At 39.0% G+C, this 144,179-nt stretch overlaps 1 protein-coding gene and 1 non-coding gene across 2 annotated transcripts; both read left to right on the top strand.

The window, feature by feature from the left end:
• Positions 1–49,685: 49,685 nt before the first annotated feature.
• Positions 49,686–49,755, top strand: LOC122453463. Its single transcript, XR_006273081.1, has one exon. It is a non-coding gene; the product is annotated as a small nucleolar RNA U2-30 (small nucleolar RNA).
• Positions 49,756–80,842: 31,087 nt separating this feature from the next.
• RORB (RAR related orphan receptor B) lies at positions 80,843–143,973 on the top strand. The gene is made up of 10 exons (XM_043487298.1): positions 80,843–80,940; positions 94,808–94,893; positions 99,970–100,111; positions 107,118–107,519; positions 123,160–123,281; positions 124,629–124,761; positions 127,369–127,476; positions 129,254–129,364; positions 132,313–132,425; positions 143,431–143,973. Exons 1-10 carry the CDS (start codon positions 80,901–80,903, stop codon positions 143,584–143,586), a joined length of 1,413 nt encoding a protein of 470 aa, XP_043343233.1. The 5' UTR covers positions 80,843–80,900; the 3' UTR covers positions 143,587–143,973.
• Positions 143,974–144,179: the final 206 nt, after the last annotated feature.

Here is a 144,179-nt window from a genome sequence, read left to right as displayed (position 1 = left end):
GTTAGAGACTTAAGAGTAGATAATTTAGTTTGGTTTAACCTTAGCAGTATTTATGGTATGTATAAAAATCTCTGAGAAATAACAACACAAAGTGTTTGTCCTGAAAAAAAAGTGTTACTGGTTACTCGTTGTTTGATTTTCAAGTTTATTGTGGAGCTCTTTTCACAACATAAATATTTTCTAATTGACTTGATAGAACTAGCCAAGATTTTTTTGTGCCCAGAGCTTAATTGTTATTCAAAGTGCATTTAAAATAAAACTTTTTTTCTTTTTCTGTTTCTCGTGATGCAAAGTGGCCACAGGGTGTCCCCGTTGTAGCCTAGGAAGATAGAATACTGTTAAAGGCATATTAAAGTGCTGTTTCCAGAATGGAATCTCTGGGAAGCCAGAGCAGGCAAACAAGCCAGCCTGGATGCAGTAACCTGACATGACTGTGACAAAACAATTGTTGGATGAAACTCAATCCTGACAGTTGGGGCTAGTGGCAGACTCTGCAAGCAGTGACGCCGTGGCAGTGTGGCAGGCTGTCTGCTGGACACTCTGGGCACAGAGCAACAGTCCCCATCAGCTGGATGTTCCCAAGCCCTGACTACTATGTCAATCCACAGGATAATCCATGGTGCAACTCTGGAAGAGAACAATTGTCTCTTTGAGGTATAAATCTCACCAATTCAGGGCTATGCTGTTTGTTTTCTTCACAGGTATCTTTTCTTCAATGAAAGCAATACCTTTCCAATACAATATATAAGAACATTAACTCTTCAGTATCGCATAATGTTGAATTACAGGATTTCATAGAACATTAGAACTGGAAAGGGCTTTACTAGATCACCCAGGGGCATTGGTTAGTGTTATGGAGAAAAAAAGTGCTGAGGAAAAAAAGACAGATTTGAATAGTAAGAGAATTCTATTCTTTGTGGGTCTTAGAAATAATAATATGCAGTGTGAATCTTCAGGTTGAGGGTATGGTAGATGGCATTTTCCGAAGCTTTACACCACAGCCAGTGAAACCATTGTTCTGAACATCACCATTTGGACAAGCTGAGCTAGTTCTGGAGAAGGCAATGGCACCCCACTCCAGTACTCTTGCCTGAAGAATCCCATGGACGGAGGAGCCTGGTAACTTTCATGCACTGGAGAAGGAAATGGCAGCCCACTCTAGTGTCCTTACCTGGAGAATCCCAGGGACGGGGGAGCCTGGTGGGCTGCCGTCTATGGGGTCGCACAGAGTCGGACACGACTGAAGTGACCTAGCAGCAGCAGCAGCAGAGCTAGTTCTACCCACTTATTTTCCAGATGAGGTAACTGAGGCCTAGAAGTGTGTGGCAATTTTTTCACAATTAATAAACAAGTGAACTGGCAGAGTCCAAGGCTCCTGTCAGCTTCACCAGGAGAAAGATAAGCAGGTGTCAGAACTATGCCTAGTAAGAGATTTTAGCAGATTGGTAACTAATGTTGCTACATATTAGTGTCTTTTTTAAACTTTTTTTAACTAGGATGTGCTGTTTAATGTTTTCCACATGAGCCAGTGTATACACACACACAAACTATGCACACAAATGAAACTAAAGTGTCATAAAATTGTGGCTTACCTTTACTGTGTGTGCTGTATTCTGATGTTTTATTTTCAATTTTTTATATGTTAGTTATACAGACAATATATTTGTGAGAATCTTGGAAATTCGAATAACGACTGACCATCTGATGACACAGGAATTTATTTTTAGATTTGACAATAATTTTATAGGTATATATAGACTGCTTATATTAATATTTTCTTAATTTTAGGTGAAATGATATGATGCATGAAACTTGTTTCACAATAATTCAGGAAGAGAAGGATTAGGTGTGGTACAAGCTGAGATGAGATTGGCTATAAAATGATAATTGCTGAATCTAGGTGATGTACACACGTTGGTTCATTATTTTATTTTTGTCCATTTTTCTATATTTTTTACATTCCCCATAATAAGTTTTTAGCTTAAGGAGACAAAACAATATGATCCACTAAGAAGATTTTATAACCCACTGTTCTGATAGTAACTCACAGTTTGAGGTAACATTATTTTAAAAGATAAAATCTTGTCACAGGTGCCACTTTTCAATGACTAACTTGCTTGGGAAATTAATTTTATTTAAAAGCTGAAGTATAGTATTAACACAAAGTTACACAATAAGGAAGAGAGAATTTGCAGCATTGCAAAATAGAAATTTCAAGTGAATTAAATTTTTCAAAGCTTCCATACAAACTTTCTGTTTGTTTGTTGAGGAATGAATTAATACAAAAGTCCCCAGTACAAGTTGGAATCACTGTTTTGGCTATCAATGAAGTTATTATTTCTTCTATTAATCTCCATTCATAAATTCTGTTAACATTTATTAATGGAATTATATTATTAATAATGATGGAGAAAATTTGCTCACTCTTTTATGTTGGTCAGACCATAAGGAAAATATTGTATTCAATACTGGGACCAAATTTTTAGAGGATATAAAATAGAACAGCAACAAAAATAGTAAGAGGGCGAAAGTGTTTCTATAGAGGAAGCCACTGAAAGAATAAAGGGATGGTCAGATTAGCAAAGAAAACATTCAGGGAAGCAATGATAAGTAGCTTCCAAAACTGAAGGATTGCCATGTGGAAGAGAGATTAACCTTGTTCTATAGGCCTCAAAGAGTAGAACTGGGTCCAGGGGGTATGGGAAATGTTAGGAGAAATTTGGAGTCACAGAATAAGAGAAATCATTTGGTCATTTGCCATGAATTTTTGGGGGGAAGTGAGGGAGGAACTTATCTTAGGAGCCTCATCTTACCATCCATAACATAATGATTAAAAACACTTGTTCTGAAAACAGCCCAGGTTTGAATCCTGACCATGTGCTTAATGGATTCCTGACTTTAAGAAAGTCAATTAACTTCTCTCTTAGTCAGTCTTCTCATTTGTAAAATGTAAGCTATGATAACATATTAACAAATTAAGCACTTAGAAAAGTGTCTAGGATGTAGTATGTTCAACATACATGTTTAGCTAGGTTAACGTAGGCTCATGTTTCTATACAAAGTAAATGAATTTCCCCTATATCATGTTTATAATATCATTTATCCTTGAATATGTTGAGCATCTATCATGCTCCATACACTCTGCCAGGCTCTAAGGATAGGGTGATCAATAGAGAGGATGAGGATTCCTGCCATAAGAGAACTTACATTTTCAAGAGGAGATGGATGCACACACAGCTAATGAAGATATAAATATCTAACAAGAAAAATAGCCAATAACTAGTGCTATACAGTTGACATGAGATGAAGTGACTGAGTAGTCATGGATGGTCTTCAAAGATCTAAATCAACGGAAGGACTCAACTTAGCATGTCTAAAAAATTAGAGAGAAAGTGCTATTGGTACAAAGGCCCTGAGGAGGAAACTAACTTGGCAAGTTCAAGGATCAGAAAGAAGGTCATTGTAGAGTTTAGAAAGCCATGGGAAGATGATCTAAAGCAGATGGGGTTGGTGAAGGGTAGGTACCTGAATAGAGAATTTGGACTTTTTTCTGAGAGCAGCAGGAAGCTGGTGGAGGATTTTACAGAGGGATAAGGAACATAAGCAGAAGCAGGAAAACCAATTTTGAGTAGTCCTGGTAAGAGAAATGGTTTAAACAATTACTTTTTAATCCTTGAATCTACCATTATCAGATGGAACTTTCATAGTCTGTCTCTTTTTTCATTTATATTTTGGTTCTAAAACAGATTTATATTTCATGTACTTGCATGTGTGGAAATCTAGAATCATAAACAGATATCATTCATTCTAGGCAAGAATGCTCTTATTTGACAGATAAGAATTTTGAGACCCAGAGTAGTGATATGAGTTTATAGTCATATTTTGTCAATGACAGAACTAGAACCAGAACTAACCTCACATGATTTACCAGTGATTATACAGACCAGCACTTATTTACCAAGAACTAGTGTCACATTCAACAGTGATTATCAAATTTATCTAAACAAACATGATTTTATTTCATTATTTTATTATCTTTATCTTTTCCAGCTTTATTGAGATGTAACTGACATACCATTGTGCAAGTTTGTGCACAATTGTGCAACCTTGTGCAAACCAATATGTTGATTTGGTACATTTCTATATCACAAAATGATTGCCACTATAGCATTAGCACACCACTTATGTGCTATTTTTTCATGGTGAGGATATTTAAGATCTACTCTTTTAGCAACTTTCAAGTATGTAATACAATATTATTAGCTATAATCACTATGCTGAAATGTATCTGGCAGACATGATTTTAAATGCAAGAAGTAAATACAAAGAGTGAACACAGATTCTATCAACATGAATTTCTCAACAAATGAATTTCCAACTATGTTTTTACAAGTCAATTTGTAAAGCTATAGATACTGCCCATTTTCTTAAAAAATTGATCTTGCACTTTCAGGGAGCACTTGTCATCACCTTCTGTTTTAATTATTAAGCAAATGACTTCCATGAAAACTGGAATCTTGTGATTTTCTACTAAAAGCCCAGGAGGATGAGTTACGACCACTCCTCTGTTCTCTTGGCCCAGGCATAAACAACATACAACAGTTTAGAGCTATGAGAAGCCCTTCAGAAATTGCAGATCCTTTAGAATCATCCAATTCAATAGTTCTTAGGAGTGGTTCCCTGTCCCACAGCCTTGGCATCACCTCGGAAATTGTCATAAATGCAAATTCCCAGGCACCCCCTTCCCCCCTCACAGCCAGACTTGCTGAATCAGAAACCTTGGAGATCAGATCCAGACCTTTGTACTTAATGTAAGGCCTGTAGGTTATACATCTTGACCTACACTTAAGTTTGGGAACTGCTGATCTATTCAAACTCTTTATTGCAAATTGAGACAGCTGAGAACCAGAGGAGTAAAGTGATTTGCTTGAGATGACCCAGCTTGTCAGAATCTCAACCAGCACTAGAATCTGGACCTCCTGCCGCCTGGTGCAATACATTTGCATCTTGAACTGGACTTCCTTCGTTTCTCTGCAGTTGCAACCCAAGAAGCTCAGGTTGGGCCCAATCGTCATTGCTTTTTGTCTTTGTCCTTCTATCCTACATCAGGGAAAGGTATGTTTCACTGAAGCACCTGGGCTCTTTCGTTTCTTTTTGGACAGTTGCAGGCGTTTGTTGTTTGGAAGCTGCATAAATAATGAGCAGGCACAGCCAGTTCTGTTAAGCCCCAGCTAAACCTTAGAAGGGGGTGTAGAGCTACCTGAAGTCCAGCCTCTTCCAGATGCAATTTGAATAACTTAAAAAAAAGAATAGTAGTCCACTATCTGTTTTCACAAGCATTTATCTGATCATAGCTTCAATACAAGCTTTCTGTTTGTTTGTTTTTTGAGGAATGAATTAATACAAAGGTCCTACTAAAGTGGAAAGATAGTTGAAATACTAGCCTGAAAATCCAGATGACCAGTGACTATTTGGTAGAAACAGGCCATAGCAGTGTACCCCCTGCTTTCTTTGCTAGTAAGATGGTATTACGAATTCAGTTCCCACTAAAAAGAGATCTGGTCATCCTAGAACTTTACCTGGCATCGCCTTTCTATAGTCGTTAATATAGCCAAATACGATACAATTACCCCAACGGTCGGGTGATGTTTCTGGCAGGTGTGATTGCAAGTGTGTCCCTGTGCAAAAGAGGTGAGCAAAGGAGTGAGACAGAAAACTGGGGAAAGAAGCAAATCAACATTGGGAATTGTCTATCCGAGGAAATCAGTCATTAAAACTAAGCCCATGTTAATCATCCAGCCCTGGCCTCCACTCATCCTCCTCATGGCCCCTTCCCAATCCAGTTTATTCTCCTAAGCAGTGAGGCTACAGCCCCACTGGCCTCTTATGTAAGTCTGAAATCAGATCTGGCTTGCAGTTTGTTTTAGCCTGTCACAGACGCAGGGCACTTTGTTGCCCTGACAAGGCGGTTCAGCATAGCATATGACTGTAAATCTTCTTTTTTATGCACCACAGTGGGGACCTTTGTCCTAGCTGTGATTTAGCAGCTTTTATTAGCCTGAGAAGCAGCCAGTAATCAGGAAACATTTAAAGTGGGAGCTGGCTCATAGCGAAAAATCCAGAAACCAAGGCTTTTTAAAAATTACTTTTGATCAAAGAGAAATAAAACTTTAATAAATAAATATATGGTACATTTCCATTTTAAATCTGTTATTGCTCAAACCAGTACACACATGATTTAGCAAAGACTTGAACTCACAACTGTTAAAGTATCTTAGAATTCTACATCCATCAAGTCATGAAGTGGTGGTGGGGGGCGGCAGCATTTATTTCACTTTGAGTTTTCAGAAGTATGCATTTTTAAAGAAAGTGGATCTTGGACGGCAGCTCTGTATATGTTATTCAGATCCTGGAGTGGACACTGCTTTTAAATTCACTGCAATTCCAATTAGAGCTTGGGCTCAGAGGTTGGCAGCAGCTGCAAATAAGAACTAATAATGTTTCATTCCACTACTTATGTATTCTGCAAATGCGTTCTTAACATGGTAGTTTGCATATGATGTCAGCGTGGGAAAATAAGACAGTATTAGCATCTGTAAGCCCAGCAGAAATTTCTCAAGAGAAGTCACCACATAAGCTCTTACAGCTGATTCCACAATTTAGGTAGTGTTTGCATTTTTAAAAAATGTGATTTGGTGATTTCTTTAAATTAGTTGAGACATAAAATATCAGTGGCTCTTTATTTGCATGTATTTGCAGTTTTTAACTCACTTTCATTGAGATCAAGTTTTCCATTACAAATTAGTGGTCTTGTTGTTTTCTGCCATTGTAATTTTTATACAGATATAAAAATCATTATTCTTGGAAATCTAAGCATATATGTATAGTCAATCAATGTGAAGGCATTTGTTGAAATGATTTTTGTAAGTTCCTAAAGCTATTTGTGAGAAGACAGAAGTATTATGTGAATTCAGTTCATTCATATCTTATACTTATTATTGATATATGCTATTGTAGAAACACAAGGGCCTCTGCTGTAGGTCTTAGGACCCTCTGGGTTAGTGAAAGAGTGTCATATGACTCTAAAAGAGTAAAATGAGCCTTTCAAAAGGAACTCTTGCTTTTTAAATGTGGTATAAATGATCTTATCTCCACAGCAAGGAGTTTGATCCTGATTCACAAAGAGCTGGAGTTATGCAGCCAAAGAAAAGTGGAGGCTTGTCCATTTATCTGAGGATTTGGGGGCCATCACAGTGACCAGGCAGGTTGTTCAGGAAACAAAGCCCACCTTCCCTGCATTATCTGATGGCATAGATGGTCTTATATTTCCCAGATAATTGCACCACACACTGTTTTGCTTTGCTGGGTCATAGCAATTGGCTGATTTGCCGTGAGATAAATGGAGGAAAAATCACCAGGAAAGTCATTTATTTAAAAGTATTTACCTATATGCTGTAGTGGGTGCTTTGTGTGCTGGAGAGTAGGCAGCCAGGATGGGGGAAGGGAAGGAATCAGAATGAGTAACAATCTGATAACGGAGCTGAGTGGGGCCATGGAAATATTTTTGCACCAGATTGCTATTGCTACAATAGCTGAAACCCAGAAAATTTGTGACTCTTTTCCAATCCAATGGTTTGTTAATGCTAAACCCTGGAATGAATTCCAGGGGGTTCTGATTCTTTTTTTTCTTCCCCACCATGATTATACTATCATGTAGTAGATACTGTTCCTTGCCTACCCAATATGTATTGCCCCCCTTTTATTCTGCCTGCTAGAACCCCACCCTGCCCCATATTTTTTTCTAGAAGCAGTCATCCCATGTAGTACAGAAGACCCAGGCACAGTTGATTCTATCCTCATTGTGTGAGTGTGTGTGTATAAGTGTGTGTGTGTGTGTGTAAGTGTGTGTATGTGAGTGTGTGTGTCTGCTTAGTTGCTCAGTCATGTTCGCCTCTTTGCCACCCCGTGGACTGTTGCCCACCAGGCTCCTCTGTCCATGGAATTTTCCAGGCAAAAGTACTGGAGTGGGTTGCCGTTTTCTTCTCCAGGGGATCTTCCTGACCCAGGGATCAAATCCGCATTTCTCGTGTCTTCTGCATTGGCAAGTGGGTATTCTTTACCACTGAGCCCCCTTGGAAGCCCTCTTGTCATCCAGAGTCTAAATCAATCACGCAAAGCCCTCCCCTTTGCCTGAGTTTGGCCTCAGAAACTAGGCTTAAGCCAGTCATCACAGGTCACTCTCTAACATCATTATTGGCCCAAATAAATTGATAGAAAGGACTTTTGTCTCATATAAGAGGGAGAGATTCTCTTGTCCTTCCACAGACATGAGTAAGGAGGCAAGTGGCCCCAGTTGCTGCTGGCAGCCATCTTGAAACTATCGGGAACACCAACTTGAGAAACAAGCCTTCCACACAGAGGAGGGCAGTGCCAAGAGAACAGCCTTGATCCTAATGGTACTGTACTTTGAATTTGTTCTGCTTTGGAATATTTTAAGTGACAGTAAAGTATTTTTATTGTTTCATCCAATTTAAGGCATGATTTCTATAACTTGCAATTGAAAACATCCCATCTAATATACACTAATGTGTTCAGATATATGAATGCACTCAATATATGTCATTTATACTAAGGAAAGGATTGTGCCTCTTTGAGAAGATCCCACCGTCATTGTTAAGACAGCCTTCTAGAACTTTGGCCTTAATTATCGGTAATGGGCTTCCCTGGTGACTCAGATGATAAAGAATCTGTCTGCAGGGCAGAAGATCCAGGTTCGATCCCCAGGTTGGGAAGATCCCCTGGAGAAGGTAATGGCAACTCACTCTGGTATTCTTTCCTGGAGAATTCCATGGACAGAGGAGCCTGGCTGGCTACAGTCCATGGGGTCACAAAGAGGTGGATACGGCAGCGACTTTCACTTTTCATGGTAATGGCAGAGAACTCTTTGTGACATCTCTCACAACTCAGGTCGCTTTGGCACACAAATGGCAGTACACAGAAACATAGAGACCAGAATTCTCTCTCCTTCCTTATTTTTAGTTTTGGTGCTAATTTATATAAGAAGGAGAAAACACCATGTTTGATGTCTTTCAGATTACTCACATTAGGAACATTTATTGGTCCATGTTATATTTTCCCATAAAATTCAAGTTTCTAGAACTTAAGATGTAATAACCAACTATTGGGCATCCCCAGTGGTTTAGCATTAAAGAATCTGCTTTGCAGTGCTTGGAGAATCCCGTGGACAGAGGAGCTTGGTGGGCTACAGTCCACAGAGTCACAAAGAGTTGGACACTACTGAAGTGACTGTACATGTGCCCAACCACCGCACACAATTTTTAAAAAATATTAAAATACAAAGAAAATAAAAATGACTTATCACAGTTTCACCCTTCAGAGCAAACCATTGTTGGCATATGATCACATATGCTTCTCCTCTTTTATCAAGGGGTACATATTATCCTTAATATTTACATAAATGTTATTTTAACTATTTTATTTCCCATGTATTATGGGCATCTTGATTAATGTTATCTTCCCATCGAATCATAACCTCCTACAAAACTCCTCAAATAACTGCATCCAGTTTGTGTGCCTACAGATTCAAAGGCTATCTAGTTGAGCCTAAGCAGGAGTGGGTGACTGCATAGCTGGGAAGTGATATTATTCAGCATTGAGAATCTGCTGGCCTTGGACTGGCACCCCTTGGAGATATGCCCATCACCTCTGTCAGTTTTCCTTTTTTCTATTCGTCTTTATCTTACTCTCATTCCCACTTTAAGACTACATTCAAACAGATACATGGGGAGGTTTTAGAACACTAATGAAAAATGAAGATTCACTTTTTATCTCCAGCTGCATTCATTCCCCCACTCAGCACACACTTATATGGAGTGAATGGATAGGAGCACCTAACCTCCAGGGTTCCCAGTCCACGGAGGGAGACAGACTGTACAAACACCATGGCAACACAGAGCAGGGTGGGTAAGAATGCAGCGATGCAAAGAAACAGAAGAGGAAACAGCTAGGATCTGCAAGCCATACTTCTCTTTAGGAGCTGTGCAAGTTTGTGTTGTAATGTAGTTTTATGTAAGGCTTAAGATTGGTTACCTGCCAGTTACCCTGGAAGTTGAGCTCTAGAAAGATAGAGACAGAAAAAGACAAATATCATATGATCTCACTTATATGTGGAATCTAAAGACAAAAACAAAACAGGCAAAAACTAAGCTCATAGATACAGAGAACAAACTGGTGGTTGCCAGAAGTAGGGTGGGGTAAGGGTGGGCAAAATGGGTGAAGGAGGTCAAAAGATATAAAATTCTAGTTTTAAAATAAATGTGTCATGCGGAATGTCCTGTCCAGCATGGTGACTCTATGCTTAGAAATACTATATTGCATATTTGAAAGTTGCTAATAGAGTAGATCTTTTTTCTTTTTCATTTATTTTTATTAGTTGGAGGCTAATTACTTTACAATATTGTAGTGGTTTTTGCCATACATTGACAGGAATCAGCCATGGATTTACATGTGTTCCCCATCCTGAACCCCACTTCCACCTCCCTCTCATCCCATCCCTCTGGGTCTTCCCAGTGCACCAGCCCTGAGCACTTGTCTCATGCATCCAACCTGGGCTGGTGATCTGTTTCACACTTGATAATATACATGTTTCCATGCTGTTCTCTCAGATCATCCCACCCTCGCCTTCTCCCACAGAGTCTAAAAGTCTGTTCTGTACATCTGTGTCTCTTTTTCTGTTTTGCATATAGGGTTATCATTACCATCTTTCTAAATTCCATATATATGCGTTGGTATACTCTATTGGTCTTTATCTTTCTGGCTTACTTCACTCTGTATAATGGGCTCCAGTTTCATCCATCTCATTAGAACTGATTCAAATGTATTCTTTTTAATGGCTGAATAATATTCCATGGTGTATATGTACCACAGCTTCTTATCCATTCGTCTGCTGATGGGCATCTAGGTTGCTTCCATGTCCTGGCTATTATAAACAGTGCTGCGATGAACATTGGGGTACACGTGTCTCTTTCAGATCTGGTTTCCTTGGTGTGTATGCTCAGGAGTGGGATTGCTGGGTCATATGGCAGTTCTATTTCCAGTTTTTTAAGGAATCTCCACACTGTTCTCCATAGTGGCTGTACTAGTTTGCATTCCCACCAACAGTGTAAGAGGGTTCCCTTTTCTCCACACCCTCTCCAGAATTTATTGCTTGTAGATTTTTGGATAGAGTAGATCTTAAATTCCTCATCATAGGAAGAAGTTCTTGTGGTTATGTGTGGTAATGGGTGTTAATTTATTGCAGTGATCATTCTGCCATATGTATGCAAATATCATACCATTATGTTATACATCCAAAACTAATGTTTTATGTCAACTATACCTCAATAGAAAACAAAGACTGGTTGCTCGCCAGTTATTCCAACTTTAAGTCTAGAAAGGATTTGAGCATTTGTCTGCTGTAATAAAAATTCCCCTTGGAGAGGGTAAATAAGCAGACACATGTGATAAGCAGACACAGGTCATTGTTAGTAATAATTACTAAAAGAAAATTTGGGAGAGGGCATGACTGGCCCATTTAATTAAGATGTTAGTCTCTTAAATTGGAGCACGATTGTCAACTTTAAAACATAATATTTGGTAGTTATATTTCCCAAACTCAGGGCATGGAATTTGCTAATCACCACGGGCTAGTGGATCAGGATAAATGAAATTACTACTATGTTGAAAAACCCAAGGCACAGAATCTCTAGGAACCGTATTTATTTTGAACAAGCCGTTTTACTTACCTTCTATACCAGAATGCCAAGTAGTGGCGTCTAAAAACCCCAAAGAGATAGAATAAGTTCCCAGACATGGATTCCCGAACTCCAAGGTGCAGAAATTAATGGTGGACAGAAACTTTAGAGCTGCTCCTTCCAGAATGTGAAAATAAGGCTGGAATTGTATGAAGTTATTGGGTACCAGCCCCCCTACCTCTGGTTCATGAAACCCATTCCCAATATCCTCACCGCCATTTTTCCTTGGCTCTTTTTCTCTCTGGGAGTTATCTTTTTATTTTTAATATAGCCACAGTTTCACCTTTGACTTTGCACATTATTGATAGAGTAGAAAGTTGATAAAATTTAAAAACAAATCTAAATCTTTCAGGCTGGAGTTATATGTACAAAGACAGGAACTTTGGACTTTAAAGTTCACTCAGGCTAGATGAATACACCCTGATAGCAATATTGAAATATTTATAACATTTCCATAACATAGATGTAATATTGTTATCGTACCTTATTTATGGGGGAAACCAAGACTTGCTTCTTTTAAAGGCACTGTTCAAGATCAAACAAAGTGGCTAAGCTGGGACTTTCAGGGTCTTTAAACAGGAACAGTAAGGAAAGATTAAAGAATTCTCTGTAAATGACCCACACCACATTGCAGACTATTCACAGAATCTCATTTGAATGTGTTCATATTGGGTTGCCATATGCTTGAAATTCATGTCTTAAAAAAATGGCAGCAAAGGTATTTGAAAAAAAGTTAAGAGAATTGGAGCCTTTGTTTCCTCTAGTTCAACCATTTCTTTTTTCTTATTATTGATTTATTTACATATTTATTTTTGGCTGTGCTTGGGTCTTCATTGCCCCCGGGACTTTTCTCTAGTTGTGGAGAACAGGAGCTACTCTGCAGTTGAAGTGCATGGGCTTCTCACTGCAGTGGTTTTTCTTGTTGCTGAGCATGGACTGTAGCGCTCACGGGCTTAAGTAGTTGCAGCTCCCAGGCTCAATAGTTGTGCACGGGCTCCGTTGCTCTGTGGCATGTGGGATCCTCCCACATGAGGGATCGAACCTGTCTCCTGCATTGGCAGGCAGATTTTTTTTTTTTTTTTTTTTTTTTTTTACCGCTGAGCCACCAGGGAAGCATTCATTTAACCATTTCTATTCACTGTTCTTCACTGACATATGGGAATCTCATGGTTCATAAATCATGTGATTTAAGAGTAAGAATCTATTTCTAGAAGTCTCCTTTGGCTATTTCGCTTACAAGTTAGTCTACCAAGTTCAAATTGCAGTTTACATATTCAAAAGCAAGATATTGTTAACCTATTGTGTACTTGGAGTATGGTAATGAAAATACTCAGAATCCAAGGTTGAGTGTAAAAACCATGTCCGAGAGCGCTGTGCCAAAATCCCTTAAATTTTCTAGCAACACAAGAATGTTATCTTATACAGAGCATCTCAAAGAGCATTGTAGCACCACATATTAATAAATGCTATGCCTGAATCACCTTCAAATTCACCTATAATTTTTAAATTACTTGCCCCACTAAAAATCAGAAATAAGACACATAAATGGTTCATTTTTACATGCTGTCTTCATTTTCTCTTACATGATCCACTCAGAGTCATGGAAATGTATATTGTTTGCCATGATGCTGTCTGAAAATACATCTGTTATCAGGATTAGGCCTGAAATCCAGTGTGAGACAATGGTCTTAGCTTTCAATATGTGAAGCAGATACATGAAGCTATTATTCCTCAGCCTCTGAGTCAAATTAAAGATGATGTTGCCTACAATAGATACAATTTTCTTTCCATTCTTATGAAAGAGAATGAACCATGCTCTTCAACATACTTCCGAAGGATGGAACCAGAAGAAGAAACACAAGACTCACATTATAGCAGTGGAAATCTCCAGCTCCCTGGGATACCTTCAGGGACTAGAAATGTAAGAAACGGTATTTTTGCTCGTTACCCCTTTCAGCATTGTATGTTTTTCTATCTCCTGTTCTAAATGACAATCAAAAAGAGGAATGAAATATCAGGTGAAATAGAGAATAAAGTACCACATTCCCTTGAGAGGTACTCAAACTAAATATCTTATTTTCACATAAATACTATGAGCCTAAAGAATCGTGCTTTGACTTTGGTCTGTAAATACCAACTAAATGAGTACAAGTTTAAAATCGGAAACCTTTTATGTCTGGCATAAAATAATATTTTAGGACTTAATGTGCCATGTTTATGCACAAAACTGGAAACATTCAAGACAGAATTGTGATAGTTTTATTAGGAAGAATGAGTTCCTAGTGGGATTTTATTTTCTATTTTGAAATAATTTTAGACTTACAGAAAAGGGAAAAATAGTACAGAAAGTTTGCATACACCCTTTTTTCAACTTCCTCTAATGTTAACAATTTATATAGTTACAGTAGTGTGATCAAAACCAGGAAATTAACATGCATACTATTAACTAAATTACAGACCACATTCAAATCTCACAGGCTTTTCCTCTGTTGTCCGTTTTCCCTTCCAGGATCCTGTCCAGGATTCCACATTTTATTTTGTTGATATGCCTCTCAGTGAGAGTCTCTCAGTCTTCCTAGTCTTTTGTGACCTTGACAGTTTTGATGATTGCTAGTCAGGTATTAGGTAGAATGTCACTCAGCTCGATATGGGTTTACTGATGCTTCCTCATGAATAAATCAATGATATGTGTTTTTGGCCAGAATATCACAAAAGTGATACTGTGTCTTTGTCAATGTATTGTATCAGAGGCTGGTGCATGATGTCAATATATAATATTGCTAATGGTTTTCATCTAGATCATTGAAGATGGTGGCTTCCAAATCACTAGTAATCTTGACTCCATATCCATGACCCAATGAAACCTACTGTACCCAAATGTGCTTCATATTCTAATTTGCTATCCTGTTACATACCCAATTATATGTTAGATGTGACTCCATATTTTACCTATAAGGGTCTGCTAAAATATTACTCTTAGAATCTCAAACTTAGATTCAATGGAACAGGAACTTAAGTGAAAGACTTCATCATGTACACTGTGATTACTGCAATGTGTGTGTGAATAAATTTTTTTGAGATGGTCAGCACTTTATTTTTTTTTAATAGTTTATTATAAAACAGGCTTTATGTTAGATAGTTTTGCATGACTGTCGGCTAATGTAAGTGTTCCTAGCATGTTTAAGGTAGGTTAGGCTAAGCCATGATGTTCAGTAGGGTGTATTAAATGCATTTTTTATTTAACATGATATTTGCTTTTTTGAATAAATTTTTAGCTATGTAATACATGACATCATGTTATACATTTTGTGCCATGATATCAAGAAATTTATAAACTTCCATTTGTTTGTGAATCCTACCTGAGAGCAAAGATAGGTCTCTGAATGCTTTGGGAAGTACCTCGACCACTCTCCTGCGGGTTTACCCCCACCTTAGATCTGATGAGCGATGTGGCATGTTTTCTTCTCACCACCCCCTGGCCATGATGCCCATGTGGCTCTGAAGTAATAAAAGGGTTGAATGGTGGAATAATCATTTCTTAGTAGACACAGTTTAACATGGAAATTACAATCCTTATCAGTGAGGATCCTGGCAGGAATGAGACTGTACGCTCAGCTAGAATTCTTGAAAATTCATTTTAAAAGGTTTTTTTCTTTGTTTTGGTTTGAACAAAACCTAATTTACAGAAAAGCTTCAGGAATAGTACAAAATACTCCTAATGTACACTTCATCCAAATTTCCCAATGACCACTTCATAATGATGGCTTTCCTGTTCTGTCTCTCTCTCTCAGTATATATATACACATTACTAATTTTTCCTGTTCTATTTGAAAGTCAGATGAAGACATGAGTTCCTTTACTTCCCTAAATATTTCTAAGTGCATTTACTAATAATAAGTACATTATAACCACAGTAGAATCATCAACATCAAGAAATTACCAATGATATACTGCCATTACCTTATTTATAGTTCACTTATTTTATCAAGAATATTCTTTATGACAAAATATAAAAATCTCACCTGGAATCCCATCCAGGATCACATACTGCATTTAGTTGTTAAGTCTCTTAGTCTCCTTTAATCTCTAATATTTGCCCAGTCTGCATTTTTTTTTCTTTCATGGTCTTGACATTTTGACCTCTAAAGGCCTGTTATCTCATAGGATGTCTCTCCATTTGGTTTTGTCTGATGTTTTCTTATGATTAGATTGAAGTTGTACATTTTTGACAGTGATGTATCTTGAAGAGAGTCATGATGAAGAGACAATGTACACAGGTAAGGGCAGAGTTAAGGAAATCAGCAAGGGATGCAGAGGCATTTAAAATCAGCAGAAATGAAAGTAGCTATGCCCCTGGGGGAGTCTTATAAACTAGAGCTAGAACACTGGGCCTTGGAGTGGGGGGTACTTGAGAAAAGCTGTGATCTTAGAGGAAGGGAAGCACTGCCGAAATGGTTACAAAGCACGGTGGGAACAGAAGTGGGTGCCTCCCAGTGGGAGAACACGAGGATAAGCCAGAAGAGAAAGACCGGTGATACACAGTTCATAAATGCCAGCCACTCTGTGACCCTAACAAGGCAAAGACAAGCAGAAAATGGATCTGGTAGGCAAATAGAGACTAGCCACTCCAGAATTTAAAACTCCTATTTCTCCTTTCTCCCCTTTTAATCAACACAGAGCATTGAGCTTTGATGCATAATGTTCTATACAGTAAAATAGAAAGAATTCTAAGCTATGAATCAGAAAGTGAAAGTGAAAATCGCTCAGTTGTGTCCGGCTCTTTGCAACCCCATGGACTGTGGTCCATGGAATTCTCCAGGCCAGAATAATGAAGTGGGTAGCCTTTCCCTTCTCCAGGGGATCTTCCCAACCCAGGGATCGAACCCAGGTCTCCTGCAGAGCAGACAGCTTGAGACACAAGAAAAACCTGAACTCAATTACTAGCATCACTTCCTTCTGGCTGTGTCATCTTGGGCCAAATGCTTAGCTGCTCTGAATGTCTGTAAAGTCAGCATGCTGCCTCTGCTCCTGTCCTCCCTGGTCTAGTTGTAACAGTTGCAGAGATATTATCATGCTGTATAATAGGTGTATGGCTATGAAGTTAGCCACAAATATTTCACTTAGAGCAAAAGTAAATGAAGCATAATAATCTCTGTTTATGTCTCATGTTCAGTGACAATGCCAGTGCCTCTTTATTATTATAGATTTGTTTTCTTCATTATTGTAGCATTGTTTTCCAAGAAAATCATTTTCTTGTTTATTGTGCCTTTCTTTCTTTTTTTTTTTTTTGTTTATTTTGACTAGGCTGGGTCTTCATTTCTATGCGTGGGCCACTCTAGTTGAGACGTGTGGGCCTCTCACTGAGGTGGATTTTCTTGTTGCAAAGCACGGGCTCTAGAGCATGTGGGCTCAGTAGTTGTGGCCCACGGCATGTATTAAGAGAATCTTTCTGGACCAGAGATCGAACCTATGTCCACTGCATTGACAGGCAGATTCTTATCCACCATACCACCAGGGAAGTCCCTAGTGTGCCTTTCTTGCATCTACCATGTTACTACTTCTGAGTTTCCTAAGTCATAAATATTAACAGCTGTAACTTGCAAGCCCACCGTTTTCTCTCATTCAGAGATACTACAGAAAAGAATTGAACTTGTTTAAATTGCTTTGTCTCTTGTCTTCTCTATTTTTTTTCTTACTCTTTTACATTTCTGTGGTATTACTTTGTAGTTGACTACAATTCTTTCAATAGTCAGTAAATATTTGGTTGGTGAAAGGTAGATAGAATGAATGCATACATGACTTTTGTGTGTCATTTAAAAAAGATAGAATCCACCAGGATTTAAAAGGAGGACGTAAAAATGGAGGAAGATTTTTAAAAATTGGATGAGAAAAAGCACTGCTAGGTGACAATTAGAAGGACCTCAATCTCAGTTCTAGTGCTTTTTTTTTTTTTTTTAAAGAGTGTAAAGATACAAGGAGCTTAGGCTTAGGCTGCTTTTTGGTTGGCAGCAAACATTCAGAACATCTTTCTACTTCATTTTCTCAATGTGGGTTGAGTTAATCTTGGTTCACTATCATCTTCAAGCAGTGGTGACTCTCATGTATCTTTAAATGTAATGGGCATTTGTCAGATACAGGGAAAGAAAACAAGGTGTCTCTTTAAAATTTCCTATGTTACTGATAAACCTCTTTTCATAGTGGTTCCTATTTTGTGTTATTTGAATCTGGTATTCGGGACCTAATGACACATAAATACCACATATCAGGATAAGTCTCAGCTGAAAGCACCCACCATTTGCAAAGACAAACCACAAGATATGGACTCAGAAGGGAGCTTCTCTGTAAAAATCCATTGATTCGATAAGTTGTACAAATAAAATTACTGTCTGAAAAGTTCTTGAGAAAACCAAAAGGTTTCTCTTAACTGTTCCATCTGTGATTTAACATTTTTGGGTGGAATAAGAATGAATTGTTGCGGCATATCCACGTCAAAATAAAATATTGATTAAAACCACATAAATGATGAATGTGGTCACTGTTCAGTTTTCACTTTAGCAGGCTCATATCAGCATCAGACTTCACCATAAGCTCTCTTTATCTTAGCAATCAGTGTGCTTTTATTACTTTTTTAACATTTATTTATTTGGCTGCATTGGGTCTTAGTTGTAGCACTTAGGATCTTTGCTGCATCGTGTGGGATCCTTATTCACAGTTCTTAGACTCTCTAGTTGTGGCACACAAGCTTAGTTGCCCTGGGGCTTGTGAGATCTTAGTTTCCTGGCCAGGGATTGAACTCACATCCCCTGCATTCCAAGGCGGATTCTTAAGCACTGGGACCACTAGGAAAGTCCCTGATTTTGCTTGTTTTTAAAGACACTCCACTTTATGGGCATTCACATGGCATCTAAGCAGTTAAATTTAGAGAATGTGAAGTCAAGTAAGATGAAGATTATCTTTACATTTCTTCAATAAATGGAATGTAAAAACTTGTCTTAATATCTTTAAACATGACTTTCCTTAAAAGCATCATCTTTCTCATACATTTTTATTTAAGTGTTTCTGCTTATATGTTGCCAAATTAGTCTCTTTTGGGTTATCTAGGACTGACCTATTCTGTCTGCATGATCTCCTAGTTTTATCCTTTATATTTAGGCCTAAGTCACGGGTCAGGAAGATCCCCTGGAGGAGGAAATGGCAACCCACTCCAGTATTGTCGGGATAATCCTATGAATAGAGGAGCCTGGTGGGCAACAGTCCATAGGGTCGCAGAGTCAGATACTAAGAACACACACACAGTTCCCTTCATGACATTCTCTTACATGAATACCAGAATTGCTTAATCTGAATGAAACTTCTCTGATTACTAACAAGTGCTCTTTAAATGAAATGTTCTGATGATCTCCAGTCCTAAAATTCCCCTGTTAAAAAAGTTCTGTAAAAATACTTCATGTATCATAATCTTGCTGTCAGCCACTGAAAAGCAATAATGAATGAGAAAGACCACAGCCATTTATGTATTTATCTATCAAGGAAGGTGGAGTAGTACCCTAAGCAGGGGTGGGTGTGCACCTCTTCTCTTCTGTCCTTCACCAACCCTTATCACAATGTTCTTTTCAAACACTGAAAAAAGAGTGAGCAAATGGCAAAATTCAAGATCAGGGGAATGCATTAGCCAAAACATCCTCTTCATTAATGTTTTTCTTTGAAAGCTTTTATGGCTTTTCAACTTTTCCCAGCTTTATGAAATCTAAACTTTTAAGGTCAGAATCTCAAAATAATCATATTTCACACAACTGTTGCATGTGCATTTCTTGTCATGTTTTAAGAATGTTTTGTTATTTTCCATTATTTTGTTATCAGTATTAGTTTTGTTATCTTTTCTATGCTGTTATCCGCAGTTTTCTGTTTCTACCATGGATCCTTATAGCTACCTCCCCTCAAATCTTCTGCTGTAAGTCTTCCTAAGCTTACTGAAGGAAGTGGGATAAGATATAAGGTTATTAGCCCCAATGAAATCAGAGAAGTCATTAGTATTTCAGTAATTCATCCATATTGATGTTGTCACTTGATACAAATTATCTTTCTATGTGGGAACCTAAAATAATCTAGAAGATTCTGCATGAAAGGATGGGTCTATGAGTTACTTTTGGTTTTACAAAAGCTGTTAATAACCTGCCTCATTTGGGACAAGGAATTTCCTCTATTTGGGGAGACCCTTAAGTCCTGGGAAAGCTGGATGGGTTCCAAAGAAGGTGAAGGAGAGGTTAGTCTGAAACCAAATTGAACTGGACCTTCTTGTTTTCTTCTTAGTAACTGAGCTCTCATAATCAAAAGAGGAAAAAGGAGAAGACGTTAGAGCAGGGAACAGCAAGGAATGCAAAGTAGTTTCCTCTAATATGTTGGTCCTCAAGAACAGATAAATGTGGGGGAAAATGATGAGTGTCTCCACAGAAAATAGTTTTGATGTGTGCCGTCTTTTCCAAAGTAGTGACACATATCAAACTTAATTTAGCACCATACTTTCCCTCTTTCTGAAACTTTGCTGCCCGTCTTAAGGAAAACGACACCCCTCATAAAATATAAAGACTCAGCGGTCCTATTTTCAGTGCTCTGAGACAGCATATCCCCTTATTGAGTGAATAGGTGCTTTTATTCAAATATATTGCAAATATTATCTGTGCTTCCTTTGGAATGGAGTGTCATGGAAGAAAACACATTTTGGCCAATTACATAGCAAATATTAAGAACTGTCAAATGACTTGTCAGAAAGTTTTTAAGCTTAATGTCACTTTATTTTTGCAACTCAGTGTTTTAACAACTCAGAAGCTTTCTATGTATTCATTAGCCATAAATCTATAACTTAAAGGTACAAATTCTCCTGTTTAATAATCTAATACATAATTTCCATTAAGTATTTTCAAGTTCTTCCTGCTCTCAATACTCCAAATAGAGTCAAACTATTCCAAACTCTTATAGCACTTTTCACATATTAAAAAGTTTGCAGTTTTGCTGAATTAAACAAAATAAAATAAAATTCAGCACTGGACAGCACTCCCCAAAGCTGCTTGGATCAGGTGAAATGTATTCTGTTTCCATATTGGCCTGTAGCATGTATTTATGTAAATTTTCTGAAAATAAGGACTTGACAAAATTATGTGATTTTTTTTTTTTTAGGTCTTTACATTGGGGCTAGAGAGATATCACCTAATAATGATAAACATTACCAAAATAAATATGACTTACAAGAGTAGCAATCACTTTAAAAAAAAAAACTAGGATGTTGTCTTTAAAATTTTAGAGTGATTTTAAATTAGCATTTTCACCTAGAGTGCGTGAACATTTAAAATCAACATCTAAACTGATATTTGTAAGTCAAAATATACATTTAAATACTTTTGCAGTTACCTCTGGATAGTTACAGTGTAGCCATTCTCCAGCTATGAAAATCCTTCATTTTTTACCAAATATATGATATTGAAAATCTTAAAACCTCAAAAAAGTCCCTATTACAAGAAATACTCTTCAAAGAACACATAAGAGATCTACCTCCAGCTAGAGATGTTATATTGAATGTATCAGTGTTAAAGATATTGTTAGTTGAAGACAATCTTAAGATGAATATAAACTACTGAAATATTATTGTATAAATAAAGCACACATAAACTTCCTTGTCACAATAGACAAGTGGAAAAAATTTAATGGGCCACAATAAAATGAAACTGTTATTATCCAGTTCAGCTCAGTCACTCACTCGTGTCCGACTCTTTGCAGCCCCATGGACTGCAGTATGCCAGGCTTCCCTGTCCATCACCAACTCCCAGAGCTTAGTCAAACTCATGTCCATCAAGTCGGTGATACCATCCAACCTTCTCATCCTCTGTCGTCCCCTTCTCCTCCTGCCCTCAATCTTTCCCAGCATCAGGGTCTTTTCCAATGAGTCACTTCTTCACATCAGGTAGCCAAAGTAGTGGAGCTTCAGCATCAGTCCTTCCAGTGACTATTTAGGACTGATTTCCTTTAGGGTTGACTGGTTGGATCTCCTTGCAGTCCAAGGGACTCTCAAGAGTCTTCTCCAACACAGTTCAAAAGCATCAATTCTTTAGTGCTCAGCTTTCTTTATGGTTCAACTCTCACATCCATACATGACTACTGAAAAAACCATAGCTTTGACTAGACAGACCTTTGTTAGTAAAGTAATGTCTCTGATTTTTAATATGCTGTCTAGGTTTGTCATAGCTTTTCTTCCAAGGAGCAAGAGTCTTTTAATTTCATGGCTGCAGTCACCATCTGCAGTAATTTGGTGCCCAAGAAAAGAAAGTCTGTTACTGTTTCCATTGTTTCCGCATCTATTTGCCATAAAGTGATGGGACCGGATGCCATGATCTTGAATGTTGAGTTTTAAGCCAGCTTTTTCACTCTGCTCTTCCACTTTCATCAAGAGGCTCCAATTTGTCTTGGTTATATTAATGAATACAGTGACATATTCACCATTATTTCAAGCATTAGCTTTTAAGGTTCATCTTTATTTTTCTTAGTTTTTATAAATATATATAAAAGTAATTTTTTAAAATTTTATTTTTGGTATAAAGACTGTATTCAAAGGTATTATTAAGAATGTGTATAGAGTAGTCATAGCCAAGATTTACTAGAAACATTGAGCTGTTTTTGCTAAAGTTTATTATGATAGCTTAAAAGTGAAGCCAATTCAAGAGTGTTTGCTGCATAGGAAAAAAGGTAATAACTATTTATAATATACCTTATGGTGTCTGGGGATAAGATTATTTCACAAATTTGATGTGTTGCAGTGAAATAGCATAGAAAGACCAGTCACACAGATACTTGACCTCAGTGCTAAAATGTGTGCTGTTTTTGAGAGCCCCCACTCGTTCTTGAAACAACCTGAAGATCTCAAAAATGATGTACAAAATTAAGACTTTTTGGTTATAAACAAATTTTAAATACCTCAGGGAACATATGAAAAAGAAAACTATATACAACATTTTTTCATAAGTATGGCTCTTTGACAACCAGAATACAAATGCAAATTTCTTTTTTTTTTTTTTTTTGGCTAGATATAAGTAAAGCCAAACATCCAATATATTTGATCAAAAATTCAACTATATGTCCTCTCTGACAAATATTTGGAAACATTTGAAATTTGTATTCCTTTCTCAGACCTCATTAAATTATTTGATCATCTTTTTTTATTCTCCCTCCAACTCCTACACAACTTAAAAGGGAACAGCATATACATTCCAATAATATAAAACTTCTGTTGATTTTTTTTTTAGCTAATAAAACTATATCAATATTATACACTAAAATCCTTTCTTCCTCAGAATATATTTTGGTAATGACATAGTGAATAACCAACAAAATAAATATAATTCCTTAGAAATTAGAGTTGTTTCTAATAAAAATTTCTACCTAAGCTTTTGTCAAATAGCTTTGTTCCAATCTTTCTCGCTTTCTAATGTGTCATTATATGCCATTATTTGTTAAATTAGTAGAATTCTGCATACAGGCATATATGTGCTGAATGTGGAAATGAATATGTATTTGTCATCTTTAATGTATTTGAATTTGGCTGATGGGCCCATAAAAAAGCCTCCAGCATATTTGCATAATTAATCATAATATTATGATAAGCCATTTCAAGGGAAAAGTTGGTCTTACCATCACAATATGTTTATTTTTTTAACCTTGTGTATTCAGAATACATTTGTGAAAAAGAATTGGAGGTAGAAAAGACTGGCTATGTCTTCATGAAGAGAGGTGAGCTTTATTTTAATTTAACCTGGTGTTATGCTAAAAAGAGGATTTATGTAATAAACATTAAGCATGACTGGTACAATTTTGAGGAGTAAGGGTAGTCTTTCCTTTCTAATTTTCATGTAAGAACAGATTTATAGAAGGCAGTATTAATTAGGTCTGTAGTATACTATACATAGCCCATGTATTCTGTATGTCTGTATGGCTGTGTTATAAACATGCTTATTTTTGTAACTCAACAAATTGTTTATAAATAAATAGTATTCAGTACATAGTCTCTGACTAACTCTATTAATTCTTTGACTAACTCTTCCAAATTCTCTTTGAATTATATCACCATAACATATGTGAAGGTTAATAAGTAAATGGATCTTTTGAAAGGATATTTTAAATTTTTTACAATATTTAAAAAGTAAACTTAGAAATGTATACATGCTAGGAATCATACTATATGTATAAAAGAATAATAAACAATAATTTAATAATAAATTAATATTAACTTTTTAGTTAAGAAAACAAAAAGAAAATAGAAAATAATTTAACCTATAGGGAATTGCATGCATTAAAGTTCTTCCCCAAGGCTATAAGTCCGTGCTGTAGTTATTGGTGACATCGTGTGGTTGATGTTGGTATCGACAGCAAAGTCAGAGTTTCCTAAAAACAGTTAAATTACTCTCTTAGCAAATTTTAGTCATGCAACAGTGTTATCAACTATAGTCCTCATGTTATACATTAGGTAATCATATCTTATTCATCCTATGACTGAAATTCATCTTTTACCAACATTTCCTTACTTCTCCCACCCTCGGTCCCTGGCAAACACTTTTCTACTCTGGTTCTGTGCTTCAACTATTGTCACAAAAAAAAACCCAAAAAAACAATAACTATGTGAGGTGATGGATTAAATGAAGGGAATCTTTCCACATTATATAATCAAATCATCATGTTCTACACTTTAATCTTATAATTGTATTCATCAGTTAAACTTCAATAGACCTGGAAAATAAACACTTTTCAGCAAAATAAAAGACTCTTAATATATCTGGTCTAAATTAGGGGCTTCCCTGGTGGCTCTGTTAGTAAAGAATCTGCCTGCAATGCAGGAGATCTAGGTTTGATCCCTGGGTCATGACAAATAATTTGTCCCTTAGATTATATACTTCCTTTAGAGTAATGTGATGTGCAAATACTTGTGAGAATTGTGACTACCGTGTGCAGAATACATTAGGGCAGTATTTTTGCTACAGCATTTGCTCCTTTCCATTATTTAAAAAAACCTGAATTTTTAATTACTAGAGTTGAGGAATAGTTGTTCTCCTCAAAAAGAAGGGTAGAATTCTCTATTCACCATCTCAAATTTTTACTTGAAAAATGCCACTGCTGTTAAAACCAGAAAACCAAATTTTCTCTCTTTTTTGCTAAAATTACCTATGATATTTTAATCAAATATTATTTCTGTAGGGAAGATCCCCTGGAGTAGGAAATGGCAGCCTGCTCCAGTATTCCTGCCTGGAAAATTCCACAGACAGAGGAGCCTGGTAGGCTACAGTTCACGGCATCGCAGAAAAGTTGAATGTGACGGAGCACCACACACAGCTACACTGTACAGAGCACATAACGTCACCCAAGGTTTAGAAAGGTTTTGTCATAATTCCCTTTTCAGTTCCTAGTATAAAGTGATTTTTGTTCAAACCTTGACATTGAAACTTCCTTAAATGAGAGTGTTGGTTACCAGCCTTCAGCGTCCTGCTCCTGTAGTTCTGCAATGGAAGGAGACAGCCTGAAATGTTGCCCTTGGTTTTTTGGAGGAAAGGCAAAGCTGAAGCCCAGCCCCCTGTAGCAGCAGGTGTGGTAAGTGCCCACTGAAGCAGCTTCCTCCAGCAGGGCTCAGAGGTGGTGATTCCTTTGGCTGCTATTCGCAGCCATCCCCATCTCTCCCTCTCCTCCCTCCAGTGGCTCTTCCCGGTTCCCACCTCCCATTATGGTGCACAATACAGATCTCTCTCAGGATCCTTCTCGCCCTACTTGGGAGAGGATCTCGAAGTTCTACTGTGTCTCCACCAGAGATATCAATTTGCGACTTTTGCTAGGGTTCAGTGAAATCGAGTTACCCGGAGGAACTCTCATTGTGCATAGGATTGTAAGTGAAAAATCTCTCTCTCTCTTTAAAATGCAAGCTGCTAACTTCAACGGGATGGGGAAGCACAGAAAACGTTTTATTTACAAAGGCGATTGTCACTGGTTTAAAAGGAAAATAAGTGATGGGCATGGTATTAAAGAAAATATTGTCAGTTGTGTCTCAAGACCAGAGTCCCGGGAAACGCAATCTTTAGTTGACTGAGAAAGTGTCTTGAAGTAAGCACAGGGATGGAGCGTCATTTTCCTGAGCCTGGATGATTGGGGGAATCTGGGATGTGCCAGGGACTGCAGTGCAGGCTGTTTTTGGAGAGAGCTGAGACCTCTCATTGCTGTGCATTGAGAAAGATGCCCCACAGTGATAGCTGGTTATTGCACTGTGGCATTGGCAACTGATGAGGAGATGGTATCATCCTTTACGTGCAGGTCACAGGAGGAAAAAAGGGTGATCTTGAGGGCAACGAGATACAGAACCAGTGGAATCACACTACCATTACCCAGAGCTAAATTAAAGTCAGTAAGGAAAAACCCCTTGGAATATTTTTCCTTCTACACTTGGGGCCAGTCTTAGGACTAATTAGCTAAATTCAGCTGAAATCCCCTTTTTTTCTCAGTAGGTTTCACTTAATTACCTCATATGTTTTCTCATCCAGGTGTGAGATAACAAGGTTAAATTCAAGCACGTTCCAGTACCACTTTCTAAAGTACATTCTCAATTTCCCCCTCATGTGTGTGACACACAGGACAAGAACTTCTAGAACGTGAGGAAATGGCTTATAGAATAACTATTTAAAAATTAGTAAATTGTAACTGAATTTGAAGGAGTAATTTTCACCCTTCAGAATTTTTTGATTGTAGATTACCAAGATCTCACCTCTTTCATATTAAATTCTTTTGGTAATTCAGTCAGGAGCGCCGCTTTTCCAAATCTCTAAAATATATAAATTGAGACAAAAGTAACGAAATTTTCTCATGTATTTGGATTACTGTAAAGATTGGCAAGTTTTTAAATGCACTTTTTCCACATCTTAACTCTATTGGCCTGACTTTTTGTGAAGAGTTTGAGGTGCCATTTTGGACATTTAATTAGCTGGTACATCTTATAAAGAATTCAAGCGTGATCTGTGTAACTGTTTTAAAGGGGACTGCACATCCCGCACCAATGAGGGGCCAATCAGCCACTTGTGAGTGTCATTGGTACAAGTGCATTTTCCCATTCAATTTTGGTTCCACTCTAAATGATGACGTGGGTGCTTGAATGTATTCTGTCCACGGAAGGTCAGGAAAGCACTGTATTCCCAGAGCTTCACGCAACAACCTTCAACGGTTGAGTTTTTGTTGTGAGAAAAACGGGGTCTAATGATTACAGCAAGCAGGGCTGGGATTTTATTGGTGTACTTTATGTGAAGGTGACAGTGTTGACATTAAATCAAATTCAATTAGCATGGGCTTGCTAATGACTCACACTGCCTCAGACAGAAGCAAGGACAAAGCACTTGGCAAAAAATTTCCTGGTTACCGTCTAGTTTCCAACTCCTTTTGTGGCTTTCTAGCGCCACAGCAAACTGCCAGCTTGTCTCCATAGATGAACATCAGAGAACTTCACTAATGAAACCCCTGACACTATCTGTGTGTGACGAGAGGGAAGGGGCGAGGAAGGCAGGGGGACTTCTGTCCTCAGGTGCTCTCAATGCAATTTAGAATACCACTGTGGAATGCGTCGAAAGAAACAGCAATTGCGTCCCTCGAGGATAACTTGGCTGGACAGGGTATCAAAGCTGCAAGGGGAAATAAGGTCTGCGGTCAGGATAGGGTTTCAGTAAAGCTAGAGGCACCCTCTCAGAATGTGTGGGAGGCCAGGCCATTATCTGAGCAGCATTTTAAAGGAACAGAGGCTCCATTATGATACCTGCACCACCCCAGCAAGACGAAGACGATGTCCATTCTAGATAGCCATGGCTTTGATTGACTGCCTCCCCATTGTTTCTTCCCCGATTGTCTGGCAAGCTCATTTCATATGGACCCCCCTCCCCCAGAAGGGGGCAGACAACACACACCTCCCGTTTTGCTCTCAGCAAACAGTCCCAGTCCTGAGCCAGTTTCAGGAATCCTCTGTAAACACAATATTGAATAAATAAAATATGATCTTAATTTAGAGAATGAGTTTATGAGAGAAAAAGCCAATATCCTGGCATATTGTTATCTCACTTTAATACTTCAAGCTTGAATGTTTATCCTCAAATTATCTTCTCCCTTTCATCTCATAGACATTTTCCCCTACTATCTTTTTTCTATTCATTTAAATATGCTGTTAATAACAATTGCATAAAGTAGCATTAAAGAGCTCCGAAAGGGAAATAAAGCATAGTTTCTGGTGAGAGCATCCGTATTTGTTTAGTCTTTAGGCATAAAACATGGTCCACATTATGGTGCAACCGAATTATTATTTAAAAAAAAAAAAAAAACACAAAGCCTTCCGAAGTCAGAATTGGGCAAAAGCATCAGCCGTCCTGGGTTACATGTCCTGATAGATTACTTTATCATGTGAAATTGGAACTTGGAAACACCACACAAAAAAAGCCCTGAAGTAGCCATACAGTTGAGAAACAAAGCCTATAGTGAGGTGATTTTGATATTATGAAGAAAGGAAGGAATCTCCCAATTCTAGTGACTTTTGAGATTATGAACAAAGAGAAAAGAAAGGAAGCAATGTTCCAGAAAGGAAGCAATGTTCCAGAAAGGAGTTTTCCAGTGCCAGTCACGCTTAGCTCTAAACTCATCAGGGACTGAAGCCTGGCGTAAGTTGGGGGCAAAGGAGTATTTGTACAACAGGAATACAAAAGGAAAGAATGAAGACAAATTCAAATTCTTCTAAGTGTGTCGCGATCCCTGCAAAAGTTGATTGAGTCCTGTGGAAAATGGTCTGGAAACCTCAAATACCTGGACTGGAACAGAAAGCTCTCTGTCTTAATGACAATTGCAAGATGACCTTCATTATGCCTCTCCTTGAAAGCAATCAGCTTGTTAACGCTTTATAATTACTTTGTAAAATAGATATTATTCCTCTCATTTTACAAACAAGGATGCTGAGGCTCAGTGGCAGTTCTAGGATTTCTCAGTGGACACGTCCCCTTGGAAGAGGCAGCTGAAGGACCTGTCGGGCTGTGTTTCCTTAGTAGGCACACTCCTTTACCTTAAACAGATTATTTACTCACATGGCACTTGCTTAGCGCTGCTGCTCCGCTGACCAGAGAAGGTAAGAAACTTTTTCAAAATCTACCAGGTAGTATCGGAAGTAGTACAAGGATGATTTGAATCTATCTGCCTGACATCAAAGTCTGCTCTAATAGAAGGCTGACAAAATGCGCCACCCATAATAACTTTATTCACTGTTGCAGGCTTCCAAAACTATGTACATATCTGGACATTCATCCAGGAATAGGCTAACTGTTCCGAAAGGCCCAATTTTTAAAAGATTTGACTGCTCCAGCTGACAGGTCAGTTAACACAGAAAAAATGTTACACAATTTCCTTTCTACAAATTAGGGATTTGCCACCTCAAGTTTTGCACAGGTTAGAAGTCAGAAGGGGGAGGGATAAAGAGCGGTCTCCCTATGGAGTGGTACAGGGAATATTATATTCCGCAGAGTAGGAAAGACAAATTGGACACAGACTTCTATGAGAATCACATGAGATAATGTATGTGAACACATTTTGTAAAAGAAAAGACACTGAGAAATGTAAGCTAGTGTTAGTAATAGCATTATGATTTCTCTGCCTCCATTCTTAATGAAATAATGGTCTACTTCAAGGTCCTTAGAAGCCAATCCAACGAGTGTGTTTCCAGAGAAACAAAATGTAAAGGTAATTGTGGATGTTCGATAAATATTAAAGAGCCTCACTATTTGTGGGAAGCTTCAAGTACATGATTAAGTTGCAGGTGATGGTAAAGGAAACCAGCATGATCTTTAATTATAAAATACTTGTTAAGTTTGATTCCAGTAAAATGCAATTACCTTGAGACTTCTGGTTATATCTCACAAGAGGTTATGTTCTGAAGATGAAAGCTTTTGTGGATGGATGTTAGACTCCATTGTTTGGGACTATCTATACCTGTCTGGGCCCCTGTCTGCAGCAGCTAATCACCATTAACTTGGCAAGCCTTGCAGGAATTCCCAGTTGTATGCCAGCCATTCTGTGGCCCGCCTTGAAGTATGGAAACATCACAGAAGTGGGGATAAGGGCAACAGTGGCAGACCAGAACATTAGCTACGATTAAGGAGAAAGGGACTTAAAGGGAATTCAAGATTTCATGGTGGACAAAAGAAAACTCAGTAGGAGGGAGAAAATGGAATTGTCCTTGTACATGTCACCATGATTTATAATATAAATATATATATATATATATATATATAAGACTAGCAAGGAAACCTCTGAATTTCAGTTTGGAAAACTATCCATTAGTTTGTATAGCTTCATTTTAAATTGAACATTTTAATCAGTGCCTGTTTTTTTGACCTTGCCTATGGAAGCAATTGATGGGCTAAGGAAATGCTATTTTGAAAGTCTTTTTTTTTTTTTTTTTGGTTTCAGAGTGGTAGGTTTCCAAAAATCTTTTATTAAGAACATTCTTATGTAGTAATGATAACTAACATTTAAGCAGTGCTTACTACATGCCTTGTACTTGCAACTATACGTGTATGTGTGTGTGTATTCGGTACTCATGGTGAGCCCCTGGAGAAACTGAGACACACTAACTCTGTGTGATTAGTCTCACTAGTGTGACTGTCTCTGGTCACACTGCCTATAATGAGAGGAGTCATTTTCTGTGACCAGGTAGTCTGGATACAGAGTCTGTGCTCTTATCAATGATACTCCCCACCTCCCAGGTTAGTGCCATAGATGCTTCCAATGTATACAGGTTATAAGACACCTATGTCTATGTGATCTGTATATCTTATGCGCTGAAACAATTGAATTTTGCTGGCTTGTTTCTATGTTCATCAGTTTCATTCTGTACAACTGGATTTAGTTTCTTCTCTAATGTCAAAATGGTTCTGTAGAAGAGTCCCATCTCCTTTTTAAGAATGTTCAGTTCAGTTCAGTTCAGTTGTTCGGTCATGTCCGACTCTTTGAGACCCCATGGATGGCAGCACGCCAGGCCTCCCTGTCCATCACCAACTCCTGGAGCTTGCTCAAACTCATGTGCATTGAGCCAGTGATGCCATCCAACCATCTCATCCTCTGTCGTCCCTTCTCTTCCTGCCTTTAATCTTTCCCAGCATCAGGGTCTTTTCCAATGAGTCAGTTCTTTGAATCAGGTGGCCAAAGTAATGGTGCTTCAGCTTCAGCATCAGTCCTTCCAATGAATATTCAGGATTGATTTCCTTTAGGATTGACTGGTTTGATCTCCTTGCAGTCCAAGGGATTCTCAAGATTCTCCAGCACCTCTGTTCAAAAAAAGTACTTGGCATCTTTTCTTTTGCCTTCAAAATTATTTCTACCTTAAATTAGAATCGGAAGCTTAAATGCAGGGTGACCATCAATCTACTTTTAGGAATCCTCCTTTTTTTTCACCTCATCCTACATTTGCCTTAGTGAATAACGGCAGGCTTCAAAGTCAATGAATCTTAGAAATCCTAAAATATTATCTGGCCTAGCTAGAGTAGCTATTAATCCATACCCACTCTCCCATTATACAAATAAAGAAATAAACGCTTGGGAGGGTACATGGCTTTGTGCAAGATCATACAGCTAGCAGGTGATAAATACAAAATTGGAACCAAATATTTTGCCTCCTTTAAGGGTATTTTAAAAATTATAATTGTTGCCTTTCTCCGTACTGAAAGTCTTAGGCCAGTAGGGGTCAGCCAAGAGCAATTCTCTTTCTAAATGTTTAGCCTTGATTCCAGGGACCACTGAAATCATAAGATAAAAATAGGGTTCCAGGAAGAACAGGGGCTTCCCAGGTGGCTCAGTGGTAAAGAATCCACCTGCCAAGCAGGAGATGCAGGAGACACGGGTTTAGTACCTAGGTAGGGAAGATCCCCTGGGAGAGGAAATGACAGCTCACTCCAGTAATCTTGCCTGGAAAATTCCATGGACAGAAGAGCCTAATGGGCTACAATCCACACAGTTGCCAGAGTTGGATACAACTGAGCAAGCAAGAGATGAGGAAGAACAGGAAAAGTTTAGATTATACTAGGCCATCAAATGCTCACATAAGGAAGAGAACGGTAACAGTTTACAGAGAGCACGATTAAGACCCAAGCTGAATGTATTCTTTGGGGACAGTCCTTTCAGCATATTGTGTGGTTTGGGCTTCCCAAGTGGTAGGTGGTAAAGACTCCTCCTGCCAGCCCAGGTGCTACAGAAGACACGGGTTCTGTCCTTGCATCGGGAAGATCCGCTGGAAAAGGAAATGGCAACTCACTCTAGTACTCTTGCTGGGATAATCCCATGGTCAAAGGAGCCTAACGGTCTACAGTCCATGGGGCTGCAGAATCAGACATGACTGAGCATGTGTACATAGTGTGTTCAGGTCCAGGGCATGAAAGATTCTAGGAAGTAGGTAGGCTATGAGAGCCAGGTGATACAGGGGTCTCATGAATCAGTTCTTAAAGTTGTGCCATAAAGTGCAGTCAAAAGATTTTATTTTGAATACTAAAAGTTTACTTAAAGTAATAGACTCTTTCAAAGATACTTTCAATTCAATTCAGTTCAGTTCAGTCGATCAGTCGTGTCTGACTCTGCAACCCCGTGGACTGCAGCACATCAAGCTTCTCTGTCCATCACCAACTTTTGGAGCTTACTCAAACTCATGTCCACTGAGTCGGTGATGTCAGCTAACCATCTTATCCTCTGTCGTCCCCTTCTCCTCCCGCCTTCAATCTTTCCCAATATCAGGATCTTTTCAAATGAGTCAGGTCTTTGCATCAGGTGGCCAAAGTATTGGAGTTTCAGCTGCAGCATCAGTCCTTCCAATTAATATTCGGGACTGATTTCCCTTAGGATGGGCTGGTTGGATCTCCTTGCTGTCCAAGGGACTCTCAAGAGTCTTCTCCAACACCACAGTTCAAAAGCATCGATTCTTCGGCGCTCTGCTTTCTTTATAGTCCAACTCTCACATCCATACATGACTACTGGAAAAACCACAGCTTTGACTAGACAAACCTTGGCTGGCAAAGTAATATCTCTGCTTTTTAATGAACTGTCTAGATTGTTCATAGCTTTTCTTCCAAGGAGCAAGTGTCTTTTAATTTCATGGCTGCAGTCACCATCTGCAGTGATTTTGGAGCCCCCCAAAATAAAGTCTCTCACTGTTTCCACTGTTTCCCCATCTATTTGCCATGAAGTGATGGGACCAGATGCCATGATATTAGTTTTATGAATGTTGAATTTTAAGCCAACTTTTTCATTCTCCTCTTTTTATTTTCATCAAGAGGCTCTTCATTTCTTCGCTTTCTGCCATAAGGGTGGTGTCATCTGCATATCTGAGGTTACTGATATTTCTCCTGGAAATCTTGATTTCAGCTTGTGCTTCATCCAGTCCAGGATTTCTCATGATGTACTCTGCATATAAGTTAAATAAGCAGGGTGACAATATACAGCCTTGACATACCCGTTTCCCGATTTGGAACCTGTCTATTGATTCATGTCCAGTTCTAACTGTTGCTTCTTGACCTACATACAGATTTCTCAAGAGGCAGGCAGGTGGTCTGGTATTCCCATCTCTTGAAGAATTTTCCACATTTTGTTGTGATCCACACAGTCAAAGGCTTTGGCATAGTCAATAAAGCAAAAGTAGATGTTTTTCTGGATCTCTCTTGCTTTTTTGATGATCCAGCAGAGATTGGCAATTTGATCTCTGGTTCCTCTGCCTTTTCTAAAACCAGCTTGAACATCTGGAAGTTCACAGTTCATGTACTGTTGAAGCCTGGCTTGGAGAATTTTGAGCATTACTTTGCTAACATGTAAGATGAGTGCAATTGTGTAGTAGTTTGAACATTCTTTGGCATTGGAATGAAAACTGATCTATCCCAGTCCTATGGCCGCTGCTGAGTTTTCCAAAGTTGCTGACATATTGAGTGTAGCACTTTCATAGCATCATCTTTTAGGATTTGCAATAGCTCAACTGGAACTCCATCACCTCCACTAGCTTTGTTCATAGTGATGCTTCCTAAGGCCCACTTGACTTCACATTCCAGGATGCCTGGCTCTAGGTGAGTGATCACACCATCGTGGTTATCCGGGTCATGAAGATCTATTTTGTATAGTTCTTCGGTGTATTCTTGTCACCTCTTCTTAATGGCTTCTGTTTCTGTTAGGTCCATACCATTTCTGTCCTTTATTGTGCCCATCTTTGCATAAAAAGTTCCATTGGTATCTCTAACTTTCTTGAAGAGATTTCTAATCTTTCCCATTCTATTGTTTTCCTCTATTTCTTTGCATTGATCACTGAGGAAAGTTTTCTTATCTCTCCTTGCTATTCTTTGGAACTCTGCATTCAGATGGGTATATCTTTCCTTTTCTCCTTTGCCTTTCACTTCTCTTCTTTTCTCAGCTATTTGTAAGCCCTCCTCAGGCAAAACATTTTCCCTTTTTGCATTTCTTTTTCTTGGGGATGGTCTTGATCACTGCCTCCTGTACAATGTCATTAACCTCCATCCATAGTCCTTCAGGCACTCTGATACCTTATTACAGCCATAGACATCATTGACTTAGATGAAACAGGACAAGCCCTTGGACTTTCTACTTGATTTCCTTGTGATGTCTGTTACAGGATTTCCCAGTTGGCGCTAGTAGTGAAGACCTGCCTGCAGGAGACATAAAAAGATGTAGGTTACATCCCTGAGCCGGGAAGATCCCTAGGAGGGAGGAATGGCAACCCACTCCCGTATTCTGGCCTGGAGAATCCCACGGACAGAGGAGCCTGGCAGTCTGCAGTCCATAGGATCACACAGAGTGGACATGACTGAAGCGACTTAGCACACATTCATGCACGAAGTCTGTTATGGTTAAAATCACCACTATGGTTCTACCTTTCTTCTGAAGTCCACCTAACTCATTTGCATAAGTCCCCATCACCAGTTAAGTCCTCTGTCAGTTGACTTTGTGTTTTAGCATGTCCTTCTCCGTTTCCTTCTGCCTGTGCTGCCTGACTTCAGCTCAGTAGTCAGCGATCGTCCGCATGAGAAAAGAGATCACTCCTTGACCTTGATTTTATATATATGAGTAGATGAAAACCTCTCCTCAACAAGCCAGTTTATAAAGTATATTCATTTTCTATTAATATATCTAAATATATACATGTATAGAATATAAATATTTTTAGCTGATCAAGTTATGTTTTGTGATTTTTCTAAAACTTATTCCACTGTTTCCTCACCTAGATTAACAAACAATAATTTACATTTAGTACATAATACTTTCAATTTTGACTTTTAGCAAATTTAGCATGGAGCTTAAAACTACATAGATGTAAATTGCTGAGCAATAGCAAAACTACTGTTTATTTACTGATACATTAATGATGATTTACACATTGCAAAGCATACTTTACCTTTTCCCTTTTTATGTTTCTTTCTTTCTTGCGTTTGTCCGTTTTAGATTGCTGGCAGCATCTTTTAGCACTGTTAAAGGGCTGAATTCCCAAAGGCTTTCCTCTCTAAATCGTAGCATGGCTAACTGAACTCTGAGGGTTGAGCCTTTCTCTTCTCATTAAAAGCTATAAGGTGATTCTAGGAAGTAGGTAGGCTATGAGAGCCAGGTGATACAGGGGTCTCATGAATCAGTTCTTAAAGTTGTGCCATAAAGTGCAGTCAAAAGATTTTATTTTGAATACTAAAAGTTTACTTAAAGTAATAGACTCTTTTAAAGATACTTTCAATTCAATTCAGTTCAGTTCAGTCGATCAGTCGTGTCTGACTCTGCAACCCCGTGGACTGCAGCACATCAAGCTTCTCTGTCCATCACCAACTTCTGGAGCTTACTCAAACTCATGTCCACTGAGTCGGTGATGTCAGCTAACCATCTTATCCTCTGTCGTCCCCTTCTCCTCCCGCCTTCAATCTTTCCCAATATCAGGATCTTTTCAAATGAGTCAGGTCTTTGCATCAGGTGGCCAAAGTATTGGAGTTTCAGCTGCAGCATCAGTCCTTCCAATTAATATTCGGGACTGATTTCCCTTAGGATGGGCTGGTTGGATCTCCTTGCTGTCCAAGGGACTCTCAAGAGTCTTCTCCAACACCACAGTTCAAAAGCATCGATTCTTCGGCGCTCTGCTTTCTTTATAGTCCAACTCTCACATCCATACATGACTACTGGAAAAACCACAGCTTTGACTAGACAAACCTTGGCTGGCAAAGTAATATCTCTGCTTTTTAATGAACTGTCTAGATTGTTCATAGCTTTTCTTCCAAGGAGCAAGTGTCTTTTAATTTCATGGCTGCAGTCACCAACTGAGGCACCAATTAAAATGTTGATGGTAAATACTTTTCCATGGGAGATGGAAAAGTAGTTTTGTTTGCTTGAGAATGTAAATTGCAATCATGAACTTGAGAAGCATTTTTCCTATCATGTCCCATTCACTGCAGTAGAAGAGAGTATTTTATAAAACACTGACTTTTTTGAAAATACTAGATTTTGATTTCAACTTGTGTTGGTCAGCCTTGGCTCACTTCTCTGTGGTGTCTGTGTTCTATTTGGGTAGACTTATTTGTCCAAGAAACATTGGAAGGCATTTCAGAATCACCTAATAAGGCTTTTATTTAGAAAGTGAAACTTGGAAATGGCACAATTGTAGTAAGCCTCAATAAGAGTGTAACCAAAGGAAATCATCAGTTTGAGATAAACTTTCCTGTTACACCAAAGAGTCAAAAAAATGCGTGAAATACACATGGATTTTTCTCCTCTAATTCGTTAAGCCAGTGTTACCAGTTGCCAAGATTTGCATGAGTATTCAAAAAAAATGAAATTTTTCCGGTATCTTGCCCCTTTGTTCTCCTAGTTTTGAGATATAAGTGACACATGTCATTGTGCAAGTTTAGTGTTCAGCTCAGTCGCTCAGTCATATCTGACTCTCTGCAATCCCATGGACTGCAGCATGTTAGGCTTCCCTGTTCATCACCAACTCCCAGAGCTTGCTCAAACTCATGTCCATCGAGTCGGTGATGCCATCCAACCATCTCATCCTCTGCTGTCCCCTTCTCCTCCTGCCTTCAACCTTTCCCAGCATCAGGGCCTTTTCAAATGAGTCAGCTCTTCGCATCAGGTGGCCAAAGTATTGGAGTTTCAGCTGCAGCATCAGTCCTTCCAATTAATATTTGGGACTGATTTCCTTTAGGGTGGACTGGTTGGATCTCCTTGCTGTCCAAGGGACTCTCAAGAGTCTTCTCCAACACCGCAGTTCAAAAACATCAATTCTTTGGTGCTCAGCTTTCTTTATAGTTCAACTCTCACATCCATACATGACTACTGGAAAAACTACAGCTTTGACTAGACAAACCTTGGTTGGCAAAGTAATATCTCTGCTTTTTAATGAACTGTCTAGATTGTTCATAGCTTTTCTTCCAAGGAGCAAGCGTCTTTTAATTTCATAGCAGCAGTCACCATCTGCAGCGATTTTGGAGCCCAAAAAAAATAGTCTCTCACTGTTTCCACTGTTTCCCCGTCTATTTGCCATGAAGTGATGGGACCAGAGGCCATGATCTTAGTTTTCTGAATGTTGAGCTTTAAGCCAACTTTTTCACTTTCCTCTTTTCACTTTCATTAAGAGGCTCTTCAGTTCTTTGCTTTCTGCAGTAAGTGTGGTGTCATCTGCATATCTGAGGTTATTGATATTTCTCCTGGAAATCTTGATTTCAGCTTGTGCTTCATCCAGTCCAGGATTTCTCATGATGTACTCTGCATATAAGTTAAAAAAGCAGGCTGGCAATATACAGCCTTGACATACTCCTTTCCTGATTTGGAAACTGTCTGTTGTTTCATGTCCATTTCTAACTGTTGCTTCTTGACCTACATACAGATTTCTCAGGAGGCAGGTCAGGTGGTCTGGTATTCCCACCTCTTTGAGAGTGTACAATGTGATGATTTCATACATATATTTATTGCAAAATTATTACTACAATAAAGTTATTTAGCATATCACATTATTGTAATTACATAATAATTATTATTTACATAATTATATAATTACTATTTTGTTGTTATGGTGAGAATGTTTAAGATCTACTCTGTTAGCACCTTTCAATTATACAATACAGTTTTATTCACTGTATCCATCAGGCTAGGCATTAGATCCCCAGAACTTATTTATCTTATAACTAAAAGTCTGCACCTTTGAGCAACATCTCCTGCATGTCTGTAACTCCCCAGCTCCTGCAGTTACCATTTCAGTCTGTTTCTATGAGCTTGGCTTTTTTAGATTCCATATATAAGTGAGATCATTCAGTATTTGTCTTTCTCTGAGTTATTTCACAGATCTTGCCCCTTGATTGGTACCCAGAATCATCTCTCCAAAATTATTACCTAGAAAACAGTGTAAAACCAACACTGACGTCCGTTCAGTAAACTAATTCCTTGTGGCTATGGGCTTCCCTAGTGGCTCAGACAGTAAAGAATCTGCCTGCAAAGCAGAAGAATAGAGGATTCTATCCCTGGGTCAGGTAGATCCCCTGGAGAAGGGAATGGCTACCCACTCTAGTATTCTTGCCTGGAGAATTTCATGGACAGAGGAGCCTGATGGGCTACAGTCCACGGGTTAGCAATGAGTTGGACACACACAAAGTAGCAACTTCCACTTGCTTTCACTATGGGAGAATTAAAAAGAGAATGTCACTGTCTTCCTGTGACTGCTAATCCTCCCAAAGAATTCTATAATAATTTTTAATGAATATACTATTCTTCCGAGAAAGGAATTAAGACCACCAAAGTTTATTCATCAGGGATGGTAAATCAAGCAGCTGTTTGTATCCTCTTCTGGGGCCTGGAGGAAACTCTTGGTGCTAAACATTTCTCAGAATCAGGTCAGGAAAGTGGCAAGAACAGTCAACGTACCAGTGATTTATAAGGATATTACACTCCCTAGGGAAAGTCCCTGAAATAAATCATGCCTCAGTTAACTGTGCAAAGCGAATTTTTACAACAGCAATAGCAGAAGAGAGTAAAATTTCTCTAGTAAGTCTGGAAATAAGTAAGGGAACGTCATGGCCTTTTTAGAATCAAATACTCCATTGAAACTCTAGAAGTGAATGAAGTTTTATTCTATCAAGCTGTGGAAAATGAGCCAGATGTTCTGGTGGGCAAACAGCTTGACTCCTTCCCTCTACCCTAGAGACTCAAGTCTCAGACCTTGGTAGCACAGAATCCCAAAGAACCTGCATATCTCCTCAGGGTTCCTAGGTGGAAGTAAGAATGTATTACTAGCTTCTGTCTTGCCTTGTGAAAATCAACCAGCATCTTAAGAACTTCAGCTCATTCCTTCCAAAAGACCTATATGGTAAAGTTTCATGCAGTCTCAGGCATTTAAAATGTTACCACGCCATATAAATCAACTATACTTCCATTAAAAAAAAATAATAAAAGATCATTGTCAAGGTGGGGGCAGTGAAATAGGATCCAGAAGGTCTACTCTTTCTCGAGCTGTAAACAAGCATTTTCTATGCGCTCCACTCCTACATCAGCTGATTAATAAAACTAAGACCAGTTTCAGAATAGAGATGGGAAGAGATCATTTACTAAGGAAACCAGATTTGTTTTGTTTTTTTATCTCTTATCCCTGGAACTGAAGATCAAAGGAAGGCTATTAACAAGTGAGGTTTGCCAGCAATAAATTGATTGCCTTTACAACCTCACCAGAATGACAGGAAATAGCTCCATGGGCTTGAGAGGGAAAAGTTTGCAGACCTCAGCCCAAAATGCAAAGGAGCAAAAGGCATTAACAATAAAACATGAACCCACATGCTCCTCTTCAAATATTCCACTCTCCCTACAACTGTATCTGTATCAGTCTATTCAAAGGCTCCTGTCTGTGTAACTCTCAGTGAAATTCTCTCTTAATGAAGTGATGCCCCTGAGAGCCAAACATTATTTGATATTGAATTCATGACTACCGTTAGGCATTAGAACACAGGGCATCCCTCTGATGGATTATTTGATTGTATATTTTATGCCACTCTTTCTCTAGAGCTTTAGAAACTCAAAGACACCTGCGATACACTTTATGCATGTGTAGATTGTTATTTTACATCTTAAAAATAGCATTGTTATTTTATTTCTTAAAGCCTGTACTCATGAAGCGAAATAAAAAATTCTCACCCATATCAATCAGTTGAAAAAAATCAGATTCCTTGGATTTGTAGTGACAATATAAATATTCTATCGTCTATTCAGTGTCTATTTATATCTCCTCTTGAACTTCCCAGCATGGATGAAATATTGCATTCTGTCAGAAGAAGTAACACCCAAAATAAGATTACATTTTAAGTAGAATGGGAAAAGTTTATGACTAGTTTGCTTAAGTTGTTAAGCTATGATATTAATATGACCAGGATTTCAGGTTCAAAGTATGAACCTGTTAGCCATCTGGGTTAATTTATCTCCTACTTATTCTCTAAAATCAGTTTCCAGATGGCTTTTGTTATGTGTACAAAAGAGAACTCGGCCAAGAGGGTAAATGGACCAATGGAAATTGTCACTGATATTAGAAAAATGGCTCAGAGCCCATGCCCTACTAATGGCAGGTAACGAATTCCAGTGCCACTTAAAAATGTGAGCAAATTATTAAATTGAAGAGAACCCTACAAAGGTTATAAATTGGCAGACTGCCTGCCAAATACTCCCAACAATATTATTTTGTTTTGCCCCTATAGTGTTTTTAAAACACTTGAGTCAGTTACCAACGTTCAAAAATTGGAAGATATCACACAGAATCCTGGGTTGCTTCTGTGTCTACAGCCCTACGCAGCAACTTCAGCTGGATCTGAGCAGCAGCTGCTGCTTTGGATAGAGTGTGTGCTTACTGGTTCACTCCAGTCCCCACCACGCCCCACTCTCGTGCTTATCTCGCTTCTACTATATGTTACCTCCCCAAGCCTCGGGCGGTACTGGTACTTGAGCTTGTGATCTCCTGCGTGTCTCCTGCATGCGTGAGTGCTAAGTTGCTTCAGTCGCGTGCAATTCTGTGAGACCCTATGGACTGCAGCCCACCAGGCTCCTTGTCCATGGGATTCTCCAGGCAAGAATACTGGAGTGGGTTGCCATGTCTTCCTCCAAGGGATCTTCCTGACCCAGGGATCAAACCTTCTCTCTTGTGTCTCCTGCATTGGCAGGCAGGTTCTTTACCAATAGCACCACCTGGGAAGCCCATGATCTCCTGAGGCTCTTATATACACAATATGAACAGTTGTAGGATCTGAGTCTGGAGGAGGATGTGGCAACCCACTCCAATATTCTTGCCTGGAGAATCCCCATGGAAGGGGAACCTGGCAGGCTAGAGTCCTTGGGGTTGCAGAGTTGGACAAGACTGAGTGACAAAGCACAGGACCTGAGTAGCTTATTTTTGGGGGGAAAAATATGCATTCATTTAGTTGATGTCAATATTTGCTTTGAAACTATAGAAAAGTGAGAGCTGCTGTATCTTCAAGGAAAGACTCAAGAACTTGAACTACTGTGGCTGTCTTGCTCATATCTCTGCCTGGGATTGTTTATCCCAAGGTTTGTCTGTGCTTGCATTAGCAGCTGTGTGTCGCACAGACTGGGCCCTATTCTGTGCAAATGAATGGTGGAGAATGTATCTCTAGCTCCTTCTACCCATCCTCTTTCCCTAAAAATCTACAAGGCTTACCACTTTCATATCAGACACAAACCTACTTTCCAACCCGTAGATGTTCATCTAGGGCTCAGGCCAGTGTTTCTGTATAGAAATTTGCTGTGGCCTCAGTAGATGGCTAATAAAGCAGTTTATGGACTAAAGATCCAGCTTGCACCATGCAGACAATTTCCAAAACTGCACATGTCCCAACAAACTTCCCTGAACATCCTGACAGTCTCTGTGGACCTATTGATCTGTTTTCTGTACATAGTCCTGGAATTGTTTATATTTCCAAACCAAATGCTTATTATTTGATTTACTAATTCTGCCGATAATCATTTATCTGCCAAAAAAATTGTTTTTTCTAGTCAAGCAGACCTCCAAATTGTACCCTTAGGTTGATGATCTGTCAGTTACAGAAGACAAGCAATTCAAACCACAAACCAGCTTTATCCTTCCTGAGGCATAGCATCTAAGGAGCAAATACTGTTTAGCTCTAAACCTCTCTGCTTTTTGAGCCAATGTTGGCTGGGTTGAAATATGCTATGTGTCAGTTCTGGTGGGCAAGTCTACAAGTTAAAGATGTCTCTTTCTTCTGTAAGGCAGAATTCAGCATTTGCTCAGCTGGGAAACAAACTCATTAAGAAATAGGCTGAGAACTTTGATGGCATTGCTTAAGTTTATGCAAAGGTTGTCTCTGTGTAGAGCAGGAACAAATTGAACCTTATCTGCCAGGAATCTTATGATGGTGAGGAAACCTTGCAGGGGACTTAGCTTGTGCTGTCCCACTGTGTGCCAGTCTTTTATTTATTTATTTTCAATTGGAAGATAATTGCTTCACAGTGTTGTGTTGGTTTCTGCCATACATCAACATGAATCAGCCATGGGTACAAACATGTCCCCTCCCTTCTAAACCTCCCTCCCACCTTACACCCCACCCCATCTCTCTAGGTTGTCACAGAGCCCCAGTTTGAGTTCCCTGAATCATATAGCAAATTCCCACTGTGTGTGCCAGTCTTGATGATCATAAACTTCCTTTGCAACCTTGAGACTACAGCTGGACAGGCTGAGAGTTAAAAGCCACTGATATCACTAAATGAGCTATTACTGGTAGACTCAGCATAGTGAATCATATAGAAGTCTATTCCCATCTTCTGTGTAGTCTTACTATTTATATGAGCTTTGCCTTATTTTTTTTTTAAAAATTACTGCTCTGTCATTTCAGCAGCCCTGCAGACAGTATGATGGAGTGGTGGAGAGTTTCTTTGGAGCCAGTCTGTCTGGAGTTGTACTGGCTGCGTGATCTTAGGCAAGATATTTCTCTTCTCTATGCCTCAGTTTCCTCATGCAAAATGGGTATTAGGAAAATGTAACCACTGATAAGGTTGCTGTGAGGATAAATGAGATGATAATGAAACAGTGACTAACTCAGTACAATGACTGGCATGTAAGTAAACACTCACTTAAATGTTGATTTCTTATTATTTCTCCGGGAAGCACAGTGAGCTAGGCTCTAAAGAGAGCTGTCTGGGACTTTCATGGTGCCATTCAACGCATTGGAAAGGTTTTCTATTGATTCAAGAGTCTACTGTTCTTCATGGCAGCTCAGTATCACAGAGGACAGCATTAAGAACCACTCAGCTAGACATTACTTTATTCCATTTGAAGTCATTGTTTATTGATAATGCAGACACATGCTCTGCAACAGTTTCAATTTACTCTTCAGTGACTATTGTCACAGACCTTCAGACTAATGGAGCTTTAAACAAAAGGGAAGCAGAAGTGGAAGGAGCCTGGGGGCTGCCTTCAAAGTGAGATCGCTAGTTAAATGGCAAAAGCTTCTGGCACTGGAACTGGCTATCAGTAGATGTGAAGCTGGGTTGTTGCATATGAAACAACCATACATAAAGTGTTTCATGTTGAATGCATGTATATGTATGGCTGAGTCCCTTCACTCTTCACCTGAAACTACCACAAAATTGTTACTCAGCTATACCCCAATAAGAATAAAAAGTTTTTTTAAAAAGTGCTTCATGCTGAAAATGACAATACTCCCAGGGCTCTGGTGGACTAGGGTGTCATGCCCCTTTCAATCTCAGCACTAATGTGGTGGTCCAACCAGAGACCCTTGGGGTAATAATGGAAGAGTCACACAATCTATTTATGCACAACATGTTGCTTGAAGACTGAATAAATATTATCTCATACAGATATGGGATTAGCCAAAAAAATTCATTCAGGTTTTTCCATAAGGTCTTGTGGAAAACTTGAGCAGACTTTGTGGCCAACCCAATACATTTAGATACTTTATTTAGAACATTATAACTGGGATTACTCCCAATCAACAGATTCTGAAAGTACAGCTTAAGATGATCTGAAAACCTGCCTGACATTTGCGTGTGTGTATATGTGTGTGTTCAGTCGTATCCAAATCAGGTGAACCAGTAGCCCATCAGGTTCCTCTGTCCATGGAATTTTCCAGGCAAGAATTCTAGAGTGGGTTGCTATTTCCTACTCCAATGTCTTTTTATTTTGGAAACCACTCTCCCTAGCCTAATTTCAAAAAATATCGGAGACCAAAAGAGTAATATATGAAAAACAACAGTGAATGGAATTCTCCAAAGGCTGAACAATCACATTTTATATAGAGCTTGAAGGCAGAAGGAAAAGGGGATTACAGAGGATGAGATGGTTGCATGGCATCGTCGCCTCAATGAACTTGAGTTTGAGCAAGCTCTGGGAAATGTGAAGGACAGAGAAGCCTGGCTTGCTGCAGTCCATGGGGTTGCAAAAAGTCAGACATGACTGAGTGAGTGAACGACAACAACATAAAGAATAGAAGCAAGTATCTGCTCTTGGATTTTTCTTAAGCAAAACTATAAATTATTGGGGAGTTATGAAATTGAATATATCTTGCCATTCAGTAATCTTGGTAAGCCTCTTCCTTTCTCTGAATTTTCTCTTAGACGGAGTGCAGCTGACAGCTATAGACAACTCTTTGCTTGTCCTAACGGCTAGACTATGAAGAATCACCTCATGGGTACTATCCTGTCAGTCACTTCTTCTGCCCCAATCCTGTTAGAAGTTATTCACATTTGGCTTTCAACTAATATTTTAGGTTTCTGCATATTATCACTCTATGTAAGTTTGTGAGAATTTGACTCTTTTAAAATATCTACACCTCACTCTTTTTTAAAAAATTATTTTAGAACAATTTTCAGTTCAGTTCAGTTCAGTCGTTCAGTTGTGTCTGACTCTTTGTGACCCCATGAATCGCAGCACGCCAGGCCTCCCTGTCCATCACCAACTCCCGGAGTTTACTCAAACTCATGTCCATCGAGTCGGTGATGCCATCCGGCCATCTCATCCTCTGTCATCCCCTTCTCCTCCTGCCCCCAATCCCTCCCAGCATCAGGGTCCTTTCCAATGAGTCAGCTGTTCACATGAGTTGGCCAAAGTATTGGAGTTTCAGCTTCAGCATCAGTCCTTCCAATGAACACCCAGGACTGATCTCCTTTAGGATGGACTGGTTGGATCTCCTTGCAGTCCAAGGGACTCTCAAGAGTCTTCTCCAACACCACAGGTCAAAAGCATCAATTTTTCGGTGCTCAGCTTTCTTCACAGTCCAACTCTCACATCTATACATGACCACTGGAAAAACCATAGCCTTGACTAGACAGACCTTTGTTGGCAAAGTAATGTCTCGGCTTTTTAATATGCTATCTAGGTTGGTCATAACTTTCCTTGCAAGGAGTAAGAGTCTTTTAATTTCATGGCTGCAGTCACCATCTGCAGTGATTTTGGAGCCCCCAAAAATAAAGCCTGACACTGTTTCCACTGTTTCCCTATCTATTTCCCATGAAGTGATGGGACCAGATGCCATGATCTTAGTTTTCTGAATGTTGAGCTTTAAGCCAACTTTTTCATTCTCCTCTTTCATTTTTAGTTCCTCTTCAGTTTCTGCCATAAGGGTGGTAGGTTTATAGTAAAAATTGAAGGGAAGGTACAGAGATTTCCCAAATGCCCTCTTCCCTACACACATGCATAGCCTCCCTCATTACCAGCATCACTCACCAGAATGGTACATACTTTACCAAGGATGAACCCACAGTGACACATCATAATCACTCAAAGTGCATAGTTTACCCTAGGGTTCACACTTGGTGTTGGTTTGAATAAATGTATAATGACATGTATCCATCACTATAATATCATATAGAGTATTTTCACTGCCTCCAAAATTCTCATCCCTCCTCACCCCTTACAGACACAGCACTCTTTTCCACGGAGGATATTAGCACCAAAGATATCCATAATTTATCAAAGTGTCAATGATCCACAGATCCCAATGGCATATGAAATTCTAGAACTAATAAAGTAACTTATATTGTAAAGAAAGGTATTTATTTAACTTATTTTTATTTGTATTATTGACTCTGGAAAAATAGAATTGTATGTGTATGTGTGTGTGCATGTTTTACATGTGCATTTTCATAAAATTTTATTTTAGGAATACTTATTTCTGCCTCTGTGTTATACCACTCCACATGGACAAAACTGAAATCTATCTGCATCTGGCAAATGTTTTTTATTTATGTTTTGCCATGTACTTTAAGTTTGAAGTAGAGATTGTGACAGAAACCCTAATAATATGTACTAACATCACTCAGGAGATTGGTCAAATTAAATGCAATTTTTAACTTTGGTTTAATCATAGACTTAACAACATATCCCTCTCTTACCTATGTTAGTGAAGAAGCATTGTCCTGTTTCTTTATCCTCTGCTCCATATCAAAAGTCTTGTCTGACATCGACTCCTAACCGATGTGTCTGTTGTCTTAATACCAACATTAGCTGGTAATACCTTGAAGAGCAGATTGTTTAACTTTGGGTTTTACTTTCCCCATCAATAAAATTAACCACAGCATCATCTAAGCTATCAGTGGTATAATAAAAGATAGGAATACTTATAAATTAATAAAGATAAAATTATTGAAGGAGGTTTTCGCCTCGGTTGACTCACAGTACTCTGAATGGACAATTTCAGGATTTGGGTTTGCACTGGTCAGAGCTTTAATGTCCAAGTCAGATAAAACTCATATCAGCTCTCCTGACCACTTCCCAGTGGAAGAGACGAAATTCTATATTAAAAGTTACTATTACATGAGAACATCTGTCGCTTCTGAAAATGAAATAATTTGATTGGTTTTTATTTTTGGACTAATTCAAGTATTGCCAGACTGCTTGGATAAACTTGAAATGAGCCACTTAGCTATTTTATGTGTTATGTTGTTTTCTGTGTTTTTCAATCGTATATGATTTAACTCCATCGTAATGGATCTCCAAGTATGTCAGTTAGCCTTACTGCCTAACAAACTACCCCAACAACTTTGTTATTGTTTAGTCACTCAGTCGTGTCTGAATCTTTTGCAACCCCATGGACAGTAGCCTTCCAGGAGCCTCTGTCCTTGGGATTTCCCAGAGAAGAATACTGGAGTCGGTGGCCATTTCCTTTCCCAGGGGATCTTCCTAACCCAGGGATCAAATCCTTGTCTCTTGCATTGGCAGGTGGGTTGTTTACCACTGAGTCACCAGGAAAGCCCCAAAACTTAGGAGCTTTCAAAAACAAATATGTGTTATTAATTGTGATTCTGTGGATCACCTGGGCAGTTCTTTTGTCTGAGCCGGTTTAGCTGATCTTCAAAGTCAGCTGACAATTCAGCTGAGAAAGGATGGTCCTGGATGGCCTTACCTGTCTGGTGTTTGGAAAGTTGGGTGGTCAAGGGGACCTCAGCTTGCCTGACATCCTCCAGCAGGCTAGCCTACTAATCAGCAACAGAGGGCAAGACCCAGCACATCTGTCAAATTTGCTCTTATCCCATTGGCCAAAGCAAGTCACATGACCAAGGCTAGAGTCAGTGTGGAAGACACTCCCCCAAAAGTATGTATATACAGATATGAAACTTTGGTTGCCATTACTGCTAGCATTAGAAACCTGTTCAATCACTGGGTCTTGTTTTTTGAAAAGCTATTCTAATATAAATCCATATAAATTGTCACAAGATTCTGATCATTTTTCACTTTTCACACGGGGCTCCTGAGCTATAGGATTCTATGTTGCTTGTAGGGATTTTATTTATAATAAGGTTTCTTTGGATTTAGAAGACAACTTTCAAAATATCTAATGAAAGCAGGAGGATACAGTGGCAAAAATACGGCACTAGGCCTAAGCAGGCATGCTTTCTCACCAGCATGATGTGGGGTGAGTGAGATAATTAGGACAAGTCCCTCCCTTTCAGTGAGAATCAATTTGTTCACCTGGAAAATCAGGGACTGTGGTGAAGCCTCCGCCTGACTTTGCTATTCTACAATGCTAAAAGATCCAGATATGTGCAACAGTACAAAATTGATTCAGGGCCTCAATAAACATATGGATATACTGCTCTATAAGGAAAATATTGACCTTAGCAAACTCAGGTTAATAAATTTTGATATTTGCCTCAAAAGAAATCAATACCCACTTTTTATCTTCACATAAAGTAATACTTCTATGAGCCAAAGCTAGTGATGGAAGTGAATTTACCTCTAATCCTAATAAATGCATTATATATAATGTAATATTATTATAGATCATCATTCATTATAGCTGGACATTCTTTGATTTAGAACAAGGGTATTATACTCCCAATTCATCATTCAGTTAACTTTTCTTTTGAAGGAAAGATTAAAAAAACATTTCTCATTCTTTTGGGACCATTAGTACATGAAATAGTATATTCATTACATAAGAACACTCAGAGCTTTTAAGCTATCAATGGAATCTTGTTTAGTCAGCTAAAGTACATGTATTACCTTGTTGTATGGGTACAAAGTGATTCAAAGCAAGATACCTTTTAATCCTCTGAGGAAAACAGTTGCATATTTCTCTGGCCTGCTTTCACTGTTAACGTTTCTTATTTCTTCTTGTTTTCCTTTGGATTTGGCACTGACCATTAGATGAGATTTTTTTTTTTCTAAACAAGGAACTCAGAAAGAAACGAAGGCTCTATGTGCCTGCTTGGCAAAGAATTATTCTAACTATAATTTTTCTCTAAAATGAAACACAATATTAACATTCACAGGGTAGCACGGGTAGGACTCATTGAACATTCCATTATAGAGATCTTAAAAACATCCCTTTAGACAATTGCTAATATTTGAGGTCAGAATATTCCTTGGAATCATTTGTCCTCAGACTCAGTATAAGGAATTAGTAATTTTGTAAAACAGACAGGAAGGGCAAAAAGTGAAATTAAGGAAGTGGGGGACTTTAGTAGTAGATGAATGAATTGGCGATCCTAATCTTAACTGGGTTTTTTGTGTCTCTTTACTATTTCTTCCATTACTGGAACATAACTGCACAGGTCCCCTTTTTCAACATGACTTATATTTTTCTTCAAGAAAGAGTCCCCACAGCTCAGTAATAAAGCCCAGACGAGGACTGGATTCAAAGCCTCATTTTGTTACCTACATATTCTAGGACTTTGGACAAGTCACTTTGAGAGCTTCAGACTTCTTCATTCTTTAAATGGTGTCAAGATCTATCACACAGGACATTAGTTCGAATCAAAAACCATTTGTTGTATGGACTGCATCTAGCAAAATGCCTAGTACTCAGTAAATATTAGTTTTCTTTTCCATGCTTTCCTTCTGTATCTCCATGTCCATTAAACCAAAGTTTAAAGGAAAGAAAGAAACCATAGGACAGGGGCATCAGAGGGGCTTCTCATGTGCCTTCCTATCTATCCCATCTCTCGTCTCTCAAGGATCTGCTGGGGGTGGGAGGGGCTCTCTACCAGCAGCACGTCTTCCTCAGAGAAGTCTTTTCTAACCGGAGGCCAGGGTGGGTCTCCTACTATGCACTCCCTGTTCTCTGCAGTTTGCATACTTGCTACTCATTCATTCATTACAGTGATTGACTTTGTGTTATTGCTAAGAACATAGACTTCAGGGTCAGACTGCCTAGATTCAAATTCCACCTCCTCCACTTATTATCTAAGTGACTTTGGGCAAGCTACTTACTCTCTCTGTGCCTCAGTTTCCTCATCTGTAACATGAATACTACCTCCCTCAGTGAGCTGTGGGTGGGCGTGTAAGAAAGGCTCATCAGTTCTGAGCAATGATGAAAAGGTTTTACTACTGACCTTTATAGCTATGAAGCTTTCTATACTTGATCTGAGCTCAGAATTTAAATTTTTTAAGAAACAAATATGCTTGTTGATAGAATGATTACTTTTGGGTCAATCACAAGTCCTTCTAAACTGGAATAAAAAATATTTTATCAGTTATATATAACAGTATTTGCTTCTAGTCTAATAACTGTGACACTTGAACCTCAGCTAGATCTTAGCTCAAGTCCTGATTCTACCACTTACATGTTATGTGACTCTGGGAAATTTTCTTAGCCTCCATAATCTCACCTGTAAATGCTAGTCATGCAGATTTGCACACAGTAAGCTCAGTCCACGGTTTGCTGTCTTGTGAGTGAGACCTCTGGCCCATCCATCTCTGTATTCTGTCCCTCACTAGACACCAAAGGGTATTTTGGAGAGTACAGTATTGCTCTTCAGGAGTTAATTGTGATTTCACTTTAGAACGCTTCCTATTCTGCATGATTTGGGTATTTTAAAAGAAATCCCAGAGCCAGCTGAATGGCAGTGAAAGAAGGGAACAATGATGGCAACTTCCACCAAACACTAGAAAGCCCTGAAATTTCTAGCTGTATTCAGCTCTTGTAAAATGAACTTTAATGTAGGCTGGACTTCTAAAATTCAACTATCCCAGTAAGGCCTTTAAAAAAATATTCCAATCTTCAGTTGGGACCATGATACTCTAGGCATGTGAATGATTGGCTTTCCATTGTATGTCAATGTCTATTGAACAGGCAAAACATCATGCTCTTCTCATTAATTCTCTTTTTAATATAAGACCCTTTGCTTTAAAAGATGTTTTGGGAGGACACAAACCTTGCACACACTCTAGGTACAAAAAAAGGGAAACTTTAGATTTATGGCAAAAACATAAAACCACGCTATAAGCATTCTAAATTCAATATGGATGGCGGATACTATACTAAGTGGACTTAGATCATGAGGTCCTGATGACTAGTCTGATTATTCATCTTACTTTCCAAAAGTGTTATGGTTGAACTAAAAGAACAAAAGGATAGAGAGAGATGTTCTTATGGAATTTTAAATTGTTTTTCACATAAAACATGTTTTTCTCAAAGCCGGATTTACCTAAATTCACTGACAGCTGGAAGTCAAATGTATTCACATTAAATTGTCTACATCACAAGATTCCAGTAGATAAAGTACATTTCATTTATTAATGTAGAAGAGACCCTAACTCCTATATTTAACCAAATATGTTTCTCATCATTTCTAATGCTTAGAGAGGGGTGTGAGAGAGAGAGAAAGAGAGAGAGAGATGATGATCGATTTTTTTTCATTTGACAGTGTATCATTTTTTAGGTTTGCTTTCTGTTTGGTTTTCAAAATAGGAAGAGGATGACTATCTACGATGGCCCAGATTTTGATAGTTCAGGAAGTGACCATAACCATCTACATTCACTTTCTCTGGAGAATTCCATCTCCTGCTTCAGTGTTCATACATTCCTGGAAAATAAAAAGAAATACAAAACTTTAGGAATAATAAGACAAGGGTTCCTTTTATTGCTGGAGAGAGCATAGTACCTAGAGTAGAAAAATTTATTCAAAATTCTCAAGTCCCATCCCAGAGCTACTGAACCAGAATCTGTATTTTAAAAAGTTCTTTATGTGAACATTAAAGCTTAAGAAGCAGTGTCCTAGGAGGTCGCTCACACTATGGCCACCTCCAACCCCAGGGTCTTTGGAGAATCCCTGTGACATTACAGTAGAATTTGTAGAACTGGAGAGTAAGAAACAGCCAAGGGTGTCGAGAAAACATTCATAGTTCACTACTCATTGGACAAATTCTCTAGGAATAAGTGACTTAAGGGCCGTAAAAGTGGAGGATTTCAATGAAGAATGCAGATACTACCTGTTTGTAATTGGAGAAACCAGACTACAAGTGTATAGCAATAGTCAGGACCATGTCTCAAAACCTATAAAGGATGACAGGAGGCACTGGTGTGCCTGTTCCAAAATCCACAATTCAGGGATGAAGAGAGAGAGGAAGCTGGGGGATGCTACAGTGACAAGTCTGTGAGGAGCTTGCCGAACCTTAGGAAAGTTTTGTGTGTGTCTGCAGACTGATTCTTGAGCTGACGATAGTCACAGCAGTTTTCTATCCCTTCAGAGGTCGGCCCAGCTTCTTACAGTGACCAAGTATAGCCCTTCATTCATCCATAACTCAACTATCTGGCAATGTCATTTCCCCTGATATGCATCAGAAATGTAGCTTAATTCAATTCAATATGTATTTATTGATTGACTATATTAGGCACCATAACTATGACTCAATTTTTTAATTAAAAAAAAGAACCTCCAAACAGTCAAAATTGGTGACCAAGTTCATCAGTAAAGCTCATAATTCTTCCATGTAGAATCAGGGTAGGCCCAATTCTGAGCCTATTTTTATTTATCTATTTTGTTCTACTGTACATACACTTCTGTACACACATGAATTTGAGCAAACTCTGGAAGATAGTGGAGGACAGAAGAGCATGATATGCTGCAGTCCATGGGTTGGATATGACTTTGTGAACAATAGCAACAACACCCAATTATAGCAAGCTTGGTATCTGGTTTCCAAGCCCTCCATGGAAGGCATAAAGGGACAGGGCAGTCAATGCTATTGCTGCAGGAAATTGCACTGACCCATCCAGAAGAGCAATAGGTTGTCCATAAATGGAGGACCAGAGATCTATAAATAGAAGACACAAGAGCTCAAAAAGCTCCGCTCGCTGGAGTGTTTTTTTTTTTTTTTTTTTGGTAGCTATAACATTTCCATGCACCTCCCAACACCTGGGCCTTGAAATGTTACACCAGTGCAATTGATCCTTAAAAGGGAGTCAATCTTCACAGAAAGTTACATCATATTCCCAATACAATTTGAAAAAAAAAGAAAGAAATTCCCTGGCTGTCCAGCGGTTAGGACTCAGACTTCACACTTTCATTACTTCGGGTCCAGGGTTCAATCCCTAGTCAGGAAACTAAGATACTGCAAGCCACGTGGCACAGCCAGAAAAAGACGAATGAAAATTATGTAACATATTGTAGGAAGCTCTCCACACAGAGAGGCTCTGGTAAAAAAAAAATCATGGTGCTTGAAAGAGCAGCCCAGCATTTTAGAGGAATTTGCAAAGGCTCAAGCTATAAAATTCTGGATATGGGCGGCTTTAATATGTTTTCAAAAGGATCAAACTTACCTGGGATAATATTAATAAATTGAAATAAGGAACACTGCCTCTGATGGACTCTAATTTCCACTGTCCGCCTTTTACATGAATGAGACGTTTGTACAAGCTGTACATTCGTGAACATCACACAGCATTTCCCATTGCATCTGAGGACACAGAGCTGTCAGCACACTCATATTTCAACCCCTGTTTCTAGGTTCTTGAGCATCATTTCAATTAAGCCTCCAATAAGCTGCAAGCAGAAGAATCATGGCCCTTATTTGTCTGCTCCTTGAGAATATTCAGAAATAGGGGTATCTGGGGGAGAAAGCTGCTTTAGCTAAACGAAATATGCAACAATTAATTCTCACCAAAAAATTGGAATATCTGTTGGTAAAGTATCATGGAAATTATAAATACAATCAACATATAGTAGTATATTGATTTGGTTTATTTAATACAAATATGTGTATTATATCATGTTATTGCACCCATATACTAGAGAAAGAAAGGGAGAGAAACAGAGAGCTGGACTATGTCAGGAAAAATTCTTAAAAAATACGCTAAATATTTAACAGTGTTTTTTCTCCACTGGGAAATAGAATTACTTGCACATTTACTTTCTTCTTTACATCTCTACATTCTATGAGGTTTTTGCAAAGAAAACAAGCATGCGTGTGCACACACAAACACACACACAATACCAGTACTTCCGTTTGGAAGGAAAGGAAGAAAAGATGAGAAAGAGGGAGAGAAAGGAAGGAAAGAAGGAAGGAAGAATGGGAGGGAGAGATGGAGGATCTGGTGAGGGAAACTGGCCCACAGATCCCTTAAGTGCCACTTAGCCTTGCAGGTTCCCTCGTCCTTCTCAATACCAGCATACCTGCCCCTTTTTACTGATGACACTTCCCTGTCGCTGTCATCGATTATTCCACACACCCAGTCCCTGGGACTGTCCCTTTTTGGTAGCTGATAAAACCAAAGCACTAAGAATAAAAACATTCAAAGCCACAAACCTAACTGTGGTACAGCCAGAGGCTGGGGACACCCACCAGCTGGATCACTCTCCCAGCAACTCAAGGTTCCCTGGGACTCTCTTCTGTTCCATATGTGGTCAGGTTGCTTTCCAATTTGGAAACACACCTGTGAACCAAAAACCAATCCTTAGCTTGTACTGAAGGTCATCCCATCATGAGTTGGGGCAAATTAGGACAGGCTGGAGAAAGGCAGCCCCTCATTTGAAAAAGCTGTCCTGAAGTTCGTTCATTGCTCAAAATAAGAAGGGCATTCATCATTTAAATAGGTAGTTTTATTTTCTCTCTTCTAAACATGCCCTTTCTTTATATGCTGTTTAAGACTAAACAGTATAAAACAGGATTGACATCATGTAATTACTTGCCTTTTACACTGTGCTAACTTAATTTACTTTTCATTCTCAGGTATTTAAGAGACCATTATTTTCCCATCAGACTTTACTGTCTGCCAATTAAAGGGTTAGATGGATGAAGTAGAAAGAGAATATTGTTCAGGAAGGTTTCAGGTAGCCATATGGAAAACAACAGCTTAATACCACTTTCTTTTCATTAAAGTCAGAATTTGTTTTTGGCCAGTTTACCAGTTTCTGTGATACCCTCTGTGTATAATATGTTGTTTTTTGGTTCCACTTACAAATGAAAATGGCATGGTCATCGTATACCTTCTAGCATTTGCAGCTACATACAAAGTCTCCCTTTCTGTAGAAAGAGTAAGCAGTTGGGGATCACGTTGGCACATGGAGTTGTTTTAAGGTCACACTTACTCTTCTGGTGCAGCAAAGTTACAAAGCGTGTTTGGATAGCACCCAGTGGTCTCATGGAGCTGTGCTGTCCCTCTGCTCTGCCAGGTAAATTTCAGCAGGAGCCACATCCCAGCTCCACAGACTGCTCTTCAGTCACATGATCAAAGATGCTTCACATCCCAGGAAACATTGGGTTTGTGTTGGTTTAAATAAGGTATAAGGGGTAATGACCCAAACAAAAAATACGAGTCACTTTTCGTCTTATCCACTCTCATTTTATGTAATAAGAGTTGTGACACTAAGGTTTTTTTCACCTTGTATCTTGACACACAGTCATTTCCTTTTTCTCTGTGTCATTATGGGAAACATCTATATTTTCAAAGTCAAGGAAGTCATAGTAATTTGCTCAAGACCTGTAGAGAGAGAAAGGGTCCAGGACAAAAGTAGAGACATTTGTCAGTTCCAGAAAGCATTTTCCAAAGAAAGAGAATTAATAAACCAAAAAGGCCACCATAAGCACAACCAGATAACCTCCACCATTAAAAGAAATTAATTGACTGTAGGTAATAACTCAGGAGACAAAGCCCTTGCAATTATTAATTGCAAAATATGATTATTGTGTGTCATGGCCTCCTCGTCAGAATTCATGGTTCTACTTCTGACCTGGACGAGTAAGTCCTGGGTCATGAGTTGACAGCAGGCTATAGGTTGTTTCAGCTACCCTAATCCTGGGCTTAGAGCACACAGCAGTTCAATGAATCCGTCTCCTCTCTGTCCTGAGAGAGCAGGCATGGAGAGGACAAGATTGTCACCTATCAGATTCTCCTCCACCTTAACCCTGAGCTCATTCCGGATTCAGGTCAACAGTCCCTGCAGTTACTGAGCTCCATGCTTATTTGTAAGAGAGGTGTGTGAGAGAACCACAATAGGCTGTATAAATTTAAATGCAAGGTAATTAAAATTGAATAGAATTTAAAACTTATTTTCTTATTTGCATTAGTCACATTTCAAGCCTATATTGTTTAGTACAAGCCATGGGTTTTCAGTCACTCAGTTGTATCCAACTCTCTGCGACCCTATGGACTGTAGCCCGCCAAGCTCCTCTGTCCAAGGGATTTCCCAGGCAAGAATACTGGAGTGGGTTTCCACTTGCTCCTCCAGGACATCTTCCTAACCCAGGGATCAAACCTGCATCTTCTGCGGCTGCTGCATTGGCAGGTGGATTCTTTACCAGTAAGCCATCATAGAAGCCCATTGTTCAGTACAGATTTAGAATATTTCTATCATCACAGAACATTCTGCTGGACCATGCTGTAAAATTAGAAATGCTTGCTCTCTCAGCATCCCCCACCTCAAGGAAGAGCTGAGGAAAATAGGACTCCTTTAGACCTTATAGCTCATCTTTGCTCTAATTTTCTTGAAGAGATATCTAATCTTTCCTATTCTATTGTTTTCCTCTATTTCTTTGCACTAATCACAGAGGAAGGCATTCTTATCTCTCCTTGCGATTCTTTGGAACTCTGAACTCAAATAGGTATATCTTTCCTTTTCTCCTTTGCTTTTCACTTCTCTTCTTTTCACAGCTATTTGTAAATCCTCCTCAGACAGCCATTTTGCTTTTTTGCATTTCTTTTTCTTGGGGATGGTCTTGATCCCTGTCTCCTGTACAGTGTCACTAACCTCCGTCCATAGTTCATCAGGCACTCTGTCTGTCAGATCTAGTCCCTTAAATCTATTTACACTCCCACTGTATAATCATAAGGGATTTGATTTAGGTCATACCTGAATGGTCTAGTGGTTTTCCCCACTTTCTTCAATTTAAGTCTGAATTTGGCAACAAGGAGTTCATGATCTGAGCCACAGTTAGCTCCTGGTCTTGTTTTTGCTGACTGTATAGAGCTTCTCCATCTTTGGCTGCAAAGAATATAATCAAACTGAAAGAAAAAAAAAAAAGAATATAATCAATCTGATTTCAGTGTTGACCATCTGGTGATATCCATGTGTGGAGTCTTCTCTTGTGTTGCTGGAAGAGGGTGTTTGCTATGACCAGTGCATTCTCTTGGAAAACTCTATTACCCTTTGCCCTGCTTCATTCTGTACTCCAAGGCCAAATTTCCCAGGTGTTTCTTGACTTCCTACTTTTGCATTCCAGTCCCCTGTAATGAAAAGGACATCTTTTTTGGGTGTTAGTTCTAAAAAGTCTTGTAGGTCTTCATAGAACTGTTCAACTTCAGCTTCTTCAGCATTACTGGTCGGAGCATAGACTTGGATTATAATGATATTGAATGGTTTGCCTTGGAAACGCACAGAGATCATTCTGTCACTTCTGAGATTGCATCCAAGTACTGCATTTCAGACTCTTTTGTTGACTATGATGGATACTCTATTTTTTCTAAGGGATTCTTGCCCACAGTAGTAGATATAATGGTCATCTGAGTTAAATTCACCCATTCCAGTCCATTTTATTTCGCTGATTCCTAAAATGTCGACATCCACTCTTGCCATCTCCTGTTTGACCACTTCCAGTTTGCCTTGATTGATGGACCCAACATTCCAGGTTCCTATGCAATATTGCTCTTCACAGCATCGGACCTTGATTCTATCACCAGAAGCAGAGGATATTAAGAAGAAGTGGCAAGAATACACAGAAGAACTGTACAAAAAAGATCTTCACGAGCCAGATAATCATGACAGTGTGATCACTCAGTTAGAGCCAGACATCCTGGAGTGTGAAGTCAAGTGGGCCTTAGGAAGCATCACTACGAACAAAGCTAGTGGAGGTGATGGAATTCCAGTGAGCTATTTCAAATCCTAACAGATGATGCTGTGAAAGTGCTGCACTCAATATGCCAGAAAATTTGGAAAACTCAGCAGTGGCTACAGAACTGGAAAAGGTCAGTTTTCATTCCAATCCCAAAGAAAGGCAATGCCAAAGAAGGCTCAAACTACCGCACAATTGCACTTATCTCATACACTAGTAAAGTAATGCTCAAAATTCTCCAAGGCAAAGTCCAGCAATACGTGAACCATGAACTTCCAGATGTTCAAGCTGGTTTTAGAAAAGGCAGAGGAACCAGAGATCAAATTGCCAACATCCACTGGATCATCGAAAAAACAAGAGAGATCCAGAAAAACATATATTTCTGCTTTATTGACTATGCCAAAACCTTTGACTGTGTGGATCACAATAAACTGTGGAAAATTCTGAAAGAGATGGGAACACTGGACCACCTGACCTGTCTCTTGAGAAATCTGTGTGCAGGTCAGGAAGCAACAGTTAGAACTGGACATGAAACAACAGAGTGGTTTCAAATAGGAAAAGGAGTACATCAAGGCTGTATATTGTCACCCTGCTTATTAAACTTATATGCAGAATACATCATGAGAAACGCTGGGCTGAATGAAGCACAAGCTGGAATCAAGATTGCCAGGAGAAATATCAATAACCTCAGATATGCAGATGACACCACCCTTATGGCAGAAAGTGAAGAACTAAGAGCCTCTTAATGAAAGTGAAGGAGGAGAGTGAAAAAGTTGGCTTAAAGCTCAAGATTCAGAAAACTAAGATCATGGCCTCTGGTCCCATCACTTCATGGGAAATAGATGGGAAACAGTGGAAACAGTGGCTGATTTTATTTTTCTTGGCTCCAAAACCACTGCAGATGGTGACTACAGCCATGAAATTAAAAGACACTTACTCCTTGGAAGGAAAGTTATGACTAACCTAGACAGCATATTAAAGAGCAGAGACATTACTTTGCCAACAAAGATCCATCTAGTCAAGGCTATGGTTTTTCCAGTAGTCATGTATGGATGTGAGAGTTGGACTATAAAGAAGGCTGAGTGCCGAAGAATTGATGCTTTTGAACTGTGGTGTTGGAGAAGACTCTTGAGAGTCCCTTGGACTGCAAGGAGATCCAACCAGTCTGTCCTAGGGGAGATCAGTCCTGAGTGTTCATTGGAAGGACTGATGTTGAAGCTGAGGCTTCAATATTTTGGCCACCTGATGCGGAGAGCTGACTCATTTGAAAAGACCCTGATGCTGGGAAAGATTGAAGGCAGGAGGAGAAGGGGATGAGAGAGGATGAGATGGTTGGATGGCATCACTGACTCAATGGACATGAGTTTGGGTAAACTCTGGGAGTTGGTGATGGACAGGGAGGCCTGGCGTGCCGCCGTTCATGGGGTCGCAAAGAGTCAAACATGACTGAGCTGCTGAACTGAACTGAACTGAGACCCTATAGCATTAGTCTCAAACTTCAGCATGCCTCAGAATCATTTGGAGAGCTTGTTAAAACACAGATCTGGGCCTCAGCCCTAGGGTCTCTGACTGAGCAAATCTACAAAGAGCCCCTCAGATTTGCATTTCTAACAAGTTCCCAGGTGATGACAGATGCTCCAGTCATGGGGCCCACACTTTGAGAACCACTGCTCTGTGATTAGTAGGAATAATACCTGGAGTGTAACTGGCATGCAAAATGCACTTGACTAATATATTAAAATACTCAAATTTGTCTCAGTTCAGTCAGTATACATTTACTGAGTACCTCCTGTATCCCAGGCAGCGGGTTAATTACAGGGCTACAAATATCAGGCCTTGATTCTATAACTGAAAAGGAGAATTACCTAGAACTGCACTGTCTAGTACTATAGCTACTGCATGTGGCTCCTGAGCACTGGAATTAGGCACCTAAGAAACAGAATATTTAATTTTTATTCATTATAACTTAAGTTGAAATATTAAAGTGGTATATAATATTTGTCCATTAATCATAGCTATATAGTTTTGACAGGACTATATTTTATTTGAACTGTTGAAAATTTGACATCCAAATTGGTGTATAAGGGTAAAATGCACATCGGAGTTCAAAGATTTAGTATGGATTAAAAAATGTTAAATATCTCATTATGTTGATTACATATGATAATATTGGGACCTATCTAGGTTAAATAAAACATGTATTGAAGTCGTTTTCACCTGTCAATTGTTACATTTTCAATGTGACTGCTAAGAAAAAAAAACATTAAATCACATGGCTTGCATTATATTTTTATTGGACTGTGCTGATCAGGAATCTAACTTCAGCCTCTTAGACTATTAATTGCCCATCAATCAATTGGAATCCTGGAGTAGAGGGGAGGAGTAGTAGATTAGGACTGAAAGCCCTGTAGGCTCTGAAAACTGTGATTCCCGCAAGACAAAGCACCAGAAGATAATCTTTCCTTTCTGCTTTTCCTCCAGCATTGGGCAAACCTGCCAAATATCTCCCTTTGAATGCCGTGACAGCCCACTCTCCGTCTGCAGTTCAGAGAAAAAGATGATGATTCAATCTCCTTAAGCCACAGAGGACTACATCTTAGGCTCACATACCAATACCATACATTTTCTAACTGGGCTGCACTTCTTCCACATATCTCTATAAAACCAAGTGAGAGCTGGCTTGTTTTTGTTGTATATAGCAAAATGCTGGCCTCCCTTCCAACTTTAAGCATCCTTCCTATCAGACAAAAAAAAAAAATGTCATGAATTGAAATGCTAACTGTTTATTAAATGGCCTCCAAGGTCAAAAAGATGAAGTTTGCTTTTGCCATGTACAAATGAAATTTTTTAAAATTTAAACAATATACCCAGGTTCATAGCAGCATTATTCACAATCACCAAAATGTGCAAGCAATGTGAGTGTTCATCAATGGATAAATGGATAAATAAAGTGTGATGTATACATACAGTGGAATATTACTTAACTTTAAAAAAAAAGAAGGAAATTCTGACACAAGTTGAAACATGGATGAGTTTTGAAAATGTTATGCTAAGCGGAATAAGCCAGTCACAAACTGACAAACAGTGTATGATTTTACTTGTATAAGGTTGTTGAATTTATGGACACAGGTAAATATAGTTAATGCCACAGAATTTTATATTTAAAAATTGTATGTTCTGTATAAATCACCACAATTAACAAAAAATGAAAACAATCCATTATCTAACATTATGAACCTATCTTCCATCTCTTTCACTCTACTATCCCTGAAGCTTGCAAAATCCTAGAGAATTGTTAATAATGCAACTAACAATAATACTCATTCTATATTTTTAGAGCATTTTAGCATTTATAATACACTTAAAATATGATTTCACTTGAAATAACAGTTCACTGCCAATTGTGCTATAGAAACCTGTAACTAACTACACTGAGGATTAAGATTCAATGTTATGCCCAAGGTCATTAAGGCTGAGTTGTAGCAGGGCCAAGATTATGTCCACATGCTCTGACTCTGCATCATAGCAGATCTTTATTTTGGATTCTGAGCCAGACCATGGGGTAAACTTCAAACACTCCAGAAACCCACGCTGTTTTAGAAACAGCTAGCTATAGAACTATCTTGAACCAATTAAGGAAAAAGACCAGCCCCAGACAAATTGTGGTGGGGTTGAAAATTTTCTTTAGCAAATTTTTAGCAAATTTCTAACTTCCCTTCTTATCCTGCCATCTCCTGCCTGGTCTTATGTCACCTCCTAAGACAGCCAACACTTTGCCACTGCTTCAAAAAGACTACTTTCCAGTAATGGCACTCAGGACAGCTCTAGACATACCCCTGTCCCCTTCTCCACTAAAACTTACCCAACCCATGTCTCTGTCACTGCTTTGCTAAACTGTTGACTGATGAACAATTAAGTCACATTCAGAAGAGCAGTGCCCACCTGTGCTCAGTCGCTCAGTTGTGTCTGACTCTTTGCAACCCCAGTGGTGCTCCCCTAGTGGTGGTTTTATTCTTAAAAGTAATTCCTTAGAGATGTGCATGCGTGCTAAGGCGCTTCAGTCGTGTCTGACTCTTTGTGACCCTATGGACTGTAGCTTACCAGGCTCTATCCATGGGGATTCTCCAGACAAGAACACTGGAGTGGGTTGCCATGTCCTCCTCTAGAGGATCTTCCCGACCCAGGGATTGAACCCACATCTCTTACATCTCCTGCATTGGCAGGCAGGTTCTTTACCACTAGTACCACCTAGGAAGCCCCTGCTTAGAGATAGCAGTGTCTTAAAGGAATAAACAATCAAAGGGGAAATTTCAGACACAGGGCAGATCAGAAATGAGGTCATTTCAGACTTGGTGTCTTTAGTCAAATTATGAGAACAACTGTCTGTTCATTTATAGGTGAAGGTTCTATTCAAAGTGAATAAAGGGAAATCTTAATTCACCACTGAGATGCTTTGGCCACAGTACTGAAAGTCAGGATGTAGAAATCTTCACAAAGTCCTAAAGGGCCACATGGCGGTCATCTGTAATCACCGCTTTTGGTCATCCTCTGAGGCACTGCTTGGCTCAGATCTGTCATTACCGAATGACTGTGAACAGAACACATTGATGGTCTCATGATGGCTTGATACAGTCTGCTTACTGAAATAGACTCATGTATCAAGAGAGTAAAAGATTTCATAGATGAATTACAAACTAGAAATATTAATAAACTGAAATCTTACAGTGTCTTCTGCATTGACCAAACTCTATCTTCCATCTGGTATAGAATTAAAATATTACATATTTTACCAAAATCATGGATACCTTAAAGATTACTTCTACCTAGGGTTGATCAGATATCTCTTCAAAATTATCATTTCCTCAGAGTAATGCTTTTGGTGAGGAGGGCACAACCACCCACTCCAGGCTGTAGTCCATGGGGTAGCAAATCACAGCACAATGCATTTGGTAGTTATCAGTTCGCAGATACAAAATGAATCAGGGCTAAAAATTCATGTTAAGTAGCAGGTAGAAGCCAATGTGGAGTAAGTATGTTTTCATATTATAACATTGAGGTATCACAAGGCCATTTTTTACTTAGCTTTTGCTATTTTGAAAAAAATAAGTCAGTGTCAGAAAGAGATAAGCATTCTCATAGCCTGCTCAATGTTTCCAAGAACCTTTAAAATAACTAGACTTTTTTTCTTAACTATATCTTTTGTCAGAATCTAAGAGAAGTAAACAGTTGTGCATTTCATAATAGAGAAAAGAGTCTTAGAAACAACTGAAAATATCCAGTTATGATGAAATTGAATAAATTAAGGCAAGCCACATGAGGAAATATTACATACACTAAAAGTAATGTTTCTTTGAGAGTATTTTAACAATTTTTATTTTCAATTTAATTTTGTATAGAGAATATTTGAATAATACATATATAATATTTAATGATTCAGAAAGTATTCAGTTAAATGTCTTTACCTCTAATCATTCCCTTAGAGATAAAAAGTATTACCAATTTCTTATTTATCATGCCAGAGATATTTTATGCGTATTCAAGTTCTAATTATGTGAGTAAAATGTTTGTTTTCCCTTGAGGGCACTCATATTGAATTTGTAACTTTTAAAAGAGAGCAGTACTCAAATCCAAGAATCTTAGTTCTTAGAATAAAGTTTCCTATGAGATTTCCAAAATTTTCATTGTAGAAGAAGAACTTGAGACATTGCTAGAAATCCTATTTGCCCACCTGTCTATAGAAACATTCAAATTAAGAGCAAAAGAAATAAGGAATTATAGTTATGCAGGCACTTTCCCTCCAAACGCCTAATAGTTTGACGGGTGAATGGGAATGAAGTTTTCCCCTCTCTCAGCCTAGCCTACAACCCCTAGAAGACTATACTTCTGGCATAAATGTGCACAAGCAAAGAACCCCCCAGTTTTGGCACAGTGACAAGGAAGAACCACATTCTCACCTTAAAAGCAAGACTAGACCTGAAGCTTAGCTTAGTTTATGGTCAGCAGAGCCGTCTGCTGCCCACTCCAGCACCAACTATTCCCGCCTCCATCACGCTGAGGCCAGGGGTCCAGCTAGCCCATCACAGTGCACTTAATCCCCATTCTGGTCCTCCATCAGCTCCACCACCTCCTGGTTCTTAGAGGAAGCTTCACAAACCCGGGAGAGCAACCCTCACCCACTGTCTCCCCCAACAGAATAAAATGTCTTCCACTGTCGCTTTTTTGTTGAGATTTTGTACTTTTTCCCTCAGATAAAAATCCTACAATGTGAATCTTGGTATATAAGCTATTTATTGAATTTCTGGATCTAGCATATAATAAGCACTCAATAATTTTTCAAAGAGCTGCCTTAATGAATGAATTTTGCATTGTTTCAAAGACTGTTTTTTTGAAAGATGTTTGCATGATGCCTTTTGGCACTGCATGTTATATTCAATAAAAGCAGCACAGGTGGAAGTTCTTGCGGCAAGAAGAGAAGTTGTGGAGTGGTGCTTGAGAAAGGTTTGAGGCAGCATTCGGCTCTCAAAGCACTATGATGACAGGGTACACGGCATGCCAAGTGGTGGGCTATCCATTGCGGCTGACCTTCCTAACAGACTGTTATGTCCCTCAGCTGTTTTGTCTGAACTGAACCAGACATGCAGAGTGGAAAAAAAAATAATAATAATAATGACACTTGAATTATATAGCACCTTTTTTCCCCTGAAGAGCCCCAGTGTTTGGCCAGCAATTCCTTTCCTTGTATCTGGTTATTTAATACCTTTCGCTCTGTTTTATTAAGAAATTCTTCATTATGTAAATTGGTTTCATTTATAAATGGTGAACATTTTCAAATTTTTAACTGTGCATGGTAATGTACATTAAAATGTGCCATACAAAGTACTGTTATTTACGACAACTATTATTGCTGTCATAATTAGTATAAAAATGACAACATTTATAATGCTCTCCCGAAATCACAGGCAACTTGTGAGCTAGACAACAGTGAGTATAAAGGAGCACTGGCCCAGGCAGTTAGTGTGCATTTGGTAAGAATTTATTACTGAATTAATTGGTAGGTGTAATTTTACCTGTCACAGAATTACATGGAGTAAGAACCAGCCTGGGAGATGAGGTCCCATGTGCGAGAAGGCATGCTATGTGGGACAGCTCTTCTTGACATATGATGTGACAAATCATAAGAGTTTCAATACTGAGCCCCAAAACATAGATGTGGGCCTCTGGGAGGACTCTCAACCTCTAGAAATGAGAACAATACACATACCCAGTATGCTTGCGTTTGTGGCTCTTTTCTGGCCTAGGGGGAGGCAGCCTTAGCTATGGGGTAGGCAGTTTTCATGCTTAATAACGACCATTTGCTGACTACTTTCTATCTGCCAACCACGGGCCAATTACCTTACAACAAAATTTCATTTTAGTCTTTTCAGCAGCCCTGTGAGGAACCATCACACTAATTTAATAGATGGGGAAATTTCGATGCAGACAGGTGGATCGTCTTGACCAAGTTTGCATCTCTTGAGTGGACTAGAGCAAGAACACAGGTCTGAAGCCCATGCCACAAACCAGTGGCTCTCAAAGTGTGGTCCTCAGTCCCCTGGGAGGGCCTTGGATTTCCTCCAGACCAGTTTTGAGGTAAATGTGACAAGCCCTCCTTTATAGTTCTTATTATGAGCAAAGGACAATCCCACAGAGCTTCATTTTTACATAAGACTAAGGACAAACGCGGGTTTCCCCTTTGGGTCAGTGGTAAAGAATGTGCCTGCAATGCAGGAGCCACAGGAGACGCAGGTTCGATCCCTGGGTCAGGAAGATCCCCTGGAGGAGGGCATGGCAACCCACTCCAGTGTTCTTGTTTGGAGAATCCCATGGAGAGATGAGCCTGGTGGTCTACAAGTCTATAGGGTCACAAAGAGTCGGACGCGACTGAAGCAACTTAGCAGGCAGGCACGCAAGGACAGATCTACTAGTAACTTAATTGGTGGGATACAGGGAGTTATTAAAGTGTTGATACTCAAAAACTCAAATTTTCATGGTATTATATAGTTTATAGATAACTCTAACTTATTATTCTATATTATTATAAGATTTCAGGCTAAGATCACATTGTAAATTTAATGCTTTATGTATATTAGTCAGGCTTCCCTGGTAGCTCAGTCAGGGTTCTCCAGAGAAACAGGACCAGCTGGATATATAGAGAGGAGATTTATTATAGAAATTGGTTCACACTGTCTTGAAGACCAAGGAGTCCCAAAGCGTATCATCTGCAAGCTGGAGAATCAGGCAAGCCTATGGTATCATTCAGTCCAAGGCCAAAGGCCTGAGAACCAGGGCAGCCAATGGTATAACTCCCATTCTGAGGCTGAAGCCCTAAGATGTGGAGGGCCAGTGATGTAAGCCTGGAATCCAAAGCCTAAGAACCAAGAGCTCAGGTGTCAGAGGGCAGGAGCAGACGAATGCCCCAGCTCAAGAAGAGAAAGGGAATTGACGCTTTCTTGCCTTTTGTTCTACTCAGATTCCCAATGGGTTGGCTAATTCCTGCTCACATTGGTAAGGACAGATCCTATTTACTCAGTCTACTAAATCTAATGCTAATCTTCCAGAAACACCTGAAAAACACACTTAGACACAATGTTTTACCAGCTCTCTGGGCATCTCTTAGCCCATTCAAGCTGACACATAAAAATCAACCATTACAATATGTAAACATACAGATAATTGGAAATCCGCTAGAAGGTGGAAACAGGTCAAGTGGGAGAATAGTGTGAGGTCTTTGCCTTGCTTTAGTGTGTTACAATAAAAATCCTTGAGTACCACTGTCCCAGGGCTTCCTTGGTGGCTCAGATAGTTAAGAATCTGCCCTCAATGCGGGAGACCTGGGTTTGATCCCTGGGTAGGGAAGATTCCCCTGGAGGAGGGCATGGCAACCCACTGCAGTATTCTTGTTTGGAGAATCCCCATGGACAGAGGAGCCTGGCGGGCTACAGTCCATGAGGTCGCCAAGAGTCAGACATGACTGAGCGGCTAATCACAGCACCCCTGTCCCAACTATGATGCTAAACTGGAAGGGGAGAAGGCTTTGTCTTAGTCCATTCACCCCACTAGAACAAAATGCCATACCCTGAGTGGTCTGTAAACAACTGGAGTTTATTTCTCACATTTCTGGAAGCTGGGAGTTTGAGATCAAGGCACCGGCATAGTTGGGTCAGGGTGCTCTTCAGGGCTGCAGACTGCCAGCTTCCCACTGTATCCTCACAGGGTAGGAAAAAAAGAGCTAGCCAGCCCTCTGGTCTCCTCTTGTAAGGGTACTAATCACACTCAAGAGGATTTCACTATCTAGACCTAATTACCTCCTGAAGTCCCCACCTCCTAATACTATCACATCAGGGGCTAGGATTTCAACAAATGAATTTTGGGGAGACCCGGACAGTGAATCCACACAGAGTTCATTCCTCTGCCTGTGAACTGAACAGAGCATGCTGGTGTTATTTTCCTATACATGAAGAGAAATCTTAAGAACAAACTGTTATTTTGTTTTTCTCATATTCCTCTAATTTTCATAAGATCCTTTTTAAAACGCCCTATTGTTATTTTCTGAACTAACAATCTAGAATCTCAAATAAGACAGGACACATCCAATGCTGATGCTTAGCTCTGCTTTCATTTCCACACTGATTCATTTTAAAGTAAATATTATTTGTATCCTTTCCTGTTTTAACGTATCTCAATGATTCTGTCTTTTTCATACCATAAGCAATATATGCTTCTCAGTGAGGTCATTTAGTCTCTCTTCAGAAAATCAGAATAAGCACTTTTCTGAAACATACCTAAGGGAGCTGCTTCTCCAAGACATCACCCATCAACTGCCTTTAGCAAACAAAAGATAATTTTTAGATTCTGAGCATTAACTTTTCTTGGGCCTATTAGCTGCAAGGGCATGGGCAAATTGGGTTATTCAGTCTCTGAGCATTTTTGTCACAGAGTCAAAGATGTATATTATTGTTCTTTATTTATTGAAATGTTCCCTCAGCATTCATGCCCTACTCATCTGAAAACTTCCTTAGCCCCTGGGATATAGGTCTTACTTTTCAACCATAAGATAATAATTCAATGTCTTTTCCTCCAGATCATCCAATTATTATTTGTTAGTAAGTGTGGTGGTGCTAAATAGCTATTATTTCTACTTGGCGATTTTATCTCAGCCCAAGGAAAAAAAACTTTTTCAAACAGGGTAAGAAAAGAAGTCTTTTAAGTCTTTGACATGACATTTATCACTGAAAATTCCCCAGGCTTTGTTGACCTCCAAAGCCACAGTATTTTGATAATGCTTTTTAAATAGTTTGAAAATAACTTTAATTTACCACTTAATAGTGCTTAAGACTGTGACTTGAACACCTAATAAGTATCAAGGATAAAAAAGCAAAATATAAATAAAATGGAAGGGCAGATGGGACTATATTCACTAAATTGTATCCACATTCAGTATTTTACCCTTTGTTCTGACAAAAATAGGGTAAGCCTCCAAGTTTTATACAGTAACCCTTTAATCCTGGGAAGCAAAGGGAGCGATCATCATAAACATGTTTTTTTGTTGTTGTTCCTTTTTTCTTTCTTCAGAGAGACTGGAGTTTAAATCTTTCATTCAGTCCTGAAGTAACAGTCAGCATGAAGCACAGCAAAGGTATTAATGATACTGAGTAAAAATAGTAATGATGAAATGCCAACCCAGACTAATGTCATGATGAAAAGGCAGAAAGAGAAAATAAGTGACAATTCTTTTCTCAGTCAGACACACAGACTTATGACAGGTGATCAAATTTTATGAGGGTTAAGAGGATTGTACGTAGATTTTAGAACCAAAAAAAAATCATGGTAGTACATGTCAGTGACCTCCCGTGGACCAGCAATGTCCCTGGAAAAAAAAACATTCTATGGAAATTTAACCCCAACAACTGTAACATGCTGTATTTTCTACAGTACAGACAGTCAGTCCACCAGATTGCCCCCAGCAAAGACATAACCCAACCTCTGTCTGTTCCTTAGAACTAGAGAGGGAAAAGCTAGCATAACATGCAGTTCTTCTTGGTCTGCAGGGTTCATGCGCTGAAATTACTGGGTCCAGAAACATGGGCTTTCAGGCTTTCATGTTTTCAGACAAAACATGAAAAATTTAATAGACAGTTAAAAAATATGGCTTTCTTGAAGTGCTCCCAGATAACATGTATCTTGTGAACAAGCTACATACTAAGTATGTCATTTAGAGGTTGGGCTTAAAGGCCAAAACAGACATGGATCCACCATTATGAATTGAGTGATCTAAACCATTGTTCTCAGACTTTATTATTCATTAGAAATCAGCTAGAGTGTGCATGCATGCTCAGTTGCTAAGTCGTGTCCGACTCTTTGCACCCTCATGGACTATATCCTGCGAGGTTCCTCTGTCCATGGGATTTTCCAGGCAAGAATACTGGAGTGGGTTGCCATCTCCTTCTCAAGGGAATCTTCTTGACCCAGGGATCAAACCCACATCTCCTGCACTGGCAGGCAGATTCTTTATCACTAAGCCACCTGGGAAGTCCAGAATCAGCTAGAGGGCTGCTTAAGACACAGATTGCTATAGTGTTCACTCATGGAGTTTCTGGACCACATCTCAGTAGATCTGAAGTGGGCCAGAGGATTTGGATATCTAAGAAGGACAGGGGAGTGGGAGGTGATGTTGATACTGCTCATTCATGGACCACATACTGACACCACCACTGTCAGTTTCCATCCCTCATCCCTGCTGTGCCTCAGTTTCTTCACCAGTTACCCGAGAATATTAACACCTACCTCCCTGAGTTGTTGTGATAACCAAATCAAGCAATGTGTTGAACCCTCTTAACGCAGTGCCTGGCACATACGAAGTTCTCAGTCTGTGCTAGCTGTCATAACTGTTTAATTCTATGGACCCTGGAGGATTCTGAAAATGAAAATAATGAATGGTTATAAATACTTTGATTTTCTGGATTTTCTGCTTTTAACTTTAGATCAGAGTAAACTCCTGTTTTCAATTTTGAGTTAGAAATTAAAGATTTTGTTCTTCAAGAATGCTAAATTCACATTCAGTTTGGCAACGTGATCTGTTTATGTGGTGTTACATTCTTCATTTGTTTCTCACTCTGTTCAGTAAAATATTCATGATTTTGGTTGGCTGTAAGATACCATAAAATGTCCCAGGATGAGTGAGGGAAAAGAACTGTGTGTGGTTCTACCTTGTAAGATACATCAGGGACAAATTTCTTTCTACTAATGCATTCTTGTACTGCAGACAGAGATAATGCTAGCATTTCTGGACTTCCACATTTTTAAGTAAATTTGCTGTCTCTGGTAGTTAAGTTGTCTCTTGGTAAAGATGTTCCTTAGAAGATACAAGATGAGAAACTCAACTCCTTTGCTGATTTGGAAGCAAAACTGAGTTGGATAGCATTAATGACTGTCTGTGAATTCTTTCTGACAGAATTACCTGATTCTTATGTAAATAAAGGTATGTTGTTGGTGCCTGTGTACAGAAAGGAAAAAAAAAAAAAAGAGTAGAATGTAAGCAATAGCAATGAATGACAGAACCTAGAGATCAAGGGTTAAAAATCTCTGATGGTTATGAAAGAAGAAATTATTCTTTTTACTTGAACTAATGGGGGAAAACAAGACTCTTGAGTGGTGGAAATGGTTTTGCTAGACGATTCTGAGCTAGTATGGCTGAAACTCATGCAAGAGTATAGAATAATATGGGTCTCTGGTGCAGCAACTTATAGCCTTGTGTCCTGGATTAAAACAATCAAAGCTCATCATGTGATGCTGCGTATTCAGCACTACCATGCAAAATTACTGCTGTCTCCCTTGGCACCAGGTAATAGTAGTCTTCATCATATACAGACTTATAAAGGAACTTATCGGAAGTCAACTTCCAAGTTCAGATACCTTGGGAAACATTCTCATGGTACCAATTTCTTTGCATATTTTTTAAGACTGGTGTCTCCACCACTCAAGAGAATGACTTTCAGATTAGAAGGTAGAAAAAGAGTCATCAAGGCAGAACTGAGGTTCACAACTGAATGCGGGGTAAGAGGTGAAGTTTGCCACTTTAAAGAAGTGCTGAAATCTCTAGATGAACGCTATGTTAGGGATTACGGTGTGTTTCTCCTATGATGGCTATATTTGAGATTTCTAGTAAGCTGAAAAGCTTCCAGAAGATTAGAAATAAATAAAATATCCCACATTGAAAAGCAAGCAGAGAAATATAAATTATATATAGACAAATATTTACACTAGATAGATAAATACATATATACATCTATATATACATGTATAAATATGTATGCATATACACATATATGCTCTATTGATATTCAACAGCAAGACCTTAGAACAAATTATAGACTAGAGTCACATGACTAGGGAGGTAAGGAGGTGTTACTGACAGTCCATCTTATATACACAAGGTAATAAACAATGACAAACTAACCTCACAGCACTTTTTGATAGTGTTTAATACACTGAAAACTCCAGTGGAATAATGCAGACATCATATTTTTATTTTTATTTCAGCAAGGCTGTGGGCATACTATAGATAGGAGAAAATCATAATTGATTGTTCAGGAGGAGAATGCAATAGTGAAATCAATTGTCTTGCAAAGTGCTGAACCTCCCATCATTGAATGTAACCAAACAGATGCTAAATGAAAACCAGGGAAATCTCTTACTTTTCCTGCATAGTAGGCTTACATACTGTAAGTTCCATAAGGGAAGGCATTTAACTCAGACACTAGAATATTTTATGCATTCAACAAACATGATTTTTTTTTTTTTTGCTGAATAAATGAATGTCAAGATTCAAGAAGGAATTGGATTTCAGTCTTTCCTAGTGTTCAGACCTCAACTCTTAAATAGCTTTGATTTCTACTGAATTGGGTATTGTTTGCTCAATGTAAAAAATGTTAAAGGTGAAATAATGGAGATGAGTCGTTACTGGAAGTGGAAGCAGGGGAGATGAATAGAACACAGAGGATTTTTAGGGCCGTGAAAATATTCTGTATGAGATTACAATGATTGAGTAAATGTCATTATACACTTCTCCAAGCCTATAGAATGTGCAACAGCAAGAGTAAACTCTAATGTAAACTACAGACTTTGGGTGACTGTGATGTGTCAATGTAGGTTTATCTTTGTTTTTAAAAAATGTACCATTCTGGTGAGTAATATTGATAATGGAGGAGGCTACGCATGTGTATGAGCAGGACATATGGGGAAAATGTCTATCTTCCTCTCTATTTTGTTGTAAACTTTAAACTTCTCTAAATATAAAGTCTTTTTTTTTTTTAATTCAGCATTTTTAAATGAAAATAATCACTTGTTCCCCCAAATCTACCTTACATATTTTATCAATCTAATAGTGCTTATAATGAAAGGAATCTAATTTTACTTGATACTGGGAAGTTTTTGTTGTTAACTTTCTTAAAGTTTGAAACTTTATATGTTGGAAGAAAGCTTAGGAATATGTCAGTGAATGAGCAACCAGGGTTCAAGATTTCTGCCACTTGCATTTTGGATTCTACTATTAATACTAATGTCATCCAATGAGAGTATTGAAAATCTCAAGGTAATATTGTCTGTATAACCTTCCCTTGAGTGGAAAATAAGTAAGAGCACTGAGGGGAAAATGCTTGGAAATATAAATGGATATTATAATATGGGTTTGAACCAAAGTTAAAACATTTGCAAGCTCAGTTGCAATAATAATAATAATTTAGCTACTGGTTAAGACACTAATCACTACTCTACTCTGCACCAAAATTAAATGGCTAAATGTTCTTAAATGGATTATACAAGATAAATATCTCCCAGGAGATATTTGAAAATCTGAAAACCTTTTTGTTTGTCACAACTGGGGGGGTGATGGTGGCATCTAGTGGATAGAGACCAAGGATGTTTACAATTTCTGCTGTTGAGTAATAGCATACATGATGCATTTACAAAATCATCAGTAGATTAACCCATTCCTGCAGCTTTCTGGAGAGTGTATAGTTGTGACTAAATTAAAGTATGTATTTGACTTAACTAAATACCCTTCAGAAAGCTGAAGCAAATGCACTTTTGACAGAACGAAATGTTAACATGACAGGAGAAACCCTTTTCACCATTTGTCAGTTTAGATCGAATGACGTCATTCACATCCATGATGACAGGGATTATGCCTGCCTTGTTTCCTGCTATGCCTTCGACTATGATTTTTTTTTTTTGACTATGATTTTAAGGGAATTAAATGTTTATTAAATGCCTTCTGTATATAAAGATATTGGCTTATATGCTTTCCCATATGTTACCTAACATGTTTTATAACAAATGCATGAAATAGAAATTATTTTCCCTACTTTATAATTGAGGAAAAATGGTTCTGAAGGATTAAGCCACTCCCTAAGAATACCTCACTTCAAAAGGGTGGAAATAGAACCTTGTTCCAATGATTCTCACACACTCCTGCTCTTCTGTCTCCACCCCAGATGTAGACTCTAAAAGGTATACATTAGTATTTAGTCTTTCTGATTCATTATTCAGAGGATAAACTGTTGAACGGGTACACAGATTCTGTGTAAAGACTTCAGGAGTTTTCTCAGTGGTTTGGCATCAAGATAAGACTGTGTATATTCATGATAGCTGACATGATCTCTATTCAGGCTGCTATACCAAAGTACCACAGACTGATAGAATAGGTGGATGATAACAGAAATTTGTCTCTCACAGTTCTGAAGGCTGAAAGTCCAAGATCAGGGTGCTGGCTTGGACGGGTTCTGGTGAGAACCCTCCATGTTTCAGACTGCCAGCTTCTCACAGTATCCTCCTGTAGTGAAAACAGAGGGAGAGAGCTCACTGGGATTTTTGCTGTTGTGTCCGGCTCTTTGGCAACCCCACAGACTGTAGCCCGCCAGGCTCCTCTGTCCATGAGATTTCTCTATGCTGGACTGAGTTGCCCTTTCTTTCTCCAGGGATCTTCCCGACTCAGGGATCAAACCTGTGTCTCCTGCACTGCAGGCAGATTCTTTACCACTGAGCCATAGGGATTTTTTTTTTTTAATAAGGGCATTAATCCCTTTGATGGGAGCTCCACCTTTATAACTTCATCAACCCCAAAGGCCCCACCTATTAATGCCATCTTATTGGGAGTTAGAATCTCAACGTATGAATTTGGGAAGACACGAACATTCAGTCCCTGGCATTTGCTGTGCTTAAAATACTGTTCTCAGTGCTTTCTGGGCACTTTCGCTCTTATCTGTCAAATCGCATAACAGAACTCACTCCTGAGGTGAGTACTATTATTACCTCCACAGGAGTGTAGACAGAGGCACAGGGGGGTTAAGTACCTTGCTCTAACATAGCTGTTAAACAGCAAAGCCTAGATATGTATCCAGCTATTGAAACTCTAAAACATCTACAGTTGTTAACCGGGGGCTACCTTTTCCCCAGGAGATATTTGGCAATGTTTAGAAATCCTTTTGGGTTGTCACAACCATAGGATGATCCTGGCTTCTAGTGGATAGAGGCCAAGGATTTTACAGTGCACAGAACAGCTCCCAGAGAAAAGAATTATCCAGCCCCAAATGTCAGTCATGGCAAGTTGGGAACTCTCCTCTAGAACCTACATTTCAGCATTTCTCTGTGCTTTTCTGCCTCTGAGTTGGGGCAAAATCATGGAAATAATGAATGTGACATCTGACATTACTGATGATTAATTCTCACCTATATTTAATCTCAAGGCAATGTTGATTTTAATATATAACAACAGTATATTATACCATACATCAAAATTATCTTGGCATCTTGTGTAAAATAAAAATGTCTGGTCTCACATCTGACAATTCCTACTAAATTGGTCTGCAGTAAGTCTCCTGTAAATCACATGTATTTTTTTTTTTTAAGTTTCTCATGTGATTTTTAACATGCAGCCAAGGTTTGGAAAACTTAAAGAAAAAGAGTGGAGATTTTTAAAGTATGAAATGCTTTCTATTCTCCATAAAGTAAGATAATATTGGCCCACAGTCACTGAGTGCTTATCTTGTGCCTATGACAGAGGGGAATACTTTACAGGAATTATCACATTTTGACTCATTGGAAAAGACCCTGATCCTGGGAAAGATTGAAGGCAAAAGGAGAAGGGGCATCAGAGGATGAGATGGTTAGATAGCATCTCCAACTCAATGGACATGAATTTGAGCAGACTCTGGGAGATGGAAGACATCTGGGGGATGCCATAGTGGAGGACAGGAGAGCCTGGCATGCCGCAGTCCACTGGGTCATAAAGAGTCAGCTTAGCAACAGAAAAACAACAAAAAAACTCTTCAACACTTCTATCAGGTACGTGATCTTATGACCATTTTTACAGGCAATGAAACTGAAGCATTAGAAGATTAAATAACTTATTCAGAGCACACAACCAGGATGTGACAGAGCTGCCGGTTAACTCTGGATCCTTCTTCTTGGAAAATCCATGCTATAAACCAGTGACTCATTGGGAGGACTGATGCTGAAGCTGAAACTTCAATACTTTGGCCACCTCATGCGAAGAATTGACTTATTGGAAAAGACCCTGATGCTGGGAGAGATTGGGGGCAGGAGGAGAAGGGGACGACAGAGGATGAGATGGCTGGATGGCATCACCGACTCGATGGACATGTGTTTGAGTAAACTCCGGGAGTTTGTGATGGACAGGCGGGCCTGGCATGCTGTGATTCATGGGATCGCAAAGAGTCAGACACAACTGAGCGACTGAATTGAACTGAACTGAACTGAAACCAGTGACTCTGAGATCAGAGCATAATCAGGGCCACCGGGAGGGTCGTGAGGACTCAGATGCTTGCCCTCCACACATACACCCACATCAGAGGTTCTAAGTCAACAGGTCTTGGAAGAGGCCTGAGAATTTGCATGAATTGTTTGAATTTCTCACAAGTTCCCAGGTGATGCCACTGATCCTGCTGCCCTGGGGAACTATAATTTGAAAACCACAGTACTAAAGAGGGACAGTTTTTTGTTTATATTTATTTATTTGGCTGCTTTGGGTCTTCCTTGCAGCATGCATAATCTTTAGTATGTGGCATATGGAATCTTTAATTGCAGTATGTGAACACTTAGTTACAGCATATGGGATCTAGTTCCCTAACCAAGATTGAACCTGGAGTCCCTGCATTTGAAGTGCAGAGTCTTAGCCACTGGACCCCCAGGGAAGTCCCAAAGATGAAGAATTTTGCCTTTTTTTTTTTTTTAAATAAAATCAAGCTCCCACTCTTTTATGACATATTTCATTTAAAAGGTTCGCCTCCTATTTAATCCCTGAATATTATATCTTTTTAAAGGAACTTTTTTAATCCCACTAGCTTAATGTCTTGTAACACCAGGGACAGTCTAAGTACCACATTGGTATGACAAGTGTATAATAGCTGCTACCAGGCAATGCCAAAGAATGCTCAAACTACTGCACAATAACACTTATCTCACACACTAGTAAACTAATGCTCAAATTCTCCAAGCCAGGCTTCAGCAATACGTGAACCGTGAACTTCCAGATGTTTAAGCTGGTTTTAGAAAAGGCAGAGGAACCAGAGATCAAATTGCCAACATCCGCTGGATCATCGAAAAAGCAAGAGAGTTCCAGGAAAACACCTATTTCTGCTTTATTGATTATGACAAAGCCTTTAACTGTGTGGATCACAATAAACTGTGGAAAATTCTGAAAGAGATGGGAATACCAGACCACCTGACCTGCCTCTTGAGAAATCTGTATGCAGGTGAGGAAGCAACAATTAGAACTGGACATGGAACAACAGACTGATTTCAAATAGGAAAAGGAGTACATCAAGGCTGTACATTGTGACCCTGGTTATTTAACTTATATGCAGAGTACATCATGAGAAACGCTGGGCTGGATGAAGCACAAGCTGGAATCAAGATTGCCGGGAGAAATATCAATAACCTCAGATATGCAGATGACACCATCCTTATGGCAGAAAGTGAAGAAGAACTAAAGAGCCTCTTGATGAAAGTGAAAGAGGAGAGTGAAAAAGTTGGCTTAAAGTTCAACATGCAGAAAACTAAGATCATGGCATGCAGTCCCATCACTTCATGGCAAATAGATGGGAAACAGTGGGAACAGTGGCTGATTTTATTGTTTTCGGCTCCAAAATCACTGCAGGTGGTAACTGCAGCCATGAAATTAAAAGATGCTTACTCCTTGGAAGGGAAGTTATGACCAACCTAGACAGCATATTAAAAAGCAGAGACATTACTTTGTCAACAAAGGTCCATCTAGTCAAGGCTATGGTTTTTCCAGTGGTCATGTATGGATGTGAGAGTTGGACTATAAAGAAAGCTGAGCGCCGAAGAATTGATGCTTTTGAACTGTGGTGTTGGAGAAGACTCTTGAGAGTCCCTTGGACTGCAAGGCGATCCAACCAGTCCATCCTAAAGATCAGTCCTGGATGTTCATTGGAAGGACTGATGTTGAAGCTGAAACTTCAATACTTTGGCCACCTGATGCAAAGAGCTGACTCATTGGGAAAGACCCTGATGCTGGGAAAGATTGAGGGCAGGAGGAGAAGGGGACAACAGAGGATGAGATGGCTGGATGGCATCACCGACTCGATGGGCATGGGTTTGGGTGGACTCCGGGAGTTGGTGATGGACAGGGAGGCCTGACATGCTGCAGTTCATGGGGTCACAAAGAGTTGGACATGACTGAGCCACTGAACTGAACTGAACCCAACGGTGTAGTGGGGTCAAGGGAGAGCCACAAAGGGGAAGAGGGGAAGAGATCAACTCCTTCTTGACTCCAATGTTATTACTTCTAACCAGAGAAAAATAAATCTAAATAGGACAAAGCAAAGACCTAACACAAAAGACATCTCCAAAGTGGCAATTAAATGCCTGACAAAGAGGATGAGGGGGAAGGTAGTAGATTAGAGGAAAACAGGAAATCAAGAGAAGTTTTTTGGTGCAACTTCCTTGTTCCTAAGAACCAATTATGATTCAATAAAAAGCAAAAAAAAGAAGAGATTTTTTTTTTCCTTAATCTTCTCTCACCTCCACTGAGTAGCTGCAAGTAAATAAACCAATAAGCCCCAAAGATGAGAGCTCAAAGTGAAACACAGGTTACAGGAAATGGTGGGAGTAGGCAGTGAGACATACATGGCCCCCTAGTGCTACAGTCAGTCAGCAGGAATACACTCGCCCACTGATGGACTCTATATGTTTTATTGCATCTCTATGCTAGATGTTGAGGGACACACAAAAAGAGGGTTTTATCCCTAAGGAGCTTACAGTCAAGGTGAAAGGTAAGCATATAAACAGGATTAATGTAGAACACCAGGACCAATTAAGTGGCAGAGACATAGGAGCCCAGGGTAATCACTGTGGATGGAGCAGCCAGGGGATGCTTGGCAGAGATGATGGGAGTTGAGCTGGGTCTTCAAGAATAGGTCACATGTGCATAGCTAGAGCACAGTAGAGAGAGGCCCTCAGCAGGATTGAAGAAGAAAAAGAAGTGTCATGGAAAAGGCAGAAAAGGGACGAATTTGGGGCAGACATTGAGGTTAGATGGATGACTCTGGCCGTGATCACAGAATAAGTACCTGAAGACAGGGCTGCCCCAAGCTGTGAAAATCCAGACCAAACAGGAGATTGGGTTTGTCTTGTGGAGGACTGAAAAGTTTTTGATCAGGAAAGTGGTGTGATAACGCTACAACTCTAGAGAAATTCCTTTCGTTCTTTCTTTTCTGATCATTTGTCCCTTATTCAGGCTGAATTTACTGTTTATGCATGTGCTTTTATCTCCAATCCTGCTCTTTGTTTGTGGGGAACATGCATGCTCTGTGCGTCAAGGTGCCATTGATTCTGTCTTGATGTTCTTTGGTACCAATTTCCTGGCTCACCAGAGGAGCTGGATTTATTTTCAAGGCTCAGGAGGCATGAGGAGTATTAGCTTCTAACCCAAGATTTGGCTCCCGGCATCCTATGAATGCCTATATTTTTTGTTCTACACAAGGTAGTATTAACTAACCTTTGAGTAGTTCACAGAGAATTCAGCCTCTGCATTGAAATGGAACACACAAAACATTTGGTATCCCCCAAATCTGTTTGCTTTCTGACTTAAAAAGTGGTTTTAAATAGCTTTCTTACCTATCCTTATTACCAACAAGTCTTCTAAAATGTTATTTCTACTACTATATAGAAAGTGACAATTACAATGGAAGAATTTAAATAAGATTAAGTCCACAGGTTATTTTGTTTGTTTGATTTCTGGCCACACTATGTGGCATGCAGGATCTTAGCTCCCTGTAAGGCATTGAACCTGTGCCCCCTGCATTGAAAGAGTGGAGTCTTCATCACCGGACTGCCAGAGAAGTCCCTAAATCCATAGGTTTTAAATACACATGAGAGTGTGAACTCCATCATATTTAGTTCCCAGAGCCTTGTACAAATAATATTAATAATGAATTAATATGTATTGACTGAACAAATAATAACTAGAGTCAATAGTCAAAATGCATGTCTTGGAGATAAGCAAAGGCAAGCTGATTCATTTTCAAGTATAGTTACTCAATGTCCAATGTGTACCAGACACTGTGCCTTTCACATTTCCTCCTCATACAATTCAAATGGGCAGGTGATCCTATGTTGGAGATATGTAACCTGATATACGGAAAAAGTTATTAACTTACCCAAAATTTTGAGACCAGATATTCTGATTCAAAAATGTTTTAGTAACTTACTAAAAGTTTAGACCAGATATTCTGATTCAAAATCCAAGATTCTTTCCTCAAATTTTCCCCCAATTTATCTAATTATAGTAAATTGTTGTTGTTCAATCACTAAGCTGTGTCTGACTCTTTGTGACCCCATGGACTGTAGCCCACCATGAAATTTCCCAGGCAAGAGTACTGGAGTGGGTTGTCACTTCCTTCTCCAGGGGATTTTCCTGCCCCACAGATTGAACTCACATCTTCTGCGTTGCTAGCAGATTCTTTACCGCTGAGCCACCAGGGAAGCCTGATCCCAGGGCCTTATTATTCTAGCTTCCAGGCTCTTCCTCAGAAGACTCTGACTGAGTATTTGGTGAAGGTCAGGAATCCATACAGTTAACATATGGCTCTTTTGATTCTGAGATACATTTCAGGGGCCTCTAGTCTTGGCTGCCCATTAGAATCACTGTGGAAGTGTCTAAAACTCCAGATGCCTTGGCCCCACCTCAATGAATCGATTTGTTTATCAATGGTAAATAAGAAAGAAATCCCAGGGTATCAGTATCTTTTTACTCTTCAGATTATTCCAATGGGCATCCAAAGCGGAACCACTGGGCTCAGCTCTGCTGTGCTGACAATAATCTTTACTGGGTTTACCCAGCCTCCTCTAAGCACTTCTCCACCCCTTGCCTTTCTTCCCATACACTGTGGGCCAGGAAACAAAGCAGAAATATTTCAATGAAGAAAGGCACAGAAAGGAAGGAGATCAAGAGACCATTTGTGACAAGTGATTAGGGAGAAGAAAATGAGAACTGTTGAAGGTGGTAGGGGGAAGTGAGGGGTGAAGGGAAAGGTCTGAGACTCATCATGGAAACAATTTAGTAACTCCTAAGCAAAAGTTAAATAAAGTTGGCACTCATGTGAGCCTATTGCTCTCAAATAAAGATCATGCTCTTTTCTATGGGAGTCAGAGCAATTTTTACTTTCTCATATATCTACCCTTCCTCATGACAAGGCTTGAGGATCAGAAATTCTGTATCTTTATTGTTCTTTTTACAAGTGGGAGTACTGAGACATGCTTGGTGAACCAAGTCCCCAACTGGTTCCTAGGCTTTGTTAGCACCTCTTGTATGTGTGCATTTTTCTCTGCCTGTGAAATACTCATGGCATAGACAACTACAATCCAATATTTGGGAAAACAGGAATTTTGACTACCTTTATGCAGTCCTCCCTCCCTGGACTTCACTCAGTAGAGGATCCAAAATAATGGGAGCAAATTAATCTGATGGAAACTTATATTATACTTTGAAAATCAGAAATAACTTCTGGTACCTGGCATCTGCCTATTGGCTCTGTTTCCAAAGGGATGAAAGCAAAGGAGAATTTTGAAATGCAGAAATTGCAGGCAGCTATACACTTCTGGTGGGAGAAAATGATGTTCTTAAACTGCTTGATTGTGATCTAGCAAGTGCTGAATTCTTTTGTCTCAAAAAAGAAAAACCAGTGTTCCCCCTCCTGCCTTCCTTGCCTGGGCAGCCCGTCACCCTCTCTTAATGAAACGGAACAGTTGATGCCTCTAACTCCTCTTTCATTTAATCTCATTAATGCAGTCTGTTGGGATTCTTGTTGTGGGGTAACATAGGGACAGTCGTTAGACCTCTAGTGAAAAGTGCAATATTTTCCTGTTAGACTTTTAATTGCGACGTCAAAATGTGTGAGAACGAGCTCAAAACCAAAGCTGACGCCACTGGTGAGTTTTGCATTTTCTTCTTTCTTCTGATGCTTAGCTGTACGAACTATCCTTCAGCCAAGACAGTAAGCATGTATAAGCTCTCAGCAAAATAAAGTGATGGCTAAGTGTGGGAACAGTAAAATATTTTGACTTGAGCATGCATATGATAAACAAGTGACTTAAGCTTTATTTTACACTGGAGAACATCTTTGTATATAAATATTATCATATCCTAGAGCAAATAACCGGATGCATGAGTTTTAAGATTGAATTCATGTGGCCCATTACACTAACATGAGGTTAACAGTGTGAATATCCATGTCACAATTTTGTCCCTTTGCCATTCCTGTTGTTAAGTTCATTTTACTTTTCTAATTTTTAAAAAAAAATCAGTTTATCAATATATTATAGCAGGCACTTTCTCAAATGTAAGAAATCTGTTTTCAAAACAATTCTATTTGGTTGAATGATTATTAGCAGTCAGGTGGATTATGTTTGAGCTTTTCTTCTAAATTTTTCATATGTTAATACATAGTTCCCTAAGCACATATCATCTCATAACATAGATTATGTGCATTTATTTTAAAAATATTTCAGGGCAATATGATGCATGATTTATTGCCATTTTTTTTGCTAGTACTAGAACTATAGTTGGAAATATTAAGAAGTAACTTGATATAATCATTTGTTTCAAATAATATAACCTAACAACTGTTCAAAAATGTTACTAAGCAAATTAAAATGCCTAAAATATTATATTAACTCAGAAGTACATTTTTTTAAAATACTAAAGCTTCCTAGTGCCTGTATTTTTAGAAAAGAATAGATATTGTTTTAAGGCAATTATTCACTGATGTCAAAATATATATTTAAGGACTTTATTCATGACATAAGCCATTACAAGCAGATTGTAGTTCTGACATCATTGGAGTCTTTAGACAAATATTTATCCTTCCTACTGACAGATTTACTCAGGATATTGTTGCTATTGTTGTTTAGAAATTAATAACACTGGACGTATTAACATCAATGTACTTAATCCTCTTTGGGTCTGAATTACAATTAGCAGAAGCTAACAGGTAAACATAAATGTCCCTTTCTCCCTTGATTTGGTGTTTTAAAACAACATGAATTTGTCCTCTATTGTAAAATTACATCGAACACAGAATTTAATTTTTGGAGCTTATATGTGTATGGGCACTCACACACACACACACACACACACACACACACACACTTCATTTTTTTAAATGAACTATATGAAAAAAAGTGCCTTACATTTTGCAAAGAGAACCAGATATTTTAATTTTGTTTTAAAATTTAGTGGAATTAAAAGGAATATTCCAGATTAAACCTGCAGGGTGTTTTGGTTTTTTTCCAGTTACTACAGTAGAAAATTTTGGTGCTGTGCTTAGCAACTGGTTTCACCAGTCTTTTTCCTCTATTATTTCTCCCCAAAATAGATATTTCTGCCTTGAATAATTCAAGCCTCTAAAGAAAACCTCCACTTTTTCCTACCAATTTAGACCACCTGGTAGCATCAGAATGCCTTTGGTAGACATTAATGTATAAGAAATACAGCTAACAAATGGAACAACCATAAACATCTCCATGGAAATGCTGTTAGAAGCTATCAAGCAATGATTATGAATCTGCTGCTTGTAGAAAAACAGTTCAAAAGAAACTTGCGAAAATGGAATGTGAAAATCACTGTATCTGTTCTTACTACTTGGTCATCGTTGTTCATAGAACTCCTTCCCCAGCTTACGTAAACACTGAATAAAGCTGTTAGGGATTACGTGCAGCATGCTGGATCTGATGAGCTCAAAAATAAGATAGCTTGGGTCCTATAATATTTAGGATTATGCTGGTAATCTCTTTAGGGAAAGTGTGCGGTATCAGCAGAAATGCACTTCAGTCTTCGCGGGAATGGGCACTAATAATTCTACATTTGTTGGGTAGCTAAACCTTTGCCTACCTTGATGTAGGGGCTTTGTGACATTTGTAATAGGGTGAAATCATAAGGGAGAGCTTCTGGAGTAACATCTTAAATTATCATTTTACCTCTAAAATAATTCCTCTTGCTACATACAAATGAGAATACATTCCTTTACATTCTAAGTGTCTCCCTTTTTGAAACAGGCTGCCTATGTAAAGATGAACTAAACCCAAAGATTTCTTTCTCCAAAAACCTCTGAACTTGTTCTCATGTCTAGAAATGAAATAAAAATTAAGGTGGTCTTTTCAATTCTATAATTTTTTTTAAGATTCAATTCAGAAACAATGCAGGCTGAATTGCAAATTTGCTAGAACATAAATGATGTTTATGTAATCTCAATGCAGAAACTCACAATATATTTTTCTTTTGTAGCATTGTCTGTGTTAAAAACAAAATCAAAGCTCTTGCAGTTAATCCAAAAAATGAGTTCCTAAAATCTTAGCTCTTATAGGATTAATAATCCCTGATGGCCAAGTGTCCTCCCTTAAGTGAAAGACCCCTCATGACATGCTGGACTGCCCATTCATGCAAATTTTCCCCTACATCAATCCTGTGATGGCAAGGAAAGTCTTTGGGGCTACTGGTAGTAATTGTTCTTCATCCATTTCATCCTCTTCTCCCCCACACCAACACACACAAAACTGGTGTAAATGTCTCATCTATGGTCTAAACTTGGTTTATGTAATTATTTGCTGTATCTATGGCTAAAGGTGTGTTTGAAAAACAGATTGTGTGGTGTGTGTTTAGCTGCTCAGGTGTGCCTGAATCTTTGTGACCCTATGGACTGTAGCCCACCAGACTCCTCTGTTCACAGGATTTCTCAAGCAAGAATACTGGAATGGGTTGCCATTTCTTCCTCCAGAGGATCTTCCGGACCCAAAGATCAAGCCCTCTAGTCTCCTACACTGCAGGCAGATTCTTTACCCACTGAGCCATCTAAAAAAAACGGAAGTGTTTGTAAATATGAAAGAGGGATAAATTAAACTCTCTCTGTCTCTCTTTCTTTAGTCGCTAAGTCATATCTGACTCTTGCAACCCCATGGACTGTAGCCCGCCAGGCTCCTCTGTCCATGGGATTCTCCAGGCAAGAACACTGGAGTGGGTAGCCACTTCCTTCTCCAGGGGATCTTCCCCACCCAGGAACCAAACCCAGCTCTCCTGCATTGCAGGCAGATTCTTTACCAACTGAGCTAAGTTATACTACTGTTCAGTTTTTGACTATCCAAGCAAATTGTAGGACATTATGTGCCAATTAAATCAAGCATTTATTACATTAGTAAGAAGAATGTTACTATGATGCCAACATTCTGGTCTTATGTGGATATCATCCTCATGTAAGACAATAATCCACTCAAGTATCTCATGAGAGACAAGATGAGATGCCACATTTATTTCAAAGTTTTCTCTTTTCAAGAACAAAGGCATTGAATTGGATTTTGATCACTGTATTTTAGACTTTGTCTTCATCTTTTCCTCTGTAGTCCTGCCTTGTCTTTTTTAAAAAACACTTTAAGGGATTTAATCTTTACCACTATGCAGAAAGAAACTTGTTTTTCTTATTTTGAATTCTCTGAGAAAGTTCTGAGAATTTAAGGAGTGGTCTTCAACATTTCTATCAATGGAAAGAGTGAGAAACTAATATCACGTTCTTTCCACCCCATCGTGTACTTTCAGTTGCTTGGGGTTTTTTGGGTGTGTGTGAGTGTCTGTATCTGTGTGTGTGTGTTTAATTAGTGTTTTTTCAAAATTTGAATCCCTTACCTTCAAATATATATGTGTATTTTTTATTTTTACTTATTTATTTTATTTTTGGCTGTGTCATACAGTATGTGGGATCTTTGTTCCCCGACTAGGGGTCGATCCTGCATCCCCTGCATGGGAAGTTCAGAGTCTTAACCACTGGACTGACAGGAAAATTTTACCTTCAAATATATAATTTAGTGGCTTTGTTTTTATATTTCTCTAATACATCCCTTTTAATTGGCCTTTTCAAATATTCTTTTTTTTTTCCATTTATTTTTATTAGTTGGAGGCTAATTACTTTACAATATTGTAGTGGCTTTTGTCATACATTGATATGAATCAGCCATAGATTTACACGTATTCCCCATCCCGATCCCCCCTCCCACCTCCCTCTCCACCCGATTCCCCTGGGTCTTCCCAGTGCACCAGGCCCGAGCACTTGTCTCATGCATCCAGCCTGGGCTGGTGTATCTAGGATGAAACTTTTCAAATATTCTTGAAAAGAACGTAGTATAGGAACCACACCTTGGAGCACACTGAACAGTAAAACTGGGTTGACTCACATGGAACTGGCAGTGTGGCCTCTCTCCTTGCACAAAAAGGTGGCAAATTTATATGACTCAACCAGAGTCATATGTGACTATAGATAAAAGCATAATTATTTGATGATCCTAAAAGAATTCCGCTACTATTTATTTTTCATTTAACTCCATTAACTACCCTGTTCTCTTCCTAAGACCTGGCTCAAAAGCCACCTCATCCGCCAAATCTTGCCAGTTTTCTCTGGTTGAAACCAATGTATTTCTTCCTCCAGGTTTATTTAAGCATTCATCTCAGTCTGCCCTGTGTGGAGGTTTTGTAGACCTGTGTGCGGCTGTACAATCATTGTACTCACTTTGAAGATAGAAAGTTGGTTTGCATATGTCTGTGATCTAAAACAAATATTTGCTGAATTGCCTTTGCTGGGCGGTCTCAGACAATTCTCACTACCTCCATTAAAAGAAGCACTTTTCAGTAATTCAATTATTTTTAATATTTACTAGAATTTTTAGTGCAGTTTTAGATTTATAGAATAATTGAGCAGAAGTCTACCCACCCTCTCATATACAATTTCCTCCATTATTAATAGCTTGCATTAGTGTCATATATTAATGAACCAATTAATTAGTCAACCAATACTGACTTGTTATTAACTATGTCCATAGTTTACATTAAGGTTCATTCTTAGTGTTGTACTGTTCTGTGGGTTTCTGTGAGTTTCAACAGATGCATAGACATGTATCCATCGCTACAGTATCACATAGAACAGTTCCACTACCCTAACAATTCTGTGTGTTTCACCTATTTGTCTTCCAAAGCTGGGATAACTGCTGTTGTTTTTTGTTTGTTGGTTTGTTTACTGTCTCTAGAGTTTTGCCTTTTCCAGACTGTCATAGAGTAAGTAGCCTATTCAGACTTCCTTTCACTTAGCAATATGCATATAAGGTTTCTCCTTATCTTTTCATGGCTTGATAGCCCATTTCTTTTTAGCACTGAATAATATCTCATTGTCTGGATGTACAATGGTGGGTTTATCCACTCACTTGTTGAAGGATATCTTGTTTGTTTCCAGTTTGGGGTAATTATGAATAAAGTTGCCATAAACATCCATTTGCATGTTTTTGTGTAGACATAAGTTTTCAACTCACTTGTAAATACCTAGCAGAGGAATTGCCAAGTCATATGGTAACATCAAGTGGCTGTGTAAAAAACTGCCAACCTGTCTTCCAAAGTGGCTGTCCCATTTTGCTTTCCCACCAGCAACAAGTTCCCTTTGTTCTGCATCCTTGCCTGCATTTGGTATTGTCACTTTTTTTTAGATTTCAGTCATTCTAGCAACTGTGTAGTGGCATATCACTGTTAATATTAACTAATTAACATTAAAATATTAATATGTAATTCCCTAATAACATATGATGGGCTTCCCTGGTGGCTCAGATGGTAAAGAATCTGCCTGCAATGCAGGAAACCCAGGTCCAATCCCTGGGTCAGGAAGATCCCCAGGAGTAGCAAAGTGGCAGGCAACCCACCTCCGTATTCTTGCCTGGAGAATTTCATAGAGGAGCCAAGCAGGCTAGAGTCCATGAGGTTGCAAAGAGCACAGCTGAGTGACTAATACACAGTAACATATAATATTGAACATCTTTCTTTGGTGAGATGTCAGTTTTGATCTTTTGCCTGGTTTTTGAGGTTTAAGAGCTCTTTGAATATTGTGCATACAAGTCTTTTATCACATATGTATTTTACAGTATTTTGTCTCAGTCTGTGACTTCTCTTCATTTTCTTAATGCAATTAGATTTTTAACATAGAAAAGTTGTATTTTTTCATCTTCTGAAAGGAGAATTTTTTGCTCTTTTTTGAATTTTTCTCCAGGGAGTGAACTCTGCCTGGTCACTCTGAATCATCCACGTGACCTGGTGTGTGGAATTTCTCCATCTTGCCATCCATCCGTGAAAGTGGTTCTACATAAACCTGAACTTGCTATTGAAGTTTTCAGTTAAACAGGGACTAGAGAAAAGAGCTCAGAAAAAATTAAGGAACTGAAAAGAGGCAAGTTTTTTCGCTGAAGCAAAATACTGTTTTCTTCTTTTTGTAAATGGAAAACAGCTATCAAAACAGATAACATGCCTTTTTTTTCTTATATAAAGTTCTCTTCACAGAGAATTGGAGCTTAGGAGACAGACACCCTGAGAGTTCAATTGTAGAATGTCTTTCCTTTCTCTCTTTCAGAATTTCTCAAACTGTGCTGTGCATATGCATCACAGTAATACTTTTACAGTGCAGATTCTGATAATATTGGTCTAGAGTAGGACCTAAGTGCCTGCATTTCTATCAAGCACTCAGGCAACGCCACATCGCTGTTCGTCAGGGACCACATTTTGAGTAGCAGGTCTCAAGACAGCATTATGATAGAGGAGAGGAAGGTGATGAGTATCCATCATGACTGTTGAACTCTGTGTTAACCAATCTGCCTCCATGAGATGGGGCAGCTTTTCAAATGTTTTATTCCCAGAATTACCATGGGTAGCTAAAATGAGTTCATTTCTGTATCAAACGTAGCTTGACCCTCTTACCTTTAAAAGAAGAAGCAAACTTGGTGTGATTCAACTTTTAAAATAGAAGAACTGTTGTTTAATCTTCTCAGGCGAGACATTTTTGAACTGAGTATCGGGAGAATGAGCTAGCAGCCAGAACAGCTAAGAGCAAGTCCGCAGAAGAGGAGAACACAGTACCATGAAGTGTTACAATATGCAAAAGATGTAGGCACAGCGGACAATCATTAGATCTGCAAAAGAACCTGAAAAAGGAACACTGGTTGGGAATACATGTAAATCCATGGCTGATTCATATCAATGTATGACAAAACCCACTGGAAAAAAAAAATAATAAAAAAAAATAAAAAATAAAAAAGGAACACTGGGTATTCATTACAGTAATGCAGGATGTTTCTGGGAACACACATACACTGGCTTTTCTTTCTTCTGCCTTGTCAATTAATGACCAGTGTTTTTTGTAACTAATCCTTCAATTGTCCTACTGCCTTTTGAACAAAAGAGAAATGCCTAAAAGAAAATAGCAGAAGCTGCTTTCCCAGAATCCTGTGTTTTTAATTTCCCATAACATCAGAGAAATTAAAATTTCTATCAGTTCTCATAGTAGCTACAACTGTAGTTACCTGGACATCATAGAACATTTGTTCTCAAACTTGAATGCTGTTCTGGAAGCTTGTTACAAAGCAAATTCTGTTGCAACTGGCCTGGGCAAGTCTTGATAGTCTGCAATTCTAACATGCTCCAGGTCCTTCCAGTGGTCTACAGACCCCACTGTGAGTGGGCATGGGACACTTCAGCTTTATATTTACAGATGGACACAATTAGCTCCTTTCAATCTGAATGATGTCAGGTCCTACACACACATTAGCTCGTTATAATTAAAACTTTGACAGGACAAGATGTACTTAATGGAAATTAATTGAAACCACTATGACGTATAAAAGTGATTTGCTTTGTTTCCAAGGGGATATTTAACTTTTTATCAATAATGCTACTAATAATAATACTAATTTCTTTCTTCATTCTTTGTTGGTCTCATTCTCTCTTGTTTCACTCTTTCTGGGGAGTCTGAGGGCAAGTAGCTCTTCAAGGATAAGTGTTCAAATGCAAAAGAGAAATCAACTTCCTTCATGATAATCCTACAAATGATGCCTTTGAAAAAAATCACTTTTTGCCATTATCATATGATAGTAAGGTTTTTTTTTTTTAACTCTGGCTTCAGTGATATACAGTTTAGAGAAATACAGTGATATAAAAATAAATGTTATCTTTAAATCATTCAGAAGCTGTCTGTCAACTGAATGGAACTGAGGGCTCACAGAGACCACCACCCAGAATATACAGAGAAGAGCTTGAGAAGAAAAAGGGGCCTCAAATGCTGATAGGTGTGAGGGCATTCCAGTAGGATCTCAAGTACACTGAATTTCATGCACTATATGTGGTATTTTAGTAGGATGCTGGGATTAAGATGCTGTGTGCCCTGATGAGATAAATGAGAACACAAACCTGATCTAATATCAGGAATCTCTTCAAATCACCACATAGCATGATGCAAAGACAAAAACTCAAAGGCTTTTACTCTTTTCCAGAGGGTCTCATTTTTCTACACTTTCATCCCACCCCAATCTTTAGGCTGTTTTCTGATAAATCAAAGTTACAGTGGAACCAGATTTCAGGAATACCAGTTTCATCTTTGCGGATTGTTGCTATTTGATAGCAGAAAGTTCTGTACCTATTAGAGGTAAATACTTAATCTGCCAGTGAGAGAGAAGAGTACAAACAGGGATTTTAATTCAGATTGGCCACAAATGATACAATTTGAGTAGAAGATACAACTTGGGCTACTGAGACCATCTGCAAAAAAGATTTTTAACCAAAATGGTCATCTTTATTGGAAATTTTTACATATGCAAATTGGGCTTCACTCAGGCATTAAGAGTTCTTCCTGCACAGTCCAATTTTAGCATAACTGTAAAATTCTGGGAACCAGGATCTGACAGGCAAACCTAGTGTCCAGGAATGCAAGTTATCATAGCCTGGGTAGATGACTCTTATTTCCCTTAAGAAAACAAAAGATGCTGTAAGTATAGCCCCCAAATGAAAGCCAGAAAATACAGAGAGAAATACGGGTCACTCCTTAGTATTCTCAGATTCTGGCCTTATCCCAAGATTTGACTTCCTTTGCAGATGGTTTATGTGCTACGAAGAACACCTTGTTAATAATTTGATTCATTTAATTCTCAATGGGAGGCTTTTATCATATCAGAATCACCTGGGGGCCTTTTTCAAAATACATACCCACTCCAATCTTGAGAGATTTTTATTTCTTCTCCTCATCCCAAATACAGAAAATCAGTATTACTTAAAGCCTCTTTCATTAAAGGGAGTGTCAAATCTGTTGGTTGTATTGAAAAAAAAAAAAATTAGGACTAACTGCTTTAAAGAGTAAGAAAAATTATCTTTCAGTGTCCATAGAAAATATTTAAAAAGAAGGATGACCTGGACTCTGTCCTCAATGGATTTTAAATGCCCAGAATATAAAAATGGCTGGGTTGAGGTATAAGAGTTGGCATGGTAGAAAGGAAATGCCACGGGAGTACACACAGTAAAAAATGTTGCCTCCAAACAGAGGGTACCTAAAAGGTCCTTTATCACTATGATTCCTGATGGATGCTTTTAACAGTTATGGTATTTTGATGGATTAAAGTGATTCATTTTTCTAGTTAATTCATTAGCCTGGATTAGTTTATTTAACCTTAATACCTGGTATTACAGCAGGGGCTTCTGAAGGAGAAGAACTAAAGATATGTACATTTTGAGAAGCAGGAAGAATGCATGGTGACTTTGAGTGATGTTGTGGTAAGGCTCCCTAGGAAGGACCCTCAGGAGTATGCCAGGGTGAGAACTGCCATCTTCAAAAAGGGAGACAAATTTGGATTACTACCCAATTGTTGAATAGGGTTTGCCTGCCAACTCAGGGGATATTAAGTTAGTTGTACATCATAAACTATTCTAATATGAAGTAAAACATAAAATTATTTAACATCTGCCCTGACATTCCTTTGCACTATAAGAATGTCATTTCCAAAGAAAAGATATAGGATCATTTTTATAAAAAAAAGTTTAATTGGTAAATAAAAATTAACTCTAGTCTCCACAAAGCTTTACCAATAGAAAAATGTAAGTGAAAGGACAATATAAGAAATTGAAAACCTAATAAATGAGCATGTCTCAAGCCATCTCTCAGGGCATTTCAACTCCTCTAAATTTGTCTCTTAGAAGTTACTGTTGAATTAATCCTCAAATCCAGCAAAAGTATGGACATGAATTTCCTCCTCAGTCTCTATCACCTTCATTGTCACAGCTGGTGAGGTCCGGGCCACCAAGTCCTCGCTAGATATCCACTTTGAAACCATGATAAATAGTTTGTCATTAGATATGCAGCCACTGCAAGACAGTCACACAGGAAATGATGGCAAGTGTAACAGCAAGACGTTTAGAAATGGCAAACACTGAAGCAATGATCTGATGTGTTGTCCTAGTGTCTGAAGTACCCTGCCCTGGAGATGTGCTTTATAAAATACGTAGTGTGAACTATGAAGCTGTAGCTCCAAAGCAGTGTATTTTAAACGAGAGAAAAGGAAAAGGATTCATGCTTTAAATTATTGAAATTCACCTTCACCTATAAAAACCTCAGACGATCTATTCTACCATAGTAGATAAAAATGGTCATAGGTTTTCCAAACTGGTAACTCTCTTCCCAAATACAGCCTTACACAAACACACTTTTCAGGGACTTCTTTCTCTTTAAAAATACCGTTGAACTGTTTATGGTTCTTCAGGATTACATGTTGCGCTAGAATTATAAATATGTATAAATATGCAGATGCTCTATCGAATCATTCCTTATCCCATTTGTATTTCCGAAGTTGTGTAAGATAACCTTTGTGGCTTTCCAAAACATCTTCTCTCACCCCAGGGGGCAAATTACCTCTATTTTCATTTCCTTTAGAGTTAGATCATTTTATAATTAAGAACTTATTGAAGCAGATTCTCCCCACGTGTAAGTTACTCCCTGGGGAGTAATTTATGCAAAGAGTGCCTCTGACTTAATATCATATAAGCCTAACAACTGTACAATGGATACCTGGCATTTTTAGTCAGTTTTGCAATCACTGAAAAAAAATTCATAGTTGGAAATGTTATTCAAAAGAAAAAAAGTACAAATAACTTATAGTGTCATTCATTTGGGCTTTTTAATGGTAAGATTTTTAATAAAAGAATGTGTCTTATATTTTTTGTTAAAAAGCATCAGAAATACCAGCTAATGATGATGTTTTTGATTGCGATGATGAAGACTGACATTTTGTAGCTCTTTATTATTTACAAGGTAAAAATAACTCATTTAATCCTCACAAATCTATGAAGTTTGTCAGCTAAACTTTCTAAACCAGAAAACAATATCAGAATTTTTTTCCCTTGGTCCAGTCATTAACAGATTAGGGACTGGAATCCAGGGGAACAGAACAGAACAGAGTGATATAAAATCTCACATTTTTTTACTGTCACAGAATTTTGAAAACAAATACTAGTTCATATATAAGAAGAGAAGCAAATATAAATACTTAGTCTAGTAAGTTTTTTTCCTTTGGATTTGTCTCCTCTTCTGATATTTTTATTTTTACCTCTTTAACAGCTACATTTGAATAATATAGGAATTCAAAATTGTATTTGTATTTTGTCTTTGTGGGAGGCAGTGAAAGGGTTACTGAATGACATATCAGGACAATCAGCTAGTTTCCAGTTGTTTTTTTCCAAGTCATCTTAAGAGCATCATTCATGACCTGAATCCTCAGTATTCTCATCTGAAAAATAGAGACATAACACTGAATTTTTTGCTTATAAAGATGATTTGAACTTCTTGTGAAATATTTAATTTAAAAAATGTACTGTGCTTCCCTAGGGCTAAGTACTTTTTAATACTTAAAGCTACATTATTTTTTAAAGTAGGGTGGTAAGAAAAAGAGGGTTATGTCATTGCATATTTGTTTTGCATATTCAAGGCTGAGAAACTGCCTAAAAGCATCCAAGTGGCAGATTGATGTATTTTGAAGCATATTTTGCATAATTATTTTAAATTGGGAGTGGGAATAGCAGATCTTCCTAGTGTGTGTAATTTTAACAACACTGAGAATACTATCAGAGAAATGGGAACTACTACATTCTAAATAAAGTTTATATCATGGATTCATCCATAACCTCAAAGATGATGACTTAAAATCATCTTTCTAAGAGGTTCTATACGGGTTCTGTAAGACATGACACTAAATTGCACACATGCAAAATGGAAATCCTATGCCCTACCATATTCCACAAAGGAATTGCCTTATCAACCACCCACTTATGTTGTCTACTATTTAATCCTACACTGAAGGCTAGGAAGCTATAAGTCACCTTTGATTCTTCATCAGTTTCCACCTCTTTCATTTATCTTCCCACTTCTTTCATTGAGCTATCTTTATTTGCTGCTGCTTCTGCATTTATCCTGCTACTGAGGTAATTCATGCTTTCAGCTCCTGATACCCAAGTTGGGAATTTTAATTAGTCTTCCATTTGTTTCTGGTCAGCCTGCCAAATTTACCTTTCTAAAGTAACCAAACCACCACTTTTGCCATTTCTTCATTCACGTCTTTGGTTCCTTATAGCCAGTGATGTCAGAAAATTCTTCTGCCTGATCCCCAGGAACTTCATAATCTGATATCACCCCCTCTATCCAATTTTATGACCCAAGTTTCCATTAGAGCCAAGTTGCTTGGCTCAGTGATCACAAGCCACAATCATTCGGGGCCATCTTAATTCCATCCTGCTTGCAGAAATGCCTTTTGCCTCACACTTCCTACACAGTTTTCAAAATCAAAATATCTTTATCTCCAGTGAAATTGCTTCAGTCCTATTGAAGTAATAGTACTCACATGCTTTGGGCTTCCCAGGTGTCGCTAGTGGTAAAGAACCTGCCTGCCAATGCAGGAGACCGAGAGACTCTGGTTTGATCACTGGGTCAGGAAGATCCCCTGGAGGAGGGCATGGCAGTATTCTTGTATTCTTGCTCCAGTATTCTTGCCTGGAGAATCCCATGGACAAAGGAGCCTGGTGGTTGCAAAAGAGTCGGACACAACTGAAGTGACTTAGCATGTACCCATATGCTTTATCATTTTTCCCTTGATATCTCCATGTATTAATTTTGGTTTATTGATTAGATAATTGGTGTCATTAGTATATCTTATGTCAACAGCCTTTATTATTTTAGTGGATATATAGATACTCAATAAATATTGGACAGATTCTTTGTTGGCATTTTCATAAGTAAACCTCCAGCCATTTAGTGTATGAAATCACCTCTACCCCTTCCAGTTTTGCTTTACTCATTTAAAATATCATTGAAAAAGGTAATGTGATCATTCTCAGTGACTTAAAATTTGAAGTACAAAAAGAAAACCGAAACCACAGGTTCAAGAGATTTTTAAGTCACACTACATGAAGTTCGAAAAGGAAAAAACAATGAAAGCAAAAGTCTAGAAAACTTCTAGTCCCTGGTTACATTTTCTAGGTTAAGGAAAACAAAGCAAAGAATGGTAAATGGATGCCCTTTATTTAAAAGGGATTCCCAGGTGCCTCAGTGATAGAGAATCCCTCTGCCGCATACAGGAGATGCAGTAGACACAGGCTAGATCCGTGAGTCGGGAAGATCCCCTGGAGGAGGAAATAGCAACCCACTTAAGTATTCTTACCTGGAGAATCCCATGGACAGAGGAGCCTGGCAGGCTACAGTCCATGAGGTCGCAGAGTCAGATACGACTGAGGGACTGACCACCACCAGGTTACTTAGAAGAAGCTCAGAGCAGCCATTCAGATGGAATAGGTGACCCTACACCCCACCCCCAAACACTGAGTCTTCAACACTGAGTCTTGGCAGGAGAAGTGAGGAGGGAGATGGGAGGGTGAAAGGAAGACAACTCTGGAAGCTCAAAACTGTCTGTTTTCCCCTTTCAGCACAAATTGAAGTGATACCATGCAAAATTTGTGGCGATAAGTCCTCTGGGATCCACTACGGAGTCATCACGTGTGAAGGCTGCAAGGTACGGGCCTTAACAAGGCAAAGCTGACAGTGTCTGTGTTGGCCGCAGGCATCTGTGTGCGTCACAATGCAAGAGGTGACAGCTTTTGAAAGGCCTGCTAAAGGATTCTTATCCTGCTGCTGACACTCAGGAATTCTTGTTTGGTGGTGGGTGGGTTGATTTTCTGTTATTTGGCCTTTCACCTTTTTGTCATTGTCTAACTCATCAGGAGCTGCTTAGAAATGGATTGCTATTTAAAAGCCTCAGTTATTTACATTTACCAAAATATAAATACTGATGTGCTGTACTAACAGTCTTCTGTCCAGTAAACTCCAGCACATTTATATCAACATTAAAGTTTAAAATAAAGACTATAAGTTAAAGCTGTATTTATTTATCTGCTTGAGAAAGCAGTCAAGGTAACATTTGCAATACGCTTGTGACTATCCTTTATTCTCATATTTCAGAAAAAAAAAAAAAACTAGAAGGATGAAATCTTAAAAGTGGAGCAGATAACCTCTTGTCAGTTAAAAATAATCTGCCTCAATTTCATCAAAGAGGTCCTGAGCTATTAACAAGATTATGTCATATGGCCAGTATCACTGATCTAGTTCATGAGAGAACATGAACAAACATGTTTTTTTTTTTTTTTATTCTCAGTCCAGTGTTCCCCTCCACGACAAATCCAACTAATTCTTCCAATTCCTATAAGCAAGTTGATTTTTAAAATCTTAAAACTGGAGGAATAGCAGTTAACATAGACTAATCTTTAAGAGAAATTTGAAATTTAAGAGTAAATGTTTAAACTCAATCCTTAGAAGGTAGGAAAGATGAGAGACTAAATATCAAGGGGAAAATGAAAACAGTTCTACAACTAATTTTAAAGGGCACTGTGTAACCAGAACAAATGAAATGAAGCTATAGTCCAGGAGGGGAAATCGATAGACTGGCAAAGTTACAAGCAAAAGCAATTATATTTTTGATCAAAGATGCAAGCTGAGTGAATCATTAATTTAAGGTCAGTAGAATGAAAGAGATGTGGCACAATCACAGATTCTAAGAACCACCCTTAATCTTATAAGACGTTCAGATATAAATGAAACAAAACATACTGAAACTCAGATAGTCATGCTATGTGAAAAATTGGCAGTATCTTCATAACAGTCTCGAAGAAGTATAATTCCTGGAATTGAAACTGGAAGGAAAGGAAAAAAAAACAAAACGAATAAATGAGAATAAAGTCAGGAGAGGGAATGCAGAAGGGGAAGAATAACACAAATGTACTAACCCAGCAACATACCAACCTGCTCTAGAGGTGATAAGCAATAATCCATGTTTGAATATCATGAGATGTGCCTTGTATTCTGTTCTTCTGCAGACTTATAATTCAGAATTGCATGTTATCCACCTTAATGTGCCTCAACTTATCTCATGAAACAGTAAAGCAAAATTACAGATCAGCATTTTGTTTTACTCTCTTAGAATAAGTTAGTACTTCCTCCAGGCAGATAGACAATTTTCTTCATAAAAAAGGATAATTTGGGAATCAGACCCCTCTCCAGTGAAATCACTCCCACTGTGTAAGTTTATTATACAATTTTAAGAGCTCTGGTCTAGTTTATACACCATCCATGGGGAAAAAAAAAGGACTTCCCTGGTGACTCAGATGGTAAAGAATCTGCCTGCAATACCAGAGACCCAGGTTCAATCCCTGGGTCAGGAAGATGCCCTAGAGAAGAGAATGGCAACCCACTCCAGTATTCTTGCCTGGAGAATTCCATGAACAGAGGAGCCTGACAGGACACAGTCTCTGGAGTCGCAAAGTGTCAGACAGAACTGAGTGACTAACACCATCATCATGGTGATGGTGATTTTAGACCACTGTCAAAGTGGAAATGTTTTGTTTCATTGTATACAGCTGGATTTATAAATGTCTGATTTCAAAATATGAATCTGTGGTCATGTTAAGAAGCTAAACAGTTTTAAGCAGTAATTTTTAAACTATTGAACTACTTAACAAATATATTCCAACAGGTCAATAGCCAAGAACAAGTGTTTAGGATCCTGTCATCTTTTCTATTTAAAGAAGGAACCCACAATCAAAGAATTTGTGTTTGTTATTTTGAAGCATATTCTGAGGTTTTAGTCAAAATGACATTGTACATCACACAAATTTTTTTATTTCATGGAAAAACCCACATTTGTAAATATGCTACATTTTTCTCCAAATAGCAAACTCAAGAAATTCTGCTCAGAATAAGATATCAATGTCAGCACATTTAGTATCAACCTCTGAATTTTCATAATCCTGTTTTCGGGTCAACATAAACAACCCACATTAAAAAAACATCATTTCAGCGTGTGCACTTGTTCATATTCCTTTTCATTCAATAAAAATTTAAAATGAAACCTCCTTTTCATGCCAAAAATCTCATTTGCAATAATGAGCAACAGATAAGCAAAAAATGCCTTACAATTAACGTCAAATTGGCCTTAAATTAGGGCTGTAGCTGTGACTTCAAAAAAAGTCTTTTCTGTCAACTCCTTTGCTAAGTGGCACTTAGAGTATCCACAGATAAAAACTGCACAATTTTTTTGTAAAATGTAAATTCCAAGTCATCTTTAATCAGGACCAATGGACTGAGGTTATGCTTTCTGACAGCTTTCACGGTAGATGAAGTACATCATTTCAATCCCCGGGGGCTTGGATGTGATCTCTTGTTTAAGGGCTCTGTGAATTCTTCCAAACTGGACAGTTGGATATCTTATTTTGCCACCACTGGTCCATTAAATAAATAATACACTTGGAACTGTGGGGGCAAAATTAGTCCTTGTTGAATGGCTTGGGGCTTATAAACACAAAACCTTGTAGAGGAGATACTTGGCCATGCTTCATTTTCTGAGTTTTTCACAAGATTGGCCAAGCTCTCTGTTGCAGGGCTTTGCCAAGCCATATGGAAGCCCAAGACAAAAGGAAAATTGATAATTTAAATTCTGCTTTTATTTAAATTTTGAGGGGTTTGCATTAATGTTGATTTTTAACATTTAAAATCAGTGTTAAAATATTTATCCTGAGTGCCACATCTTTTGGCAACCCTTAAATATGTGACCAAGATGGTTGCCTCACCAGCCTCACCCTAGTCCCAGCCCTGCTCTATCCTCCCATTGATAGTTGAGGAAGCATGGAAGCTGTTTTTCAGAAGAAGTCAGGTGTCCACTTCCAGACCTCTCAGCAAGATGGGCATCGTGGGCGTTGGGCAGCCCTCCTGAACCTTTTCTAGGCTTCCTGCTTCCAAGATAGGATACTATGTGTTATCTTTTCCTAACATTTCTCTTGGTAAATCTATTTGTTTGTAGCACTTTGCACCTTTGCTGTTTTGCAATTCAAGAGCAAGGAGTGATGAGGAAAACATTAAATAGGTGAATGAAAGGGTGAAGGAAACTTTCATATCTCTGGAGAAAATGTTTATTTAGGATTTTTGCTAAGATAACTAACGTGGGTTGTAGCCAAAGAATTAGGGGGGAAAAAAAAAACAATAAACTTAGCTGTGGATTTAGTTATAAGGGGGATGTATGGTCCAAGGCAGCTCATTTTGTACCAGAAAGACCTAAACTTACTTGCTTGAGGACCTTCTATGTCACTATAGTCTGAGACAGTAACCGGGATGGGTTAATTGTGACCACACCGGATCGGCTTCTGAGGCTTTAGCGTTTATTGTGCCCTTTTGTCATTAGAGGCACACATGATGGCCTGCCTCAGGGAGACGTGCCCTCCTCACCAACACCCCCACCCTTGGGCTAGGGTGCCTTTGTTTGACTCACAGGAAGATAGCCTGACCCTGCCTGCCTGTGAAGGACTGCGATAGTCTTGAGTTCTTTGTGTGGGAAATGGCCTCCGACATGGCTTGGCTCAGAAATTCACATTTGGGGGACCGGAATCACAGAAGCTGTGGCATGTTTGTTTATTGATATGACAGGAGATATTCCATTTTACACCACCCAAGAAATGACTGTAAGGAAGTGAAACTAACACATCGGCCTGTCTGAGACTTGCCATTCTAAGAGATAGTTGCAAGAATTAAATTGTCTTCTTACTTTGTTTCCTTACCTCCACCATCTCTGATCCATAAAAGAACCTGGCATCCAGGCCCAACAAGATGGTTATTTTGAGATGCTACTCTGCCATCTTCTCTGTTAGCTGGCTTTCCAAATAAAGTTGTATTCCTTGCCTCAACATGTCGTCTCCTGGATTTATTGGCCTATTTTGCTGCAAACAGAGAGAGCTTGGACTCAGTAACAAGATCAAGCAGAAGACATTCATTCAGCTTTTACTTATTGTTTATTTTTCAATTGGCAGTTTATAAACCATATTTCCTTTATTCAAAAGATGTGGTTGACCCTAAGGTACATCATTGGTTAGAAATACAAACTTCCAGATACATTCTGGCCAAATACAAAAATTTCCAAATGGATGAAAATGCACCTGAAGAACTAGGAAGATAGTGGCATCCGTTGAAGCCACACTCCTCAGTACCCCAAGTTCCTCACTCACACAGCCTTGACATAAGCCTGTGTTATTGTCCCAGGTGGTGCTAGTGGTAAAGAACCTGCCTGCCAATGCAGGAGACTGAGAGACATGTGTTCGATTCCTGAGTCAGGAAATCCCCTGAAGGAGGGCATGGCAACCCATTCCAGTATTCTTGCCTTGAAGAATCCCATGAACAGAGGAGCCTGGTGGGCTATGTTCCATAGAATCACAAAGTCGGACACAACTGCATTATCCCCAACAAGCTTTGTTGTATGTGACACTCTCCTCTGCCACTCTTTTTTCACTGCTCTCTGGGAGCAGGAACTCTGTTCTGTTTTACTTCACACAGAACAGCAAAGATGTCTTTAGTAAATATTAATGAATGAATGAATGATACCTTCATATCTTGGCAGAGAGTCCACATTTTCGCCAATAGAAATGTCTGTAAGCTATTCAAGGAGAGGTAGCCAAAGAGTTTTAAAAATTGAAGTCAGTTACTTTCACTGTAGTATATGTTAATGGTCCCTTCTCATAAATCTACCTCCCTCCCATTCTCTCTCTCCCTCTAGGGATTCTTTAGGAGGAGCCAGCAGAACAATGCCTCGTACTCCTGCCCGAGGCAGAGAAACTGTTTAATTGACAGAACCAACAGAAACCGTTGCCAGCACTGCCGACTGCAGAAGTGTCTTGCCCTAGGAATGTCAAGAGATGGTAAGGCATTGCCTTCCTATTTCTTACTTAAAGGCTTTCAAATGGATGCTTTGCTGGAATCTGTTTAAAGGGTTGGAAGAATTCTAGACAAAAAGAATTGGGGATCCAAAGTAAAGAAAGCTACATGCTGGCAGTGTATTAAGAGGAAAAGTAAGAGCACATAAATATATAATTTTGCCTATGAAATAGGAAGAAAGGAAAGACTTTCCTGTATCTCACTGAGCAACCTGTGCTAACTAGATTAGGTGAAAGCCACATAGAGTGAAAGGTGACCACTTCTCCAGGTTTCTCTGTGAATGAGGGATTTCCTGGGATGTGAGATTTTCTGAGCTAAAACTGGAAAGTTCCAGGCAGACCTGGACCACTTGGGTAAATCTGACTAGTGCGCAAGTCGCTTATTTTGTGGAGATGCTAAGGAACAAAACTTGCTTCCATAGGAAGGCCAAAAGCTCCATCAAAGAATGTGGCCTATTCAGATGAAGATAGCAGAGGCTGTAGCAGAACTCTATGTCTTAGAAGGGTTGTGTAGATGGTGTCCTCAGAATAGACTCAAGTGTGCACTTTATCATCACACCCAACCCAAATGGGTGGCTTGGCACCTTCTTAGATTAATGAAAGAGGACAAATAAGCTCACACAAAGAATTTCATCTAGCTTTGCTTCCATTTTTAAGTATTCAGCTAAACAAATTCCACACTGACACTGGCCATAGCACTCCTATATTGGATTATGAACAGCCCTGAGTCCTGGGGTCATTTCTGTCTAGTTCCCACTGAATCCTCAGGATCTGGTTAAAAGCAGGCACCTAAATGTTTGCTGAATGAATCATGAAAATACTTTTTATGTAGAGCCTGAGACACAGACAAAGTCCCTGATACTTATTCTCTCTATGTGAATCATTGTGATTTCTGTGTCTCTGGTCACACTTCCTCTAATGAAGTTCGAGGTGGTATGGACAAAAAAAGAAAAAGAAATATTTCTAGATTTTAAAGAAATTTAGCTAATTGCCTTCACTGTCTCTTAGTATAAAGGGATTTATAAGCTATTAAATAAATTCAGGCCTTTTGGTCATTTGGATAAATTTAGCTCTGCTTAGAAGATACTTAAACATATACACTGTTTACTTCTTAGCTTGCATTCTCCAGATAGTTGCATCTTGAGTTTTTCTTACCATTTCTCTAATTTCCAGCTCACCTAAATTTGTCTTGGACAAAAGTATACCAATAAGATATATTTGACTCAAAAAATAAAAAGAATCTGATCTTGAGCCCTTCAGTTTATAGGTAGCTTCTAGAGCTACAGAGATTAAGTTTCCAAAACTTTTCTATTAGCTTATCTTTTCATCTGTTTTTCTAAATTTGCTAATCACATGCATTTACTCTTTAGGGTAAATTTGTAGCCCCGTGTACTTATACATTACTAAAGGAAGAAAGTGTAAGGTAGGGGTTAAATGATTTTCAGAATTTATTTAGTGAAATTCTGTGGGAACTTGAGTTGATGATTTTGTACTTCATTTTTATAATTTGGAGGTGGCATAATAATTGACAGTATCTGAAAAGCTCCATTAACAATTATACAGAGAGACTAACCCACTGAGAAAGGGTGCTTCTTCCCACAGTAAAAGGGAGCATGTGTTTGGAATGAGAGGTCACGTTGGTGTGGGCTGGTGAGCAGAATCATGGGCAAGGGGTGGGTATTTGGTCCAATGCAGATTTAGTGACATCAGCCTACAAAATCTAAGAGATTATCTGAATCTCACAACATAAAAGAAATATATTGGTAGGGGAAGGATTGTTTATGGCTAGAGCCACAATTCCTTCTCAAGGGGGAAGAAATTTACTGCAGCATAAACTTCTATGCAAGTAAAAGCAATACAGTACCTAAGGATGCTGAGGATTAAGAATAATGATCCTTCTTGATTTTAAGTCTAGAAACAATCCTGAGGCTTCCAGGAACATCTTCCAAATTGCCTCCTAAACATGTCTTATGCCAAACTGATGATGAGAAGAAATACTAAGGGGTGATAGAAGTGGTTGGGAATGAGGAGAAGGAAGTACAACAGAAGGAAAACATTATTCTTTCTAAGGGAAAACAAATTCTTCTTTATCATTTGTAGAGAGGAAGTTTGTTATAAGCCTTGAATATAAAGGGTACTTTATAAACTAAGTAAGTCACACTAATACTTGGGAATGGACTTCCCAGGCGGCACAGTGGTAAAGAATCAGTCTGCCAGGGCAGGAGACACAGGAGACATGGGTTTGATCCCTGGGTCAGGAAGGTCCCCTGGAGTAGGAGATGGCAAAAATTTCAGTATTTCTTGCCTGGAAAAGCCTATGGACAGAGGAGCCTGGAAGGCTACAGTTCAGGGGATCACGAAGAGTCGGACATGACTTAGCCCACACACATGTGTCAAGTTCAATACCTGGGAAGCTAAATAGGGTTTATCTCCTATTGATTAACAATGCCTAGTATGTGGAATCAAAGAATTACAAAGTCCTGAGGTTATGGTTGATTAACCATGTCTATAAGCGCTCAAGAATGAGAGGTGGAATGTCTTCTGCCACTAATTTATTATAGCTACCTTCTGCAGATGAAGCAAGCATTTTCAAAGTGCTTTAGCAGTAGTACCAGCAGCCATAGTAAATTGTCTCACATCAAACTTCTTTCGACATAACACCCCATTCAGCTTCCCTCAGACATAAAGTGGCATCTTCATTTTGATGTCTTGGCATTTGCTTTCTATAAGTTATACCTGTCTCCAAGAGTATTTACTTCACTATAGCTGGTCACTGAAACAACTTGACTACTAGCAGACAGTTTGATATAACTGTTGACTCCACTGGACTTTCATTTTCTCCTGAACTTCAGCTTCTTTAGTGGTAGATTAGCCACGGCAGGTATATGAGTAGAAGACAAACTCATCAGTAACAAATTTGCTCAAATTTAGCATTGGCAAAGAATCAAAAGTCAAATCCACCTGGCAAACATAGAAGTGTTTATGTGTATTAAAGGGTGAAGGTATTGCATGTACATGTATGTGTGAAGTGATGGCATGTATATAACCCACGGAATCTTCTCCACCATTGTATTTATTTCTTTTATAAGTGGACCCTTCACAAATGTTAGCTACAGGAATCTTCCGTGTAAACTATTTCCAGTTGTATTAGTACTACTTTTCAAAAAATATACAGAAAAAGTTTTTGTATCAGTAGGAAGAAACTGCACCCCAAAAGGAAAACATGGTAATTACCTTGCAATAATTAAGTATGTGTCCTCCAAATGGCATGTCTCTATGAAAACATGAAAACTGCCTACAGGGGCAGGTGTCACAGGTTTGGCTTCTTCTTATCCAGCATGGTATTGTCCAATATGTCCAATCCGCATGTCACTATTTAAATTTAGATTTGTTAAAATTAAATAAAATTTAGACTTGTGGACACAGCAGGGGAAGGAGCAGTGGGACAAACTGAGAAAGTAGCATTGGAACATATATATTACCTTATGTAAATCAGATAGCTCATATGTAAAACAGGAAGCTCACCCCAGTGCTCTGTGACAACCTAGGGGGTGGAATGGGGTGAGGGGTGGGTGGGAGGTTCCAGAAGGAGGGAACATATACATAATTATGGCTGATTCACATTGTTATATGGCAGAAACCAACACGACATTCATTGGAAAGCAATTATCCTCCAATTAAAATTTTTTTCAAATGAATTTTTAAAAAATTAAATAAAATTCAAAATTCAGTTCTTTAGTCATACTAGCTATATTTCAGGTGCTCAAAAGCCACATGTAGCTTGTGACTACCACACTCAAAAGCACAGGGAACATTCCATTATCACAGGATGCTCTATTGGAGTAGAACCTGAGGAGGATGAGAAAGAATATTTCAAAATTATAACTAGCTTTTGATAGACGGAATTGGATTATTTCTACAAATCTTAAAGCACTATAAAAAAGGCATATCCTTGACATTTAAATGTTAAATTAAGACCAGTTTCCTTGATAAGTAGTGCGATATAAACATAAAGAGCTTCACAGCCAAAGATAAAATAATTTTTAAAATGACTATGGAAAGTCATAGATGATAGTTCAACAACTGAATTCCTCTTGAAACAAAAAAACTTGTGTCTAGTTGTGTGGTAGGAAGCAGTAATCTTTGAAGAAGCAGCGGCTTCGTTTTATCGTTGTTGTTTAGTCGCTAAGTTGTGTCTGACTCTTTGCGACCCCATGGGCTGCAGCACACCGGTCTTCCCTGTCCTTCACTGTCTCCCAGAGTTTGCAACTTTGTTTTATAATTACTCCAAAAACTTACATTCCATTTCAAATCCTACCATTTCAAATAGACCTGAAAACGTTTCCAAGACATTTGCGTAAAGTTCTTTGCTACTGTGGGATCAAAATCAGGTTTAAGAGCACATCACAAGCAAATACTATCATTGTTGAATATTTATGAAGCACTTGCAATGTATACAGAACTGTGCTAGTTTCTTTGAGAGCTAGCAGTTTAACAAGTGGCTGCCTCCATACTCAAGTGAATCTCATTAACAGAATAATTCAAATTTGAGAGGGGCAAACACTTAAAACACGTGCTGTACTGATTAATGGGTAGTGGAAAGAAGAATGCTATTGCTTGTAAATATATAATAGTAATATAGCCTTTGCTAAAAATAAGCCTATGAATACAATAAATATATTTACAAATAGTGAGAAGGAATTTTTTATTTATTAGGGAAGTTCAGTAAGCTTATTTTGGCAAGTGCTGTAATTTTTTTTCCCAAATATGTCACCACTTACTATAGAAAGGAACATAAAACTGAAAAACTGGCTCATCCGTGTTTCTGAAATGAATGCAACATTTATTCTAAACTAATATTGAAGCCATTGTCAGCAAAGTCCTTGATTTGGGATGAAGACTGATAATTTCAAAATGTAGTGGAACTTTAAGTTTTTTCTTTGAAAATATTTAAGTTGTTCAGTGACTTGGTAAGTCAGTTTTTTGGAAGAGGCATAACAGCAGAATTCTGAACCTAAAATTGTTAAATGTAGGGTCTTGTCTGGGTTCGTTCCCACATCTTTTATCAGCTGCAGGTTAGTTCTACAATTAGGAAGTGTAGTTGGCTTTGACTGAGATGGCTCTGTCCTGTTTCACATCTCTTATCCTCCAGCAGACTAGTTTAGGCACTCAATCACACAGGCACTGTTTAAGCCTCTGTTTGTGTTGTGTGTGTGCGTGCATACCAAGTCGTTTCAGTCATGTCTGACTCTCTGCAACCCCATGGACTGTAGCCTGCCAGGCTCCTCTGTCTATGGGGATTCTCCAGGCAAGAATACTGGAGTGGGTTGCCGTGCCCTCCGCCACAGGATCTTGGTGACCCAGGGCTCGAACCTGTGTCCACTGTGACTCCTGCACTGTAGGCAGACTCCTCACCACTGAGCCACCAGGGAAGCCCTCCGTGCGTGTGTCTGCTTAGTCACTCAGTCGTGTCCAACTCTTTGTGACCCCATGGACTGTAGCCCGCCAGGTTCCTTTGTCCATGGGGATTCTCCAGGCAAGAATACTGGAGTGGGTTGCCAGGTCCTCCTCCAGGGGATCTTCCCAACCCAGGGATCAAACCCAAGTTTCCCACATTGCAGAGAGATTCTTTACCCCCTGAGCCACCAGGAAAGCTTACATACATCAATATCCCATGGGCCCAGAGCAGGACCCTGAGCCAAAGCGGTGGAGCAGGATGCCTGCACAGAATAAAAGGGCAACGCAAATTTATATGAGAAAGAGAAGGCAAATAGGCAAAAAGCATCAGGGGTGTTAAAGCAGCTGATCCACTACAATATCTGTTTCACCCAGCTTGCTTAGTTGCTCAGGCTCCTCTGTTCTTGGGGATTCTCCAGGCAAGAATACTGGAGTAGTTTGCCATGCCCTCCTCAAGGAGATCTTCCCAACCCAGGGATCAGACCCAGGTCTCCCGCACTTCAGGCAGATTCTTTACCACCTGAGCCACCAGGAAAGCCCAAGAATACTGGAGCAGGCGTCCCTTCTCCAGGGATCTTCCCGACCCAGGAATCAAACTGGGGTCTCCTGCATTGCAAGCAGATTCTTTACCAGCTGAGCTACCAGGGAAGCCTGTTTCACCTACAGAGTATAGAAATCTAAAGCAAGGAGGTTTGGAAAGATGTTTAAAAAGAGATACTACAATTGCAGCAATATTTACAATAGCCAGGACATGGACGCAACCTAAATTTCCATCAATAAAGGAATAGATAAAGATGATGTGGTACATATATACAATGGAATATTACTCAGCCATTAAAAGGAACTAAATTGTGCCATTTGTAGAGATAGGGATGGACCTAGGGATTGTCATACAGAGTGAAGTCAGTCAGAAAGAAAAAAAGCAAATATTGTGTAATAATGCTCCTATGTAGAAAAAAGATACAGATGTACTTATTTGCAAAGCAGAAATAGAGACTCGGATGTAGAGAAGTGAAGGCAAATGATGTGGCTTACTTAAAATCGTGTTTCTCACCCAGTTCTACATCCTTGGTCTTACCCAACCTGCTATTTAGAAAATAGTGAAATTATAGGGTCTTAGCTGACAATCCAGAAATCCTAACACTTAGGAGGGAAGTTAATGATGAGTGTTGGTTGACATTTGAATAGATAGTATGTGGTAGTTTGAGATTTTTGTGAATTTTGTTTTCCCCACAAGTAAGAAAGAACAAGGAAGCGTGCCTTCTAACTTCATGGCAATGGGAAATACATCTATGAGTATTTCAATTTCTCCCTAGCTTAGACTTAGTTCTCACTATGCACATAAACCATTACAGACAGCCCTGAATATAACCTTTCATCAAATGTGGAGTGTAAACCAAGGGACTCAGGGGCGACGGGACTTGGACTCTGTGCATTTTATGGTGGTGAGACAGTCATCGTGAGCTCTTGAACTCCCAGTGGTTAAGGAGAGAGATAACCACAAGTGCGGTTTTCGACTTTTGTCTCCCGCCAGCTGTGAAGTTCGGGAGGATGTCCAAGAAGCAGAGAGACAGCCTGTATGCCGAGGTGCAGAAGCACCAGCAGCGGCTGCAGGAGCAGCGGCAGCAGCAGGGCGGGGAGGCGGAGGCCCTCGCCCGGGTGTACGGCGGCGGCCTCAGCAACGGCCTCGGCCCCCTGAGCAACGAGGCCAGCGGCACATACGCCAATGGGCCCGTCATCGACCTGCCCAAGTCCGAGGGGTACTACAACGTGGACTCCGGCCAGCCGTCCCCCGATCAGTCAGGACTTGACATGACTGGGATCAAGCAGATAAAGCAAGAACCTATCTATGACCTCACATCCGTACCCAACCTGTTTACCTATAGCTCTTTCAACAACGGGCAGTTAGCGCCAGGGATAACAATGAGCGAAATCGGTAAGTGGACATCTTCCAGCGCGTTTTTGGAAATTCTGCTTTGAAGTGGCCTTGGTCCTATTTAGTAAGATCATTTTCTTAGGTCTAAGGTGAATCACTTGCTTTCATGACTTCTAACGAGAAAACGAATTGATTTTAAAATATAGTCTAATAACTGTCATTGTTCCCAAGGCCCATAAAAGTTTATTTCAAGCAAAGGAAGAAAGAAGGAATTATAAATAGATGCTATCTGTAAAGAACAGATGCTATCTGTTGGATTTGGGTTCATCACTGAAGGAAAAATGTTATTGGTATAAACAAAATTTCAGCAAGTGTTCAAAGTGATGCTATTAAAAGTGAAATAGCTAAGGGATATGGAAGCAGTATGTAGAAGAAAGTGAATGAACAGGGCTCCAACTCGCTAAGATAACTGGGGACAAACGTCAGTTTCCTTCTGTGTAGAGGCAGAAGGATAGACCAGAAGACCTCTAAGGCTCTTGTAAATCTCAATTCAAGAATTTTACATCAGAATAAAGTCCGAATTACTGGCAGTAAAAAGAGTATAGTCCACCTTGGATCTGGAATGTAAAGAGGATGTGAAAAACTTGGTGGAATCCAAATAAAGTCTAGAGTTCAGTGTAAAAAAAAAAAAGACTGTAGTTACAGAAGAGCAACAAATAAGCCCCACCGGGGCAAGTCCCAGGCCCCGCTGCCTGAGCAACGCTACCCTCTTGCTTCGGCAGCGTCCTTGCTAAGGAGTGGTGTTCAAGACTGCATCTGCCTAGGTGCTCTGTCTTCTCACAACTCTTTTACCCTGTTAAGCTTAGGAGTCTGTTAACTGTCTAATCGGTTGATTTTATTCAGTAATTGCCATGAAAATATGGATATAGGTTTAACACATTACCCTCCTGGGTGACAGAGCTGCCTGTTAACCGTGTCCCAGAGGAGCTCACAGGCAGTGGTGTAGCAGGCTTCTTTGCCGTATTCCGTGCGCAGGGGAAAGCAGTGTGGAGCTCAGAAGTCTGAGGCCTCCTCAGATCCTCTCCCTAAGAGGTAGCAGAAAAGAGCGGTTAAGAACCAGGCCACTTGCGGACTTCCCTGGTGATCTAGTCATTAAGACCCTGCTCTTCCACTGCAGGGGAACCTCCACTGCAGGTTCAATCCCTGGTTGGGGAACTAAGATCGCACTGGCATGGTCAAAAAAAAAAAAAAAAAAAGGCCCAAAAAAAAGATTCTAGGCCACTTGAATTCAAATCCTGGATCTGTGGCCTATTATCTGAGCTGGAAAGCAAGTTTCTCAATCCCAGTTTGCTTATTCTATTTGTTTCGCCAAAAGTACTAGCCCATAGCTCTCACCGTTGTTGTAAGAATTCAATGAGTTCATACATGTAAAATAGAGCCACGAAAAAAATAATAATAATAAAACAGAGCCACGTTTGGAACCCGGTAAGCACTCAGTAGCTCTGAGCTGTTTTCACTTATCCACCACGTGTTCAGTCACCTTCTCTGTCTAAACAGTGAGTAGGAGCCCAAAGCCTACGAGTGTTTTAAATAAAGTGGATGTGAACACATAACGAAGGACATGCCATATGTATCTTGGCTACTTCTACCATCTGGCTGAGGAAGAAGTGATGTGACACAGTTACAAAACCTGAAACGTTATTTCTCTCTCTCAGCAATTCAGCCTATGGCAGTGAGCAAAGAAGTGGTTGACAAAGCCCTTGTAACAACATCCCCACAGCTGAGGGACGTAGAAAACTGCCCATCAGTGTTGATAACAAAAATATTCATTAGATTTCTCTCCTTAAGCAGGGACCATGTCACAGGCACTTCACACACTTAATTTTCACAAACATCTTATAAGTAAAACTATTATTCCCATTTTACTGATGAGGAAACAGAGGCTCAGAGATATCTCATGACCTGCCCATATCCTTTGATTACTAAAGGATAGAGCCAACTTCCATCCCAGGCTATCTGATTCTGGAGTTCTTGTGCTTATCCATTATCCCACTATTTGCTCTGGGCTTAATGTCCACAAACTGCACTGTCAATCAATAGAGGACAATCTGTTTAAGTAGAGTCACTCAGTCTTTCTAAGAGAACATGTTAAAAGGGAAAGGAACTAGGCACCATAATTTGCTTTTATCCTACTTAGTATCTGAGTGCCTGAGTTTGCTACTGATTTGGAACACATGTTTAAAACATACGGAAGCAGAAACAATTGTTGGGCAGTCTTCTGTTCCATACAGAAAAAGGAAAGACTTCTAAGAATTCAAAAATCTTTGTGATTTAATTTCTAAATCACAGTTTCTTTGCGGTTTAGAATCAGTAGGAGGTATTATAGAAAGAGAACTGCAGCCAAAAACATGAACTTCAGTAACTCTACCCAGGTCATTTTCCTTCTGGCCTGAACTAGAGAATCTCCAAATCCATCCAGATTTTCTACACAGACATTGACCCCAAAATAAACTAGCATTTATTTTTTCTTATTTCAAGATACTATTAGTCTTTAGAGATCTCTAGATCTGCTGTAAATTTTGGAGGTTTCTTCCATCAGACTTTTAGGGATGCAATTAGATTGTCCTCCGAGAGCTCTTAAATTTAGCTGGCTCTTAAGCCTAAGTATTGCCTTGGTTCCCATTTCGTTAAAACGGCAACGCCATCTAGTGGACACAAACTCCTCCGCGCGTCGGATGGAGATACCTACCGGAGCCCCAAACAATGTGATGCGCGGTGTTTTCTTGCACCACCTAAAAGACTCCATTCATTTCACTAGAGCACCATAACCCTCTCTGTGGGCAGGAGCGCACCAGTGATGCACGGTAGTTAAGAACTTTGGTTCTGCAGTCGGACAGCCTGAGTTCAAAACCTGGCTGAGACTTTCTCTTCAGTCAGTTTGCCTAAGCTGAGTCTCAGTTGCAAACCTAAGATGAGAATAACCCCAACCTGTGCATGTGGCTTAAATTAGTTAATATTTGAAAATCCTTAGAACAGTATCTGTCCTGCATAAGCCTTATCATCATCACTGTTATTATCAATATAATTTATATCATAAAGTTATTCATCTCCTTATTACCTAATAACATTCCTAGTTGTTACAAGTTATGTAATTACCTTTTATTGAGCACCTACATGGTGCCAAGATATATTTAATGCTTATAACAACCCTCTTATGCCTGTTATATAAGTATTTGTATATCCGTTTTGCAGGTGAAAACATTGAGTCTCAAAAGTTAGAAAACTTGTTAAAAGCAGAGTGAGCCAGTGAACCCAGGTCAGAGTAACAGCAAAACCTTCTCTTAACGATGTTTCTTCTCATCAAACAAAGGGAGCCCCTCACTAGCTAAGAAAAGGGCAAAAGGAAGCTGCAGATTAATAATTAAGAATCAGGTTTACCTGGTTTTAGCAGGAATTTTATCTCAAGCTGGCATGGTGGATGTGTTTATCTTTACAAATGAGATTTTGCAGTGGTTGGTGGCAGGGAGGGGAAGCTTTCTAGAGGCAGGCTGGCAAACAAGCCGAGAAAGAAAGTGGAAGGTCGTGCCTTCGCTCCCTCACCACAGCCCTCAGATGAGGTGAAAGATTCTGCAGGACTAATACTCTTAATGAAAACTCATTTAGGCTCAAAGATGATTGACAGTGTATCTATGAGATACCAGTTCAGTTCAGTTCAATCGCTCAGTCGTGCCTGACTCTCTGTGACCCCACGAATCACAGCACGCCAGGCCTCCCTGTCCATCACCAACTCCCAGAGTTTACCCAAACCCATGTCCATCGAGTTAGTGATGCCATCCAGCCATCTCATCCTCTGTCGTCCCCTTCTCCTCCTGCCCCCAATCCCTCCCAGCATCAGGGTCTTTTCCAATGAGTCAGCTCTTCGCATCAGGTAGCCAAAGTATTGGAGTTTCAGCTTCAGCATCAGTCCTTCCAATGAACACCCAGGACTGATCTCCTTTAGGATGGACCGGTTGGATCTTTTTGCAGTCCAGGGGACTCTCAAACAAGACAATTCACACAGCCAATCAATGTGCTTTTAAAAACAGGGGTGGAGGGGGGTGAAATCCATCAAATTAGCTTTGATGCTAATGGTATAGATTGCCTTTCACATATATGGTCTGAGTTTGCTGTTCAGTAATTTTCTGTCGAGATAGACAATGAAATGTGAATTCATTGATCCCTCCTATATAATCTTAACTGTAGATTTATTTTCCTATTCCTTTTGTGTTCTGTTTATGAAACCTGGAATTTTAAACATCAGAAAATAGAAATAAACCTCTTTTTAGCAAATTCTTCTATTCAGAAGCTGAGTATTAATAGAGAAGTTTACCAAAAGGGATTGGCCTAAAGGTGATCTAATCCCTGTGATGTACTACTTTTTTTTATCAAAGCTAAATAGACACATGGAAGATATTTCTAGTGCTGTTTTATTGGGGAAAATTCTATAAAACTTGATCGTGTTTCCATTGTTCTTTACTAAGAATACCAAGCAAGTGCTATAGTCTAAGGCAGCATTTTCAATGGCATAGGCTTTTTGAGGTAAATATTTTACAACTGCTTAAATCTATTATGCATATTCAACTGTTCATTGAGAAATGGTACAGAGAATAGAGTTTAACTCCAGCTATGCATTTTCTATGCCTTCTAGTGGCACCTATATCAAACACACATAGGCATTCAATTTAGGAGCAAGTGCCTAATACTTCATTAGACTAAACCAGTGAGGAAAACCATTCAAGCAGGTTAGGGAAATGAAAATCCAGTGTCTTTAGTTCTTCTTTTTTTGCCTTGAGGGAAGACATCTTGTGAACTTCCATTGTTATCTGACACTCCTGTCACCCTCACCCAAACACAGGTCCTACGCAGGCAGTTTAGGAAATCCTGACTCGACATGCTAGCCATGTGAACTTGTTCAAAATTAGTTCAGCTCTCTGGAGCTCAGAATCGTCATCTGAAAAATGAGGCCGATGGACTAAATGATTTTGAAGGATTATGGTTCTCCCACCTCCTGGTGGACGCTCTGGGCCTATGCACAAATATCCCTTTTGTTACAGTCACTTCCCGAAGAGAAGGGTACAATAGTGGAGAGAAAAGGACTTACAGGCAACTAAGCAATCCTGAGACCTGGGTTCGATCCCTGGGTCGGGAAGATCCCCTGAAGAAGGAAATGGCAACCCACTCCAGTATTCTTGCCTGGAGAATTCCATGGATGGAGGAGCCTGGTAGGCTACAGTCCCCAGGGTTGCAAGGAGTTGGACATGACTGAGCGACTTAACTGTTACTTAACTTTCAAGCAATCCTGAATGATGCTGAAATAACTGTCTGTGGTGGGAGTTTCCATGGAAAATTTCCATGGGTGAAATGGTCCTGTCAACTATACAGTTAATAACCACAGTCACATCAGAAGTGTGTACCAGCCTCTTCTCTTCACCCATGCTCTTGGAAAAAAAAAAAAATCAACATCAAGGACAACCAAGAGCTACCCAAGGAGAGAGTGGTGACCAATCCCAAACCATCCCAAGTTTATGCACAATCAAAGTAAAGAGTAAGCTTTTGTATGAGTACAGCTTCAGGGTCAACCCACCTGTCCTCCCTGGCCCATTTCAACCTGATCACCTCCCTGACTCCCCCTTGAAAGAAAAAGGGGGACAAAAGATTAAGATATGTTCTTAGTTGCGCCCCAGGCCTACCCAGGTGACCTTGGTTACTTGAGAGGGATTTACTTGAGACCTCTGAGTAGCAAACTATCCATGCACTACATCCCAAGAGGCTGCTTATTTCCAGAATCCCGTCTTCTATCTCAAAAAGAAAAAAAGAAGAAATTGCATGAGTGTGGGGGCTGAGCTATGCAACTTAATTTTTCACATTTCTGGGATCTCTACCATGGCCACAACTATATTAACTAGTCAATGGTCATGATTATCTTAGAGCATCCCAGGACAAAGGACACTGTAATTCTTCCCCGTGCACATGCTCTGTCGCTTCAGCTGTGTCTGACTCTGCGACCTCATGGACTATAGCCCACATGGCTCCTCTGCCCACGGGATTATCCCAGCAAGAACACTGGAATGGGTTCCATTTCCTCCTCCTGCATTGGCAGGTGGGTTGTTTTTACCACTGAACCACCTGGGAAGCCCGTAGTTCTTTCCTAGGTTTTTATTCAAATCCTTATCTTTCTAGATATCCTTAAATAATCTGAAAAAAATCTCCAAGGTCACCTAGTAATGTGTTGTAGTCACTCACCTATCATGCTCAGTGCAATGAGTCATATATATATGAATATATATATATTCATTCATATATAAATGATCTACATCATAAGCAATACATACCTATATGCTTAATTGAAGTACTTATAACCTTGTATCTACTCATAGCACATGTATGCACATTAGCCACGACATGCTTACGCCTCTGTCAGTACAGCTTTCCTTGCATGCTAGCATTCACTACATTAGGTAAATCACCTTTTCTGTTTTGAGCTGAAATTGTGTAAAACTGACCTTCCTCAGTAGGCTTCTCCTGGAGATACTAGTTTGGAATTAATTTTTGACTCAGGACTTCCTGAGAAGACTTTAAAATCCACCAATCAAAAAAAAAAAAAAGTGCTATTGGGAAGCTATGGGAAAACCAATTCCATTTTCTACACTCAATTTCAAAAGCCATAATAGACATAAAATATTCTGCAATAAGGAAGAGGAAAGGAGATTTCATGAGGTTCTGCCTCCGACTTATTGAAAGATAGAGTGTTTATGCTTATAAGACAGCCTCTGAAACAGCCCCACTGTTGACTAGTACTTCCAGCATTGCAAGCTTGACACTGACTCTCAGAAATAGCTCTGAATCTCTCTTCCACTGATTGGGGTGAATAGGTCCTGCTTTGGCCACATTTTCAAACACCTACTTTGGGAAGAACTGGCAAGGGTTAAAATACCACATAAGCTATGGAACACAGAAATGTCAATTGGTGGTTAGGTTGTTGGAGCTTGATACACTTTGATTTTCATTACCATAGTACACAACCAACTTAACAGGCTCTCTCCCAACCAGTACAGGATTTATTTCTGTGGTGTTTACAAATGTGGGGAAGCCTGTTGAAAATGTTTCTATCTGGAAAGACTTTTATTTTAGATGTAAGCTATAGATAAGGATATGTGACAATATACCCTCACTACTGAGAAAAAGGAATTTACTTTTTAAATCTGAGCCCTGTTTATGCAGACTATTGTGGAACTGCTATTTGGTTTTCAGACACGTTTGTTCTAGGAACATTTGGTGCCAGACTATTTAGAAAATACTTACTTTAAAACATTAGTCAATGAATGAAATGTATTATTTAAGCAATCAAGTGACTTTTAAAAATTTAGATTAAATGTTTGAAAATGTAATCATTGTCTCCAAAGATGTCTTCTGATTTAGTTATTCCTAAAGGTCAGAATTATATTGGCTACATTTCCAAAAGGGGGATAAGGTTGGGGAGGGATTGCTTCTGTTTAAATTAACGGTCAATCCATATGTCAGCAAAATCCAAATAGTAAAAGTCAATCCTAATGATGGCCCTGGGGAATTTTCATAATTAGGTTTCCATCATCTGTGACTTGCTGAGTGTCCTTTGGGTGATGTGGAGAGGGAGGTGCACTTTCTAAAAGAGAGTGGTAAAGATGTTCATGGGCTCAAGATTATGTTGTTTTTGCTTGTTCTAAGTCTCTTCAAATACTTTTAAGACTGTGAGCCGTACTTTTATCTTCCGTAACTCTGCAGAACTTCCCTTCACCAGTCAAAACAAAGAGAAATTCCTATTTAGCCCCTCAGACTCAAGTCTCTATGCTTTTACATAGCCCTTAGAAAATATCACTGCTGCCAAAACTTTCTGTGGATGGAAAATCAAGCCCAAAGAAACTAAGACTTTAGGATGTTAAGTGACTTCCCAGAGGGCATGAAATAAAAGCCTAGAGGAGTTCATGTTGGCTTCCTCCATCTTAACAAGACACTTCCTTAGAACTCCCCATTTCTCGGGCATTGAATCGATCTTTTCTGATTGTTCTGTGAACGAGGTCTTTTACTATGAAACTTAACTTTGAATGATAATGTTTTTTATAATAAGTTCTTCCTTAATTTTTTTAGCTAGTTTGAAGAAAGGGAACTGTAATTTCTCTAAAACTAGACATGCACTATTGCAATGAAACAAAACACTTGTGTTCCAAAACAGCTTTCCATTATTTAATTATTAAGAAGTCACCCTTTTAGATAGTTGATTTGTTTTGCTGCTTATGGTCTTTTTTCCCTTTGGATATATTCTGTTTAAATATAAATGCCATATGGATTCCTTCAGTTTTTCTTTCTGCTTTAGTTTCTGTTTTCTTAATTTTAAAATGCTCTCACCTGAACTTCCTGAAATTTGATAAAATTTTAACCATTTTATTTATTAATCTGTTTATGCAGTCTTTGCCCAGGTATTATTACTTGTAGTGTTAATCCAATTTTTCCACTATTTTTCTCTGTGTTCATGTTTTATTGAATTGTGTCTTATCACATTTTCATCATTTTTATAGGTAATAACATAATCTTCTATTTTCTTAATATTTCTTTCTAAAGAACTTTAAGAGCATTTTGCTTAAGACCTACATGAAGTAAAAATCAGTTATGCCATTCTCTGATATAATAATTGGCCGTAGAATTTGTTTGAAAAGGAGACCAGAAGCTTCCCTAATTCACTGGTAAGAGACTAATGAGTGACTGGACCTTGAAACCGAACCAACAAATGAGTTACAGGTTATTTATGGCCCCAAATTCTTCTTTAAAAACTTTAAAGAACTTGAAAAACGTGCTGAAAATCTTTCCTTCCTCCTATTGAGGTTATGGATCACTACTAGATGGCTGTTTTAAGCTTTAATATTGATGTTTTATGCTGGTAGCACATTTCTACTTATGCCCCCAAAATAATCATCTCTAAATAGAGATTAGAAAAATCAGAAAGGCCTTAAAAGTAACATTGTCCTCTCTAACACTGTCGTCTGTTATACCCTAACCAGTAGACTTGTTCTATTTAATGACAGAAAGCTTATAAAACTGGGAGTCTATTGTCAAAAAGACAAAATGCACACTTGGTTAAATGTTCCACCTTTAAACCAATTGTTCTAATATATTAGAGTTACTGCCTCAGAGTGTGGGTTCTGAGGAGTCTTGATATTCTGAAAATCTAATGCAGGCACTTAAAACTTGCCTTGAGCAAGTCCGTAGAGATATCCTGGCATTAATTCAAAGCGAATCCCCTAAGAATTCCACTTCCACACTAGTAGTATAAACTAAACAGGGAATTGAGCAGTTCTCTAGATCCTTAAGGCAAGTGATAAATTAAAAATTCATTAATCATTTCGATTGAGGCTGATATATAGTATTTTAAGAAGAATACTTCCAAGGTTTTTTTTTTTGTTTAATTCCTTATGGAGAAAAATGAATAGGGGCTATAGTTCACAAAGAAGAAACCATTCTTTCGCATGAGGAAAAAAAAAGAGGAAGAGAAAGAATTAGGAAGTTCAGATGCAACTCCCTCCATTACTATATATAGCTTTGAGCCTCAGCTTTCTCGCCTTGATACAGTTGGGCCACGGGTGCTCTTGGTAATAACAGTGAAAGCAGCAGTTTTTAAAGATATACTCAACTTTCCCCGCTCCCAGGATGTGGGATTCTAATGAAACCACCCGTGCAATCCGTGTCTGAGACTCTGTAGCCTTTGGAGCACACCATTTGCTGAAATGTCTAGTGAGAGCTAAAATAAGCCCCTTTGGTGGAAAAAACCCACTGAGTGGTTGAAATCAGAGATGCAGAAGGTCACTTGCTATTTTAGTAGCTGCAAGCTGGTCCTCATTTTATAATATTGCAGTTATAAACAAGAAATTGTCACCTTACCTGTCAGTTTACTTACTTCTCATCAAAATAAGCAGATGTAGCCTTTTTTCTACATAGTACTAGGTAATTTAAATGACTTCTTTCCAAACTTTGCTTTACTATATGGATTAATACATAATAAAAGTTATTTTTCATATATTTCTTTAAATATTACTTCAAAATATTATTTTTATACTGTCTGATATGATTAACCTTTTAAATCTATTGACCTGTGTGTCTCATGTCCATCTCAACCATTTGTAAATACCTTAAGGAGGAACTTTTTTCATACTTCTTTGATTTATTCCACAGATCACCATGAAGATTGATGAGGATTGGGGTAGGGGAGGGAAACTTTACAATTTCAGAGAGAGAGAGGTGACCCAACTAACTTCTGGAATTATTTAGATACAGTCCTTTTGGAAATAAAGGAAGGAAGTTAGTTCCAGACCCAGTGTTCTACAATTCTTGCACACCCTATTGAGAATTACCATCAATTTTATTCCAGTTTTCTCCTCAAAAATTTACTTTATCTCTTCTTTTTGCTCATAAGTGGATCTAAGATTACTTCTAAAGCTTCCAGGGAAGTGTAGCAATTTTAACAGTATTTTTCATCAAAAAATTATAAAGTACATTTGCCTGCAGCAGTTATTTCTTAAATCTCTTTATTGAGGTAATAATTGTACATACAAAAAATCTGTTCATATTTAATGTATACAACTTAATGAGTTTGGAGGTAAATATACGTATACCCATGAAACTATTACCACAATCTGTGCCATAAACATATCTCTATATCCATTATTTTAAAGCTTTATAGGATTATTCTTTCATTTGAAATATTGTCTTTTGTATCTTGTAAAGTTACTTAACACATGAAGTTACAAATTCTATTAATTGGTTTTAAGTCTTAGGTTCTAATAAGCCTTCCTTCAAGGAAAGTGTAACAGTAAAAGTCTAAAAATAAAACAGGAATTTTATGAGGAAAAAAAAGAGATGAAAGTGAGAGCAAGGTTTTTTTTTAATTAGCAAATAAAAAATGAGAAGAGTGGACTTACTATTAATTTGTAATTATACACCTGGTTTTCCCTTGCCAGCATCAATATTTACTTTTCTCTTCATCATGATTGAAAAGGAATGACTTGGGCTAAACATATGAATTTGTTTTTCTCATTCCTTGATATCATTTTATTAACTATCAAAGCAGCCCACGTACTCTTAGTGAAATGGACAAACCTGTGTCTCACTGACATAAACCAAATATTAACTACTGAGAAGATGGAGTCGCATTTTCAGATCCACTTAAGAAATCTCTAGCCTCATCCCTGGTCTCAGGGAGAGGATAGTCCATGCGCATCATCTCTGAAGGTGGTAGAATTTCCTATTAGTCCGTCAAGTGGGGCCATACATCTGTGGACCCAATATCCCAGCACAGTGTGAGCCGACTCCTTCCTCAGCATGTGCGGTCTGCAACCCAAGCTTGTTAAAGGATCTGACCAAACCTGGGCTTTGAGAAGCAACTGCAATCCAAGTCAGGGAAATGGATGAAGGATGTGTGATTGCCCAGAAAGATTCCACATCCCCTGCTCTTTTACCTCGATCTGTTTGTCTGGACTTTCTCATGTGGTTGATCCCTTGAGATCATCTCGTTTACTCTTACCTTTTCTGTTTTTCCAGGCAAGGACTCTTGAAAGTTCCTTTGGCGCCCAGCAGGAACTTTGCATACTGTATTCATTGTCTCTCCCTTTGTCCCCTCTTTTTAAATCCTTCTCCCCGTCTCACAACTGCAGACTCAGTCCAAACAAACCATCTCCTCTGATGGTCATGCATCTTTCTAATGGACAGAACGAGTCTTCTGGCCTTGCTCCCTAGGCACCAAGTCTTGCTTTACTGTGTGGTTTATACAGACCGCACCCAGCCCCTGCTGAGCCTTGAGAGGGTCAATTTGGCTTTTGCACAGGGCTCACCTTTGATCTGCGGACCCGAGGAAGGAAGTGGAGAAGGACCGCTCCTGCTACTGCTGCTGCTGTCTTGGCCTTTATTGATACAGGTCTTATGTCAGAAAGAGATCTGCCTTGTATTTCTCACCATGAGGGTATATAACTGCTCATGTTTACTGTTTGACTTCAAAGCTGTCGTGAGTGCTAATGCTTTAAGATCATCAAACAAAGAGTCAGTCTTAGCTTACTAACATCCTTTGTCAAATAAAGCAGAAAACGAGGGGATGAATGGCTAGATGGATATTTTCAACATTATCTTTACTAACTAAACATTGGCTGAGTACCTACTGTAATGTTCTCTCTCTCATGCGCACGCACACACACACACACACACACACACACACACACTCCCCTCGCTGATCCAATGCATCGTTCTTCAGACTGTCCTAAATCTAGCCTCCGCTCTGTCTTGGCATTCTCACCTCGTCCAGAAATCCCTCACGTTGCCTGTATTTTTCACCACAGCCTGATTAATCTCACTTACTCCTTCATGCCATCTCATCTTCTCTGCCGTGGCCAGGATAACCGTTCTAGAACAGAAGACCGAACATGTCACTCTCCTGCCTCACAGCTGCCGCTAACTCTGACTTGCTACAAGATAAAATTCGAACTCCTTGGCCTGGCTTACTCAGCTGCTCCGTCTTCAGTCACAGTGTCCACCCCTAGTCTCTTTTTTCCTTCTTTTCATCTCTTCCATGCACTCTACGTTGCCAACAATATAGACATTTTGCTGGGAAAGACAGAGCTGATTTCAAAACACCGTTTGTTAGCTTTGTGAAAATGGGTCTAAAGTCACTCACTGTTTCTGAACCTCACTTTTTTCCTCAGTCAAAGGGAAATTGTTTGTAAAAGGTAAAGATTGTAAAGATGTAAAGTATAATGTCAGCAGTTATCCAGCTCAGAGCTAGTTTCCGTCTATGCCTTTCCGTCATCCCCTCTACCTAAGGTCTCTCTCTCTCTTTATGTGACAAACTCCTGTTCAGACTCAGGTCAACAGGCATCTTCTCTATGGAAGTTTTTCTGCCTTCCCCAGACTGAGTTAGACATTTTCTGCTTTGGGCTCCCACAATAACTCGTGGTATTTGTTATATCACGATATGACAAAATATTATTATAAGATCCTTTACAAAAAAAGAATGTCTTTTTTTAAACTCTGTATCTTAGCTAGGCATCCTCAAAAAACATGTGTGAACATGTGAATGAATATATGAAAGCATTATGTTGGGTTCTGCAGTCAGTTCTTGAAGAATTCATCATCTTGAAGGGTGTAGAAACATCCACTCAAATAAGCATAATGTGAGCCTGACTGGAAAGGCCTGGTTGAGTGAAAATTAAGTGTAACGGCAGTTGGCCATTCTACCTGAGAACAAAAGCCATTCCTATTTGAGCTGAGTCCTAAAGCATCCATGTGGAGTTAACTTTCCATTTTGCTTAATCTGCCCATTCGTTTATTATGTTCACTTCTCTCATACCCCATAGAACCCTAAATTTTGGTGGCAGAGAGCTAGAGAATTCTTAAACTTTGGTCAGCAGTTCTCAGGAAATGTTGTAAAAGAACAGATAAAAAGTTTTTCATAGTGCAATTTTGAGTGCAATTGTAATTTTGCTTATAAACCCTGAAGCCTGTAAATTACTGACAAATCGTATATCTTTGAAAATGAAAACAGACTACACCGAGAAGATAAAGGTTTGAAAACTATAGAGCCATAAAAATCTATGTTTTCATTATATACCTACTGAGGAATAGATATGTTTTTTTTAAGAGTCTTAGTAATTAGACTGCCCAAGTGAAATTGAAAAATGATGAAGCATGACATACCAATCTATTTTAATATGATGTATAGAATATTTCCTGCCCTGTTTTACAACATAGGAGGATGTTCAATAAAATTTTGAATATAGGATTTTTTAAAAGAAAGGATCTTTATAATATGATAAGCAATGAAAGTCTAGAAATGCTCAATGTTGAATCCAATAGAGCATAACAATAATCATAAGTTAGAATTTTGTAGCATCTTCTATATCTATCAGCTTATGGTTCTGATTGAACAACTCTAATAAATATTGAAATATCTTCCTTCGTAGCACTGATTCCAAAATTAAATATCTCTGTTTTTTCTCCATTGTGTGGTCAGATTGCATCCCTGATGAAAAACTATGTAGAATGTCCCAACAATGACAATTGTGGCTACCGTTTATTCAGTGTATATAATGTGTCAGGCAATGGCTATATGAGATTTTTTATTTGGAAGGTTCATTAGAAACTTAAGCTTACATTTTTAATTCTCTACATTTCTAAAACTCAATTTATTTCATGCCATATAAATAAGAAACTTAGCAAGGTAAGAAAAAAAAAAAGGTACCTAAGTACTGCTTTGAGAATTCTCCTGCAGAACAAATGAAATATAGCTACTTAGAAAGACAGAAATTGCATTTAAAATGGCACAACCTGCAACACAAGAGAAACTCCACTTCTATATAAGCCAAGAACAGTTACTAGGAAGAAAATTTTGGTCATCTTCATTTTACTCACATCCCACTTACAGAATTCCTAAGGGTTTCCCTGGTGGCTCAGATGGTAAAGAATCCACCTGCAAGGCAGGAGACCCGGGTTTGATCCCTGGGTCGGGAAGACCTCCTGGAGAAGGAAATGGCTATCCATTCCTGTATTATTGCCTGGAGAATTCCATGGACAGAGGAGCCTGGTGGGCTACAATCCATGCGGTCACAAAGAGTCAGACAGAACTGAGCAACTAACATACTTTGGTTTCTCAGATGTCACCTTCATGTGTTCACATAGCAGAAGGGATTATGAGGGGACCTTCTTCCAGCTCTATCCAACTTTGGGAACTCACGGCAGGTTGTTAAACAGAACTCTTGTGTCTGGTGCTATGACTCAACATTCATACCTTGAAACTCAAAATGATCAATATTTAAGATACAATGCCATATATAACTCATTTGGACTAAGTGCCCCACCAAGCTTGATTGCGTTTATTTCTACTTTTTAATGAATTAAGCTATTTTCTCTTTTTTAACTTTTTCAGAGAAAAACTTTATCTTATGAAAAATTTGAAAGAATATAAAGACACTAATGACCTAACTTCAAAATTATCACCTCATGAGTCAATATTATTTCATGTCCCTCTCCTATTATTTATGGAAGATATCTACATGGTTCCAAAGTCAAATCTACAAAATTAATACTATTGGAGAAGTCTGACGTCTATCCCTGCCCACTCCCCATTTTCTTCTCTTTCCTCTATAGAAAACTATTTGTTTTAGATTATTGTTAAATCCTCCCTTTTTAAAATATAAGCAAAACATTTGTATTTCAACTTCTCCTTTCTGAGATAAACACTGGTGATCTAGTGATTTTCAAAATATTTCAAAGTATTTGGAGCTTAAACCGACTGTTACAGTATAGCAAATGTTACAAGGCTAGCAGACTTTCAGGCTAAAAAGCAAGAAACATGGTAATTTGTATCTATTTCAAAAATCAATATTTATTTGAACACTTTATAACTTTGAGACCCCAATTTTGTGACCAAAAAGAGGAAGAGAAGGCAGTTAATTTTTATTAAAAGCCTGATATTTGGGGGGGGAAGCAATAGTTTGTCTGGAGATATGTAAATAGATAGTAGTGTTAAAGATATGCTCATCTCAGTGGAGTATATTCAAAACGCATTCCTTCAGGAAACACATTAAGAGCAAGTCCTTCAGCAGAGTGGGATTTTATTCACAAACCCACAAAGTGATCTTCTTTCTCATAGATCGAATTGCACAGAACATCATTAAGTCCCATTTGGAGACATGTCAGTACACCATGGAGGAGCTACACCAGCTGGCCTGGCAGACCCACACCTATGAAGAAATTAAAGCGTATCAAAGCAAGGTATTCTGGGAAACGAAAGGGTTTTCTGCGATTTCTCCATTTCTGACTTTTTCAGCCTCAGCCCTGTTGACATTTCAGACTGGACAACTCTTTGCTGTAAGGACTGTCCTGCACGTTGTAGGATAGTAAACATCCTCTTTGGTCTCTACATATTAGATGTCAGTAGCATGCCCTCCCACGTGGTTGCGACAACCAGAATGTGTCCAGATATTACCACATCTGGAAGCAAAACTGCTCTGACTGAAAACCAGTGCCCTACTCACGCGACGGAGGAGACTGGGCCCACACTGGGTGATGTTAGGACCCCTCTTGGTGGCTTCTTTGGTCCAGGCAAGGAACAAGAGCAGTTGAAAATCACAGCAGTAATATCTGCAAACTTACTCTAGAAAAATATTAAACAACGCATTCTGAATGTTTTCTTGCCCTACGTATCAAAACATGACCAGAGGAAAAAGGGAGAACTCATCCCACATTATACCTGTTGTTTTTATTATAATTATTATTATTTTGATTATTTTGTATCCATTAGAGAAGGTTTTAAGAGAATGAATTTGTTGTTGTTGTTTTGACTCACATTATTTACAAGACTGAGATCCACAATCACAAAATCTACCAGTACATTAACTTTTAATAAAATTTATAAATGTGTCTATATCTAAACATATGACATAACATGCTGATTTTTCTCCAGTGGAACAATTAAATGTTACCACTTTTATATGAATAAGGAGACAAAAGCATAGGTATTATTACAGTCAATAAAAAAACAGAATTAACATACTTGGATTTCCGAAGAAAATAACCCAAGGATCAAAATACATTTCTGGATTCTGTTGTACTTAAGAGAGTGATTTGATCTGATGTCTTTTCCACTGAAATTCTTTTTGTACCAAAAAGCAGTCTCCATAAGTTCTGGGAAAAGAACACAACATAGAAATATTGCAAACTTAGTGTCAGTCAGATACACATTGAAAATAATTTTGTGGAAGTCTGTGAATGAAATCTATTACTGAGGGTAAGAGTTTGATTTGACAAAACAGACTAAGAGCTTGAGTTTGTTTAGGTGAGGAGAAGAGGAGAAAAAACTATTTAAAAACCTGTAAATATCGATCTTTACTATTGCAATATTTCCATTGTTTTAGCTTCAGTACTTTGATAATTGTGGTGTATCGAGGTTCAAATAAACCAAAACATCTTAGAAAATATCGCCTCTCTTCTAAAGGGGGGTGAATTCCCACCGTGAACCCCCAAGTGACAGATCAGCGCCGGTTAGAGCAACCTTGAGTGTTTCACTGAGTCTCCAAGTTGTTCTTGGCTCCATGTCCATTCCTTTTTTCTCTCTTGAAGTCCAGGGAAGCACTGTGGCAGCAATGTGCCATCCAGATAACTCACGCCATCCAGTATGTGGTAGAGTTTGCAAAGCGAATAACAGGCTTCATGGAACTCTGTCAAAATGATCAAATCCTACTTCTTAAGTCAGGTAAGCGAGAAGATTCATTGCTGGGGGGAAGGGGGTCTATTTTAGACCAGGATGTGGTCCACCCTTAGCTGAGGTTGGTTCTAGAAAATCCTCCATCTGCTATGTAGTCATTTTTACCACCCACACTGCCAGCCAACTCCCAAAGGAAACACTCAGTAATAAAAATGCCCTGATACTCATTCAGCTCGCCTTTGAAGTCAAATACAATTTTGCTTATTGAAAGTGGAGCTATTAATTGCGGAGGTTGAGATACCCAGCTTGACAGGCAGTGCAAGTAATTAGCGTGTCAAGGTGGCTGAATTGCTGAGCTGGCTCTAAAATGTACGACTTGCCTTCTGTTGGGGGGCTGGAATCCAGGCTAGCTGAGCTCTGCCTCTGTGGTCATTTCCAATCATTTTAATGAGGATAGCCTGCAGCAAGAATACACTGAGAGAAGCTCACTCTGCTCTAATCTTTCCTCCCCCCTCTCACACAGACTCCCTGACACATGCACAGTCACTTAGGAAGAACCTCAAGAAACTGCACGTGGTTCTCTTTGCAGCTGCCATTACCCAAGCAGGAAAACTATTTACTTGTCTTTCTCAGCCCCCTTTGAAAATAGAAAATAAGAACCACTCTGGTGTTTACATAAAGGGCTACAGCAAATAATAATAACATCATTTTATATATGTAATAGCTCACATATACATGTTTATATTTACCTATGACATCTTTTTTTAATCTCGTGTGCTCAATATGGTTTCCATCTTATAAATGAGGAAGCAAGGATTTGAAGAACTGAAGCGCTGTGTTCAATACCACATAGCCAGGACCTAGCAAAGCTGGCTTTTGAACTTGAGTCAGATAAAATAATTATTCTAAGTTGTTGCTGCTTTTTTACCAAATGATTAAAAAGGTGAAAATCTTGACTCAAACGTGAACTTGATATATTTGTTGCTAGATTAAAAATCACCCCAAAACTTGGTTCAAACAACAATAATAATTCGTTTTGCTCCCAAAGCTGATCTGAGCAGGGCTCAGCGAGGGATGGCTCATCTCCACTTGCTGTGGTGTTCACCAAGGCAACCAACTGAAGGCAGGAGGCCCCATTTCCACGTTGGCTCATGCACACGGCTGGCTGTTTGTGCCAGCTGACAGCTCAGAGTTCACTCAAGGCTTTGGGCTGCAGGGCCTCGGTTCCTATCCATGTGAGCCCCTCCACAGACTGCTTGGACTTCCTCACAGCATGGTTGCTAGGTTTCAAAAGTTAGCATTTCAAGAGAGCAAGACAAAAGTGCATAGCATTTTTCTGACATTGCTTCCAAAGTCTCAGAGTGTTATTTCCACCTGACTAATTAAAGTCAAGGCAGTGATGAAATCCACCTTGGTTTAAGGGTAGGAGACATGGAATGTGAGGGGTCAAGTAAAGTACCTTCCATATTGGAGATACTGAATAAATGGTTCCTATGATTATTTTAGTCAGAAAAGCATTATGTCCATTAATATTTGTGAATTCCCTATGTGTAAGCCCCTATGCTAAGGTGACATATAAGGGAAAGCAGAGAAATCAGCAGAACAAAGAAATAAGACACCAGATTAAGAAAGGCACCAGGGTACCTCGGGGTACCACACGGATGTAACCAAATCATCGGTGTGATGTTCTCATGCAAATGTGTGACTTCTGACTGTGGATGTCACCTTCCAACCTATTGTGGGGCAAAAGCCCTTTTCTCCAAAATGTGGAGAAACCATGCAATTGTTCCTCAGGATGTCAGTGAGTATTCAGAGGAACAAGCAGAAGTATTGAACTAATTCATTTAATAAAGATTTATTAAGCATCTACTATGTGCCAGGGACTTTTCTAGGTCCTGGAGATATAACAGTGAATAAAATAGGCCACAATCGCCTATGGTTACAGACAACAGCCCTGCCACTACTGGACTAACAGCAAATCCAGAAACGTCAGGCCCCGTCAAGGTTGAACAAACTGCTTCTTGATGGGATTTCAATAAACCTTTGATCTGTGAATGTTGATTATAACTCCCTGGAGTGGATAATGCTCAGCATTTTGCCAAAACTTGTTTGACCTCTTTAAGAAACCCTTGTGTCAAAGACATGAATACATAAACGGTGCCCTCAGGAAACATCCTGAAGGTGTCCTTAAGTCATCATATGCAGAAATATAAACAGACTGTGTTAAAAACTTGAAGTAGCGTGCAAGTTTTCCCAATACCAAAACTTCTACAAAAAGTTAACAGACTGGAGTTGCCTGCCACAAAACTTCTTTCTGGGCCACTTATCATCACCTGTAAATTTGAAACTAACTTTAATATATTAGTAAAAAATGCGGCAGGGGGAGGGCGGAATACATTCTTCCAAAGAAAACATTGTTGCCCTCCATTTTAGTCACCTTTAAAGTATGTTTTATCTTTCATCCCTCACATATGCATCAAGAGCTTTATTTCTAACATAGTTCTTTTTTTACTTGGGAAGGAATCTTGAGGTGTTTCTGAATGTGTGTGTCTATGAGTCTGTGTGTGTTTTAAAGCTTTTTGATGTCTCTTGACCTACATGCAGTAGTAAGGTCTTTATTATTGTGTATATATACATAAATTTTTTTTCGCATAGGTTGCTTGGAAGTGGTTTTAGTAAGAATGTGTCGTGCCTTCAACCCATTAAACAACACTGTTCTGTTTGAAGGAAAATACGGAGGAATGCAGATGTTCAAGGCCTTAGGTGAGTTCACCTTCGGTGATGACACAGTTTTATTAGCTACCATCAGTTTTATTGGCTACCATCAGTTCCTCTGCTTAGATTATAACTGGTAAAAGAAATGTCCTGATTCTCTAATGAGAACTAGTATCTCATTATTCAATAAGGGTCTTACTAGGTGAGCCTCCAATGTTTCATCTAACTCCTCTGATTTTACAACTGTGCCTCCAAATATCAAAAGAAGGAAGGGAACATGGACCCTCTTGATACCAGCCATGCTTCGTTCGGAAGTCAATGAAAACGGATTCTAAAGAACTGGGATGCATTCTAAGCATTCTTTATAGAATCAGGTTTTCTTTTACTTTCTAGCTTACTGCTTCACAAAGTATATCATATAGACCACTGGTGGTCTTAAGTTTCTTATGCAAGTTTGTAATCATGAACTAAGATGCTTAGAAGAGGAACTCTTCCACTTGTTTTGCACCCAGAGTCATGGTTCTCCCTGTTAATTCATGAAGTTCTGAGAGCACAAACAGCATGGGTGCCAACTAGCCCTAAATGATCCGCAGACCGTTCTTGTGGGAGGGCAGGATAGCATCAGTCTCTGGAAGTGTGTCGTTCACTTCCCGTCATCAGTGTGCGGGGTGGATAAGAATGTTAGCAAAGATGGACTGATGCCAGGAAAGGTTTTAACCACTGACAGTGTCATTTGTTCCATATCCTGCCCACAGACACCAAAGAAGGCCACTGCCCTTTCACCTTTTGTGCTGTTAGCTGATATGGCAGACAACAGCAGGTCCACCAGGGCCGGCAGTGTTTCCCTCCTGTAGCTGGTACACATCCATGTCATCTCCAAAGCTAGATTTTCAAGAAAGGAGGAAAGACATTGGCAAGCAACTTGGGCATATTTCCAGCTTCATAAAATAAACATTTACCAAGGATCAGTGTAGGGATGAAGCATTGGTTTGTGAGGATCCACAATGGCTAAGCACCTTACCTGCAAGTCGTTCATTAGAAGGTAAACAGGAATGAATGTTTGCTGCCCAATTAAATTTCCAGGAAATTACAGGCACTTTATTGACAGGCACTTTATCTCCATTCTCTTAGTTTGAGGCCCATGGACATCTTACATCGCCAGTGACATCCTATAAGTGCCACTAAAAATGACAGCCCTTGGCCCATATAAAATACATAATATTTTACGTTTTCTATGAATGCTATCTCTGTACTAAAGGATCCTCAAATCACTAATTTATTTCAGTTGGAACTAATTTCAATTTTACAAGATTAGAGTGGGGTTATATAGTCCCAGTTGGATATTTCAATGGGTGCACACTGCTTCTATCTGCCCTTCATTGGTAATTTTGACTTTCATTACCTGGTCAAGACATTGCCCAATTTTCTCATTCTACAATCATCACTAAATCACTTCTCAGGTTGTCCTGATGGTTCAGCAGGTGAAGAACCCACCTGCAGTGCAGGAGACACAGGAGATGGGGGTTTGGTCCCTGGGTTGGGAAGATCCCCTGGAGAAGGGAATGGCTACCCACTTCAGTATTTTTGCCTGGAGAATCCCATGGTCAGAGGAGCCTGGTGGGTTCGTGAGGTCCCAGAGTCAGACACAACTGAGTGACCAAGCACACAGCAGAGCACAGATCACTCCTTCTGGTCAGGAACTTGGAAATATTTTTCCTGTGTGCTTAGTATGCAAGTCCTTGAATAATTTCTTGATTATGGGACTTTTTCTTACCGTTATACCATTCTATTCAAGTATTTTCACTTGATTTGCCTTCTTTTATAGGTTCTGATGACTTAGTGAATGAAGCATTTGACTTTGCAAAGAATTTGTGTTCCTTGCAGCTGACTGAGGAAGAGATTGCTTTGTTCTCCTCTGCTGTTCTGATATCTCCAGGTAGGGAGGTCTGAGGTACTTACCATTTAAAAAAAAAAAAAAAAACTGTTTTGCTATCTTTAACATGAATTGCACCTATCCAAGCCAAGGTTCACTGGAGAAATTTTAAAAGAACTATATTTTCTTTAGCAAGCTTGTGATATTTTTGGACAATTCAAAGAAAAGTACCCTCATGTTAATTTGAACGATCCATTTGGTCTCAAATGCAAGAGTAGCGTGTGTGGTAAGGTTGACTCCAGATTCAGAAAAGAATCATCATTTCTTAAGGGATAAATGAAGAAAAATAGTGGCCTGAGTTATAACTAAGTTCTCTTTTGATTTTAAGAATAAAGGACACAGAAAAAATGTCCAATAAGGTGAGACTTGGAAATATACCTGAATGAACAAGCCAGCATAGGGATTAAAAAAGTAAAACATATACTTTCTTTTCTTTAAATATCTGTTTCACTGGCCTTTCTATCCAAATTAAAGTTAGCATTCTTCCTTCAGGCAAATGCTGGTGCCTCTTTGTTGTTGTTTAAAGCAATATTAGAAGCTTTAAGGACAGCAGAGGTAAAAATGGCTCCTACTAAAGACTGGAAAAGGAAGGACCTCTGATGTGGTCGTAGAGACTCTAGAACAGGTTCTATCACCAAATATCTGGGTGACCTTAAACACTTGACCCCTCAGAATCTCAGTTTCCTCACCTGCAAAGAGGGTTGAGTTTCATAATAATAAAGACCCAGTCTAGCTCTGAAATGCAACAAACAGCAGAAAGTTTTCAAAGCAGGTAAGGTGTGACATTTATAGATCAAATAGCACTATAGTCTTTGAAATTCTGTTTAAAAGCATGTGCCAGCTTGAACCTGTATAGAATCCTAATAAATGCATGGTTCCTTCCTCAACCAGAATGAAAAGTCAGAGCTGCTCATTCAGTCATCTGTTGGGTTAGATTTGAGGTCAAGGAATAGCAGTGTCATTAACAGTTCTCTATAGAAAGAAAGACACATTCCTGGTCATTTTTATAGTCAAGAGACTCATTCCTTCTATAACCCATTTATCTCTAGAGACTTGCTCTTTTCTCTTTTCTTACACCTAACACATTTTTCAGCGAGGCTGGAAGGAATTAATCTTCCTGGTGATGGGACTTGTTGACATATCACTACTAGCTATGTGTACCCACAATACAGCCTTTATACTTTGTATCTGGTAGACTTTATTTACTTATTTTTTAAATTTTTTAATGATTTTTTAAAAATTTGATTCTGTTTTTTTATTACTTTATCAAAAATGGAAATTAGTTATCAATTGGCATGTTATTACTAACAGTTTCTTTTGTGGCTCTGTCTAAAATAAAGTTGTTCCTCCAAGCTTTTTCCTTGTTTTTTTTTTAACCCTAGAAGGTTTTCCAGACTTGGCAGCACAAAGATAAATGGAAGAAGTGACAAGAAAGATTTATTTCTAGTAGCAACCAAATGCCAAATAATTTTCCTCCTGCCATTTTCTCATTGCATTTGATTCTTCCCATCGATTATAGTTCAGTAGAAGATTAATTCTAAGCCTGCAAGTCTATGATGAAGCAGGTGGTTTCACTCTGATTCCTGCTTCCTCAAAGGAAGCAATACAAATTCACTGTCCTCTTAGGTATGTGTGTGGCAAATCAGTAAATTCCCAGCAGCAAATATTTAAGACACAATATATCAAATCTAAACAATCCATGAAGATAACTGCCCCATTTGAAAAGCAAACATGCTTCTTATGAGTGAAAAATCAGCTGAACTATGAGCCTTTTTCTAGGAAGAATATGCTAAAGCCATCAAATTCCACAGAGTTTGGAAGTGAAGCATGAGGTTTAGCTTATTCTACCCTGTGAGGACTCTTCCAGCCCTGGTCACAGACCCACACTCAGAGGCTTCTAGAAGCAACTCCAAGATACTGTGTTTGCCACCTTGGCATAGTGCCATATTCAAAGAGGAAAGACAATATTCCAGCCTGTGGAGGCTCCATCTCATGCCAGACCTACCCTTCCGCCCAGGTTCTTGCCATAATAGTTACTGTCTATTCAGCTCCGGATGGTTTAGGGAAGGGAGAAGCAGGGAAACTTAATGTATTCTGATTGACAATGGTCACTAAAGGTTTTTGTGCTCACTTACGTAAGGGTTCGCTTAACTGTTGGCTAGACTTGTCCTGGCCCTGTCTAGGATTACAGAATCGAGTTTCTCACCTGACCTGAACTGTGTTCAGAAGGATCATGTGAAGTTCTTTTCCATGAGTATTTGTTCAGCATTTGGACACTCTGGGTGTCTCTTCACTGAAGTTTCAACCTAAGGCATTGATGCTGGACTGAATTTTGTCACCATGGTATAAAGCATCTAGGAAGAAAGAAGAACGAGATGAAAGAACAAAGAGAGGGAGGGAGGAAAGAAAAAAGAAAGTAGAAAAGGCTAAAGGAAAGGAGGGATTATCCTAGCCATTACTTAAATATTCAATATAGAACCAGAGGACTCAGGATTAATTTTTATATTGATTCATGTTGATACTATATAAATTATAACAGCTTATATAAAAGAAGGGAGATCCTGAATACCAAAAATGCTCCTTTACAATAGATTTTCTTCACTTCTATAATTCATTTCTTCACAAATCATTAACTTAGACTTTGAAAGAAAATCTAAGCATATGTCCAGAGAGTGAGTAAGAGATGTAAACTGCAACAGACAGTAAGACACACGGAGTGTCTTTGAATCACTGTGTCTTTACCTCCATCCTGATTTCCTGTCAGCGTTTTGTACATTACTGTCCTCATGGCATTGCTTATAAACTATTCATTTTAGAAAAATAATTACATGTCTTCAGAAGCAATTTAGACTAATTTGAGTTAGGTCTAGATCTCAGCACTTACATATGTAGGTGAAATACAACAAAACTTACATTCTGTCCCCTTCCTACCCACCCTTTTCCTTTCTCAGACCGAGCCTGGCTGATAGAACCAAGGAAGGTCCAGAAGCTTCAGGAAAAAATTTATTTTGCACTTCAACATGTGATTCAGAAGAATCACCTGGATGATGAGACCTTGGCGAAGGTAGGTCCTCAGAGCACAGACCCCCCGCCACTGACAGAGCCCAGTGAGCAGGGGAGGGCTAGTCACATAAGGCAAGGGACATTTCTCATCAGCAACAAGATCTGAAGGTTACCAAAGGTGGCATAAACTTCGAGTGTGCATTTTAAAAGGGACACTAGGAAACTATAATGAATTGAGAGGACAATAACTTCTTAGTCAAGGATGATATTGATGGGTCTGAACCCCAGATAGAGGAAGACACATTATAGGAACTGAGGGTGCTTATCTGAAGAACAAAAGCTTATCTGAAGAACAAAAGCAAGGAGACAAGTCTTCAAAAATCACATGTGAAGAAAGAGGAGATTTTGTCCACTTGGGAGTCTGGTCTAGACAAAAGAATGGTTAGATTTTTGTTCAAAATAAGGATGATGAGAACTGCTGAACAGAGGGTAGACCACTGAGTGGAGTGAGGTCCCTGTCATTGGTCAGATTCTTAGAGATACTGCCTTGTCTCCTTGCCGATATGTTGTGAATGACAGTCCTACCCAGAGGAGAGGATTACACTGATGCCTTGTAAATTTTCCTTCAACTCGAATCTCCTCACTTCTAATCTGGGATTCTTTCAAAATGAAGTATCTCAAGGGCAGACTGCATGCACAATGCTTTCCATTTCATTCACAATTCAACTTAATTAAAAATAGTGATCCTTTAGAAGAATTCTGGAAAAAGTTATGTACCAACATAAAATGATCATAAGAGAAATAAGGAGTTTTCTAATGATATCTAGCATTATTTTAGATCCTAAGGTATCTTAAATTTCTTAAGAATTGGAGTTTTTTTAGAGGTTAAGCAACTAAGAAGTAGAGCTTGTCCTCAAAGATGATAGTTAACCGACTCTATATTTTTATCATTAAAACTCTCCCACTCTGCTCTTGAAGTTCTTTATTTTAAAAGGGGGGGAAGGGGGACTCTGCTGGAGATACGATCAGATTTTACTTTGCACTTACAGAGTACTGCCATAAAAAAACCTCCATGAGTTAAATATGCTGCTTCATTATGGTAACATTTTGCTAAAATTAACACATCACTAGGAAGAACATTTCTACACCATAGAGTGATAGTTCTCTTTGATGTAACTTGTCACTTACCACGTGGGCAAGGACAAATCCCATGCTCTTCCTCCCAGGTAAGAGCAAAACTTCAACATGCTTTCAGATACACTGGGCAGAAATGATGATAATGTGGATATATGCACCTGTCTCTCTAATTGCTGTGTAGCATGTATGCATAAATGCATCTGGTTAGTTAATGTTGGCAGGAAGAATGTTTCCTGAATTTGGATCTCTCAAAAACTTTGGTCCCCATATTTACCACCCTAAAATCCAGAGTTAGACAAAAACTATTCCATTTCAGGGGATCATCATCTTATCAGAAAACCATGGTTCTTTCATCTGTAAAATGAAGTTTATAATTTCTAATTCCTTTAGAAAAGTATAGGTTCAAATGAGATATATACACTGCATCAATTCTAACACACTGTGACATGGTGATTATTACTTCCCCAAGACAGTAACCCGTGTGCTTATACCATTTTCTACTACTTGGTTGGTATCCTGATGGTGATCTGAGGTATTTGGGGGTAGAAAGGAGGCAGAAAAATTGAAGATGAAAAATTCAGTTCAGTTCAATCGCTCAGTTGTGTCTGACTCTTTGTGACCCCATGGACTGCAGCATGCCAGGCCTCCCTGTCCATCCCAACTCCCAGAGTCCATCCATCCATTGAGTGGGTGATGCCATCCAACCATCTCATCCTCTGTCGTCCCCTTCTGCTGCCCTCAATCTTTCCCAGCATCAGGGTCTTTTCCAATGAGTCAGCTCTTCACATCAGGTGGCCAGAATATTGGAGTTTCAGCTTCAACATCAGTCCTTCCAATAAACAGCCAGGACTGATCTCCTTTAGGATGGACCAGTTGGATCTCCTTGCAGTCCAAGGGACTCTCAAGAGTCTTCTCCAACACCACAGTTCAAAGGCATCAATTCTTCAGCCCTCAGCTTTCTTTGTAGTCCAACTATCACATCCATACATGACCAATGGAAAAACCATAGCCTTGACTAGATGGACCTTTGTTGGCAAAGTAATGTCTCTGCTATTTAATATGCTGTCTAGGTTGGTCATAACTTTCCTTCCAAGGAGTGAGCGTCTTTTAATTTCATGTCTGCAGTCACCATCTGCAGTGATTTTGGAGCCCCCCAAAATAAAGTCTGATACTGTTTCCACTGTTTCCCCATCTATTTGCCATGAAGTGATGGGACCAGATACCATGATCTTAGTTTTCTGAATGTTGAGTTTTAAGCCAACTTTTTCACTCTCCTGTTTCACTTTCAAGAGGCTCTTTAGTTAAAAGTATGTAATAGAAAAAAAAAAATTAAAACACCAAGTAAAGTCAGCTTAATTCTCCTTTTTCCATCTTTAGTGGGAAAGGTATACAATTATTTTATTTTTTAAGTATAATTAACATACAACATTATATTAGGCTTAGGTATATGACATAATGATTCAATATGTGTATATGTTGTGAAGAGTCATGTCCGACTCACAAAGACTCAGACATGACTGAGCAACTGAACTAAACTGATATGTTGTGAAACGAACACCACAGTAAGTCAAGTTATATCCATTCAGTTCTTTTCTTATGGAAAGAGAATGTTGTAAATCTGGGAATCAGAGAAAGTGTTAGAAAGGATAATTTCTTATATAAAATTCACTGGAGTCAAATGACAAAGCATTGCTTCCACTGGTCACGTGTGGATATTGAGTTTCTGTGTGGACCTTTCACTGTAATGGTCATCATTTGATAGGATGTTATGTGAACTAGGGGCTTCCCTGGTGGCTCAGAGGGTAAAGAATCTGCCTGCAATGCAGGAAACCCAGGTTCATTCCCTGGATCAGGAAGATTCCCTGGAGAAGGGAATGGTTACCCACTCCTTTATTCCTGCCTGGAGAATTCCATGGACAAAGAACCTGGCGGGTTACAGTCCAAGGGATCACAAAGAGTTGACGATGACTGAGCAACTGACACTATGTGAACCAATGTGGAGGGACCATGAGATGGAAAGAGAATTGGGATCTCATTTCTCCCTGCTCTGGACCATGTGGTTTTGCATAAGTCACTCCATTTGTCTAAGTCTCAGGTTCAATTGTACTGGGGAAAGGGAAGGGACAGGCAAGTCTCTTGAGTCCCTGACTGCCTTCATACTCTAAGGACAATGGCACCATTGACATATAGGGACACCCTCTCATCAAACCCATGCTCTCCAAAGGAAATAAACAGTTTTATCTAAATCCAAGGAAAACTGTCCCACCAAACCACCGATACTTTTCATATTTTCAGAAATTTCTTCTTTCACCTTCATAGCCATGGAGCTCTTCTGCCTCCATGACACCCCTAAAAGAGTGACCTCTCTGGGCAATCGGGCACACAGTATGGAACTTACCTCCAGAAAAAATGTGCACATGTGCAACTGCTGTATTCAAGTCCAGGGGTTTGGGTTATAGCCTCAGTAAGCGGGGTAGATCTGCTTCTGTGCAAAGGACAAAGACTGTTAATACTGCCAGCCAGTCTGACCCTGAACAGGTATAGCCGGCTTCAAGTGAGGTGCAGGGTTCAGACACAGTCATTAGATTTCATCTGGAAAAAACTGTCTCCAAAACACTTTCTGCATGCCCACTTCCTGAAATTAAAGTTTAAGTAGCAATGCCTTATAGCTTTGACCAAACTTGGACCTGGAGAGGATTTTAAATTCAGGAATTTTAATCCATTAACTAAAAGTTCTCAACCCCTGTGTATTAATCAGTTTATTTATTTTTTTTGTTTGTTTGGGGTAAAAACAAATAATCTAGTTGCCTCTTTTCATGATCATAATGATAATATGTAGCATATATATAACGAACCATCAGAACTGGCTTAGTTACTCTGCACAAGTGACTTAACCTCTCTGTGTCTCAGTTTTCTTATTTGTAAAATGTGATTAAAGATAGTATTGATGTCATATGGTTATTCTGAGGACTGAATGAGATCAAATATAAGCATGGTACATGATTCATAACCAATATGTAAGTGCTGTTGTTGTAGCTGCTGTGGACAGAAGAAACTTTGTTTCCGCAGGGAAATGTTTTATCCAAGAAATGGGTATATTTGAACTAATCACTGATGAATGCATACTGTTTCAAAGGATGGGAGCTACAGGTTTAGGGAGGTGAAGTATGACATTCCAAGTAATGGGGGCAATGATATATATATATATATATATATATATATATATATATAAGAAAGTATAAGCTGTATGCAGACTATGAATAATAGTTAGCTTTGGCTGGATCCCGGATTTGAGAAGTGAGGAAATGAGATAACACTGGTCACTCTCACTAAAGCCTACAAAAGAAATACATATATATTGGAGAAGGACACGTCAACCCACTCCAATATTCTTGTCTGGAAAAATCCCATAGACAGAGGAGCCTGGCAGGCTACAGTCCATGGGGTCACAAAGAGTCAGATACCACTGAGCGACTAAACATGTATATACATATATGGGCTTCTCTGGTGGCTTAAACAATAAAGAATCTGACTGCTGGTTCAGGAAGATCCCCCAGAGAGAGGAATAGCTACCCACTCCAGTATTCTTGCTTGGAGAATTCCATGGAGAGAGGAGACTGGCAGGCCACAGTCCATGGGTCACAAAGAGTTGGACATGACTGAGTGACTATCACTTACTATGCATATATATGTATATGTATGTATGTATGTATATGCATATATACACATATATTTTTAAGCCCCATATGACTAGGGGAGGCAGCCCATCTGTTCTCTGGGCTTCACTTTTTTTTGTCTCCTAAATAAGGAGGTTGGACTGGATGGTCGTTAAGGTCCCTTCAGTATAATATTCTTTGACTCTAGAAGAGAAAAACAAAGGTTCCTTCTAGCATCTTCTTTTGCATTCCAGTATTCAGTCCTGTGCAGTAGTTTTAAGGATTCTTTAGATGTTCTGCCACTACAGTAAGTGAATAAATAGACAGATTTCTCCAGGCCTTACAGATTCCAATGAGTACTCTATGCACTGTAGTACTGAATTTAGGGTGATATTCTAGTCCCAAAGCATACACTGTTTATAAACCCCACATCCAGGGGTCAGCATTCCCATTAGGCTTTCTGTTTCTGGCAGAACAACAAAACTATCATCAATACAGAGAGGGGAATTCTTCTACTGTAGCAGTAGCAAGTTTCTAAATAAAAGCTTATATGAGGGAAGGTTGTTTACACAGCCCTACTTTACAGTGTTAATAATTGAGATCTTTATCTGAAAGAAATCACTCCTAGTCACTCTCACTTTAGTAAGCACTATTAGGATACAGATTTAGGGGAAAAAAAAAACAAAAACAAAAAAACAGCTTTGTTGACTCATAGATAGAGTCTATGGAGCAAGCAAACTCTGATTGAGAGATCAGTGAAAACTGCCAAGGGTCATTTACAATGATTTTCATTGCTTTCTCAGTAAGATCAAAAGGGACTATGTCATGATTAATAATGGGATGTTTACGCCTGAAGCCTGCTTATTCTTTGTGCAGGACACTAGATGGCACATTAGAATTCCTAGCAGGTGGGCCTGGGATTCATCAGTTTCATCCTGATCAGCAGTCTGTCCAGTCACCACTTGAGTCCCTGCTCAGATGATGTGGCCTCGTGGTCTGAGCCTCCCCGTCCCCCTTCATATTTGGTTAGGAATTTGTTTTCCATTTAAATTTTCTGTACTTTCTTAAACGACAACATACGTGCTGAAAGTTCTTGACTCGTCAGTGTTTAGCTCAATGAATCAACATGCAATTAACATGCCGGTGTAACCACTGCCCAGGTAAGACTGAGCACCCCAGAAGCCCTGCTCAGGTTTCCTCAAGTAGGACATACCCTGTAAAATAATGCAAGAAGAGGCAAGATTACAGAAAACAGTCCAACAGATCATCCAGGGTTTCTAATTCCAAATCAATTCTCAAGAAATAGCTTTCTTAGGGAATAGTTTTCTACTTCAGCCTACATGTATCATGAGTATGTATTGTGTGCCAGATGCAGGGGAGGGAGCAAAACATAATACATAGTCTTGGCCCATGAGTGGTTTCCTTGAGGAATCCCTGAGAGAGATCAGATTATTTCAGCTCATGTTAGTCATTTATAGTTTGCTGGCATACACTATATGTCCCACACCCAGAAATTTTAGGGATTGTCTGTCAGACTTAGTCTATAAGAAGAAGAGAAGTGTTGTTTGTTTTTTGGCTATTCCACAAGACATTCAGTATCTTAGTTCCCCGACCAAGGATGGAACCCATTCCCCCTGCCATGGAAGCTCTGAGCCTCAAACCACTGGACCACCAGGGAAGTTCCAGAAGAGAGGTTTTGATGTTACTCCCCACTCATGAAGTTGCAAGTTGATGTATTGGTTAGGACTCTTGAGTTACAAGGAACAAGAACCAACTCCCACTAGGAAAAGCAAGAAGAAAATAATAAAATTAGTGGAGAGAAATCTCATGGAACCTAAGGTCAGAAATCAAGGCCCCATTCAGGAAATGCTGGGACAAGAAATTAGGAAGCCTTCAGAATTCTTCATCTCACAAGTTTATCTTTCTTTAGATACCTGCTTTCTTCTTCTCCCTCTCTGAACACCAGTTTTCTCTGCTTCCCTGGTCTTGGTGAAATATGGCTAGCTCTTAGCTCCTTAGGTCACTAGAAAGTAATTCACAAAGTACATTTAGAAAGTAATTTGCTGGCTCTCCGTCTGATTCCTGATTCCAATCCCAGCTGAAGCAAGTGTCTGCTTCCACTTTAGTCTGCCATTCCCGGAGTAGAGAAAACATCCCAAACAGCATGGATGTCAGGATGGAATGAGGATGGTGGAAGAGGGCTGTGTCCTGAACAGATACCTCAAATTCAGTGTTGGAAGTCTAGGCCAAATATCTAGAGTTAGCTAAACAAAAACTCCAAAAAGAGTGAATGGAGAAGACGAATGTATGTGCAGCCTCACTGGATATTTCCTGTCTCTATCAGTGCTTCTGTGGTTTCTTCTGCTTTAATCAAGCCATTGTTGACTTCCTGCTTCATGTTGGAGGGCATCATGATGACCTGAAAGCCCACATGAGCATGATCTCTAGTTTTCACCTTTGCATCTCTAGTTCCCTTTTTTCAACATCAAATGTGCCAATTATAAAATTGTGGGTTTTCTCATAAAACCACCCTCTGGAAAGAAGCATAGGATTATTTTCTCTTCTCAAACAGCTATTTTTCTTCTTGTAGACCCCTGTAGGTATAAGCTGAAGCTTCCTTCTTACAAGAAATGTTTATCATAAGAGAGTGAGATGAGTAGGTGAGTGTGAAAATGCCTTTTTCTAGACCCTCTGTCTACTCCTGCCATGGGGATTATTTAAACATGATGAAACCTCATGATGATTTGAAATCAACTACCCTTTCCATCTCCAAGTGCTTCTAGATCACCACCCCCTGCTATTTAAAAAGTTGTTGAAACTTCAACTGCTGCTGAGGCTTCTCTGAGCTCCTTTCGACATGGAGGTTTCCCAGCTGCAGTACATTATATCTTCTCAACCCAGGGTTTGAACCCACTTCTCCTGTGTCTTCTGCATTGGCAGGAGGATTCTTTACGACTGAGCTATCTGGGGAAACCCCAACACACAATACGTGTGTGTGTTCTCAGTCACTTGTCATGTCCGACTCTCTGCAACCCCATGGACTGTAGCCCACCAGGCTCCTCTGTCTGTGGGATTATGATGGCAAGAATACTGGAGTGAGTTGCCATTTCCTCCTCCAGGGGATCTTCCTGACCCAGGGATCAAACCTGCATCTCCCGCATCTCCTGGATTGCAGGTAGATTCTTTACTGCCGAGCCATCTAGGAAGCAAACATACAATATATAAAGAATCAATTTTTGTTGCTTGGTTAGGAGCTAAGCTGGTTTCTTGCCCTCCATGTTATTTGGCTGAACAAGCTTGACCTTGACTATTTCTCTCCCTGAGGGAAGCATTACTGTCATAGATGGTTTATATTGACTCACTTAACCCTTACAACAACTCTCTGAGGCAGGGACTGTCATAATTGTCATCTGACAGATAAAGAAGCTAATAGGTTAAGTGACTTGTCCAAGATCACACAACTGTAAAGAGCAAGTCAGGGATTCAAACGCAGTCAGGCTCATTGAAAGCCCATATTTTTATCACTAGACTAATCCTCTTTATGTAGTATTTGTGTTTCATAGGGAACTCAGGAAATTTCATTACTTGTCTCTCACCAAAGTAATAGAACCGAGCAAATGAAACCTTCCCTCTCTAGACATGATAATTTCTTATCAGCCTCCAGAAAAGGAGCTAGCTTGACACTCAGTTACCAGGACTGTTTCTTATATTATAAAGAATTTACTTGTCAATTTTAAAAAAACAGTTGTAAATTTATAAGATTTGAACCTCTTAACAGTGCTTCTCAAAGTCTATTCTATGGACCCAGTGCACCAGTATCCTCAGGATATGTATTTCAAACATGAAATCTGAGCTCCACATCTAGGTTTCATGAAACAGAATCCCTACAAGTGTATTGCAGTAATTTGCATTTTTAGGAAGCACCCCAGCGATTCTTGTGCACACCAAAGATTGACAAGCATTACAGAGTTGCATCTGGGTGTTTTAGGAACTCTGCACATCATCAGTTCAACTGCAGATGATTACAGAAAGCTTTCAAAGCCTCTGTGCATTCGGTAGCTATTTCAGGGAGAATTGTAATGTGCAAGAAGTGTTCCGAAATTGTTACAGTCTCCTTCTGTGTGAACCAGCTGGTTAAGAAAGCTTGAATAATTTCCCAAGGGACTCTATTGAGTGGACATTTGTACACTCTTTACCTATGAAAATATAGAAAAGACACAGCTTTCCACCAGGATTCAAATCAAATCTTTCAGAATGGGATTCTGATCATCTTTCTTAAAATTCTTCCAAAGACCTTAACAGAGACCGTGAGACCTAGCATAACCTGACTATGCAGCCTCCCCAGCTTTATCCTTGAACATGCTCATCCACTGCTCCAGGGACACTGAACTTCTTTTAGTTCTAATACCGCATATGATCCTGGAACATATTATACACCCCCAGCCCCAGCATCTGGTTAGCTCTCTCTCTCTCCCTTCAGAACCCAGCTTAAATGGCCCTTTCTCAGAAGTGTCTGCCTTGAAGAAGTCAGAGCATCCTATTATCCACCACTTCTCCTAGCATCGTTCCTCCATGGCACTCGCTGTAGTTTTTCAGTCTGCTTTTGACTGTGGTCATATTCAGCTGTCTTCCCACATAGATTATAAGCAATATCACTACTGTTTTGTGAATTCTGGTGTCTAGTAGAAGTGTCTGCTACCAGTTTAAGTACCTCATAATGTTGAAAAGTCCTGATTCTCAGTCTAAAATTTAACATCCATTCTGTAAAGATTCTACAGTTGTTTTTTTTTTTTTTTTATCATTTCTATCCCTATGACTAAATAGCAGTGAACTGAAAATTCTGAACCCCAGACTTCTTTGTGTGTTCTAGATCCCTTTAATGAATATGTCAACAGCTGTAATCCTGGTGCTATTTTTAAATGGCTCATAGTATGGTTATATAGTCATTAGTTGTTAAAAGGAAAGTTAATGAAAGAGTGGAAATTTCTGATTTTGAAAAGTCACAAAGTAACTAATTAACTATTTCCTCCTTTACTTCAAAGGCTGAAATGGTTTCTTATTATTGAATAGGGTAGGGAGAGCAATGAGCCTAATTGGTGATTAGATGGGTTTATTTTATTCCATCATTGCTTTCAAGTGTACCTTTGGTCAACTATATGAACTATCAAGCTTATCTTTTGTAATAGTATTATCTATATGAGAGTATTTCTTATTCCCACAGTAATTTGATCACAATGATACTTAGTTTTAAGCAATTTTGACACTAAATGATGGATTCAGTGTTTCAGAATTATAAGTGTGTTAAAAGCTAGAATTGTCCAGAACCTGAAGACATATATAGCATTTAACAAACTGTGGGTATTTTAAATGATTAAAACACTGTCTTCTGGGTAATTAAATTTAAAAAAATTATATCTTACATGATACTAACATATCAAAACCTAACAGTTATAAGTGGATGTTCTCAAAAAAAAAAAATAAGAGGATGTTCTCCCACGACTTTTTAAAACACCTCCCCAAGGAAGCTGAGTGCCAGTGACCACCCAAATTCTCCCTTGATTAAATATAGGTTTCATTTTATGCATTAAAGTGGCAAAGGATTAGAAAGATAGTGGCAGGCTAGTGACCTTGACAGCAGAGCAGTCCAGATCATTGTGAATTACACCTCATATGGTTTATGTTATACCTTTCTAACACTCATCTTCCAAAACTAAACATCTGACATTCATGTTTAAAAATCTATGGGAAATGGTAGATAAGGATATTTGCTAATTGTGTTTCATGCCTACAGTATTCTTAGCACTTTCATATTAATTTCATCACTTGGTTTATACAACAACTCAATGAAATAGATGCTACGAGTAAGTCCATTTTACAAATGAGGAGACTGAGACACAGAGGGTGTCACAGACACACAGCCATTTAGCTGTTTTAGAACCAGGATTCCAACCTAGTCAGCCTGCCCGGCCAGCACCTCCTCCTAATGATTAGACTAAACTCCCTTCCATACATACTTTCTATAAGAACAATGAACTAGGAAGCTTGGTTCTGCTTTCTTTCCTTCGCCTTATTTTCTCTTTAGAGAGTGGGGGAGGAAGGTGTTTTGTTTTGTTTTGTTCTAAAGGAGAAGCTGAAAGTGAGCCCTCTTTCTTTTTGAACATCTTTTTCCAAAGTCGGTTCCCTTCATCTGGGGCCAGGAAGGACACTGATTCAGGAGACAGAGCACTAATGAGCTTTCCTCTTTGTCTCCTTCCCTGTCTCTCCACTCTGCAGCTAATAGCCAAGATACCAACCATCACAGCAGTTTGCAACTTGCACGGGGAGAAGCTGCAGGTATTTAAGCAATCGCATCCAGACATAGTGAATACACTCTTTCCTCCGTTGTACAAGGAGCTCTTTAATCCTGACTGTGCCACCGTCTGCAAATGAAGGCGACAAGCGAACTGTCTCATAGTCGTGGAATGCATCACCATTAAGACAAAAGCAATGTGTTCATGAAGACTTAAGGAAAATGTCACTACTGCAACATTAGGAATGTCCTGCACTTAATAGAATTATTTTTCACCGCTACAGTTTGAAGAATGTAAATATGCACCTGAGTGGGGCTCTTTTATTTGTTTGTTTGTTTTTGAAATGACCATAAATATACAAATATAGGACACTGGGTGTTATCTTTTTTTAATTTTATTCAGGTATGTTTGGGGAAACAACTGTTTATAGAATTTTATTGTAGATATATACAAGAACAGAGCAGTACTTTACATGATTACTTTTCCTGTTGATTGTTCAAATATAATTTAAGAAAATTCCACTTAATAGGCTTACTGATTTCTATGTTTTTAGATAGGCGATGCATGTGTAAATTTGTAGCTGTCTTGGAAAGCACTGTGCAGGTATGTGATAAGTATATAATATCTGAGAATATTATATATGACTATTACTTATACACACACATGCACTGTGGCTTAAAATACCATACCTACTAGCAAAGGAGGTTCAGTCAGGCGCTCTTATGTTATTTA

The sequence above is a fragment of the Cervus canadensis genome, chromosome 14 (genome assembly GCF_019320065.1).
Source record: "Cervus canadensis isolate Bull #8, Minnesota chromosome 14, ASM1932006v1, whole genome shotgun sequence".
NCBI classification, from domain to species: Eukaryota; Metazoa; Chordata; class Mammalia; order Artiodactyla; family Cervidae; genus Cervus; species Cervus canadensis.
This window is presented reverse-complemented; position numbering and strand designations above follow the sequence as displayed.

What these genes read in the sequence shown, in the direction of transcription:
- RORB (XM_043487298.1), top strand. Translation starts at nt 80,901, where the DNA reads ATGTGTGAGAACGAGCTCAAAACCAAAGCTGACGCCACTG. An exon ending in AACCAAAGCTGACGCCACTG is followed by an intron (nt 80,941 to 94,807) that starts GTGAGTTTTGCA and finishes TTCCCCTTTCAG; the next exon opens with CACAAATTGAAGTGATACCA. An exon ending in CCTAGGAATGTCAAGAGATG is followed by an intron (nt 100,112 to 107,117) that starts GTAAGGCATTGC and finishes GTCTCCCGCCAG; the next exon opens with CTGTGAAGTTCGGGAGGATG.